Here is a 144,179-nt window from a genome sequence, read left to right on the forward strand (position 1 = left end):
TGACTTATGAGGACATAACCCATATCCCCATTTTTCAAAACACTTTTAAATTACTGTATACAGAATTATTTTATTTTATTTTATTTTATTTTATTTTATTTATTTATTTATTTATTTATTTATTTATTTATTTATTTATTTATTTTTTTTTTTTTATTTTTTTTGAGAAAGTAAAAATTCAAAACGTTTTTGGTGAGGGTTAGGGTTAGGTGTAGGGTTGGTGTAGGGCCATATAATATACAGTTTGTACAGTATAAAAACCATTACGCCTATGGGATGTCCCCACTTTTCACAAAAGAAAAACCAGTGTGTGTGCTTTTCATAAATGGTAGCTTTATTATTTCAGAGAGTGTATGTGGATAAGTGTGTTTGTACTGTTACAGCTGTCACTTAGTTTGATTTTACCTAATGACATTCATGAATTTAATTTTATGTGTAGCCTATCTTAAAATGTTGAAGGGACACTGTACATTTGACAGATTTCATTTTTGACGGGTTTGTATTGAACTTTGTGTTCGTATTTCATTGGATCCTCTGGGAATTTTCTCTTGTTGAGATCAGTCAACTCCGCCTCCTACCTGCCAAGCGCTCACAGTTACTGCTGGTAAGAGCATCGATGCGCCCGGTATTCGCGCTCTTCTGTTGACAGCACGCACTAACTGGCTTTTAAAGTTAGACGTAAGACCAGTAATCTAGTATATTTTACCAATAAAAAGATACACTAACGTTTCACGATTCACGATTCAGTCAAGTGAAATTCTTCAGCATCGTGAACACTAAACGCTCTTGCAGAAACGAGTACGGACAGTTTGAGACTGTGTGGGGAAAAGATGCTAAACATCAAGAAGTTGTGGATATAAACGGACAGAAGAACAGAGCTTATTCCTAATATCCTATGGCTTGAAGGTGAGGTGCATGTTTTAAACAAATGTATTCAGTTGTTTTTCCTCTAAAACAAGCTCTGCTTGAATAAAACGATGAGAGAGATTAATTACCTTTTAAGGCAGGTGCTTGCCATTGCTTCTGTATGTACAAAAATAAGTTAGTACAGCTTAACTTTTGGTTGGAATACATAAAAATGCGTTTTCTGATTACTGCAACTGAAGTAGGCTATAGACTGAGCGAATTCATGTAAAATTTATGGGGGAAACAGCTGTGGTTTCCAGAAATTAAGGTATTATTGTTTGCCATTTGGTGCCTGTATATTTCAAAACCAAATAAGGTCAAAACCATATATAACATATAATGTTCATATTTAAACCTATACGAACTACAAAAATATGTTTGTATTTTAAAATTCACAGAAAGCACAGTAATAACAGCATTAAAATAATGTAATGAAGACCAACTAAACTTCAGAAAATAAAATTTAACTTAAACACCACAATGTGCAATAAAACAAGCATAAATATAAGCATGTAATAAAATATAATCAGAATAATTTTGTGTTCACTATAGATAATAAGATTTCTCCTATTTTGCTGAATGCATTAGAATAAAACATGTATTACCTTTTTGAATATAGTATAGATTTTTATAGTAGCCTAAATTATAAAAATCATTCTTTATACTTCAAAAAAAAAAAAAAAAAAAAAAATCTAAAAAATATTGTATTTTACAGTAAAATTCGATGTCCTTTGATCTAATGTTTCACAAAAAAAAAAAAAATGTTTTATCATGTATTAAGCACATAGTAGGATGATGGAGTTAATGGATGTGTGAGAAGAACAGATTAAACATTGTTCAGTAAACAGAGAGGTAAAGAGCAGTTTATATGAACCCAGACATTATTCCAAGAGCTTTTCCAGAGGGAAAAACACATTCAAGTCTGCTGTATGTTGATTTATTCAATTACATAATCACTTGTTAATTATCTCTATATATAAGCAACTAACACGCAACTGGAGCATAATTATTATTATTATTATTTTTTTTTACATTTTTGGCACTTTACTAGAGCACACGGACAGACAATTGATGTGTCTTGATGTCCTTCTTCTACTAATCTACTAAGTCGCCTCATCTTAGACAGTAGGCAAAGTGAGTCCATTGGCTGCCCAGAAAAATCTGTGCTAAATAATTTACATCCATCCAGTCAGGAGGGATGGTGTTCATGTGTTTATATGTGCTGCTCTGTGTACAGATCATAATAATATTCTAGAACCTGCTGATTTTCTGTAATATTCTTCTTAGCAAGAGTGGAATGTGTGAAACTCACTTGGTTTGACATGATGAAGAAAATATGATGAATGCAATTGTTTGCCTCTGCTACAAAAACTGATCTCTCGATTAGAATAGCCCTTCATTGAAGAATTCAAAGCACGCATAAAGCACATGAGAAATACTGTGCGTTTATGTGGAAAAATGAAAGTAACCGAAAATATCTATGGGAGACTGTCTCCCCTGGGGCTTCCTGCGTGTAGAGGTGTGGCTCTGAGAGCATTTTCTTGACATTTCCATGGAGGAAGAGGCAGACACCACAGACTGCCCTTTCGTTATTTACCAGAGCCTGTCTTAGGGGCTTGTAAAAAAGGGGGTAGTGTTTTACAAAAGCTTTAAACAAGACAATTTTAAACCTTTTAGAACAAGAAACGCAGGTGAACCACATTCATCTGACAATTAGTTATACTGATCAAAAATATTCCTGGCATTGTTGCAAGATTCAGCTAGAATTAAAGACATGGCAACAGATATCAGAGGCTGATGGCCATGTTGTGTATCTCCATGCCAGATGCTGGGCTCTGACAGCAACATTTAGTATTGAGTTTAGTGTACAGACTGAAAATACAACCTTAAAGGCAAGCCAATAAAATCTTTAATTTTATGTTCTTTCTTTGGAAGTAGTAAACTCGGACAGACTATTGTGGAAAAAAAAGGCAGATTTTAACATAGCACATTATGTTCTAAATATATTTGGTAGCAGATGGAATAGACATTAGAAATGCTGAACAGAAGACATCTCAGAAAATTGGTGCCCTGGAAATGCCACTGCTGTGATTTTGGTTATAACTGTACAGTTCACAGTAGGTTGCAAATTAAGGACTAAAATGAACAAGGGTCAAAGTGTAATGCAAGACTATATACCTTTAAACCTCTGATTATGACATCTAACTCATAGGAAACACCATTTTAATAACTAATATTTGAATCAGACAAAATCTTTCACGAAATTTCTAGCTTTGTGTTTACCTTACTATGTGATTTTGTTTAATCAAGAGGACAGGACAGAGACCATGACTAATCTTATGGATCATTACCATGGGCAAACTTAAATAAATTCTGTCTCTAAAATGTGCATGCTTCAGCAAGTGCAGGCCCAGCTGGAGAGTCGATTAGACATTTTACGGCAATGTTAAACTCAAAACTATTATGCACATTTCTAGAAGAAACTTCTCCACAGGTCAGGTCTAGGACAAACAGCTCTCAAGTTAGATCAGAGGAAATGTTGAATTCAAAATAAAGTATGATTATTATTTCAATTAAAATGATAACTGTTAAAAGTATTTAATAGTGTGATATATGTCATTGAAGAAAAATCGAATGTCTTTTACATAAGTGACATTTGACATCAGTGCAGATTTTCAGTGAAGAACTGCTGAATTGTCATGCTGTTAAGGCCGGTTCACACCAAGGAAGATAACGATAAAGATATAGTTCTAAAAATCATTCTCAATATTAAAGAAAAGCAGAGTCCACACCACAGCTATAACAATAAATTGTAACAATATTGTTGGAATCACTTCTAAAACTATTTTGTTCCAGCTGATGAATGATAAAAACATTGACAGCCAGTCTGAATCCATCCTGCTGTCTTGAGCTGGAGAATTTAAAGTGCGCTGAGTATAAACAGACAATATCGTCAGCTGGTGTGGATGCTAATATTGTTATCTTTATAGTTATTGTTCTTGGTGTGAATAGGAATAAGTCATATTGACTACTTTAATTATGATTCAGGTACAGTCACTGTGAGATGAAAAAACAGAAAATAAAAAAACAAGCTTTTACACTGTTTGAAATTTCAATATTTCATTTTTATTTATTTTTCTTTTAGAACATTAAATTTTTTATGGTATGTTAATATGGTACATTTGTATAAAGGCATTTTTAATCAAATTAAAAAATGGCAAATGTCTTGCAGTATTTAACCATGCATTTACTGTATGCACTGGGGCTTTCATATTTCTGACATTGTACATAACAACTGCTATGTTGTATCTCTGAAGAGAGAAACGATTTTCATCACACAACTGTACTTAACTTCTGGTTGAATTTGATTCTGAACTAATTTCATGAGTGTTTCAAGAGATTTAACAAATGTGGAAAATCTAAAGAAAAAAAAAATAATTTCCTTAATTAATCTTTGAGGATTCATATTTAATTGGAATTTTGGGTAACTACTCCTTAATCCTTATTGGGTTAGTTCACACAAAAATGAAAATTGTATCATAATTGATTTACTCTCATGTGATTCCAAACCTGACAAACGGGAATTAATTTCAAACTATTTCGCGGGGAGCAGGGTTTGGATTGGTTTCCACTGGAAGAGCCCATCTGCAGCTGCCTGGATGAATAGTTCTTGCCGGGGTGCCGTCAAGCCCCTCGAGAATGAGCTTCACCCTGAGGTCCATTATGAGATCACCATTACTCCTCTTCATCCGTCATCACAACGCACACCCATGGCCATTGGCTGGAAGTCAAAGGCCACCCATCCCAACCCAAGCATGTAGGATGACTTCAGCGCTCGCTGGACGAGCCTACTCATTAGTTGGACCATCAGCCTCAGCGCTCCACTCTATGTCTGTCCTACAGGTCTTTCTGGCCAAACTTCTCCAGAATATAGATGAGTCTGGACCGGACCCTGCAGCTTTCGAGGATCTAGGCTGCGCGGCCATCCTGACTTTGTGTGCCACGAAGATGACGGCTCAGGCGATCGGCAGATCCATGGCCAGTCTTGTGGTGCTTGAGGGCCACCTATGGTTGTCCCTTATGGAGATCAAGGATGAGGATAAGGACCCCTTCCTCGACTCCCCGGTCTCCCCCTCTGGCCTGTTTGGATCTGCGATGGAAGGTTTCTTTGAGGGCTTCACTCCTGCACCAAAGACAATGTGTGTGTGGTACAAGGCGGCCTGTCACTCGAACCAACCCAAAACAGCATGCATTTCTTTGTTATTTGTTACCTGTCCTTTATTTTGACGGATAATTACTTTAGAAAAATATATTTGTACGCCCATTAGGAAATTGTTTTGTGTTTTATGAATCCTTTCCTTTTTTCTTTTTTTTTTTAAAATGTGAGGCACTGTATAATTTCACTCCCATTATTTAGGCCTAACTAAAACAAGAAAATAATAAATTAAACCTGGCCATGATTTAGCTAAATCATTGAAACTGATTAATAAAACGTCCTCACATATAAACTCATTATAGTTAGCAAAGTGCAATGATAAAAAAAAAAAAAAAACTTCATTAATTTAATAGCTTCAGGGGTTTTAAAGGGAGCTTTCTTTACACGCTTTCATATAATTTGAGTAAAAAAAAATAAAAAATTGCTGGCGAATTTAAATGTAGGGTGCAAGATTTGTGCAGAGCACAAGATGCTGAGTGTGACACAAACTAACATTGTAATATGCTTTGAGTGTTTTTAATATTAATATTAGCATTGTAATATGCTTTAATAATCTAGTGCAGATCTAGATCGTTTATTTTAAGTAAATCAGGATTATTTGAGGAGGCTAAATTGATCAAATGTGATCAACAAAAAAAATGTCAAATTAATTTTCTAACAATTATCAAGGATTTCATACTGTTATATTACAATGTTATTATTGATGTATTTTGTTATTTGATCTCAGTTTACAAAACAACATATAATTCCAGTCTGTTTGCAAAACTGTCCCTTTGCACCACCTGGCAGTAGTTTTGTGAATGTCTTTAACACGCGACTGACTTGCAGTTAACGCCGTGGCCCTGCAGCGGTGGTACACGTGGTGGTAGAAGTCATTTTGATTGTCCACCTATTGTATTGCCTGGATCTTCTCTCCTTGAAGTGCTTCTTTATTCTGGTAGAGTGCCTTTTAGAATGGGCTCAGCTCAACTTGTGTTCGCTACGAGCAGCGCTTGTGCCGGGTAGGTAGAACCAAGGAGAAGGCATGCTATCTCGGAGCAATGTCACCTCAGAGGACGGTTCAGAGACTCTGGGAGATCTTCAGCAAGGCAGAGGTTGACCTCTTTAGCGTCAGGGGATGAAGGTCAATGAACAGTAGCGGCTCGAAGGGAGGATAACCTCCTCGTTCCCACAGGTAAACAGGTGAATCAGGGAACAGTAACACAAGGTTCTGTTGGTGGCTCCACTCTAGAGAAACCAACACTGGTTTGTAGCATTGTCTCGGCTGCTGTCAGCAGCTCCGCGGCCCATGTCCCTGAGATGAGATCTCCTCTCTCAGGCGAACAGAATGATATGGCACCTCCAGCCCAAGCTGTGTGTTCTTCACCTCTGGTCTCTCAATGGGAGCCTACGAACCTCCCAGAGAGCATGCTACATACAATATCTCAGACTAGAGCACCCTCTACAAGGTGGCTTTATGCCCTTAAATGGTCTGTCTTTTCCACCTGGTGTACCGCCCTTGGCACAGACCAAATTTCCTGCAACATATCTCTGATATTGTCCTTCCTGTAAGAGCTGTTGGATAAGGGTCGTTCTCCCTCCATGCACAAGGTCTATGTAACAGACATAACAGCCTCACATGCTCCTATAGCTGGCCAGTCAGTGGGCAGAAACAACCTAGTTGTTAATTTTTTGAGGGTCTAGGAGGCTCAACCTGCCTCGTCCTATCACAGTCCCTACATAGGACCTGCCCTCTGAAGAAACCCTCCCTTCAAACTGCTACAGTCCTTTGACCTTCATCCCCTGACACAAAAAAAATGCTCTGCTTCTGGCTTCTTTAAAGCTTATGGAAGATCTGCAGGTGATCTTGGTGAGCCCCACCTGTCTTGAAATTTGGCCCACCGACTCCAAGGTTGTCCTGAATCCAAGGCATGGTTATGTACCTAAAGAGCTCTCAACAGGTAGTAGCTCTTTCAGCGCTTCCTCCTTCGGAGCAGGACCAAAATCTGAATTTACCTGTCAGGGCAATGATAATATATTGAGCATTCCACCCCATTCAGGCAGTCGGAACAGCTTTTGGTATACTTTGGTGACCGCACTAAAAGTCTCCAGTCAATAAGCAGAGACTTTCAAAATGGATAATCGATGCTATCATGCTAGCATACTTTTCTTTGGGCCAACAATGCCCAATGGGAGTAAGAGCCCACTCAACAAGAGGCATTCCCTTTTCTTGGACTTGGTCTAGTGGTGTTGTCCATTGTAAAAATTTGTGTGGCGGCCGGCTGGGCCTAGCCGTCCACATTTACCAGGTTTTATAATCTGGATATTCCGACTTTACAGGCTCGAGTCCTTTCTGCCTAAACAGTAGGGGTGCTCCGATCAAGATCGGCCGATCGTTAATGCGCATCTCGTCAGTAAAGCCGGTTCTCTAATCAGCGGTTAATTCCATCAGGTGCGTGATTTCACATAGAGCAGCTGTTACTACACAGAGCCGTTGTTAACTGAAAAGATGCACCAAAAAACGCTCAAAATGAAGTGGATTTGCGCATCTACTCTATTAACACCGGCTCTGTGTAGTAACAGCTGCTCTATGTGAATTCATGCACCTGATGGAATTAACCGCTGATTAGAGAACCAGCTTTACTGACGAGATGCGCATAACGATCGGCCGATCGTGATCGGAGCACCCCTACTAAACAGACTTACTCTGGTCGTATGGCAAAATCATTGCTTCAGGCATTTGTGTTCCCTACAAAATACTTGGTTTCTTTGGGCCCCATTTGATACTCAAGGCAAGTTGAAGTATTAATTGTTCCTCTAGCATAGCACAGTGGAATTATACTGGTTCCCTATAGCGTTTTAGCAGACACAGTATGAGTGAAGTATCGAGAGTGAAAGTACTCGTTTACTAACGTAACCTCGGTTTCCTGAGATATTGGAATGAGTACTGCACTGCTGGCCATGTTATTTAGCTGTACAACTCAGCCGTCGCTTCAGTCGAAGTAACATGAGGATATTATGACAAAGTGCCCACTTATATAGCCAGATGGCCCACCCATTCTGGAGGGCTCTGGCAGGCTTTGTCGCCATAGGCTCGGGCAGATGCACTGTCGAGCCATTGGTTAACTTTTTAATTCACTGCACGAACCAATGGCCGTGCTGTTACACTCTGATATTGAAAAGGCTTCACTATTCATAGAAAAGTGAGCTTCCCCACAGAGTCTTTGAAGACGCATTATCCGTTACGTAACCAAGTATGTTTTTAAAAAATAGATCAAGTTGCTTTACCCATGAAAAAAAAACTTAAAACACTGGCCAGGAAGTCATCAGGGGTGTTCAAGCCCCATATTTTCATTCATTTCATGCTGTTTCCCATTCGCTTGTAGCAAGAGAGGTCTTGGTTGACCCTTGAGGCTAGAAGACACCATGCTATATTGGAAACAGTCAGACGCTGCTCAAGACATGGTTGTTTGGATACAGCATGGGTACACAGTTCTAATGAGCTCATCTGAGGCTTGTTATATTGCTTCTCCTCTGCTGCTCTCCAAGAAGCAGACATATCTACAGTTTCCCTAATGGTTGCTTCAGAATGAATGAGTGCTGGTCAGAACTGGAATACTGAAATAATGTAGGTTTGACACACATTGATTTTATCTAACAAATACAGCCTTACTCTTAGTGCATTTATTCAATTCAGATTATGCCTCCTTCATTACATTAAACATTTGATTACTTGAGGGTGGTGCAGACACTGTGACCTTTGGGATAAATTGATTTTTTCATCATGAAATGCCAAGGTAGTAATTGTAGAACGAAGCATAAAAATTAAATCACAAAACCTTGAAAGTTAATTTTCAATTAGGTCTAAATATAATGACTTTTGTTAATTGCTTTTTACAAAAGCTCTTAATATAGTTTTTTTTTGTCACTATAAACTGCAAATGTTTCCATGTGGCTCAACTTATGTATCTTACCCCACTCTACAAACTACATGTACCTTAAAATTACATTATCATGAGAATAATTTAAAGATCTTTTCATGTTAATGTGAAAAATCTAAAAATAGAGTTTTAAATTGATTGTGCCCTGCTAATATAACTGCACAATGACCATTATCATAATATCATGCTTCCAACAGCCAGTTCAATGGAAATACATTTATTTTAACCTCCATGTCTAGTTTGCTGAATTGAATCTGGCAAAACACTATGTTTTCTTGGCTAGTAATCCAGCTATGACATATGGCGAAACAGTGTGGTCAGTGTATTATTTTTTTTTTCTCTTCTTTTTCAGAAGCACTCTGCTACTCATACATAGTATTTATATTGAACTTTTTAAACTAAGAGATGAAGAAAATTCCTTACTGATTTGTACTTTTCAACACTTACAGTGCATGTTTATTTAGCTTCAATTATTTTTTAAGTTAATTGACAACATGAAGTTTAGAAAGTCAGTTGTACCGTTATATAAATGCAGTTTGGTATGTGACTTAGCAGGGTTGTTAACAGAGAGAATAAGTAGAAATTGAAATATTATTTAAAATCACTGAGCCAACCTATATAAATACATTTTTATGAGTAGAACAATTTTTTTATGTGTTAAATCAGGTATAAATAGCTTTAAATGTAACAATGCTACTTTTTTGTGTACTTTTAATAGTGGAGTTTCAAAATATGTGTTTTTTTAAGTAGTATTAAAACCCTTGTATAGGTGTACAGTATCTAAGAATTGATAGTGCCTTACTGATTTTTTTTATTTTTTATTTAAATGCATGTTAATATCATGGCACAATGCTCATTATTATAATCTCATTATTCCAACAGCTTGTTAAATGAAAATTCTATTTAAATTAACCTTCTGTCTGTGTTGAGGTTACTTTGGTGTATCTGGCAAATATCTCAACCATTTCAGAAAACAATTGAAGAGAACTATAGAGTCATTATGTCTCAGCGTGACGTGCAGGGTCAGCAGCATAGGTGACATCTCTTACATCGAATGAAACTGACTGGTGACGGTTAAATGTTAAGAGATTTCCACATTTTCACAAAGGTCATTGTGCTTCGTTGTAGATTGAGGTGCAGCTGCTTGTTCAACATTAACAGTGGAAGATACATTTGGAATATGTCTATGAATTCATCCAGCAGCTTGAATGCAGCCATACCTCTTGCACAGATGCCAATGCTAATGATCTGATGTCAGAGGTGCAGGTGGTTTTTCAAGTTTAATTTCAATATCAATAGGCTGAAAGGAGCCATTTTCAATATCCATTTCTGTTGTAGTGTGTCTCATCATATATTGCTAGAAAGGATGCAATATGTTTTATCGTTTGTGTGTTTGATATACAAAGTGTATCGCTAAATGCAGGAAAACCCATCACTCATGATCTTTCATCAAGGTTTAGCACCTGCAGATTTATCTGCGTATCTTGATTTGAACAGTGAATTTTGCAAAGCCTTGTCATTTTAATTGGAAAGACTGTCAGTCAAGATCCTTAAATATTGAATGGACTGGTAACTCAATACACCATAAGAGATACAGAGGAAAATAGTGCTGTCAATTGTTTTTCAGAAACTCTACACTAATGTCCTATACACAATTTATAAGGATGTTTTTATACTCAAAGATTAAAAAAAAAATTGCTTACTGATTTTGATTTGGTAGTACTTATAGCCCCCATTCATTTCTAGCTCTATAGAAAACTGAAATGTACTGCAGATTGAAGTCATTCTGTTAGGGTGTAAATCGTCTTCTTTTATCCGAAAAACTCAATGTCTAGCAGAATTGCTAAATGCTTGTAATCATTATTGTCCCATTATTCCATTATTATTCTATTATACTAATCTAATTGTCTGCTGTTATAATAACTAGCATGGGCCCGGTTCCCCGATAACGCTCACTCTTAGCGCCCTAAGAAAACCTCGAATTAGTTGGCATCGATTGCTCAGGAATCGATTTTCCACTTCACACGAAGGTGCAATACAGCGTTAAGAAAGACAACACGTTCTATGCAAATGAAACATTCCTCAAATTATTACAGTAACATTTATTTTAACATAGTTTAAGTTATCAGTAGAATTTAGACTATAAATTAAATGATCAAATGGTCAGTAATATGTTCACACGATATGTTGTGGCGGATAGACGGTATCCCATTGTGCCACTTGTGCCGCTTCTTGACATAGGTTTAACGACTTATAAAAAATTATATAATACACTTTTATATTAATAGTAAGGTACTTTACAATCAGAATTTATTGGCAAACAGCTGCAGTTACTTCTGTTTAATGCGGTATTGAATGCAATTGGTTTATGTTTTCAATTAAAAGCAACCTATCTACAATGAACAGAGAGAGAGAGAGTTAGATAAAAAAAAAATATGCTGGGGAAGCAACGTAAAGAAAGGCACCAAGCCTCTCATCAGAGGAACTTGAAGTTTTGCTGGACCTTGCCACCAGGTCAGAGATCACACCCCTATGGTCCACTATAACCTGCACGTTTATGGCTGCGTATCCCTTTCGCGATATGTACGCCTGATCAATCACTGATGGATTGGCGATAATGATGAGTGTGCCATCCACCAGGATGTAATCCCCGGCATGGCGCAGAAGGGCGTGGTGATAGTGTCTTGATTAGGCCGTAGCCCTCTCCCACAACCTCAATGAATCTCTCAGTTGCAAAAAAAATAAATAAAATAAACGTAGTGCTGGGCTTCAGGTCTTAAAGCAAAATTCCACTGCGTTTGCCTGGCAAGCGCAGGTCTGAGGAGGTCCAGCAGCTCCATAATGAGCTGTCTTGGGAGGCTATTTTTTTTATATAGCCACGTCAGGCAAAAGGTCAAAAGGGCTTAAGTTTTGCCGAATTAAAAAATTTACATGGACTAAATGGCTCCACGTCCGGCTCCGTCTTTCATTCAATCCAAGCCATAGTTGGTCGCTTACTGGACACCACCATGCTTACCCATTTATAGATCTTAGCCATTTAGAACCTAATTGTTTGCCAGATTTTAATTATCAAAAGTGATTGCCAATTCGCTTTAATTACATTACGAAAAAGCCTAGGCTAATTACCACCATATTAGTTCTGATACCATATAAAGTCAACTTCATAAATAGGCCTCTATCCATTGCGAACATAATTTATTATGACTCTTAAAATGTCCATAACATTAAATCATTGTTGAGCCACAACTTTGTCAACATACCATAGTTTGACTTGTACTGCGCTGCGCTGATTTCTAAAGACTGCTGTACAGTAGCATTTGGAGCTCAAACAACGCTAAGAGAGAGCTTACAAATGGTCCAGACCAACCTTACGAAAGTGTGACTTACAGAAGATATACTTAGCGTACGAACGTGTCGGGAATCGTGCCACAAGGTTAAGAGAGAGGTTAAGGAATAGGTTAAGAACTACTTAGCGATAAGCACGTTTTGGGGAACTGGGCCATGGTTATTAATTGTAAACCTTACTTATGAGCTTTAAAGTCACAATGAAACAGAAGCAGCAATCTTTTTTTGAGTATTGTGACATATATCTGAGAGTAACAGATTATCAAAAAATAGGAAGAACTGTAGGGTGAGGACTTGGTTCTATACACCACTTGTACCAACTTTAGGCCGATTTTTAACTTAGTAAGTGATCATGGACTTTGCTGTTTTATTACTTTCATTTTTATCTTTTTAATGGGATGTTTACATTATTTAACGATATTTGAAGGCTATATGCTAATTAATATTTTACATTTTAATTATATATATATATATATATATATATATATATATATATATATATATATATATATATATATATATATATATATTTTATATATAATTTTTTAAAAAGCTAAATAAAATACTTTTACAATAGTTCTTATATGGTACCCATATTAGTATCAATAACTGTTGAATTTGATAGGTATTTGGTATTCAGATTTTACAAAACAATAGAGACACATACTTTATTAAAGGGGTCATATGACGTACAGTATTGTTCAAAATAATAGCAGTACAATGTGACTAACCAGAATAATCAAGGTTTTTCGTATATTTTTTTATTGCTTCGTGGCAAACAAGTTACCAGTAGGTTCAGTAGATTCTCAGAAAACAAATGAGACCCAGCATTCATGATATGCACGCTCTTAAGGCTGTGCAATTGGGCAATTAGTTGAATTAGTTGAAAGGGGTGTGTTCAAAAAAATAGCAGTGTGGGATTCAATCACTGAGGTCATCAATTTTGTGAAGAAACAGGTGTGAATCAGGTGGCCCCTATTTAAGGATGAAGCCAACACTTGTTGAACATGCATTTGAAAGCTGAGGAAAATGGGTCGTTCAAGACATTGTTCAGAAGAACAGCGTACTTTGATTAAAAAGTTGATTAGAGAGGGGAAAACCTATAAAGAGGTGCAAAAAATGATAGGCTGTTCAGCTAAAATGATCTCCAATGCTTTAAAATGGAGAGCAAAACCAGAGAGACGTGGAAGAAAACGGAAGACAACCATCAAAATGGATAGAAGAATAACCAGAATGGCAAAGGCTCAGCCAATGATCACCTCCAGGATGATCAAAGACAGTCTGGAGTTACCTGTAAGTACTGTGACAGTTAGAAGACGTCTGTGTGAAGCTAATCTATTTTCAAGAATCCCCGCAAAGTCCCTCTGTTAAAAAAAAGGCATGTGCAGAAGAGGTTACAATTTGCCAAAGAACACATCAACTGGCCTAAAGAGAAATGGAGGAACATTTTGTGGACTGATGAGAGTAAAATTGTTCTTTTTGGGTCCAAGGGCCACAGGCAGTTTGTGAGACGACCCCCAAACTCTGAATTCAAGCCACAGTACACAGTGAAGACAGTGAAGCATGGAGGTGCAAGCATCATGATTTGGGCATGTTTCTCCTACTATGGTGTTGGGCCTATTTATCGCATACCAGGGATCATGGATCAGTTTGCATATGTTAAAATACTTGAAGAGGTCATGTTGCCCTATGCTGAAGAGGACATGCCCTTGAAATGGTTGTTTCAACAAGACAATGACCCAAAACACACTAGTAAACGTGCAAAGTCTTGGTTCCAAACCAACAAAATTAATGTTATGGAGTGGCCAGCCCAATCTCCAGACCTTAATCCAATTGAGAACTTGTGGGGTGATATCAAAAATGCTGTTTCTGAAGCAAAACCAAGAAATGTGAATGAATTGTGGAATGTTGTTAAAGAATCATGGAGTGGAATAACAGCTGAGAGGTGCCACAAGTTGGTTGACTCCATGCCACACAGATGTCAAGCAGTTTTAAAAAACTGTGGTCATACAACTAAATATTAGTTTAGTGATTCACAGGATTGCTAAATCCCAGAAAAAAAAAAAATGTTTGTACAAAATAGTTTTGAGTTTGTACAGTCAAAGGTAGACACTGCTATTTTTTTGAACACACCCCTTTCAACTAATTGCCCAATTGTACAGCCTTAAGAGCGTGCATATCATGAATGCTGGGTCTTGTTTGTTTTCTGACAATCTACTGAACCTACTGGTAACTTGTTTGCCACATAGCAATAAAAAATATACTAAAAACCTTGATTATTCTGGTTAGTCACATTGTACTGCTATTATTTTGAACAATACTGTATCTAAAAAGAACATTATCCCTGCTCGACAAGACAAAAACATTCAAAATAATAAAACCCATTATAAATGAAGATTAAACCATGACAATCAAAACGACAATCAACAACCACTACTCTTAACTTTTAAAAAGAATATCGCTTTGGATTTGATACTTCAGTCTTTGCAACTTTACAGATCTGTTTTGTGCATCAAGAGCTTGATACACTCCAAAGTAGAGGTTGACCGATACAGGTTTTTCACTGTCCGATGCCAATATTTATAAATCAGGGCAGCAGATGGCCGATATATAATGCAGATTTTTTTTTGGCCAATGTGTTTGACCGATTTTCATCTTCCCCCCCCCCTTCATCTCAGAAAAGTGAGTTTTAGCATATTATCATTGCAGGGTACAAGATGGTAATAGTAGTGTTAACCCAATTTGGAGTAATAATACATGACTCAAAACTTAAACACCTTCTCAAAACAGTTTTGAAGCATCCATTGAGTTTCCGTTTATTGACAGACAACAGTGTTTCCCAGAGACTGCAGGTTAATTCAGTGCCAGCAGGAGGCGCTGTTAGAGCTGTTTCCCCAGTAACGGCTGTAATCTGTAATCTTTATCAGGCATTACAGGAAAGACAAAATTAAAATGACATCAAAGATTTTCTGAAGACAGTCGGTTCTTTTTAAAGATACATTCATATGCAAACACCTGCACTTCATTTTAATTTTGAAACGTGAAGCGCTCATTTTATTTAACAAAATAAAATCCTTTTGGAAAATCTATTTGTGGTCTCTGTTTTGATATAGTGACTAGCCGTCACAAATTACTAAATGTATACAATGCTATTAGTCAAATGGCCATAGTGATAACAAAAATAAAAGATGACATTGTGGAGGATATTGTCGGACATACATACACATTTCATGTGGAAAGTAAATGTGCATGTTCTAATCAGCCCAGAAGTTTCGTCTGAATTGAACGTGTTTTTACTTTCACATGAAAATAACTTGTTGCACTTATGTATATGGTAACTTTCCGGCATCAATTCCAGTAGGGTAAGACATCATTTTTTTTGTCATTAGCTGAAGCTGTGTGTGTGTGAACAAGCCTGCAAGCCTGCTGAAAGGTATGAGCTGCTCCGTCTCTCACGCAGCCTCAGAGGGAGTTTCGCAACAATGCTTAGCTGCCCGCAGGTGCGCCTGCCTATAAATCGGCCTAATTTGCAGCACAGTCAACCGGTCAATCAACCGGTCGACCTCTACTTCAAAGAGAAAGGAAAAATTAAAAATTGCATAAATTGACCCCTTTAACATATACTTTGAGACTATGACTAGTGAATCTGGGGTAGACTCACTGCAGATTACTAGATATCACTAATACAGAACCTGACAAACGACAGCCATGCAAACATCACCGCTCAGTCATCAACACGTCGTTGCCATGAATTATTACACAAATGTTCAGTAAATGCAAAAAGAGATATGCCTAGCCTAAATATTGTTTTGACAGTGGCATCATAAAATGCTTGATAAGACTCCATACCATATGAAGGCTACAGTTAGCCTAGCTTAAGTGAACGCTAATGCTAACTAACGTTACCAACCTCCCTGCAAAACGGTTTCAGGTTACGTATGTAACTACAGTTCCCTGAGTAGGGAACGAGACACTGAATCCTCTAGGGGGCCACTTTGGGGAACACCTCGTCGTGACCCGTGTCTGGAGCATACAATGAATAAACACCAATTTGTTGGCCGGCGACAGCCTCCGAAGTCACTACCGGTGCCACTATAAATCAGGACCGGGAGAGCACGTCATTATCTTCTTCGTCTGAAGCTTGCGTCCGAAGCATGGCAGAGAGCTAGAGGACGCAGTGTCTTGTTCCCTACTCAGGGAACTATGGTTACATACGTAACCTGAGACCATTCCTTTTCGAGGGAACTTCGAACTGCGTCCTCTAGGGGGCACTTTGGGGAACAGTATACCCATGTCGCCATGCTGAGGGGAATGCAGGCCAGAATCATGACGAGCACTAAGTACCAACTCTACCATTTCCATGGGAGTTGCCCCTGGGACGTTTAGACGGCTGTCTGTGACAGTACCCCTTACGGCCAAAAAGGCCTAAGCTATATACCCAACTTAATTGTTAGGGCCTCGGCCCAGGGTAGAGCTGAAGGCTTGGAATCAGGAAAGATTCCTTTAAAGGGATACGGCTAAGAACCTAGCATTTGTACCAAGTCTTGCCTGTCACACAGGGGCTACCTTTGATGACTGGGTGAAGGAGGAACTGGAAACAGATGCGAGTTAATAATTTATTAAAGTAAGGCACACAAACAAGAGATCAGTAACAAGGCTGGGAAGACGACAATCCAAGATGGTGGGGAGACGGTGAGTAATCCAGGTGAAGATGGTGAGACGGCAGCAGGAGGGGATGGCACAGGAACTGCGGGGAATAGAGCCGAAGGTAAGTCTGGTGCTGAGTGATAGTGCGGAGACTGGATGAGGTTCCGGGAAAGACATGGACATCCAAACGCATACAACACTGAAGCAAAAAAACAAGGTAGCGACATTAAACAACGAACTCACAAACACAAGACGTGAGAAAAGCCAATATAAAGGGGATGAGTAATGAGTGACAGCTGTTGCTGATGACAATTAACGGAGACACCCACAAACTAATCAGTGCAGACGCGAAACACACAGACTTCACCACAAAGTGCAAACACCCCGACACTACCGCTAGCTTACGCATAAGCTTGCTGAAAGAGCTGTCTCAACAGTTCTCTAGTAGCAACACCCTGTTTAGATAGGTATCCGAGGATACATAGGTTGAGTGGTGCCCAAGATGAACGGGGCTGAGACTACACGTGCACACTTACCATAGCATGTATTTTCAAATACTGTTCTAAGGAGGGGCTCTCGTGGCACTCCGATAGAGCAGCTCATAGATGGAATGTTGCATCTCAAAACAGTATGATTGAGAGTCATCAACTCGATCTATGGAAAAAATACTGGAGCGCTCTGGGGTAAAAACAGAGAACTCCGTCTCATATGAGAGGAGAACTCCGAGCTCAGAGTAGCGCACTCATAGGTGACCCTTTTTTTTGGAAAAAGGGGAGTGCTACTAAATTATCACGAGAATCACCCAAATAGCCCCTCATGTTGAGAGAAGCGATGCTTGAGGTGTATAAACAAATACACACCGGCTGAATGGAGCCCAAGGAACCAAGGTCTAATCATCTCAAGAAAGGGAACAAAGCGGAGCGCGTAACCCTTATCGTACAAGATTTCAGAAAGTTTGCAGAGTCTTGCGTGCAAACTTACCACTTGTGGATTTTTAGAAAGTGCGCAAAGTGTTCACGTACACACTGACCACCATGTGGTTTTGAGAAAGTACACGAAGCTTAGCGTGTGTACTTAAAGAGCCAGTAAGATGAAAATTCTAAGCTTCCTATCACTGTTTATAAGTCCTGTACATTAGGTTTAAATCCATCCAAGGTTAAAAAACATTGTCATTTTGTCAAAATATCATTTTAAAATTACCTCAATTCTCAGAGATCCCCAAATGGTTCGCGCAAAGCTGTTCAAAAGATTCAGTTTCCTTAAACCCCACCTTTCTGTAGCATACTGTGTTCTGAATGGTCAACTAACATAACCAGTTTGGATTGGTTGTTCCGCACACACCTCCACAGTAAACTATGCGTTAGCACCTGTTTGTGGTGAATTATGTCTTATTCCTCTCATCGCGAAGCAAACAGTAAAATAAAAAAACTTGAACAGTCTCGCTGCTTTTTCTTCTGTGTGGGTGTATTCAAGCTGCGTGCTTTAGTTTGAATCTGAATAGCGCGTTCAGCGCGGGGGCTTGGTCACATTGGATATAACAAAGGGAGAGATGAAAAACAGACATCGCGTTGTTTTCATATGGATTACTTTATCACAGAGTATCTGTTGGCAGCACTTGTTTAGTTTTAAAGTAGACATGTCAAGCTATCTATAGATATCTCTCTCATGTCTCTTCATTGAATATTCATGGAGTTACACTTCATTTTAATGACGTGTTTGTACATGACGATCAGCACAAACAAAGGCTGCAGACAGCACACATACTGATAAGACGCTCGGGAGAAAACAGACACATAACTTCATAATCATACTTCACGTTGTGATTCGGAGATGCTCGTTGTTCTAAATAAAGTTGGTAATGAACCATTTTTTATGGCCAAACGCTTTGAAAATCCCGCTGTACTCACCGAGATTAGAAAAGCAGTCATCAGTGAAATGTTGAGAACACAACAAAAGGGATTTGTTGTACTGCTCTGGTATTGTGGTGAAAATGAATTTTAGCCATTGGTTCTTCTGATCTTCATTCTTTGGCAGTGAAAATAAAACAAACGGTCTCCTCGACATGATGCTCTCACACCAAACAGAGCGTCTGTGTGTGGGGGTGGGGCAGGTCAGAGTTCTGTTTCTCCCAACACGGTAGGCGGAGATTATTATGCAAAGTGCTCCTAGTGAAGTACATAGAGATGGGCAAAAGATTTGAAATCTATAACGACTCGTTTCAGCGATTCAGAGTCGACTCCTTACTTTAGAAGCCAATAACTTTATAAATCGTGTACTTTTTGGTTTAATTATTTGCACATTGTTTACACAGATGGACAGCTACATCATACACTGTAATACAGGTAATTTTTGATTTCCCATCTGTGTGGCTCTTTAAAGGTTCCTAAGCATTGCAGAGGTGCTGAATCTCACGGGAGAGGCAAGCTCAATTTTACAATCCTCAGGTGAAGGGAGGATCACCTGAGGCAGCATATACAAGAAGACTTCTGTAACTGCCACCTCCACTTCCCGGTAGATGCGACAGCACCCTTAAGCGGCCAGGAGACCCCACGGGGTGACCTGGCCAGACATCCATGAAATTCCCTGCAGTGCAGTGCCAAGCCTGATGATCAAGTAGGCTCACTCAGAAACCTGTGATCTTAGCCGCCTAATACCGGAACATGAAGCTGGATGGCTGCTGCTGGCGAATGTTTAGTAAACACTGTAACTGAGCACTGCAAAGGAAACTCACAGAGTTTATTAGTAGACACGTAACCACCAGCAATTAAATACACATTAGTATATTCAGAGAGGGTTACATTTACTCACCCACCCTCCTACACCGGAGCCCCGCTCAAGGGGCACCTCCTTTTAGTCTGGACCATCAGTCAGGTTGGTTGCTATGGACATAGAACCATAAAAAAACATTATAGGTCCAGCATAGGAGACTGTTATGCGAGAGGTTTCCACCTAACCTCGATCAGATGGAGAGCTGGTGGTTACAGGGGAATTAGGAAGGGGAGGATAAAAGCAGAAGTTAACACTCTGAAGTTGATTAACGCATATACGCGTTATGAGGCTATTTTCTCCAGACTCCAGAGGGTTAAAAATCCCCAAAGGGAACGAGTAGATACCTCTGTATCACTCCGATTCAGACGAGAACGCTGCCTCATCTAGATCATACCCCTTAGATTCTGCTTACCTCCTCGTGACCCACAATTCCTCTAACACTTTCCCGCAGGTGGGGGAGGAGCACGAGTTGCGACACTAGCCTTCTGTGCCCATCTTTGATCCTCAGATCGAGACAGGCCAGGACCCCTATGTTGTTTGGGCTCAGACCTGGACCTTCGTGGAATGAAGGATCTGAAAGCAGCAAAGCGCCCCTTGTCTCCCTGAACTTCTCAAATCGCCGCCTCAACGGAAATAACGAAAAGTTCAGAAGGCGAAACCTGAGCATCGAGCAGAAAGCATTTTCTTTCCTCCCAATGTCTGTTCATCCACAGATGTCTCTCTGCTGCCACCATGGCCGCCATAGTCCTGCCCATGCTGGAGGCGGCCTGCTTGGTAGCACGGAGAGAGATCCATGGTGCGGCGCAGCTCAGCTACCTGATCATAAAAAGGCCCCAGCCTCTATCCAGGTCTCTTAGCAGATCAGTCTGATATGCTTGAAGCACCAGCATTGTGTAGTAAAACCACAACCTGACCTGCTACCGAGTATGCCTTGCCATTTAAGCGAGATTATTTTTTGCTCAATAACATCCAACAGTTCTACATACGCAGGGCAGGAGAATTGAGAAGGCTCAGCCTCTGCTTCAGCAGAGAGACGAATGAGAGCGGAGCTTTTTCCATTGAAAAAATGATCACAATGCACACAGATTGCCTCCTCAAAGACATCGCGTGCATGCTCTTCACTCAAACAAATGACGCAAAGATCGCGTGTGTCATCGGGTGTCAAATAACGCCGACACGGATGCACACATCGTCTAAACGCTTGCTAGTTGTTCTTTCAGATGCACGCTTCAAACAAAACAGTCATTTGAAGATGAAGAAGATAATGACGTGTTCTCCCGGTGCTGATTTATACTCGCACCAGTAGTGACGTCGGAGGCTGTCGCCGGTCAACAAGTTGATGTTTTTTCATTGTATGCTTCAGACACGGGTCACGATGAGGTGTTCCCCAAAGTGCCCCCTAGAGGACGCAGTTTGAAGTTCCCTCGAAAGGGAACTCACCAAAACTTTGTAGGTCTTGTCCCTCATGCTGGCCCTTACAAAACCCACAGGCTGACCCTCGGCCACGCTACACTCAACTACATGACCCGATCTGAAGTGGGTTTTCACCTCTTTGAACACTTTTGTTTCCCTCCTTGAAAAAAGCCACCATGGCAGTCAAGGAGATCGTGATTGCACTGATAAGTCTACCATGCAAAAACGCAACACAGTTGTTGTTTTTTATTTTTTATTTTTTTTATTAATGATTAATTAATTAATGATTAATGATCTTCGGTCTTCACAGACCTTCACAGGGTTTAACGAGACCAATCAGATGCATCACTGTGGGATTGCATGGCACCAGCTGTTGGCGGGACTGTGATGCTCTATGTCAACACTGATATAACTTAAGGCACAATGAAATATCCAGAGTCAAGGTTAATCTGTTTGGTGACCTTCTATATAAAGATACCTTCTTATTGCGGTAAAAGGTTGTGTGTTGGACAAGGTGACATATATTACAGAGCAATTTTTACTGTTATGGGGTAAATACATAAAATAAATTGCTGCAGATACAAATTGATGCAGTTTATATATAAAATGACAACTAGTAGTGCTGAGGAAACTGAGGAAAACACTTATTGAAATTATTAAGATTATGGGAAGAGTTTTAGTTAAAAACTTTTTATAATAATAGAAAAGGACAGACTAAATACTCAACACAAAGCTATCATATGGATTCAGAAGACCTGGAAATAGTATGAAAGTCAAATGAAAAAGAGCAGCCTGAGGGTGAGTGGATGTTAGTGTGAACTTTCCCCATGTACATATGTTGTTGTTAACCTTTTTTAAGGGCATCCTATACCTGTACTAATGGAGCATAGCACTACCAACTATAAGGCCATGACTTTGACTCCCAGATCACAGAATGAACCTTGAATGCTCTGTAAGTGGCTTAAATGCATCAGAAAATGCTGTCCCCTCCTCTGAGGTTGAATTTGATACTTAAAATTAGATTTTAATCCTGGCAGGGTTTAGGGATAGTGGGCCAGACCTAGATAAAAATGTATTTCTGTTGGTTGATTTAAAAGTAAATAGAAAGTTATTTGGAGACAGGTTTAACCATCATATGATACCCTTACGAAAGGAAAATATATTTACCAATATATTTCTTAAAATATATTGTAATATATTATTTTCCCTTTTTATTTCTAATATTTTATATATTTGAATACATTTAATAATATATTGATGACACATATATTACATTGCAAAATATACAAATGATTGCCGCTTTCAATATATATATTGGAAAAAATAAATATATATAAGAATATATGCCTAATATATTACATGATATTTTCCAATATACTGCAATATATTTTTGTTTCATAAGGGTAACTATAGATATAAATAAAAAAAACAACATTTAAATCACAGCATTATTGGCATTTGAATAAAAAAATACTATATAATAGGTTATTTTGTGAGAGTTTTACTCACCTTTGGGTAAATTGGAGGTTACAGAAAAATAATTATGAAACTATAAGTCAGTGGTGGGAGGTTGGGAAGGTGCATATTACAATTTTCTGTCAAAGTTATGAGTCTCAAGTATCACTTAAAATTAGAGATACTGTGCAAAAATTGCAATCTGAAATGGAAGAAAAAGGAAAAGATGATGATGGATAATGAAGAAGGGATTAGTAAAAGTAATGAATTAAGTAAGAAGTTAGAATTGAAAAATCTTTTACAAGAGCAAGTTAAAAATTATTTAATAAGGTCACTTTTTGTTCTGTTAAAGATATGGATGCTCCCAGTGCCTATTTTTTTTAAACTGAAGAGAAATGTGGTGCAGCATAATCCTATGTTTTATCTAAAATATCCAGATGGGACAATTACGGACAATCCAGATGAAATGAGAAAACTTGCTGTTGGTTTTTATTCTGGTCTTTTTAATGCTGAACAATGTGATGAGGAGAGTGTTGTGGACAACTGCCAAGATCTTCCTAAGTTGCAATCAAAACAGAGAGAAAATCTGCACAGTGACATTACTTTACAAGAGCTCACAGATGCAGTTGAACAACTTTCAGTGAGAAGTTCACCGGGTATTGACGGGATAACTACAGACTTTTATCACCATTTCTGGAAAGTTTTGGGTGAAGATTTTTATGTAACTTTTTTTTTTTTTTTTTATAACAAAAGAGTGTTTTCAAAATGGCTGTCTTCCAAGTATCTGCCGAAGAGCAGTATTGTCATTGTTACCTAAAAAAGGGGATTTAGGATTTTTGAAGAATTGGAGAACTGGAGAACTTTTATGTACATATTATAAAATTCTGGCAAAATGTTTAGCGAATAGGCTGAAAAAAAACTTGTACACAATTATTCATAGTGATCAGACGTAATGTGTACCTGAATGGTCTATTATGGATAATATTTTTCTTTTTTAAGAGATGTTGTTGATCTGAATTTTAAAGAGAATATTAATATGGGGTTTTTGTCTATAGACCAAGAAAAAGCCTTTGATAGGGTCGACCATGGATATCTTTTTAGTGCTTTGAGTTCTTTTGGTTTTGGTGAAAAGTTTATTTCTTGGGTAAAACTGTTATATCGAGATGTGTCTGTTCTACGGAAAGTGGGAGGTGGGTTGAGTGCGTCAGTCCCTGTAAAAAGGGGAATTAGGCAAGGATGTCCACTCTCTGGCCAATTATATAGCATTGCAATCGAACCACTGTTAAGACGAATTAAAAGAGATCTTAAAGGTTTTTTAATACCGAATGATTTTGATTGTAATAAAATTGTATTATCTGCTTATGCAGATGATGTTCCTGTTTTTTATAAATGGACAGGATGATGTCACCAATCTTACAAAGAGTCTAGAGGTAAATGAAAAGGCATCTACTGCAAAAGTTAATTGGAGTAAGTGCGAAGGATATGCAATAGGTCAATGGCTAATTCAAAGGCTTCCAGATTTACCGGGAGGGTTAAAATGGGGGAGGGAAGGTTTTAAAGCTTTGGGTGTTTTTTTAAGTTCTTTAAGTTTCAAGAAATAAATTGGAAGGGAATGCTGGAGAAGGTGGTGGCCCGATTATCTAGGTGGCAATGGCTATTACCACACATGTCTTATAAAGGGAGAGTGTTGGTCATAAATAATTTGGCTGTGTCCACACTATAGCACGAGTTAATGGTGGTTGAACCACCAGAAGAATTGGTGACTTCCATTCAAAAGATTTTAGTGGATTTTTTCTGGGACGGCAAACATTGGAGTCGTGCTGCACAACTCTATTTGGTATTGGTGGTTTGGACCCAGTAAAAATGTTGAAGGGTTTAATTGCAAATAGATTGAAAATTGAATTTTCTTACTATGTTTTGGTGGGAGATTTAATAACTTTCAGAGAAAATTGGTGTGTAAAGGAAATTTTATGTTGTATTTATGAAGAACAGCTTGTTCTTAATTTTTTTTTAAAAGAAACTGTTGTAAGCATGGTTTGGTTTTTACATTTGACTAAAAATGTAGGCAAGATGTCATGAATGAGGATTTATTGTAATAGTAATGATATATTGAAGGAAAATTGTAATCAATAAAGTTGTGTTAAACCTCCCTTCCCTTCGTAGTCAGACTTTCTTGTAGCCTGTTCAGTGAATGGAACAGAAAGTTATTTTTAGGTGTTTCATCATTATTTTTTCATGGATAGATTTTTTTCTTCTTCTTATGACTACTTTAGTTAAAATTTGGATTCATATGAATATAGATCACAGTAATTAGCTTAAGTGGTCCAACAGTGAAATTTCCCACTTTTATGAAATCCTTGTGTCACGTTTAAGGGTGTAAAAAATGGATCATGAATATCAGTGCTTGAGTCTCTGAGGGTTAAGTGGAAATAGATTGATGGAAGATCTGACAACTTAAAAAAAGGCGGGGTTTATAGGAAGTTTGTGTTTTATTGATATTACAATGTTTTAAAGTTAAGCGCCCTCTAGCAGGCATAAAAATGATGGCAGTATCGCATTGCGTCTGTCGTCATGAAATGACGTATAATGTCATTACCAATCAAAGCGCATGTTTATTTAAATGCAATGTGTGGACTTTTTATACCGACAGTATTTCCTACATATTTTACTAGGTGGCTTATTCTTAAATTATGATTTATTGAGCATATACATTTTCATGCACATCCATTCCCTGGGATCGAACCCATGATAGCATGATTGCATATCAAGGTATAACGCAATGGGTCGTATTTCAGGGATTTGGACAAACTACCTATATGAGCGTATTGGTTGGAGGACAGGTTGGATGTGACCCCAGAACACCCACCTCAGAACATGCACACAGAACTTAGAGGATGTGCATTATCATATTTGGATGTAGGATGCCTGCCATGAGGTCTCAGATGGCTCATTTTGGAAACTAACACACAGCAAGACGTGAGCACTCAAATATACTCTGTGCTACTCAATATTATATATCTAGGAATTTTGAAATAATCAGGATACATCAGATAAGGTGAGGACATTGTGTTTAATAACAATATAAATTATATGCAGAGGGATCATATATGACTATAGGAAACCTTTCCAGTAAAGTAATAATTGTGTTTTATTACAAAGTGCTGTCAAATACACCTTCTTAAAATCTGGAGAATGGATCTGTTTTCCGATCCGAGTAGTCAAGTGATATCTATTTTAATGTGTCCTTGTTACACATGATACATGTGTTTACTATATAATAATTTTTGTAATTATAAGCAACTAAACCTAAACCAAAGCCTAAAACTAAACCTATATAAAATACACTGTTAATTATTGTTACTCATTACTTATTTGTGTAATTACACTGTAACAAGGACACATTAAAATAAAGTGTGACCCATATAGACTTTTTAGTTATTATCTATTGGTTTATTTGGGTGATTAACCCTCTGGAGTCTAAGGGTATTTTTGGGTCCTGGAGAAGTTTTGTCATGCCCTGATATTTGTGCTTTTTTCAGTTTCTTATAAATATCTAAATGGGTAAAGTCTAATATCACTGTAATCAGCACAAACTGGGCTATAATAATATGTGAAATGCATGCATGTACATGATTGTATTTTTGAGGAAAAAAATGTTATGCATGGTTAGTAAAAAACTAAAAATGTTAAGTCACTTGAATAAGGCAATAAAACACATACATAAAATTGGTTGTCGGAAAAGTTGAGAACTGGAGCATGTAGCCTAGAATTTTTCTTTCTAAATTATGTGAAAATCATCTTGTTTACTCATTCACAGAAAACAATATATTGATTTAAATTTTCTAAGACACTTTTTGTTGGTAAAAGTCATATGCGAGTAGGCGTCAACTATCATGAATATCATTGTGATTTACACCTGAGAAGACAAAGGCCTGCATAATGAGCTGCATAATGAGCCTCTCATTCAACTGTGCCAGTCTGAGGGAGGACTTACAAGAAAGAATGTGAGAACAAAATAAAAGTATATAATTTTATGTTTGCAGTTTATTAAGAATATATTTAATTATCCCACAACATAATTTAATATCCACTTGGGGGAGCAGTTAAACATTTTATTAGGAACAATCAAAGCTTACTTTCAAACAAATTTTTTGGCATCCTTACTCCAGTCACACAATCCTTCAGAAATCCTTTTAACAATCTTATTTTCTACCAAATAAACCCCATTTATCATCATCATCATCATCATCATCATTATTATTAATGTTGAAAAGAGCTGAGAATATTTTTCAGGTTTTCTTAGGGGGAATAAATCGAAAGAACTGCATTGTTTTTACATTTGTTAGAGTTATCTCTATTTGTCACATTTATATTATTTACAGCAAGCTTTTGAATGGTATAGTATTGTATATTGTTATTGAAACTTCATAATGTTTCACTTGATTATACATTTAGTCAGGAATTATAGTTTGGAAAAAGTATTTGGAAAAAGTCTGACTAGTAAAATGTTTACACGTTATGTGAAAACTAGTACAAATAAATAAAAAGAGACTTACTCATGTTTATGATCTCTGCTGAATAAAGTGCTTCATTCTTTTCAGTCAGCACACAGTTGTCAGTAACAACGTCTATCTAAATTGTGTTTCATAAAAGTATTGTTCAGTAACTATGGTCACAAGTTCTGTTATTACTAACATACTTTAACAATTTGGTGTTTCCTGAAACATTCCAATGTCAACAGGTCCTCCAACCAATATGCCCTAATAAGCTGATTGTCAAAATCCCTGAAATACAACCCATCAAAGTGTATACTACAATTGTGCACCTATTGGCAACAGGATACAGGTCAATGCTTTGTACTTTATTTTCTGCGTCATAATTCATATAGCTTAGATGGTAGAGCATCACATTGTACGACAATATGCAATCATGTGATCATGCGTTCATGGGTTTAAGAATAGTCCTTGGGTGAGTGTGGGTCGTCAATCAGTGAACAGTATCTGAAGGGAAAGTTGAAAGGAGAAATCCTGGAACACAAGCAATGGTCAGAGTGTTAAATCAAAAGTAAACGAGCAAGAATCAAAACACAGGAAGACAGGCAAGGCTAGGCTAATCTATTCTAGGCTAAGAACACTGACAATGGCCAAGTAGCTACACCAGAAGTGCGATACATGCTATGAAATACTTGGCCTTGAGTGGGCAAAAAGACAAAGCTTAAGTAGCCTGAGTTGATTAGCTGCAGCTCTGTGATCAGGTGAGAGTGTGATTAGGGGAGTGGCTGATGGTAAATGTAGTTTGAGGTGATGTGTAACAGTCTGATACTGGGAGAGTTCATCTATAGATCCTTCGACCATGACATGATGAGCTGGAGGTGCATTACTGGGCACCACCACCATCTAAGGAGCTGAAGCAAGCACCGCCGCTTCGAGAGGCTCCTCGGCCTATGCTGCCACCTCCAGAGAAACCGCAGCAGACACCATCACTTCAGGAGATACAGCAGCGTGTGCCAGTACCTTAGGAGGTTCTGTAGTCTCAACCACCACCTTTAAAGGTGCGGTAGGGAACTTTTGTAAATATTTATTAAACCTGTCATTATGTCCTGACAGTAGAATATGAGACAGATAATCTGTGAAAAAAATTAAGCTCCTCTGGCTCCTCCCAGTGGTCCTATTGCCATTTGCAGAAACTCCATCGCTCCCGGTAAAAAATAACCAATCAGAGCTGCGGTCCGTAACTTTGTTTGTGTTCAAAATGTAGAAAAATTTATATAATAAGCGAGTACACCATGAATCCATTTTCCAAACCGTGTTTTTGGCTTGTCCTGAATCACTAGGGTGCACCTATAATAAGTGTTTATATTCGGACTATTTTAGATTGCTTCGGGGATACCGCGGCGGAGTAACCCAGTACCTTTGTGATTCTTCATAGACATAAACAGAGAGAAGTAGTACCGGCTATGATGTTCTTCCGCAAGACGCAAGCAGTTCTGTTTATTAACCGCTAGAGAGTCAAAAGTTACCTACCGCAGCTTTAAAGCTAATCATAGTGGACAACGCCCTATCTTGGGGTTCTAAGATGGTGTATGCAACCAAGACACACCACAAAGCGATTCACATCAAGGGAGGCATTTTAGACATTGGAATCAGTTCGGGAACAGAATAGCCAGAGTGAGTGATTTTGGGGATACCAGCTGCGCTTGCAGACACCAGCGTTGTATCCCTAACACTGGACACCAGACTGGGAAATCAAAGTACTGACCTTGAATACCTGTGTGTGACGGACAGGACGTTATAAGATTCTAGATGTTCAACGGTGACATGGGGTGACTGGATGATCAGCAATGGCATGGGGTGACTCTAGATGATCAGCTGTGACGTGTTGAGACTCTGGACGATCAGTTGAGAAATTAAGAGACTCTGAAAGACTAGCTGTGATGGCTGAGACGTGAAGATGCTCTGGGCGATTGGCTGAGACATGACGAATACACAAGCAGTCTGACAACAGACTGCCTTAGACTAAAGACTGTGCCTCTAGACTTATGCACAGTAGTGTATGTATAAAAGTAAAAAGTATATTTAAATCAGTCTAATTAAAGTATGCGTTCATATGTGTTAAGGGCTCGATAGTCGCTGGAGGAAACAGCTGCGGTGTGATGAGGGAAAACTTTACAGTAAATGAGAAACCGATTGTTCACGCTTGGAGCTTGTCTCTGTATGCTTTTGCAATCGTAAATGGGTTTCCGTATCTCTCTTCCAAAATCTCTCATGCAGCAACATAGGCAGACTCAGTTGAACTGAGAGTGGACACTGCCGCCAACTCGGGGGAACTGGTGGGAATGGTGAGCGGATACCGCCACCTCGGGGGCATCGTGAGTGGACACCACCACCTCGGGGCAACGCGAGAAGACACTGCTGCTTCGGGGGATTTGCGTATGGCGTAATCCTCCATGGTCCGATCTCCCTGGTGGACACCAAGAAACCTCCCTGCTGGACCCATGTTACTGGCTGGATTCTGTCACAGGCCAGCAAAGAATGAACAGGGTCTGGGTCCAAATGCAGGGAAAATACATTTTAATGAAACAAAAGGCCAACACGGCAAAAACAAAACAGGGCAAGGGCAGAAGCAGTAGAAATGCAAGTCATGAGTAACAAGTAACAATTAACATTAATCCAGCCAGACAGAGTGGTTTGAGAGAGGAGAATATATAGTCAAGGGCAATGGGCACCAGGTGTGTGAGTGGGTGAAACAGGTGTGCGGAGTGAAGGTAATGAGTCTGGGAGCAAGGGAGAAACACAGGTGGAGCAACTAAATAATAATGTGGTAACAAGGTGGGCGGGGTCAGAAAAAGACAGGAGACACATGGCACCAAACAAACACAACACTCACAGAAGACAGTAACAGAAAGACAGAAGACTGTAACACTAGTACTGAGCCTTGAGGTACTCAATACAGCACTTGTGATCGATATGATACCTCTTCATTCACTGCTACGAATTGATGGCGGTCATATAAGTATGATTTAAACCATGATAATGCACTTCCATTAACGCCAACAAAGTGTTCAAGTCTATGCAAAAGAATGTTGTGGTCAATTGTGTCAAACGCAGCACTAAGATCCAATATAACTAATAGAGAGATACAACCACGATCAGATGATAAGAGCAGGTCATTTGTAACTCTAATGAGAGCAGTCTCAGTGCTATGATACAGTCTAAATCCTGACTGGAAATCCTCACATATACCATTTTTCTCTAAGAAGGAATATAATTGTGAGGATTACCACCTTTTCTAGTATCTTGGACAGAAAAGGGAGATTCAAGATTGGTCTATAACTAACTAGTTATTTGGGGTCAAGTTATGGGGTTTTTGATGAGAGGCTTAATAACAGCCAGATGAAGGTTTTGGGGACATATCCTAATGACAATGAGGAATTAATAATAGTTAGAATAGGATCTATGACTTCTGGAAGCACCTCTTTTAGGAGCTTAGATGGTATACGGTCTAACATGTTGTTGGTTTAGATGATTTAAAAAGTTTATACAATTCTTCCTCTCCTATAGCAGAGAATGAGTGGAACTGTTCCTCAGGGGATCTATTGTGCACTGTCTGATGCGATACTGTAGCTGACGGCTGAATGGTTACAATTTTATCTCTAATAGTATATATTTTAGAAGTAAAGTAGTTCATAAAGTCATTACTGCTGTGATGTTGGGAAATGTCAACACTTGTCGTTAATTTAGCCACTGTATTGAATAAATACCTGGGGTTATGTTTGTTTTCTTCTAAAAGAGAAGAAAAGTAATTGGATCTAGCAGTTTTTAATGCTTTTCTGTAGGATAGGTTACTTTCCCACCAAGCAATATGAAATACCTCTCGTTTTGTTTTCCTCCAGCTGCGCTCCATTATTCGGGCTTCTCTCTTTAGGGTGTGAATATGCTCATTATACCATGGTGTCATACTGGTTTCCTTAAACTTCCTTAAGCGTAAAGGAGCAACTGTATTTAAAATGCTAGAAAAGAGAGAGTCCATAGTTTCTGTTACATCATCAAGTTGTTCTGAGGTTTTGGATATGCTAAGGAATTTGGATACATCAGGAAGATAACTTAAAAAGCAGTCTTTTGTGGTACAAGTGATGGTTCTACCATACTTGTAACAAAAAGTAGAATTTACAATTTTGGCTATATGAAGTTTGCACAAAACTAAATAATGATCCGAGATATCATCACTTGGCTGTAGCCAGCCAATTAGCCAGCACTTTTAAATTTGCCAAGATGTCATGCGCTCTGGCTCCCGGTAAACATTTGACTATGGTGACTGGTGTCTCTATATTCACGTTCGGTACAATAGAATTGCCAATAACCAGAGCACATTCATCAGGTTTCTCAGTGGGTGCATCATTGAGTGGGGAGAACCTGTCTAATATTTTGATCGGAACAGAAGAGCGGTGTTTTGACCCGCGACTATGCTGCCTCACTGTCACCCTGTTGCCCTGCTGCAGGTGCTCTGTTGCCGGAACCGAACAATGTACAGGAATCCCTGAGCTAGACGCATCCAAAGCCGTATCTAGAGCACTAACATTCTTACTGTCCTCAATTAAAGTTTGGATGCGTGTCTCTAATTCTGAAATCTTCTCTGTCAGCCTAACTATTTCCATGCATTCATCACATGTGAATCCCTCATCTGCGAAAGAGATAGATAAACTGCACATGGGGCAAGAGGTGCAAATAACAATAGCAGGAGAAGCCATTATTCACCGTGCTTGATGAAATATTCTTACCACAGTTGTTTGATGAACTTGTGAAAAACTGAGCTACGATCAGCTGCAGCAAGGCCAGCAGGCCAACAGGAAGCAGAGAAAACACTGTACAACAGCGACACCCGAAGTCAGGGAGGGGTAGAGCAACCTGAAACAGACTGTGTAGAGGGTTGATGTAAGCAAACAAAATAATACAGTATTCCACAAAACATAACAATGTAACATAAAACAGTTATTACAAATAAACACTCAACATACTTGCAACTTTACATCATGCAAATGCTTAATGAATTTTAATGTGTCAGTATTGTGTCAAAGAAACTTCTTTTGATACCATCATGTTGTGTCACTGAATAAAACTGAACCATATGGTAATTAACAGTGTCTAATTAATACAGGGTCCTTTGTTATTATATAAGATGCAGCAAGTGTTTATGCCCAATGTAGACCAAGAGGGCTGGACAAATGGTCGATTTTCACACAAAATTTTTTAAGTTGTGCCATGAGAGAGTGTTACAAAATTTGAAAGGTCCTCCATCAGACATTTCACCCTTTTCCAGATCATAATAGAACTGGCCACAACCGGGCCAAATTTATATTTATAATTTGTATTTTTATTTCCTGTGCCAGCAAATAGAATATCTTGGATGATATGTGGTTTAACTTTGTCAGCTTTGATTACTCTCTATGAAACTTTAGATTGAAGATCGACCCATTGTCTTCTCTTCCGTGTCTGTTGTGAGAGAGTTCAAATCAAAGCAGTTTGTCATATGGGACTGTTTTGGCTGCCTCGGCACAGCTACTAAAGATGCATTCTGCGTTAACTACAGTGATTTCACCTTCCACAACTTCCTCTGAGCTAGCCTTAGCTGTCGATACTTGGAAGGCGCGGGGCTTAACTGTACTGGGAGCTCTGCAACATTGACTCTCTCTCTAAAGTTCATCAATAGCCTTCTGAATCTCTTCAATGAACCATGTGCTCATGGGGTTGTACTTAAACATACTGGAGCGTTCAGGGTTAGCATGTCATAAATTCTTGCTAAACGAATGGAAGCTGTGATTTTTAATCCAACTTTAATTATAATCTTAGCTCTTCCCAGGAGATGACTCAAGAGAGTGTCTGCTTTTTCCACTTCATGGCAGCTGCTTTTCTGCAAGTACAGTTCTATAACATATATCCACTCTTGCACAGTGTACTTGTCACTCTCGTCTCCTATGAAAATGGGTGGTTCATTGATATCTGACCTCACTATGAAATTTAATTTAGAAGAATCAAGTGCGGGCTCTGACTTGGTTAACCCTGGTGTCATTAGCCGCATTTCCACTGTCGGGCCAGTGCGAGCCAGGGCTTAAAGCGGGCCGGGAGGGGCTCATAGCCCCGGGCCAGTAGCACGAGGCCAGAATAGCGCAGGGTTTCCACAGAGGAGCTTGAAGCACTGCTGCACGTCACTAAAACACGCCCTTTACACGCCTCTCAGAACAACGTCATGCAACCTCATTATTTCACCAACAAAGAGAAGTTATCAGAAAACTAAGAAATAAGCCACTGGAACATGCGCGATCACAAAACGAACATGATAAAAGCGGCCGTTTGTTTGCATGCTTTGTTATATATTCAAATTCAAAAGCATCGATGTTTTAACTATAGAATTGATTTATTTTATCAGGACTCAAAATTAATCACACATAAATACACTTATTACTATTTTATTTATTTATTTTTAACGCTTATGAAAATAGCCTGCTTATTCAGTCGAGTCTGTTTCTGTTTATTAGCCACAGTCACATTTAGAATTAATGATAATATCTCTATTTTTTATAAAAACTCCCGAACAAAAAACATTATTAGGCTATATTCTTTTATGATAGGCAACGTGAGAAAAACTCTCGAGACGAGGCTTGTGACAGATAATATAAGTTACTTAATAAATACACGACTGTGATAGAGAATAAGAAGCTGACGTCTGATTTCTCCAAGCAGTCATATTTAACATCTTTACTGTGTAACGTTAATGTTTAGCGTGCATAGTCTTTTACATCGCTTATAAATATTTCTGCCTTGTTTAGTGATTATAATCCACATCGGATCAAGTTATTTCAAACACTTGCTGCTAACTAAGAGTGAGTTTTGAGCTTAACTTATTTTATAAGTCTTTAATGCTGCTGTTAAAGCTGTTATCTTTCTGAAATGATCCGCGCTGACGCTCTCCAGACGCTGAGAAACTCCGCCTTTGTTCATAACCCCTCCTCTAGCCCCAGCTGGCCCGCTTTGGCCCACGGTTTTCGTCGGGCCAAAAAACTTGGCCGTTGGCCCCGAGGAAGCCCCGGCGAGGCACGATCAAGCCCCGGAAGTGACTGTGGAAACGCGACTGGCCCTGGCACGCACTAGCACGCCCGGTCCTAGCTCGATAGTGGAAACACGGCTAATGTGGGTAATGGGCTGGTCACAGTAGCAGCAGACTATGGATTTGCCGATCTAATTACCCAGCTCCCCTATTATTTCTCGTAACTGCTGTGTAGCATTGTTATTACTGTTGGGGCTGACAAAGTAACAGCGGCTTTGGTATGGCTGGTGTACTTTCCCCAACCCCGTACAGAACTCTACCCTCCCAACTAATGGAGTGAATAAATCTGATGTATCTTGATCCCTTTCAGCCATTTTGTATGGTGCCAAATCTTTAATTATGTATAAAACAACTCAAACTAAGATATATGTAAATATATAAACTACACATATGTACAATGTAGATTTATGGGGGAAAATAGTCCAAATATCTGATATGTGCAAATATATGAAATGTGTATGAATGTAAAATGTGTGTCATAGTCTATAGCAGTGGTTCCCAACCTTTTTCAACTTGTGGCCCACACATCCAAACACATAAGTTTGTGCGGCCCACTGCAAAAAAAAAAATTAACTGACCCCGCTATTGTTGGATTAATAACTTAGTACTCAGAAGCTAGATTGTTAACTGTTTTTATTAATGGACTGGCAATGAACAGAAAATAACTCGGGCTGGCACCACTTGGCACAACTGCTGTTGTTCTGTAGCATATGCAGCAAAAATATATAAGATAAATTAAAGCTGCAAGCAGCGATGAACGGGCCCTCGCACCCAGGCTCACCGGCAGCGAGTGGCTTTAGTGAATAGGTGAACGGTGAGAAATATGCGTTTAAACTCATAAATATAAGTGGAATATATCAATGTTTATTCCATATATATGCCAATCTTCCTGTTGCCAGCAGGTGGCGCTATCATTATAATGGAATATTGGCCTTCAGATGTGTTCAGGGCAGGACTTTTATCGAACATGTGAGGTTTGGGGAGGATTGGACATTTTATGCCTGAGTTAAAACAACATCCTATTTCATGGCGAAACAATGAAATTTGTCAGGCCGCCATGGACACGCCCTTTAACGAAACCTCAAGATCTTCGCAATTTAAGATCGCAAAAGGCTTTAGATTACACTGACCAAGTTTGGTGTTGATCTGAATAAATATCTAGGAGGAGTTCGTTAAAGTACAACCCCTGAAAATGGCCAAAACAACACTAATTTTGCAGAGAAAATTCCAAATAACTGACTTCCTGTTGGGATTCGGACTTCGTACCAAGAGGCTTTTTCGTAGATATTGGTGTGTTACATGTGTGTTCCGATTTTTGTACATGTACGTGAAACATAGCTCAAGGCGCACTCCGTTTAAAGTGTATACGCACTCCGTTGAAAGTGTATAGGTGGCGCTATTGAGCCATTTTGCCACACTCAATGGAATATTGGCCTTCAGATCTGTCCAGGCCAGGACCCTTATCACACAAGTGAAGTTTGGGCAAGATCGGACATTTTATGCCTGAATTATAACATCTTTTATTCCCATGGCGAGACATTGAACTTCATCACAGCGCCATGGACACACCTTTTAACAAAAACTCAAGATCTTCACAACTAAACATCACACAGGTCTTTAGATTAGACTGACCACAAAAAAGACATTGATGTCATAAAATTTCTAGGAGTAGTTTGTCGCAGTGTAAAATATGTAACTTCCTGTTGCCAATAGGTGGCGCTATGACTATAACTGAATATTGGCATGTAGATCTGTTCAGGTCAAGAGTCTTATCCAACATGTGAAGTTTGGGGCAGATTGGACATTGTATGTCTGAGTTACAGCAACTTCCTTTTTCATGGCGAAACATCGAAATTTGTCAGGCCGCCATGGACCCGCCCTTTAACGAAACCTCAAGTCCTTCGCAATTTATTATCGCAAAGGGCTTTAGATTACACTGACCAAGTTTGGTGTTGATCTGAATAAATCTCTAGGAGGAGTTCGTTAAAGTACAACCCCTGAAAATGACAATAACAACAGCAATTTTGAAGGGAAAATTCAAAATAACCGACTTCCTGTTGGGATCCGGATTTCGTACCAAGAGACTTTTTTGTAGGTATTGGAGTGTTACATGTGTGTACCAATTTTTGTACATGTACGTGAAACATAGCTCGAGGCGCACTCCGTTGAAAGTGTATAGGTGGCGCTATAGAGCCATTCTGCCACACCCGTTGGAATTTTGGCCTGAAGATCTGTTCAGGCCAGGACTCTTATCACACATGTGAAGTTTGGGGAAGATCGGACATCTTATGCCTGAGTTATAACATCTTTTATTCGCATGGCGAGACATCGAACTTCGTCGCGGCGCCATGAACAAGCCTTTTAACGAAAACTCAAGATCTTCACAACTGAACATCGCACAGGCCTTTAGATTAGACTGACCACAAAAAAGACATTGATGTCATAAAATTTCTAGGAGTAGTTCGTCGCAGCGTAAAATATGTCACTTCCTGTTGCCAATAGGTGGCGCTATGACTATAACTGAATATGGGCATGTCAATCTGTTCAGGTTCGGAGTCTCATCAAACATGTGAAGTTTGGGGCAGATTGGTCATTGTATGTGTGAGTTATAGCAACTTCATTTTTCATGGCGAATCATCGAAATTCGCCAGGCCGCCACGGACACGCCCTTCAACGAAAAGTCAGGATCTTCGCAATTTACCATCGCAAAGGCCTTTAGATTAGGCATACCAAATTTGGTGTTGATTTGAAGAACTCTCTAGGAGGAGTTCGTTAAAATACAACACATGGAAATGACCAAAATTACACAAAATATGCTCATAATATTAAAAATAACCGACTTCCTGTTGGGTTTAGAATTTCGCTCCAAGAGTCTTTTTTGTAGGTATTGATGTGTTACATATGTGTGCCAATTTTCGTGCATGTACGTGAAACATAGCTGGAAGGCTGTTGATTTTCTTGGTATAGGTGGCGCTGTCGAGCCATTTTGCCACACCCTCTTCTGAATCCTATATCAGACGAAAATTTTCACCAGGTTTGACGAGTGTGCAAAGTTTCATGACTTTTTGAGCATGTTAAAGCCCTCAAAAATGCGATTCATTCGGGAGAAGAAGAAGAAGAAGAAGAAGAAGAATAATAATAATAAAAAACAAAGCAGATACAAGAGGGTCCTCGCACCTCGGTGCTCGGGCCCTAATTAGCGGTTTATTCTTACACCAATCAGCAAGCTCGAATAGTGGAAGCATAGTTACAGCTGAATATTTAAACAATTTAATATTTTTATTTATTTAATTATATATATGAAATGATGTTATTATGTTATGACTTAGAGATTTTTGACATATATGAACAATATTATAATTTATTTTAATAGTGTATTGACAATAGTGTATTGACTCAGTGTGGTATGGGAACAGTTCCTGTCAAGACTACAAAGCCCTGCAGAGAGTTCTGTGTTTAGCTGAGTGCATCTCCGGGTCTGCTCTCCCCTCTCTGCAGGACATTTACCTCAAATGCTGCAAGAGCAGAGCTGTTAAAATCATCAAGGACTCATTACACGGGACAGCACCAAGACGTCACAGCACATTGTTTGACCCCCCAGCGATCAGCTGCGGCTGACCAATGGATCTGGGTCACGGCACAAGTCAAATGAAGCAGATGTCAAGCAGTACTCTTGAGACAGAAGCACAACCACACATGGATAGGATGAATGATGGAATTTAATCCCCTTTAAAGCAGAGTAGTATGCTGCAAAATTAGTACAAACACACCCGAAGGCCTACTCTCTCACTCCCATGCTTCCCATCTGCATTTACAGTGAGAATGAGCATGAATACTTAAAGGAGAGTGATATACATTGCACATTTGCATGTAGGTAACAAAATAATATATTATTACACAAAATATAACAATGTAGCATATTAGTTAATACAAATAAACACTCATCATACTTGCAACATTCCATCATGCAAATACTTCATGAAAAGATTAAAATGTGTGTAAATATTGTGTCAGATAAACTTCTTTTGAAACAATAATGCTCTGTCACTGAATAAGACTGCACTATATGGTAATTAACAATGTAAGTTTAACAAATACTACAGCTTAGAGTATTATGAGGCAAAATTAGTACAAACACACCGGTAGGCCTACTCTCTCACTCCTGCATGGAAAAACAGTTGTGGGGATGAAGGGCTAAAACATATCAGGACACTTTCAATGAGAATTCACTAATTACATAGATAGTCGTCATAAAATTCAAAATTCAAGTTTTAACACAATATACAAAGTGAAATTACAAAAGAGAGCAAACAAGACATAAATGAGAGTGTGAGCATCTGCATTCATAGTGAGACTGAGTGTGAATACTTAAAGGAGAAGCGATACCTCTTCCTAAGGTGTGCCACTAATTAAGACCCCACCTAAAACAACTGGTTGGAACTCCCGACTGGAACCATTGAAACTAAACATGAATAGCAATTAGGCATTTAACAATTCACTCAACTCACTATTCGATTCGATTCACGATTTTGATTTCATGATTCGATTCTGGCTTTTATTTTATTTTTTTAAACAAAATGAGATTTAATACGAAAATTGTAAATTAAATGTGTCCTTTTTTAGTGCTTGGACAAAATGCAAAATGCTGCATATTTCTTTGTGAAATGGAAATATTACTATAATAATATACTAATATAGAACCTTGCATAATATTGCTGTTTTGTTGGTTTTGATTGCTTCTAGTGTTATTCGCAATTTGAAAGTCGCTTTGGATAAAAGCATCCGCTAAATTATAAAATTGAAATAGAATGTAAATGTAAATAACAAAAATAAATTGAAATTTAAAAAAAGTCCCAAATCAAATAGATAACACAAATAAAATAAATCTCTTCACATTAACAATATAAGGCTTTGTCTGTGCTTTTTCCATTTAAAATTAGAGGCAACTACTGCATTTTAATCATGATCAAAACAAAGATGCTGCAACATGAGCAGTTTTTAATCTAAATTAAATTTTATAATTTTGAAATTTTAAAGCAAAAACAGAATGGTTTGATTACAGTTTTGTGAAACTATACATAAAAATATCTTATCTGATGTCTAATATAGATTCACTCTCTGCCAGCAGGTGGTGCATTTTCTTGGTTTATTTTGTAAAAAAAAAAAAAAACAGTGCTGAACTAATGAACTTTAATATGCATTATACAAAGGCAAGATGAAAAGAAAAAATACCATCTAAACTTTTTTAAAGACAGTAGACATGCATTCATATAAACTCCTACCCCTAAATGAATCACGATTTGTTAAGCATCTCAACCAATTTGAATTGTCACATATTTGAATCGATTTTCAACTGGGTGGCGGTTAATTGCTACATCCACAATGGCAAGTTTAGATGAAGTTAACACTTTCAAATTATATACATATATCTTTCAACACAAACAATATAAAATAAAATACTATAAAGTAAATGACATGAAATATAAAAGTCACAATCAATATGTCATTTCATGATGACAGATGCAACATGACACTGTCATTATTTTTATGCTGCTAGAGGACTTTGTCGGAGGACAGTCTGTCCAATGTTCCACACGCTTGAGGCATTTGGCCAATCACAACGCACTGGATAGCTGGCCAATCAGAGCACACCTCGCTTTACAGAACGATGAGCTTTGTAAAAATCAACGTGTTTCAGAAAGACATAACAATTTACAGAAACTATAATGTACAGTATGAGGAAAAAAGTAATAAATATATATTTCTTTTTACCTTAAGCCACATAAACACATTTCATTACACCAAATGCACAGAATAATGCTATTTTTAAAAAAATCACATGAATCCTTTAAGGGAACGATAGAGTTTGATGTAAAAAAGAAGGGATCAAAAATAGTTATGCAATCTCAGTCAATGCCATGATTGTTACAGCAACATTTTGGTTGTTAATAATGTACACAAATTACAATTACAATCCTCAGATGCCATGTTTGTTACAGCAGCATTTTGGTTGTTTATAATGTACACGAATTACAATGTGGAGAAATCTGATGACTGAATGAACAACATGTAATTTGGAGTAAACTGTACACCAGTTGCATACTGCATGTTAACATGTTTAAAAAATGAATGGCTTTTTTGTTATTCCGGATAAATTAATAGAAATAATCTGATATTAATTTCAAAGTTAAATAAATTAATAATCAGAATTTATTACTCCACCACCTCCATATTACATCAATAACAACAGTTCTATATTGATGAACCAACAGGGTTAAAAAACACACAGCGGTGTGACCATGCTACTATGGTTTTGGGTTAAAGAGGCTTAAGACCGCACACTCATCCATGATACCTTAACAAAGGCATTGAAATGAAACGTTGGTAAAGAATCAGCATAAAGTGAGTGTGCAGTCTTATGTCTACTTATCCCAAAACCATAATAGAATGGTCACTCCATGTTTTTTATTTATTTTATTTTTTTACCCTGTGGGTTCAATAATATACACTTTGATGTCTTCTGACCGGCACCTTGTATGGTGTGCATATGCATGCTTCTTTTTATATGGTTTTGGGAAACAATCACAGCTAATGTTCTCCAACAATTGCACCCTAGAATGATAAGATTAAATGTAGAATAGTGTTACAAAATATTTTCACATTTTTGTCTTTATTTCCGTTTTCAAATAACTCTGTTTGAGAATTGTTGTTCATGCTTTGGTGGTATGACAAGGGCTTTCAGTGGGTTTTGGACAACCCCTTAATTACCGGTTCACACAAAATGTGCTTTTGTGTTCTACTGCACAGCTTTTTCATTGATTTTCTATGTAAACGTGTGCTAGATTTTGTGCTGCATCTCCCTTTCTTTTATCATCTTGCGCATGAGCGCCATGTGTTTAAGATGGCATGTCAAGAAGACTCTGCCTCCTTTTCTATTCATTTGCACTGCAGTTTTCCATTTGAATAGGCTACTGTTGTAGGCTAATACTTTTTTAAAAACAAAAACATGTTTTGAGTGAACAACCCCTAAAATTATCCCACTATCAACATTATTGATACCTCAAATCATGTAACTTGTTGCGAAGAGGTGTGCTATTACTTTTCTGACTTTACCCAGCCTTACCAAGCCTAGCAACCCACAACATCCTTGCACGTCACCATGACCTAACAAACTGGCATTATTGCAAACAGACCCTGATAGCTTCCCAGCAAATCAACCGGCCTGAATTCAAGGCATGTATTATCAACCAAAAATGCCTGCAGGTCCCCGACCTTCTTGACCAAAGCCAATGCAGTGAGGAACACTGACTTTAGCGAAACAAATTTATGCCCTAGTGATTGCAGATTTCTGAAGGGCTTCTCCTTCAAAGCCATCAGGACCGAGGGGAGATCCTAAGAGGGTACCAGGTGGGGGCACGGAGGATTCAGCCTCCTTGCATCCCTAAGGAACCTGATGATCAAGTCGTGCTTTCCAACAGACTTGCAGCCTACTGCATTGTGATGTCCAATGATAGAGGCAACATACACTTTAAGGGTGGAGGGAGACAGCCTTTGCTCCACCCCTTCTTGCAGAAGAGCATGACGGTAATCAGTCTTCTACAGGGTTTTCCCGCCTGGAAGAAAACCAATTGAGGAACAGTTTCCATTTAAGCTCGTAGGTGTGCCTCAGAAGGCGCTCTAGCTGAAGTGATGGCATTTACTACCACTGAAGGTAGATCACCTCGAACCTCCATGTCCCATTCAGGAACCACATGTGGAGATTCAACAGGTCTGGGTGCGGGTGCCAGAGGGTGCCCCCTCTCTGAGCCAGCTGTTTGCCATCACGTCCATGCAGAGGTTCCTCTCAGACAGGTAGTAGAACAGCTGGCAGTGGGATGCATCCAGAAAGGCAAATAAGTCTGGACCATCTCGGGGTGGAGTCGCCATGCTTGAGGAAAAGCGGGCTGGCATGATAGCTCGTCGGCTGCATGATTGAGCTTGTCTGGGATGTGAACGGTGACCTCAGATACTTCTGACTCCAAAGGCGGAGATGGCGGATGAGTTGCGACATGCGACGGGAGCATGATTGATTTTTGCAATGGTCTCGCTATTGTCTGTCTGGACCAGTATGTGCTTGTCGTGTAGCAGCAATTTGTAGCAGTGCAGAGCAAGCCATACTGTTAGCAACTTAAGGAAATTTATATGCCACTGCAGTCGAGGCCCTGTCCAGCAGGGCCATTAACAATGGCAGCCCAAGCTATGGCAGAGGTATCTGTTGAGAAAGCAATATGCCTGGACAATTGCACTAAGAAACCCTGAAGGTCTGGTGGCAGGATGGAGTGACTGAGAACCAGTGAGTGCCGCACTGCCATGCCCATCTCAGGACTCGGTCAAGGAGCCAATGCTGAAGTGGTCTCATATGATGCAATCTGAGCAGTGTGACAGCGGCAGTCGATGCCATATGCCCCAGGAGCCTCTGAAACCATTTACGTGGAACCACCCTACTTTGCTGAATTGACCCCAGGCAGTTCAGCATCGACTGAGCACGCTCCATTGAGAGGCATGCTGTTAGATTGATTGAGTCCAACTCCATACCGATTAAAAAGATGCTCTGCATGAGGGACAGTTTGCTCTTTTCCCAGTTGACCAGAAACCCCAAATTTTTTCTTTAAAAACCACTGCGAGGTCACAAGAGGGGACTTGCTGAGGGCGCGGCGGTTTGAGCCTCCTTGGGGGGAGGGGGGGCTGTCGCAAGGAGTACAAATTCAGAGAACCAGGTCGGGCCGGGCCAAAAAGGCGCAACCATGAGGACCTGCTCCTTGTCCTCCCTGATCTTGCACAACGTCTGTGCAAGAAGGCTCACTGGGGGAATCGCATACTGGCGCAGGCCCAGCGGCCAGCTGTGTGCCAAGGCATCTGTGCCGAGAGTGCCCTCGGTCAGGGAGTAAAACAACTGGCAGTGGGAATCTTCTGGAGAGGCAAACAGGTCTACCTGAGCGTCTCTGAAGCGTTCCCAAATCAGCTGAATCGACTGGGGGTGGAGTCTCCATTCCCAGGGGCAAGATTGCTGCCATGAGAGCTTGTCGGCTGCACGATTGAGCCTGCCCGGAATGTGAATGGCACGAAGCGACCTCAGATGCTTGTGACTCCACAAGAGGAGATGGTGAGCGCGTTGCGACATGCGGCAGGAGCGTAGACCACCCTGATGTTCGATGTACGCTACGGTTGCAGTGTTGTCCGTACGGACCAGAACGTGCTTGTCCTTCAGCAGGGCCCTGAAGTGGTGCAGAGCAAGCCGTACTGCTAGCAACTCGAGGCAATTGACATGCCACTGACATGTCCAGGAGCCCAATGCAGCATGCCCGTTAAACATGGCATCCCAGCCCATGGCAGAGGCATCTGTTGACACAACAACATGTCTGGACACCGGGTCTAAGGACACGCGGCCTGTAGAAACGAGGGGTTCAACCACGGGGTGAAGTTTCGGCGGCAGGCCGGAGTGATTTCTGTCTTTAGTCTCCTTTTAAACTGGTGAAATTAATGTTCAATCGAATGTAAATCTTGAGATTGATTTGATTGATTTGAGATTGGTCCTTGACTGAACTGGCAGGGTGTTTTGGTTCATTGTCCTGATCCAATATGAAGTGCTTTCTAATGAGTTTGGTGACATTTTCTTGAATATTGGTAGCCACAATGATTTTGTACCCTTCCGAATTCATTCTGATACACCCGTCATACATTAAGTCATGATTAAAATTAAGAGGTCCTGTTCTAGAGACAGCCATCCATGCCATGACATGACATTACCTCCACCAAGCTTTACAGATAAGGTTGTATGCTTAGGATCATTTGCAGTTCTCTTTTTTCTCCACACTTTTGCTTTCCAATTACTTAGATAAAGGTTAATCTTTGTCTCATCTGTCCATCCAAAACTACTGGCTCACATTTGTGGTGCTGATCAGAGGTTTGCATCTTGCTGTGTGGCTTCTGTAATTCTGCATCAAATTATCCTGTGGACTGTAGATTGACAGAGCATCACCCCAGCTTTCTGGAGGTTGTTGGTGATTTTACAGACATGTATTTTAGGGTTAATTTTCACAGCTTTTATGATTTGTCTGTCATCAACTACTGTTTTTTTCTCAGCCAATCAGGTTGTCGTTGGTTGCTGATGGCGCCGGTAGTTTCTAAACTCTCGATTTCACCATGCCCTTTGTTTTTCTTATAGTTCTAGTTCCTGTAACTATCATTTTCCTTTAACTATCATTTTGCATTATTGACACACTGTTTTCCTAATGAATGTTGTTCAGTTGCTCTGACGCAATATATTTTGTTTAAAGCGCTATATAAATAAAGGTGACTTGACTTGACTTTTAATTGACTTCCTCTTTTCTTTTAGCATCCAAATTGCTTGCTTCCTCGTCTTTATCCTGGTTTGTGTATATCATCATCGAATGCAAGACTTAGAATGCAGAAGCAATGGATAAAACTGATAAGACACATTCCCTGCTTTTAATATCTGAAGAATTAATGCAGCAGGTCACAGCTGAACACTTAGAAAGACCTGTGAGGCAACTGTTCTAATACTTATGCTCACATCAGATAGGGAGATGAAACCCTAAAAGTGCTGATCTTCTTAACTGGTAAGACATCTTTGTGTTGAATTACCTAATAATAAAATGTGATGTTCTGTAGTTTTGTCTCATATTCATCTTTCAATCATATTTACAGATTTCTTGACTCCACGGCAAACAGAACAATTTTGTGTTTACTGACTTAGTCAGTACTTAGTTTAAAATGATGACTCTCTTGAGGACTCAGTGCTTTAATCAGACGTTAAATATTGTAAAGCTCAACAGCTTTAGACTTAAAGAGGGCAAATGTTAGAAAACCTGTGTAATAGAGTGGATGAGCGTGAGGAGGTTGGTGACATGCTGGATTAGATAAACTGTCATTCACAAGTCCTAAGCATGATTGAGTATGAACACAGATCAGACTTATTTTCCACACCAAAATGCATGTCTAATTCAGGAGATTCAGGAGGGTGGTGTGTGTTCATTTACACCTTAACCAGCAGCATAGTTTAATACTTTTTATACTCCAATGCATATTTTTCATCATTAGTCTACTTTTTAAATTCAAGAAAGAAAAAGTTAATTAAACATTCATTGACACATTCACAATTTAGTTTGATCCTTTATATAGTGTATGGTTTGGCATACTAATAGTCTGTTACAAGCTTTTCAGAGAAAATATACAGCAATTTGCAAAACAATCCACAGGAAAAAAAAGAAATATATATATATATATATATATATATATATATATACATATATATATATATATATATATATATATATATATATATATATGTATATATATACAGTACAGACCAAAAGTTTGGACACACCTTCTCATTCAAAGAGTTTTCTTTATTTTCATGACTATGAAAATTGTAGAGTCATACTGAAGGCATCAAGGGCTATTTGACCAAGAAGGAAAGTTATGGGGTGCTGCGCCAGATGACCTGGCCTCCACAGTCACCAGACCTGAACCCAATCGAGATGGTTTAGGGGTGAGCTGGACCGCAGACAGAAGGCAAAAGGGCCAACAAGTGCTAAGCATCTCTCGGGGAACTCCTTCAAGACTGTTCGAAGACCATTTCAGGTGACTACCTCTTGAAGCTCATCAAGAGAATGCCAAGAGTGTGCAAAGCAGTAATCAAAGCAAAAGGTGGCTACTTTGAAGAACCTAAAATATGACATATTTTCAGTTGTTTCACACTTTTTTGTTATGTATATAATTCCATATATAATTCCACATGTTTTAATTCATAGTTGTGATGCCTTCAGTGTGAATCTACAATTTTCATAGTGATGAAAATAAAGAAAACTCTTTGAATTAGTAGGTGTGCCCAAACTTTTGGTCTGTACTGTATATATATATATATATATATATATATATATATATATATATTAGGGGTGTAACGATACGCGTATTCGTATTGAACCGTTCGGTACGAGGCTTTCAGTTCGGTACGCGGTACGCATTATGTATACCGAACGGTTCGTTGGACTAATTAATTACATTAAAAAAAAAAGAGAAATATAATGATATGCATTCAACAAGGTAGCCCAATAACCCAAACGACATAACAGGCAATGCCCCTGACACCCCCGAAGGAGAAAAAAACACCAACTTATAGTTATATGTTTATGTTAGGCTACTCAGTCAGGCACTCACTCACTCAGTACGCGCTGAGTGAGCGAGCAGTTCATGCACGGTACGCGATGGCCAATGCGTTTAACAGACCAGAAATAGAAGATCCTCCAATAACCAACAGGTCTGGTGTTTGGGTGCACTTCGGATTCCCTGTAAGCTATAATGGTGATGGCAAGAGAGTGGTGGATAAAAAAACAACGGTATGTCGCATCTGCTACATGACAATAGGGTACACCAGCGGGAATACAAAAAAAAAAAAAAAAAAAAACACCAGCGGGAATACTTGAAACATGTCAACTCATTTACGCCGACATCACCTTATTGTGTCAGTATCTGGTAAAAGACGGAAAAAAAATCCCCGCAGCATTTAGACACCGGTAAACCATTATAGTTTACAGGGAATCCAAAGTGCACCCAAACACCAGACCTGTTGGTTATTGGAGGATTTTCTATTTCTGGTCTGTTAAATGCATTATACATTTTGCAACGAGCCTTCAGCGAGTGCTGAGTGAGCAAGCGCCTTAGGGGCCGTTCACATATCGCGCCTAAAAACGCGTGGAAAACGCTAGGCGCGTCTTTCTCCTCCTTTCCAAATCGCTCGGGCAGAAGCGCTCATGAGGCGTCTGTCTTTGCTAAGCAACAATGACGTGCTCTCTCCATGAGACGCGGAAATTTCAGCAAAGGATAAATGGATTTGCAGCTCTAAAAATCCCTTGCAGTAGGCTAGCTCTGTTACTAAATTTATTTCAAAATTGCAATCCATATACAACTATGATCAGCTGTTCCTTCATCTTGGCTGAGCTTTCAACGTTGTTACGGGAAAGGATGAAGTGAACTAACTGATTGGTTAGTTCTTGTCCCATGACCCGCGGTGCGCTTGCGGCATTCTGAAAAGTTGAGATGTTTTTACATTTTGCTGTATCTAAAACGTACCGAACCGAACCGTGACATCAGTGTATCGTATCGAACCGAACCGTGTACTTTGTGAACCGTTACACCCCTAATATATATATATATATTTTTTTTTTTTTTTTTTTTTTTAAATAAGACAATACTGTAATTTTATATTTCGATTTGAGCAAAGAATTTAGAAACCAACATACCAACATACAAAACAACAATTTATTTAATTCGGTTTCTGACTTTATAAGTACGGAAATGTCAATACCCTTTTGATACTTTTGAACTTACCTAAAGGATTATTAGGAACACCTGTTCAATTTTTCATTAATGCAATTATCTAATCAACTAATCACATGGCAGTTGCTTCAATGCATTTAGGGGTGTGGTTCTGGTCAAGACAATCTCCTGAACTCGAAAATGAATGTCAAAATGGGAAATAAAGGTGATTTAAGCAATTTTGAGTGTTGCATGGTTGTTGATGCCAGACGGGCCTGTCTGAGTATTTCACAATCTGCTCAGTTACTGAGATTTTCAAGCATAACCATTTCTAGGGTTTACAAAGGATGGTGTGAAAAGGGAAAAACATCCAGTATGCGGCAGTCCTGTGGGCGAAAATGCCTAGTTGATGCTAGAGGTTAGAGGAGGATGGGCCAACTGATTCAATCTGATAGAAGAGCAACTTTGACTGAAATAACCACTCATTAAAACCGAGGTATGCAGCAAAGCATTTGTGAAGCCACAACATGCACAACCTTGAGGTGGATGGGCTACAACAGCAGAAGACCCCACCGGGTACCACTCATCTCCACTACAAATAGAAAAAAGAGGCTACAGTTTGCACGAGCTCACCAAAATTGGACAGTTGAAGACTGGAAAAATGTTGCCTTGTCTGATGAGTCTCGATTTCTGTTAAAACATTCAGATGGTAGAGTCAGAATTTGGCGTAAACAGAATGAGAACATGGATCCACCATGCCTTGTTTCTTGCAGGATATCACCGTCACAAAGCTTGAATCATTTCAAATTGGTTTCTTGAACATGACAATGAGTTCACTGTACTAAAATGGCCCCCAGAGTCACCAGATCTCAACCCAATAGAGCATCTTTGGGATGTGGTGGAACAGGAGCTTCGTGCCCTGGATGTGCATCCCACAAATCTCCATCAACTGCAAGATGCTATCCTATCAATATGGGCCAACATTTCTAAAGAATGCTTTCAGCACCTTGTTGAATCAATGCCACGTAGAATTAAGGCAGTTCTGAAGGCGAAAGGGGGTCAAACACAGTATTAGTATGTTGTTCCTAATAATCCTTTAGGTGAGTGTGTAAATATATATATATATATATATTAGGGATATAACAAGATCTTGTGGTGCGAGATCTCGCGAGACCCAATGTGTTAGTCAAATCTCACGAGAACGTGACGATATCCTTTACAGTTTTACAACAGCACATCTTTACTGTGTTACAGACACTTAGATAACAGAAGTACTGATTTAAAAGTTTATAGTTTGGGTATAAAAACGTATTCTCTCTACACTAGTGATCAAACAAAAGTATCTTAACATGTGTATGTACTGTAACGCAATACCCTCGTCCATTAAAAAATTATTTGTCATTGAATCGTTCATTCAAAAGATTCTAATTGAGAAACAGGTCTTTATGAATTCAGACATTGACTCCATTTTTTTTTTTCAAATGAATATATATATATTTTTTAAGTATATATTATTTCATGGAGGAATTGAATTTGAATAAATATTGTATATTTGTATAATATATGATAATTTCCTTAAACTTTAATAGCTTGTATTCTCAGTATCAATGCTATTCCCTGTTGGTTTGAGATATCGATTGTTTTAATAGATCTTGCTGTGTAAATTCCAAATCGATACAAGATAGCTATTATGCCACTATTAAAACAGAAAAAGATCAATCATGTTTCAGAAGCTATACAATGTTCTGGAGCTTAGAGGAGAAATTGGATATTTTTTTAATGTGTGTCTTTCAAATATTGTACATAGCAAATGAAGATGGGTGTTATTGTGTGAGTATCAGGTGAATGCCGTGATTGTGCTTATATAGTTCTTTTACAATGCTCAGTGTCACCCATAGTGTGCAAGAATGTTAATGATTCCCCATTCTCATTAATTTTCTTTTCCTTCGGGTCTCGCCTCTTTTGTAACTGTATCAATTTTAATCTGTCCTCATACAGTCACAAATGACCTTTTACTAAATGACTGTTTAATCCATTAATTCTGTTAAGATTATTACTGTTCCCATTCCACAGTTTAAACAGGGATTGCAGTAGAAAGAAAAAAAAAAAGATGAAAAGCCATAGAGAAATATTTGAGATATTAAAAAGATTTCATTTAAGACACTGTGAGAATAAATGCAAATGAAGACTTTTGTTTCTCATTTTTGTCCTGAGAAATATAATGCCTCTTTTTTTTTCAGGGTTTTTGAAAATATCACAAACTTGAAATGCTATGATGCTATTACGGATACTAATAAAAGTCTGAGATGTGTACATCTTAAACTCAATCCTTTATTAAGTTAAGAAAGGTAACTGCAACTTTAAAAACTCATAATTGTTAGAAATACATTCTAAATTGTGAGATAGAAATGTGCAATTGCTATTTTTGGTTCACTTTATTTTGATTGTCCACATTCTACTAACAGTATAACTTTGCAACTAGATGTCAACCTGCAGTCATTAGAGTATATTTGTGTCTCAAGTCTAATATACATTAGAGTATTTGGTAAGTTTTGGCCTAATGGTTAGAGAGTTGGACTTGCAATATAAAGGTTGCGAGTTCAAGTCTTAAACCAGCAGGGATTGTAGGTGTGGGTGGGAGTGGATGTACAGTGCTCTCTCATACCTCAATACCATGACTGAGGTGCCTTTGATCAAAGCATAAATGGCTGCCCACTGCTCCGTGTGTGTGTACTTTGGATGGGTTAAATGCAGAGCACGAACTCCGAGAATGGGTCACCATACTTGGCTGTATAACACGTATTTGCAAGTATATAGCTTATTCTACTAACCCTAAACCTAACGTAATAGTCTACTCTGAGTTAGTATACATGTAGTAGCAAATTAATGAGCAATAGTTGGCATGTAGTTGCAAAGGTATTTATAGTTAGTAAAATCGACTAATTAGTAGTGGATTATCAAAATAAAGTGTAACCCTATTTATTATGGCAGAAACAAACAAAAAAAAAAGAAAAAAAAAGAATTGCAAGATGCAAACTATTATGAGATGTACTGTAGGTTCAGAATTCTCATGGGGAAAAAGTCAAAATTGTAATATATAAACTCTGTGTTTGGGAAAGCTGTTTGAAAACAATCCGAATTTTCGTTCTATTTGGTGATGAACATGGGCTATAAATTACACACGTCTGCTATGAATGAAACATAACTGAAAACTCTGCTAAGATATGATAGAGCAACATCTGATCAATAACATTTTCTTGTTGGCATATTGCTTGGTTTCATTCCATGTTTGCAGCTTCACTGACAGTGAATTATGTCTCTCAGTTTCAGGCTTCTTTCCTGGCACATGGAATTCCTCACAGAGTATCCCTACAATGACACTTATTATGACAATGGGACCGGGTCCCTCAACAGCACAAGCTGTGAGGCCAAGCATCAGTATAACTACTATGCCCTGCTCCTGACTCTCCTCATCTTTGTCATTGTCTTCGGCAATGTGTTGGTGTGTATGGCAGTCTCTCGAGAGAAAGCGCTGCAGACCACCACTAATTACCTCATTGTCAGCCTGGCGGTGGCAGATCTTCTCGTGGCCACATTAGTTATGCCCTGGGTGGTGTACCTTGAGGTAAGAAACATTAATTGTGTCATATGGAGCCACGTTTCTGTATGTCTAAAAATGACAACCTTTACTTATTTTAAGGATATGAGGCATGATTAAAAAGTGCCTCGCTATTGTTTAAATATATGATATTGAATTAATTTAATTGGAAAACAACACCTTCGGGACATGTCCCAGGGGTTTTTGTAAGCAGGCACCTTACAGCTTTTGGGTTTATAATGCACTCGGCACCACAAAGCTCCTGTGTCGGTTGTGTGATTTCCAACTCCCAGATAGCAAATTGATCTGTCCTTTGTCCTTGAAACATATTGCATCTAAGACCATCATTTGTAGCCTCACAAAGGTTCCATAGGAACTAGAGGACTAACTGAGCTGCAGCAATGCATCTGTAGGGTAATTTCACATTTTCTCCTTTTCCTTGTTCTTAGGTGTTACAATCTGTATAAGACCACAAATAGAACCCGGCAAGTGCTATTTTGGAATTTTGATAAAATATATTTTAACCTTTGACCCAAGCATCACATACAGATAAAATTATTAACTTTAGTATAATTATTATTATTATCATTATTATTAGTAGTAGTAGTAGTAGTAGTACTAGTAGTAGTAGTATTTAAATAAATAAAAAATAAAAGGGTCACACTTCAGTTTAGGGATCAATTTGCACTATTAACTATGGATTTTCCCGTAGCATACTCCTAATTCACAGCTGATTAATAGTATGCTAGTTGTTAAATTTAATTATGGTGTAGGATTAAGGATTAAGGTGCTTTTTAATTACTAATAAACATCCAATATGTATTTCATAATTTTGATGTTTTCATTATTCTTTACTGTGTATGTTGGTGTGTAAATGTTTCATATAGCACTATGTTAAAGTGACCTTGACCTATGTAATATAAATACAAATTCTTATTCTTCTGTTTATTTACTTAATAGGTCTTTATAGCTTCTATAAGATTTTATTTAAATGTTAGTTTTAGTTCATCAGGTTATACTAAGATAGAAATGTTGCCTTTGTACATTTCTGAAACTAAAGATGCATCTCAATAATTTAGAATGTTGTGGAAAAGTTCATTTATTTCAGTAATTCAACTCAAATTGTGAAATTTGTGTATTAAATAAATTCAATGCACACAGACTGAAGTAGTGAAAGTCTTTGGTCCTTTAATTGTGATGATTTTGGCTCACATTTAACAAAAACCCAACAATCTCAACAAATTAGCATATGGTAACATGCCCATCAGCTAATCAACTCAAAACACCTGCAAAGGTTTCCTGAGCCTTCCAAAGGGTCTCTCGCATTCATTGACACCCTTCACAAGGAGGGTAAGCCACAAACATGCATTGCCAAAGAAGCTGGATGTTCACAGAGCGGTGTGTCCAAGCATCTTAACAGACAGTTGAGTGGAAGGAAAAAGTGTGGAAGAAAAAGATGCACAACCAACCAAGAGAACCAAAGCCTTATGAGAATTGTCAAGCAAAATTGATTTAAGAATTTGAGTGAACTTTACGAGGAATGAATTAAGGCTGGGGTCAATGCATACAGACCTGTCAAGGAATTTGGCTACAGTTGTTGTATTCCTCTTGTTAAGCCACTCCTGAACCACAACGTCACAGGTGTCCTGCCGGGGCTAAGGAGAAGAAGAACTGGACTGTTGCCCAGTTGTCCAAAGTCCTCTTTTCAGATGAGAGCAAGTTTTGTACTTCATTTGGAAACCAAGGTCCTAGAGTCTGGAGAAAGAGTGGAGAAGCTCATAGCCCAAGTTGCTTGAAGGCCAGTGTTAAGATTTCACAGTCTATGATGATTTGGTGCGCAATCAATGTCATCTGCTTTTGTTGGTCCATTGTGTTTTTGAAAATCAAAGTCACTGCATCCGTTTTCCAATGAATTTTGGAGCACTTTATGCTTCCTTTTGCTGACCAGCTTTTTGGAGATGCTGATTTCATTTTCCAGCAGGATTTGTCACTTTCCCACACTGCCAAAAGCACCAAAAGTTGGTTAAATGACTGTGGTGTTGGTTTGCTTGACTGGCCAGCAAACTCACCAGACCTGAACCCCATAGAGAATCTATGGGGTATTGTCAAGAGGAAAATGAGAAACAAGAGACCAAAAAATGCAAAAGAGCTGAAGGCCAATATCGAAGAAACCTTGGCTTCCAGACCACCTCAGCAGTGCCACAAACTGATCACATCGATGCCACTCCGATTTGAGGCAGTAATTAAAGTTAAAGGAGCCCCTACCAAGTATTGATTACATGTACATTAAATGAACACACTTTCCATAAGGCCAACAATTCACTACAATTTTTTTTTTTTTTAATTGGTCTTATGAAGTATTTTAATTTTTTGAGATAGTGAATTGGTGGGGATTTGTTAAATGTGAGCCAAAACCATCACAATTAAAAGAACCAAAGACTTCGCTCTACTTCCATCTGTGTGCATTAAATTTATTCAATACATGAGTTTCACAACTTTGAGTTGAATTACTGAAATAAATGAACTTTTCCACATTATAATTTATTGAGATGCACCTGTTGTATTAATATTATAATTTTTTTTTTGTTATTTTATAAAGTATATTTTATTTTGACAAACGCAATTTTATGATTTTAGTTTTAGGTTGGCAGAGACCCGGTGACTCTTGAGGTTTGTAGCTGAAGCCAACTGTTGGATTTATTCAAATTCAACAGGCATTCTCTGTCAAATTGCTCTTCAGTTGCACCATTAACCATATATAATGGTAATAGTGCTGAGAATGTAGTGGAATTTGTGCTTTTGGTAGCACAAATAGATAATTTTAATGCACTCTCTTTGAGTCGACTTAGTATTTTTGAGATGTCAATGAAACAACCAGCAGGCATTCTGCTACACTAAAAAGACAAAAAAAAAAAAACACCTTACAAACTCTCCACAGAAATGTTCATGGAATATCAAACATCAAATATCATCCATATCAAGTTTCAGGGTAACCTCAGATGTGCAAACTCATTGGTAGTGCAGAGATTCATGAAAAGATTCATGAAAAGCCCTATCATGGTTAAATAAAACCATGCTGACATTTTCATTCAATGGTAAATTCATGTACGGCAGGTCATGAGAAAAGGAGAGACCTACTTGGCATCATTGACATGTCTCTAGCCAGTGTTCATCTTACTCCACCTCAGTCTGTGGAACTTGCCTTTGGCTGCAATTCGCAGGGTCAGCTCTGCTGGTCTTTCAAACTCCTTGAAAAAAAAATGTGGCCACCATATTTTTCCCCGTGAATGATTAGACCATAAAGTAGCTCACATCTCATACCAGAAGCATAAATGATCTTCCATTCTTGAACAGAAAACTCTTTTTATATATTTACTTAAAGCTGCAGTAGGTAACTTTTGTAAAAATATATTTTTTACATATTTGTTAAACCTGTCATTATGTCCTGACAGTAGAATATGAGACAGATAATCTGTGAAAAAATCAAGCTCCTCTGGCTCCTCCCAGTGTTCCTATTGCCATTTAGGAACAGAAAATCCATCGCTCCCGGTAAGAAACAACCAATCAGAGCTGCGGTCCGTAACTTTGTTTGTGTTCAAAATGTAGAAAAATGTATATAATACGCGAGTACACCATGAATCCATTTTCCAAACCGTGTTTTTAGCTTGTCCTGAATCACTATGGTGCACCTATAATAAGTGTTTATATTAGGACTATTTTAGATCGCTTTGGGGGTACCGCGGCGGAGTAACCCAGTACCGTTGTGATTCTTCATAGACATAAACAGAGAGAAGTAGTTCCGGCTATGATGTTCTTCGGCAAGACGCAAGCAGTTCTGTTTATTAACCGCTAGAGCTTCAAAAGTTACCTACCGCAGCTTTAAATAAAAAAATATATTTAAATTATAATACACAAAGAGAACTAAAAGGACTGTATAACATTTTGCATGTGTCAACATGTTTATTGTCTTCAGTTGTCTTAAGAGAGCCAATTTAATTATATATATATAATCATTCTATTAATCATTCAGTATCATGGTAAAAGTACCATGGCATTACTATCTGATTTCAGTACAACACTGCCACAAAATGCACAATGTAATGACAGTTTCAGATGATCACAACATAATTGTAAATTATATAGTTTCTAACACATTCAAATATGCAATATTTGTAAGGATACAGGTAGAGATAATTCATTTTAAACAAATTAATCATTCCATCTCCACTCCAATCCACACTCATCCCAGGCCAAAAATGTGGTACAGAAGTGAATCCATTAATTGCTCAAATAAATGAATAAATGAAAAATTACCACAGGATTATACCGAAGTAAAAAATATCTACACAGCAATCACTGTGTGTTTAAAGTACATTTGTATAGTAACATATGAATGATTTTACTTACTTTACGATCCTTACATGATGTACACAGTCATAGAATTTAACGTGACATTTTAATTTTACTGAATGAGAGAGGCCCAATGAAACTAAAAAGTTAGCTTCCTAACTTTTAGCTTTAGTTTAAGTTAACTTAATGTTATATCTTTTTGTCTATTACATATTTTTGCATTCTTAAAAAAAAAAAAAAAGAATAATAATTGGCGGGCCCCCTGTAGTACTACCACGGACCCCCTGTCGAATAGCCTGAATTAGGCCCAGCATACAGTGAATGTGGTTACAGCGGCAGCTACTTTAAGACTTGAAGGTAGACAGATCTTAGATCACTGTAGAGTTTCCTGACAGTGTTGCAGACACTATATTGAGCTGTCGACCGAAATAGATTGTCTGGACATGTAAAGGAAGTGTTGTCTTGTCACCGTTTACCTGTAAATAATGAATAGCTTTATAAAGACATTCTCTCACTGTGATTTCACCATCTAATGATGGAAAGGATTGATAAAGGAAAGGCTGATGAATTATGCCAGCACTGATTTATATAAAAAAAATCAAGTTAATAGGATCTATGTTGAGAAGAACCAAAGACATAGCGATGAGGGAAAGAACATTGAGCGAATTTATGCTGAGTTATGTTGACAGTTACAGTTGACAGGGCATGATTTAGTAGGATTTGAATATAGGCTGATTATATTGCAAAATTTTTTCTAGAGAGTTTTTGAAGGTCTTGAAAAATGAGTTAATATGACAATATAAGAATATTCATTGCCGTGTAAAAAAAATAAAATAATAATAATTAATAATAAAAAATAAATTTAAAGAAATTGTACGATAGGATGTTCTTCCACCCTGGTCTACAAATGTTATTTTGTTAAATATGATCAAATAAATACACATTTCTATAACATTTATAAGGCCATTCATCCATCCATCAATGGCCAATAAAACAAGGCAAGTCAACATGCAAATTTTGCATTGTCTTTTTGTCTTTTTTTTTTAAACAATTAAAATTCCAATTCAACATCCTGTTTACTACCTGAATTTAAAATTAATTCTCAGTTCAGTTTTGCATTTTACACAGATTGAGGTAGTCTGCTGAATTCACCCCAAAGAGCTTTCCATGAGTTAAGATACTCTTTAGATGTATATGCATGTCTCTAAAAGTATAAAAGTTTGCAGACAAAGCGTACATGAGGACTATAATGAAGTCAACTGTCAATTCCAAAGATTCCTTTCATTTTTGCTGTGTGTTGTTGGTGAAAATGACAGGTAGATCAGATATGACAGGCTATAGTGATAAGAGGTGGATAATTATTCTATATGTCTCCTGAGATAAAGAAGAAAGCAGACCGACTCTCATTGTTACTCTGTAGAGTTGCTCTTTCTATTAGCTTTCTATTAGCTCATTCAGTCCTGTTCCCTTGTTACCAGCTACTGCTGGCTAATGTGGTGCCAGATGAGTACTAATAAGTTCTGAGTTGTAAAGGGCATCCAACTCTATTAAGAAAAAAACTTTCTGAGGAGGATAATTATTTAATATAAGAAAAATGAAATTGTTTGAATAACTTACACAATTTGATTTGTATGGCCAGATTTGTTTTATGTGACACGAGGCAGGCTTATGCTACTGTCATATAGAGGTGTGCTTAGCGCAAACTAATGTGGGGTTAGCATGGTTTAAATATTTACACACATTCTAGAGTAACAAAATGTATGGTATTCACTAGTTGCCATGTCAACACTATATAAAGGAAAAACATGAATGAACCATCCACAAATGCGTCTTCAGTGTGGCTCAGCATGCAAAATCCACAAACCAATTTTCATTGGCATTTTCTCTTAAACTCAGAGACGATTGGCCTCCCAAGTGAGACCCCATAATATAAAGTGTTACAGTTTTATATGATACTTCTTTTTCCAGAACCAATTTTGTATTCAGTTTTTATTTTATTCATTTCATTTGCATTCTATTTCTCTACCCCTCATTATTTATTTATTTATCTGCCAGTAAAGTCTTATTGTTGTCCACAGTAAATAACAGAACTTTTCTCAAGAACTCTTTTCAAGTTTGATTATGTGCTTGTGCATGTGTTGCAGGTGGTGGGGGAGTGGCGTTTCAGTAAAATCCATTGTGATGTGTTCGTCACCCTTGACGTCATGATGTGTACAGCCAGCATTCTTAATCTGTGTGCCATTAGTATTGACAGGTAGGTTCTTCTTTCAGTTCATGAAAAGTGTAATGATTCTTTTAAATCGCAAGAATACCATATCTCAATCACATATTTTTGTGAGCATTGGAATGGTGAGATGTTATGCCATATGAAATAGGCATCTTGTTGTTTAGACTACAGTTGTGTTAGTATGAAAAAATTATTTAAACCCAGTTGTCAGCAGTGTTTGGCAGGACACTCTGATTTACTGATTACTGATGGCTCCTTTTAAAAGTAATCACATTACTCTTCTGATTACTTTATTTCAAAAGTATTTAGTAATTAGTTACATTACTAGTTATGTTATTTTTTTTCTCTCCATTAAATTTATGAAATCCCAGCATTCACACTCCCAATAAATGTGTGTTATTAAAGCATCAACATTCACAAAACACTGTTATTTTTAACTAAAAAAGTAAGCGGCTGCCGAGTGCATAATTATAATTAAGTGCATTTTAATGCAGTTGACTGATTTGCTTAATTTTGAAATTAAAATGTTTTCTTCTAATGTATATACATTTAACAACTATCATGCAATATTGTATTTATCTTGTTTATCTTGGGTCACCTAATATGCTGCCACATCGTTGCCTGATTTGGGCCACATATCATTGGATTGATCTGGGCCACACTCCTCCCACCAACAATCAGCCCTCATATTGTTTGGCGTAATCTACGCCGTGCCATCATTGCCACACATGGCCCAGCTCTGGCTGAAAGGGTACATGACATTGCTGACAGGAGGCCATCAGTGCCAGCTTGAGGCCACATTTGGGCCAAGTCTGTCTGCTATGTGGGAGGGAGGTAAAATTGAAAGACAAAGAAAAGGGATCGTTAACTCAAAAATGTTTATACTCAAACTTGTTTCATGGAAAAAACGTTTCATCTATATAAGGAAAGTCAAAAGTTACAAACATTCTTCAAAATATCATCTTTTGTGTTCTGCAGAAGAAAGTAAGGTTTGGAATGTCACGAGGGTGAATAAATGATGACAGAATTTTTATTTTTGGGTGAAGGTGCAGAACACTAAAGAGTTTAACTTCACTAAGGAGTTTTTTAGGGCAAAAAAACAGACGTCTTATTGACTAGCCACATGTAATTCAGTTTAATCAGGTTCTAAATAGCCTTTTACAATTAAAACTGTGCCATTCTCATCCACAGAAAGCAGGTGGTATACTGAATATTAGATAAAAAAAATCTAAATTTTTATTGATTATGGCGGCAAAAGTTCATCAAATGATGTCCATTTGATGGATAAGGACATTATGAATGGGTAATTTGGGGATTCTGAAGAGTCCCAGTAATTATTCCGCTGAAAAGAACAGATAGTTCTGTCATGAATTCAGTCAAACAACGCAGACATCAGAAACAAAATGAAACAACAAAATAAATCAGAAACAAAAAAATCACATTCAGTGCAACCCATGCTTAGTGACATCTCCCAGAATGTAAAAGCTTTTTGTTTGAGTAGGAAGACCACTGAAAGCTTTGGAAATGATAGTGATGATCATGATGAAGTTTAGGTTTATCACAGTTACAAAAGCAAGAGTGTGACCATCATTGTTTACTTCTCTGTTTGTCTGCCTGAATGCAAATCCACCCCAACCCATCCACCCCCTCTTCATCTCCTTCCCTCTGGGCTTCTCATGCAGGTACACGGCTGTTGCTATGCCGATGTTGTACAACACACGCTACAGCTCCAAGAGACGAGTCACGGTAATGATCTCGGTGGTTTGGGTGCTTTCATTCGCTATTTCCTGCCCTTTGTTGTTTGGATTAAATAACACAGGTAAATGTCTGAGTTTTTTCCTTATATTCCTAAAGCAACAGTTTACACAAAAATTTACATTAGGGTATTTACTCACCATCATAGCATTCAGAACAAATATTTTGTTTTTGTTTTGTTTTGTTTTAAATACATATATTTTTAATACATATATTCTTAAAGAATTAACCAAACAGACAAAAACACCACATTGACAAATAACATTTTATGGCATTCATGACATTATCCCTATGAATTTGTCACATGTATTCCACAATAAAACAACAACATAGAGGTTTGCTGAAAATTGAGCTTTGCCATCACAAAAAATAGTATATTAAATTAAATATTTACATAAATGTTATAAAATTAAATATACACGTCATGTCAGTGATGACTGATGAATTGGGATCTCGCCAGAGATACCAACTAAACTATATATAGCAAATCCTCCTGGGCCTTCATCCCTGTCCTCTTGGGATTTGGCATTGGGATTGGGATTTTGGGATTTGGCCCTCTTCGAGCCTTTGCAGTCAGTCGATTTGAAGTTTATTTCAATAAAAACCCTGCTCCTGACTGCATTGGCCTTGATCAAGAGGGTGGGGAACCTGCAGGCAATTTCGGTCAATTAATCTTGCCTTCAGTTTGGACTAGATTCCAGTGCAACACTGAGACCCCGGCCCGGCTATGTCCCTAAGGTTCCTACCACTCCCTTCAGGGACCAGGTGGAAAACCTTCAAGTGCTGCCCCTGGAGGAGACAGACCCAGCCATAGCTTTGCACTGTCCTGTACACACACTGCGGCAGTATGTGGATAAAGCTCAGAGCTTTAGGACCTCAAAACAGCTCTTTGTCTTTTACGGAGGATAGCAGAAGGGGAAGGCTGTCTTCAAGGAGAGGATGGCCCACCGGATAGTGGATGCCATCACTTTGGCCTACAAAGCACAAGGTGTGCCCTGCCTGCTCAGGTTGCATGCTCACTCGTGGGTTGTGGTGCCTCGTTGGCAGACATTTGTAGAGCTGTGGCCTGGGCAACTCCTAACACATTCACTAGGTTCTATAGCCGGTGTGACGAACCAGTTTCCTCCTGTGTTGTCACCTCAAATGGGTAGTGGCGAGATGCCTTGTTCAGAGGCACATCCTGATTTTGCCAAGTCCGATGTGTTCCTAGGTTAACATATTTTGTTGACCCTGGAACAACATTTTACTCCAAAAATATATTCTTAACCATATCCCTACACATAAACCTAACCTTAACCATGAGTAATCTGTAAAATCAGAGGAAATGATAGATGAATGACACTGATGTACAAGCACCAAACACTGATTTTAAGCATAAACTTCACATAATCTATAAACTGGTTCTTCAAATCTGATTGGTTAATCACAATGTTGTTCCAGGGTCAACAACGATGTTGTCCCAGGAACATGTCTCACTTGGTAAAATCAGGTTAGGCTTGTTCAGAGAGGTTCAGAAACTGATTTTACCAAGTGAGACATATTCATGGGCCAACATCTTTGTTGTCCCTGGAACAACATTGTGATTAACCAATCAGATTTGAAGAACCAGATTATAGATTTTGTGAAGTTTACACTTAAAATCTCTGTTTGGTGCTTGTACATCAAGTGTCATTCATCTATCATTTCCTCTGATTTTAGGGATTACTCATGGTTAGGGTTAGGTTTAGGTGTAGGGATATGTTCAAGAATATATTTTTGGAGTAAAATGTTGTTCCAGGGTCAACAAAATATGTTGACCTAGGAACACATCTAACTCAGCAAAATCAGGACGTGCGCCTTGGACTCCTAGTTCTCCATAGAGCCCCCTGGCTGTCGAGTCCTCCAGCACTCTGGTGGCTATGCGTGGTGGAAGCATCCAGCACCAGGCCTTTCAGCCAGTGAATTCCTGAAATCTGGTGTAACCCTGATGTTCCCTGAAGGAGGAAATGGAGACATCATGTCTCTTCACCACAGTTGCTGTACCACCGCTGAGCTGCCGGGTCACCGTCTCAGCTCCTCAGCGAGAGCATGAATGAATGCAGTGCACCTACTGCCTCTTATCCTCACGCTGTGATCAACGGCAGCTGGATGCAGTAATCACATGCCAATGTTCTAGGGCTGTAGCTATCGAATATTTTAGTAATCGAGTATTCTACCAAAAAAATTAAATCGATTAATCGAGTAATTGGATAAAATGTGTTTTTGCTTAATTAAAGTGCAATATTAATTATACAAGAGAAAATAAGACTCCTGGGTCTCTTAAAATGAACAACTAAGTTTCCTTTTTTTTTTTTTAATAAAAAAATATATATTTTTTTAAATGCATAGAATCCAATGCATTCATCAAAAACTAATATTTAATTATTACCCATTGTTTCTCTGTGTGTACTTGTACTGTGAACAATGACAATAAAGTTGACAGATGAATTAAGTGCATTTAAGTGCCATTCAGTTGAGGTTTTAAATAAAGCATTTTCTGAGATGCACATTAAACATAAAACATTAACTTAATTTATCTTTTAATTATAGAAAATTTTTGGTAAACAAAGTGGATTTACTATTAAAAATATATATATATTTTTTCATTTTTTAGTAGTAGGCTATGCACATTCTGCTGAATAATAGTCTTTAACCGGACTTTTATGGGTTTGACGGGTTTACGTACCTTTACAGTTCTTTGTTTGTGATGTGACACTTGTTTTACTCAAATCAAAAGTGCACAGTAGGCTATGCACATTCTGCTGAATAATAGTCTTTAACCGGACTTTTATGGGTTTGACGGGTTTACGTACCTTTACAGTTCTTTGTATGTGATGTGACGCTTGTTTTACTCAAATCAAACGGTCAAATGCTCATTAAATGACTGTCAGAGCAGTTCTGGAGATGTTGTTCATGTGTTCAGGTCCTTATTTAGTGAGACAGCAGATGCTGAAATCCCCGGAGCATCACTCGCACGTCAGTGTGTTTAATGAATGAAAACACGCTTATGCTCCATTCATTAACAGAAACATGCAGAAAATGCAGGATTCATATTTAAATAGACTGTTCCGGCTTAATATTTACAGATATTAGTCCATATCCATAGGGCCCTAGTTGTGGTATGCCAGCTCTATCTTGCAATGCACGTTCTCTTTATGTTTTCCCGCGCCCTCAAATCAAAACACAGCTGACTCCTTGCAGTATGTGATTTCGGACCCAGCACTTGTGTCTCCTTCTGCTTTGTGGTTGATGTAAACGCGTAAAAAAAATCATTGCGAAAGAACCTTAAGTGAGATTTAAAATAAATTAAAAGAGGCGCCTCGATGATTTTTTGTAATCGATTTACTCGAGTTACTCGAGGAATCGTCTCAGCCCTACAATGTTCATTTGCTCTGGCGAGATCCCAATTCGTCGGTCATCACCAACGTGACATCTCTGTTCCCGCCTCCAGGGAACAAGAGTTACATATGTAACCTAGATGATAAAATAGACAACAATGGCTATTTTATTGTTAGCATCATTTAAAATAATTTGATGGCCCAAAGTAGTTGAACACGATGCAATACAATTCCAACAACAAGCAAATTGTCCATCCACACCAGATGCTATATGGCTATGGGACACAACAAAGTCAATAAAAAATCACTGCCAATCAGAAAAATGCATGGGTGGCCTCTTTCTGCAAGTGGACAAGAACATAATTGAATTCATAAATATTAAACCATTTAAATACGATTAACCCTTATGTGGTCTTCAGGGTCTTTTTGACCTGCAAAATGACATTTGCCAAAATTGAAAGAGTGTTCTCTTTGTCCAAAGTGCATGACACTTTGTACAGTGGTCTTTGTACAGTTTCTAGATCTACAACAACAACAAAAAATAATAATAATAATAATAATAACAAATAATAATAATCTGGAATTAGGTTTTTATGTTAGTGTGAAAAAAAGAACATTCATTCAAATAATTTTTATTGTTATAATTGTGATTTCAGAATATGTAGATATGAATCCAACTGAAAAAAATAAATTATTATATATTTTAGTTAGTCAAATAGCAAATAGTAGGGGTGTAATGATTCACTAGTTTTCTCGATTCATAGATTACATGATTTTTGAATCATGAATCACCAATCTCGGAACAGTAATCGACTTAAAACGCTAAGAATCAAATGAATCATGATTTCTATAGCGATTCAGTGCTTTCAAAATATATGCACATTAAGTTACTACATGCACAAATTAATGGAGACCTAAAATAACCACAGTATTTGCAATGCCCTTGAAATAAGCATGAGGTTTATCTGATAATCAGATGCATGAAAGTAGCGTTTGTTGCTTTAGCAAACAGACATCTGGTGCATTTTCTCTGAGAATCAACATTCGCTGAAGGAGAGGAAAAGTTGAATCGCTATAGCAATTTATTTAGTGAAAATGAGATAAAGAAGTTTTCACACTGAAAGTAAAGTGATCTCGCTCTCGTAGACGTGCCAGGCTGTATCGGCAGCTAAACTGAATGAAAGCAGAATGAACTGATGAAACGTTAAGGAAAAAAAAACAACAACACAATAAATAAATATAATTTATGAATGATGCAGTGCTAATTGACATCATTTATTACAGAACAGAAAGTATAAAGTATATTTACTACCTTATTCTGTCCACTTATTCTGTGTAATGTGCCCCCTGACTAAGCATTTAAAGAATTTAGGGGAAGCATTTAAATAATCCTGTGAATGCATTTAAAGAATGCAGAATCGTATAGAATTTTATTGTGAATCGAATCAAATTGAATCATTATAAATGTACAAAAATCGTTCTTGAATCGATTCGAAAACATATGAATCGTGAATCAAATTGCTGCCTACCCAAAGATTCACAGATATATCATAAATATATCATATCATAAAAATATAATAAATCCTCCAAATATTTTACAAATGTGGAGTAAAAACATTAATAAACAGTTAATTTTGTTTGTTTTTAATAATTATTTTGTCACTAAATTACATTTTGTTGCCTAGGGTCTCTAGAGACCCCAAAGACCATAAGTGTACACCCCAAACGAAGACTGTTAAAATACGAAGGGTTAAAATACATACTGAGTTACTGATATAATCTTTGTCATGAAATACACTTGTTGGTTCATACTGAGTTCACTGTTCTAACAAAAAACATTGGTAAAATATACATATATTTGTGAGGTCTTAGGGCTTTCCAACGATATATAGTTTGTCAAGATTAGATTAGATTTGATTGTAATATAGTGAAGTAAACATAGGCGTCCCATATTCAGGACGGGTTGACAGTTAAGGGGTTAAGTTTTGAGTTTACTCAGCATTTTCCAGTATGCTTCTAATCTAATTATAATCTAGAGCTAATTTGCAATTGTAAAGGGAAATTTGCCATACAGGCATTTGCCAGTGTGTCAGGAAACGTATTAGTTTTACACCCATAATTAGTTGTGTAACCATATTTTACTCTCTCTCTCTCTCTCTCTCTTAGCTACACGGGATGATACCATGTGTGAAATTGCCAACCCCGCTTTTGTTGTCTACTCCTCCATCATGTCATTCTACGTGCCCTTCATCATCACCCTTCTTGTGTACGTGCAGATCTATGTGGTTCTTCGTAAGCGTCGAAAACGGGTCAACACTAAACGGAGCTGCCAGAAGACAGACGCTGATGCTAAGCCCCCTCTCAAGGTGATATACACCATGTGAGACAGTAGCCTCAGGGAAAATACCCAGCATTCCCCACTGGACAAGACATGGTGTCAGTGTTGTTTTACAAAACAAGTTGCCCTTTTTCTATAAAATATGGGAAGCAGCTTTCAGTGTTAATTATAGAATTTGTGGGACCCGGACCTGCAGGACACCACCTTAAATATAGTGACCCCAAAATCACCCCTGGAATCAGTATTATGTTACAGTGTTGTTAGATTCATTTAATGCTTGTATGTGGCTACTGGTAGAAAATTATGGTGGTTTTATCTTTAAATAGTCTAATTCCAGCATATCCACTGTATATTTGGTATGTGGTTACGGGGGTAATTCCTTAGCCTTTGTTGAATATGCATTACCCACTGGATAATGTGAAAGTAAAGCCGTTAAAGCAAAAGAAGCCATTGCCATTTTTTTTTCAGAGCTGCAAGGTTTTTTAAACATAATTCCCTGTGCAATGTATGTGTTAGAAAAGATTGTGAATGCGATATATACCCTTTATTCATATTCTATTTTCATCGTAATACAGAAGAGCTACAAATTATTATTATTTTTTTTTTTTACATTTGTGCCCGTTCATCATCTCGATTTCTTGCAACGGCTGTTATTAATGTCCAATCTGGATCAGTGGGTTCAGCTGTCTAGTTTTAAAAGGTCCCAAGGACTTTTTGTGGTACTTACAAATTACTGAAGCAAATTCTTTCTCATTCAGCTTTTAGTACGAGAGAGGCTTTTTGTGTTCAGTGGATTTATTTACATTGTGTTTCATCAAGTGGCAACAAATATACCTATGCATGATTTTCAAGGCTCCATGCTATCATTGGAATTTAATGTGGACCACATGCTGAATCAAATTCTTATTACTTTTGCCACAGGAAAAGTGCACACATCCTGAAGATGTGAAACTGTGCACAGTTATCATTAAGACCAATGGAGGTTTACCTGCCAAAAACAAGAAAGCAGTAAGTGCAATTCACTTATAAAACAATTCATGAATGTTATGTAAAATATAATTTTATTCTGTAGATTCAGTATATGTATGCAGCTGCCTCTACATTTACACTATTACATCCAATATAGCTCTTCGCTTTTTGCCACATTATTGGGAGAGAAGTGCAGTCATAAAACTAAATCTGTCCAGAAAAAGGAGTTGGTCGTTTGGAAGACTACATACCAAATAAGGTTTTGTTTATGAATTCAGTTTACATAAAAAAAATAAAAAAAATGTATGCCTGCTTAATATACAAAGGCAAGTAAATAATCAACCCAGGATCATGAAATATACATGCCTATGACGAGTTTTTTGCAAAAATTATATTTAAGTTGCTTCTGTAAATTATACCAGGTGAAATACTGAGCAAGCTTACTATGACAGAAAGGCCGTTAAATTATGTTTTTATAACAAAGTTTGTGAGGAGCACGTTAAGATAATTAACCCGGCCAATTCATCATCAGCAATTACACCATCTATCCTATCAGCTTGAGAGAGAACTGGCCCAAGCCATCTTACTTTCATTCTCTCTACATTATTTTAGCATTTGGTTTTCTCCTTTTGCCATTTTTATCACAGACCTAATTTTTCATGACCAATAATGAGACCTATAGACGGTTTCAACAACAACAACATAAACAAACGTTACTGCGCATGCCCGCTTTTTGGACCTAACTTAAGTTCCGGTAAACTTTGAAATAGAATCAATAACAACAGCCAAGTCCCTCTAGAGTAGATGTTTTTTGATAACAAACAAAATATGTTTTCTGTGCGTTTGTAGAAGGCACTGCAGCCACACCGATATACACAACACAGACCGGAAGTTAACTTAGGTCCAGGCGCGTGCGCCCGATGAAACCGTCTATACTGGGGATTTTTCCGGATCCTCCTCCACAATTTGCAGGCCCCAGGATCACTCCTTCCCCACCAGATACCACCGCTGAGCACCAGTTTTCATCACGGCTGCCGCTCTGCTTGACCATCCACTCACTCTCCACAATGCAGAGGCTTAACCTCACCTCCACCGGCAAGACTTCCAACTTCCCCAGCATCCTCATATTGTTTGGCCGTGTCAACAATTCCTCTGATCGGAAAGCAGACAGTATTTAAAGGAAAAACGTCACCGTTTTGCCTTGTTCCACTATGTTCTTCCCTCAACTTAGACGAGTTGATACATACCTCTCCCATCTCAGTGTGTGCACTCAATTGCTGTAGCGTGCGGCGCCACTATGCTAGTGTTTATATTATGCTGGATACACACCAAAAGATAATCCGGCTGATTTTGGGGCCCAATTATCTTCATGGTTCTACAGATTATTTTATCAGATTTTCCTTGGTGTGAGGTGTGTTAAGAGTGTTCGAACCTGATCGGAAGATCGTCGGAGCCGCCCCCATCGTGAATCGTAATTCAACATGTTTAATATTTACGATCAGAAATCCTGATGTGTGGGGGGAACCCCGAGGAGATTACCCTGTGAAACGAAACAATATCCAATCAGAAACCGGACAGCAGAGATGGAGGATCAGCTTGTTGATTTGTGGCAACAGCACAAATGTTTATATAACGTGTCATGTATAAAATCATTCCAAATAATATAATTGCACTTTCTTCCTGCATATCATCTGCCATGCTTATTCTGAAGTCTCGCGAGATTTTACAAGATTTCCTGTGTTCACAGTCAAGACTCTGGTTGAAAATCTGTTTGTGTGTGGTGTGCTGTCTGTGTCACATGGCACAAAGGTTAAATCTAGGATTTTTTATCCTCATGTTAGTGGTCTATCACATTTTGAAAATCTTATAAGATGTAAAAAATACTTTGGTGTGTACCCAGCATTAGTACCATTCATTCCTTAGGATCCAAACAGGGATGAATTTAGAAGCTACCAAACACTTCCATGTTTTACGTATTTAAAGAGGGTTACATGAGTGGTTACACGAGTAATTATGGTGACATAAAATAATACGTGGCAATTTTCTAAGCTAATAAAAAATTATAACTATAATGTATGGCGGAAGAGCACATTGCATCACTCCTGAAACTCCTCTCATTGATCGATGGAAGTTAGAGGGAGAGGGAGAGGGACAGGGAGAGGGGGAGTTTTCAGAAGACTGGCTCCAAAACTTGCCCATTAACTAACAGTACTGAGATTACAGAAAAATATTTAACATCAAATTAACTTAAACAGTAATATAATTTACAAAATCCATCAAGCAAAGTAACTGCTGCTAACACAGCTGACTGACATTTCGTCCTTATGTTGAGCTGCTCATGTTAATGACAAAGTGTCCTCCTACAACTAATGATAATTATATCTTCAACAGCAATTAATAAAGGAAGTCCTGCACCAGGGTGCTGATGTGAGGGTGGACGTTACGCCAGGCACAAGCTCTCCAGAGAAAAATAAATTGGAATCCACTCTGGTCGTCGATCTGCTGGCCAACCCAAGCCCCATCCATGGCCCGCTTTCCCACATTGAATGTCAGTCAAATGGAGATGATAAAAATGGGCATGCCAAGGAGGTTCAGACCCCTAAAGAAGCCAAACTTGTTGAAACACAGGCACTGCACAATGGCAAAACCCAAACTACATTGACCAAAACCATGAGCAAGAGAAAGATGTACCAGCATAAAGAAAAGAAGGCTACACAAATGCTGGCTATTGTTCTAGGTGAGGTCAAGATACTGTCACTTGACAGAAGTATTACTCAGCCATAAACCCAAGCACAGGTTACATAAAAGTCCTAGATTGAGTTTTTGTCCTCAGAATACCTCTGCTTTATTTTCTCTGTTGCAGGTGTTTTCATTATTTGCTGGCTGCCCTTTTTTATTACTCACATTTTGAAAACTCACTGCACAAGCTGCGTGGTGCCACTGGAAATGTACAATGCCTTCACTTGGCTGGGATATGTGAACAGTGCCGTCAACCCCATCATATATACCACTTTCAATGTGGAGTTCAGAAAGGCTTTCATAAAGATATTGCACTGCTGAGGACATTATTCACTGCATGCATATAGGAGGAAAGATGGAGGATTTCACAAGAGGTTAGTGCCATCTTTCACCGCTATGGGAAATGAGGGATTTACAAAGCCATGCTTTTAGGGCAGAACGGATGAATTCATTTGAGAAAATGGAAGTTCAAATTAATGTAAAATACAGTTTTTTTTGTGTGTGTCTCCATGATTTCTGGCAGTGGAGTGCATGTGCGAACGGGTGTTTATTCTCTTTGGAACTATAGTGTGAATGTAATTAATTGTAGAATTGAAGCAAATTTGAGATGGTGAGTAATTGGATCTCACCACAGAGACTTTATGCAACCAGGGACCTGAATGTCATAATTACATCATTATGTTAAGTTAGTGAGGAGCATCTGGTAACAATCTATTTATTTGTTTGAGAATCTGTTAATAAAGAGATATCAACTTTAAAGACAAATAAATAAGGTGAACATGCCATTTACGGTTTTATAAAGCCATACTAAAGGTGCACTCAGTAATGTTTTGTTTATGTTGCACTTTTAAACATATATTGACAACCAGGAACTGGATCGCAGAATAATAAAAATTTAAAAGAACAGTTAATCCAAAAGAAAACATTCACTGAAAATGATTTCACCCTCAGGCTATCGGAGATGTATTTGAATTTGTTCCTATATTGGAACAGACTTGGAGAAGTTTATTAGCATTACATCACTAGCTCATCAATGGATCCTTTGCAGTGAATGGGTGCCATCGGTATGAGAGTATAAACAGCTTACAAAAACTTTATGATAATCCAAAGCAGGACTCCAGTCCATCAATTAATGTCTTGTTCAATTCAAGTTTATTTGTATAGAGCTTTTTCGAAACAAATCGTTGTAAAGCAACTTTACAGAAAACTATTTTTACAATATTTAGTAGCTTTGTAGTAATTTCTACAAATGGCAGAAAGGTATGGAAAAAAATCAATTAAAGACATTATCAAACAGACAATGAATTCTATTAACAGCAATTATTATATCAAGTAATCAAACTTATAGCAAAAAATCTTGTGAGGTGTAAAGTTATTTTAAATTTAAACTGCCGCTTCTGGCCAAAATACAATAATCTATAATAATGCTTTGTTCAGTTAAAAAGTCTATCCCCTGTTGTCCTCACACATCAAAATTTTACTGTTCTTCCTTCATGTTTAAACTTTCTGAAGTTTGACAGCAAGTTTAACTCTATCCATTATAAAGCTGAGAAGTGCAAGTTTCAGGTTCAACATTTATTCCAGCTTGGATGAAATCTACCAAGGACCAAAGTGAAACTAAAGGAAAAATAACTATCTCCAATTAGTCTCATAACCAAAATATTTCAAACAACATAAATTACAAGACACGTGTTGCAAGAATGCTGTCAATTCTACACACATTTGCATATCAAACTAGATTTCTATACATATCCAAGAACATTTAAGATCTACACCGAAAAAGCTCCAGACAACATGGCATGTATAGGAATGACAACATCTTTTCTATTTTACACATTGATAGATATAGATATATAGAGAGAGAGAGCCCAAAACAAATAAAAGAAACATACAGCTATTACTCTTCACAAACTGTTCAAAGTGAGGATTAAAAGAAGATTACTTAAAAAAATCACCCCATCTAATATACATCAGCCATGCCCGCAGCTGCTTACTTCCTGATTTATACAGCATCTGCAGTTTCTTAAAGAATCCATTAGATGAAAGTTCAACAACAAAATGAACTACAGTACTATTAAATGGGAACAGAACACTCCCTACCTTATGTCATTAGACATCACTGTAAATATTTACATTTATTCCTAATGACCTGTGAGATTGGTATGTACAACCTTTTGGTTGTACCTTAAGAGGTTGTCAGGGCTCATATGATGTCGTAAAAAAAAAAAAAAAAAAAAAAAAAAAAAAAAACATTATTTTGTGTATTTGGTGTGATGCAATTTGTTTATGCGGTAAAAAAAAAAAATTGTACATTTTTGTTTCTCCTCTATGACCCACCTATCTGAAACATGTCGATTTTTACAAAGCTCATCGTTCTGAAAAGCGAGGTGTATGCTGATTGGCCAGCAATCCAGTGCATTGTGATTGGCTGAATACCTTGAAGCATTTGACAGAAATGTTATGCTCCTTACCATATTGTGATGCCGTGTCCCGGCGTGATGAGACAAACAATAAGACCCATTATAAACAAGGCATTTGTTGCATCCAGTGGGGACATGATTACTGATTATAATGACTTATAATGTCTTCTATTGGTGATCATGGCCATAGGCCAATCATTGCAAAAAAAAAAAAGTATACTGTCTTTCAAGAGAACTATACCTCCAGCCTGAAGATTAGTGCATAATTCAGTCCATGTTCACCTTTTTGTCAAGACGAGAAGGTATTCTTATTTCCAGTGGGCCAAAAACTGATTTTCAAGGGCCTGAACACTCTAAAAAACGCTGGGTTGTTTTTTCAACCCAACTGCTGGGTTGAGGCCGTTGGATAGGACTTTGGGATGTTTTAACCCAAGTTTGGGTTGAAAATAAGGTTTTAAAAAAAATTTTTTAACCCAGCGGGTCTGGGTTGAGGACGCGGACGTGAAGGAGAGCACGCACGTCACGTCAAGATCGTACGTCTCCAGTGCGAGCAGCCGCCATTTTCTCAGCGTGATAGAAGCGAGAAGCGAGTGAAAGACTATGGTAAGTATGGTAAATGTAAAGTTATCTTTTATTGTTTACCCGGTTGTATGAAAGGCAGAAGGTTTTATGAAAGGCGGAAACAAAGGAGCTTAACGTTATATATATATATATATATTTAAAAAAACGGACGCGGTTTTCGCCTCAGACACGGAGGTCTTAATTGCCTCATGTAACGGTACTGAACGGAGGATGTACTTTTAATATAACGTCTGTTAATGTATTTTGTCATATTTACATAAGATTTTACATTATCTGTACTTTTTGAGGCGTTAACAGACGGTTATGGTCACGGTTACGCTCATGTGAATTTGTCTTTTTTTTCGCGGTTAAAATGAATGTATGTTTGTCTCCTAAAGGTAACGGCATTGTGTAGTAAAGACTAGCATAATTATTTTGAGGCTGTTGAAGTGGTAACTGTTAAAAGTATGTTTTACATGTAATATTTCAGACTATATATATATATATATATATATATATATATATATATATATGTCTGTATGTGTGTATATATATGTATGTATATGTTAATATTTTATTGAAACCATTGATGTCCCTCTTTGCAGAACTCAAACTAACTGGAGTTAAGGACACACAAGTCTGCTTGTGTGAGGAGGTGGTTTTCTCAGCTTCTTCTGCAGAGAGGGAAAGATCGTTTAAGGCAAGTAAACTTCATAATTTCATGTTATCAGTTGTTGTTGTGTTTTACTAAGAGTAAAATAATGTTTGTTTTTTGTTTTTGTAGATGTTAAAAGCAAGAGACATGGGAGAGCATCATTCTTTTGAGATTTTATGTAAGTTATTTTTAGAAAATAAATTTTTCTGTTGTCTCCTGCCGGTTTACTTCACATTTTGATGCAACAACAGCATGATTACGTGCTCATTTCATTAAGACCATTGATGTCTGTGTTTTTTATTGCAGGAATCAAACCAAGTTTGGAGTTGTCTTGTCTGATTTGGAGAGTCATTATTCTTGGTCTTTGCTCTTAGAGGTAAAGTTCACACAAAAAATAATTTACTTGTTCTCAAGTCTTTCCAAACCTATAAGACTTTTGTCTGTCTTTACAACATAAATTAATATATTTTTAGTTTTCTCATAATATTTGTTAATCCATTTATAGTTTAGATAATCAGTATTTTCAAGCTTCATAAATATAGAGTTATTGTAGAAGTAAATTCTGATATTTATATATGAATACATCTTAAATTATATGATAGCAAACATGTATGTTCAAAATAAAATACTGGTCTCCCAGACCAGCAATGGAGGACACAAAAAGAGAATATTAAATATATTCATATGTTTTCCAAATAATGAGCAGAGTTTGTATGAGTCTGGAAAAACATGGGGAGAGTAAATTATGGACATTTTAATTATTTGTTGAACTAACAGTTTGAAGAGCAGCCCTCCATGTACATGAATATTGTGAGGTATGTGAATGTCATGTCTGTTTTAATGTTTCAGTAAAGAAGCTTTCTGAAAGCGATATTTATTCAAACAATATCACCTGCCCTCACACTAGTGCTGCCATTATAGACTTCATGAGAGCTGTGATAGACAGACATTAAACAACCACACAAAGTGTTGAAACTTTAAAACCTATTATCCGATTATTTACCTATCCTTACGGATGTGAATACACCTCTACCTGAAAATCGATAGTTTAATTAAATGTATAATTTTTTCAAATGTGTTTCTCTTAGGCCACTGATGAAGAACAGGCGGTGACTGGGATGAATCCTGGTCAGAGAGGAGAATCTTCTTTCCCCTAAACTGATGCAGCGGTGGTTTTAAAGGAGTACGCTGCCCTTGATGATGTAGAAGATGTCACATGCTGTGCTGATGGGGTTTTTAATGCTGTGAAATTTTGAAATGCTGTGTTTTGTTCACTTGCTCGCTGACTGTGCAGATGTGCATAGGAGTGTAAGATATTAATTTCACATTGTAAACAGCTTCAGTGATTTAAATGGGAGTTTTTGAGAGTGCTTGAACTGAACTGAAAATGTTCTTTGATAATGTAAATGTTCTTTGCTCCCTGTAAAATGAAAATGTCAGGCCTATAATATAGTAACTAGGGCTGTGTGATTAATCAAAATTGAATCGAAATCGTGATTAGAGACGTTGCAATTTGCTAATCGCAAAAGCCTGCATGTGGATGCGATATTACTCTGGTGCAGAGCATATGCATGCTTGTCAGTCTTGAGTCATAGTCTTACTTACCAATAAAGTGAGGGCACCTCCATTCTCACCAATGAGCTCTGCTCTAGCCAGGGCTGGACTGGTAATCTGGCACACTGGGCAAATACCCGGTGGGCCAACGGTGGGCAAAAAAAAATTTTTTATTGGCCAACGACCGGCCCATAAAGCAGGGATAGCGGCCCATTTGTTCATTTTTCATACTGACACTGGGCTGGCCCAGACATCTCTTTTAACAGGCTCCAACCCTCCCCCTCTTGTGTCAGATGCAGTCAGTGGCTCACAGCCAGAAAACAAAAGCACAAGGTGGATGCAGAGAAGTTGTGGGCCAAAAAATAAATAAATCATAACTATTCTAATATTAACCCTTTAAAACCCATAACGGCTGTTCGGTCCTTCTCTAGAAAAAACTTAAATGATGCCATTTGATTAATTTAATTATTACTCCAAATGTTTATGTAATGGCGCCCACGACGAGTCACACGTTGGAAAAGAGGTAATGCATAATATTTTGCATTTTGAAAGCAGTATATTTTTGTTTAGCTGTATATTCAATGAAGAAGATATTTTCTCATGTTTATAATTATTTTCCAATAAAATTAATATGCAATATTAATGTTCAGTCAATAATATGAATATCATATATATTATTAGGATGTTTTGTGTGAATAATTTGGTAGTATAATTTGTTTTCTTTTTTTATGGGAAGTATCTCAACAATGAGAGGTAAATGTTGTTTGGTGTCATATTAAAGAGGGTTTTGTGCTCTTTAAAACAAAGTAAGCCTAAACTTGCCATTGTAAACTAGTTTTTTCTGCTGTCTGGTTCATTGACAAAGAAAAAACATTTATTTTTAAAATTAGCAGTATTCTACATCCACATTCTATTGTGTTCTAAATGATTAACTAGCCTATTTAACATGGGGCACATTGTCCATCTAGAAATCCTGCTCTTCAAGAATACAGGACTATATAAACAAAATGGATCCTTACTAAGTGTACTTTTAATAACTCTTCCAAATGATTGTAATCATCTCTCTCTTTGTCCTTATGTATAGTCAAGCCAGGTTGAGTTAGCAATGGAGGAGAGCACCTTTGATCACCAGGGAGTCAGTCAAGAGAGAGTGAGTACACTGGTCCACTTGCACAGGTACACTGGTCCATTGCACTTAGTTCTCAGCTTTGTAGGGGTTTTTGGGAATGGAATGGTAGATATGCATATCTTCAGGGACCGCAAGGATGGTGTACTGGTTGGTTGTGTCCGACCGATTGTTGTGGGCCGGTCCAAGCAAAAGTGCCAGGGCCCTTTTCTTGTCCCAGTCCAGCCCTGGCTTTAGCCAACTGTGTAAACGCCCACCATTAAAAGAAAAAGTGATGGGAAGTTTGATTCTTTTCCGCGAACCGGTTCTTTCGGACAGTTCGATACAACAAACCGGATGAAAAAAATAACGGTTCACCGGTTCTTTTACACTCGATGTAATGATGTCATTGCCGATGACGTCTATCAAACATTCAAATATATAAAGTCAGTAATCATAACTTTAGTCAGTTAAAAACTTCATAATCATGAAAAGTTCACTATTAAGTTTTGCAACAATGCACCCAAATACAGTAAAAGCAATAATGTGCATACGAGGATTTAGCTCTTGAAGATATAAAGTAAATAATTTAGGTGTCATCAGCACAGAAACCATGATCCACTTACTATACACTACCCATTGCGATGTATTTGTTATTAAATGAACGTATGTTTCGCCAGATTGCCCTTCATTCAAGCCTTCGGTTTACCCGCGCTCATAACATTAGCTCAGAATCAGTTCAGAATCAATCACCAAAAGAATCAGTTCGGTTCAGACGCACTGTGAGTCAGTCGGCTTCATGCTGAATCACGCATGCACAGTATCATCAGCTCCTCGGTTATTGAATTGGACGTGTCCGAAAGAAACAGTTTCCGGATCAGTGTACTGATGATCCGAAAACTGATGCAACCTGTTTTTGACTCAAGAACGAGAATCGCTCTTACCGGCACGTGCTAGAGTTCAGTATCATCAACTGCTCTACTCGTGTTAATGTTCCATTTACTACAAACTCAATTTATGAATGTGTCATCATTAACTATAAATACAGTAATTTCATAAATCATCCCTTATTCCTATTAAACATAGAGTCTTTAGAGTCTTAATTATTGTCCAACTCCCCTGAAAACCCCTTTGGCCTATACATAAACTACAATATACAGATTAGAAACATTCATCTTAAAAAAAGTTAAAAAGAAAAAGAAAATATAGTTATTTTATCACACTTTCCGATGTTTAACAAAATACTTGAAAAATTACACGCATGGGCAGTATCATTAGTTCCCTATCTGTCGGTCACTACGAGTTATGTTGACCGACAAATGGGGTCTCACTTGGGAGGCCAATCATCTCTGATTTTAAGAGAAAACGGCAATGAAATTGGCAAGTGGATTAACACACCTGAGCCACTCCCCGTGCCAGCGGGTATAAATAGGGCGACAGGTGCATCCACTCATTAGATTTTTGCTTCGGAGCCGAGTAGTGGATGAAGAAACCTCTACAAAGCCATCATCTTTGTTTTGTTCTAACTGTTCCTGGTCGGTGTGACGGCGCATTACAGCGGTGTCCCTGCGAGTCGGCGATTCCCCTGGGCGCTTCGGCTAAAAGAGACAGTTCTAAAAGAGCAAATCACGGACGATTCGCGTCTTTTTCAAGATGCCGTTTCGTCCGTGTCCTTCTGGATGCGGTTGTTTCCTGTCTTCGGTTGACGGTCACAAGCGTTGTCTGCAGTGTCTGGGCGTCCAACACGCTGAGGCTGCGCTCGTGGATGATTCATGCGTCTACTGTGGGCGTATGAACATGGCAGCGCTGCGATCGCGTCTCTCACTCCTCAAGGGGAGTGCAGCAGACCCCTCTGTCGCCACCCGTCCCGGTCTCTCTGGCTCGAGCAGAGGGCCGCCGGCTGGCGCTCTGGGAGATCTGAGGATCACAGTGAGAGCTTCTCCGCCGGGCCACGCCCCACGGACCTCTCACTCCTCACGCAGCGACTGTCCCGTGCAGCTGCCGATTGATTCTGCTGGGCCGTCTCACAGCGGTCCCAGCGTGTCTTTCGGTGCGCCGCCCGAGGACCAGATGTCGATTGCTGCATCGGGGGATGGGTTATCGACCTCTGAGGATGAAGGTTCGGCGGGGCTGCCCCCCTCGGGGTGCATGAAGAGGTGACGAAGTCGTGGACGGCCCCTTTCACGGCCAGAAGCCGCTCTTCTCCCTCTTCCATCCTCACCACCCTCGATGGCGGGGCAGGCAGGGGGTACGTAGAGGTTCCTGCAGGTACACCAAGCCAAGGCACTCAAAACCATGCACGAGGGTGGTACCGACCCGGGGTTGATGCAGGAGCTGCGCACGGCGACCGACTTCGCCTTACGGGCAACGAAGGTCACGGCGCGGTCCCTCGGGAAGGCGATGTCCACGCTGGTGGTCCAGGAGCGGCATCTCTGGCTGAACCTGGCTGAGATGAGGGACATGGACAAAGCGCGCTTTCTCGACGCCCCCATCTCCCAGGCAGGCCTGTTCGGCGACACTGTCGAGGACTTTGCCCAGCAGTTCTCGGCGGTACAGAAGCAGACTGAGGCCATCCAGCACATCCTGCCCCGACGTGTCTCTCCGGCTGCCACCGTTCCGTCGCGGGTAGCGCCTCAGCCTGCTCGTCGCCGTGGGCGCCCCCCTGCGTCCTCTACGCCAGCTCCGCCCCGTGCTGAGAGTTCTTCGAGGCCGGCGCGTCGAGCCCCGCGCAGGAGAGCGGCGCCCCCCGTGTCACTCCCGGCTGCGAAGTCCTCCAAGAAGTCGACCAAGCGGCCCTGACACGGGCAACTCGGAGATGCGGAGAACTGCTCTTCAGGAGATGGCGAAGACAGCGCCACTCCTTCCCCCGGAGGAGGGCCGGGCGGAGAATCTTCAGTTTCTGTTTTGTTTTGCCAGTGGTACCCACATTTTCAATAAAAGAGCAAATTCTCCTTCCTCCGAGTTGCAAGGCTCGTGGCTTGACAATGAGCGACGCACAGCTTCCTCACTCTCACCCACGACGCCCCCTTTCGCCAGCGGCCAAGAGGTCGCGGTTCGGAGACGCAACACCTCTCCACGCGTCTCTGGCCAGTTCCTCCGGGAACACGAGGAGTGTGGTTGCGATGACCCAGGACGCAGTGCCTTCTGGGCCTTCCGGCACGACTCCCCATCGCTGCACCACTGCGGGTATGTCGACTGTCCCTTTGGTGCCACTTGTACGGTATCTGGGAGCGTGGCTTGCGCTGCCCAACCCGTCACGCTGGCTCATCCGGACGGTTCGACTCGGCTATGCGATTCAATTCGCCCGGCGACCCCCCAAGTTCAATGGCGTACTCGAGACTTTGGTGGCAGTCAAGGACGCCCCTGTCTTGCGCGAGGAGATTGCTGTCTTCCTGGCGAAGGATGCAATCGAGCCGGTCCCTCCAGCCGAGATGAGGACGGGGTTTTACAGCCCTTACTTCATCGTGCCCAAGAAGAGCGGTGGCCTTCGACCTATCCTGGATCTGCGAGTCTTGAATCGGGCCCTACACAAGCTCCCGTTCAGGATGTTGACGCAGAAACGCATTATCAAATGCGTCCAGCCCCAGGACTGGTTTGCAGCGATCGACCTGAAAGACGCGTACTTTCATGTCTCTATCCTCCCTCGTCACAGACCGTTCCTGCGCTTTGCTTTCGAGGGTCAGGCATGGCAGTACAAGGTCCTCCCCTTCGGGCTCTCCCTGTCCCCCCGTGTCTTCACGAAGGTCGCGGAGGGCGCCCTTGCCCCACTTTGGGAAGTGGGCATCAGGATCCTCAACTATCTCGACGACTGGCTCATTATGGCCCGGTCCCGAGAAGAGTTGTGCGATCTCAGGGACTTCGTGCTTCGGCACCTCAGTCGGTTGGGGCTTCAGGTCAACCGAGAGAAGAGCAAGCTCTCCCCTGTGCAGAGAATCTCTTATCTCGGTATGGAGTTAGACTCGGTGAGTATGACGGCACGCCTCACCAGCGAGCGTGCCCACTCAGTGCTGAACTGCCTGAGTTCCTTCAGAGGCAGGACAGTGGTACCGCTGAAACACTTTCAGAGGCTCCTGGGGCATATGGCAACCCGCAGCCGCAGTCACGCCGCTCGGGTTGCTTCATATGAGACCACTTCAGCACTGGTTACACTCCCGAGTCCCGAGATGGGCATGGCGCCGCGGTACATATCGTGTCACCATCACACTGATGTGTCGCCGCCTATTCAGTCCTTGGTCGGACCTTGCCTTTCTACGGGCCGGCGTGCCCTTAGAACAAGTGTCCCGGCACGTTGTTGTCACAACAGATGCCTCCAACTCGGGCTGGGGCGCGACATGCAACGGGCAGGCAGCCTCAGGGTCCTGGACAGGACCTCGACTGCTTTGGCACATCAACTGCCTGGAGTTGCTGGCAGTGCATCTAGCTTTGCGACGGTTTCGTCCGCTAGTGCTGGACAAGCACGTGTTGGTCCGCACGGACAACACTGCGGCTGTTTCGTACATCAACCGACAAGGCGGGTTACGATCACGTCGCATGTCTCAACTCGCCCGTCATCTCCTCCTCTGGAGTCAGACGTGGCTCAAGTCGCTGCGCGCTGTCCACATCCCGGGGGAGCTCAATCGTGCAGCCGACGCGCTCTCACGACAGCTCACTTTCCCCGGGGAATGGCGACTCCATCCCCAGACGGTCCAGCTAATCTGGAGTCGATTCGGGGAAGCCCAGGTAGACCTGTTTGCTTCCCACGAGTCCTCCCACTGCCAGCTGTACTATTCCCTGTCCCAGGCCCCCCTGGGCACAGATGCACTGGCACACAGCTGGCCTCGGGCTTTACGCAAGTATGCGTTTCCCCCAGTGAGCCTGCTCGCACAGACACTGTGCAAGGTCAGGGAGGACGAGGAACAGGTCCTGTTGGTTGCGCCTTACTGGCCCACCCGGACCTGGTTTTCGGAACTCATGCTCCTCGTGACAGCCCCTCCCTGGCGCATCCCCCTGAGGAGAGACCTTCTCTCTCAGGGGCTTGGCACCATTTGGCACCCGCGTCCAGATCTCTGGAACCTCCACGTGTGGCTTCTAGACGGGACGCGGCAGACCTAAGTGATCTGCCCCCAGCGGTGGTAGACACTATCACTCAGGCTAGAGCCCCTTCTACGAGGCAGGCCTATGCTCTGAAGTGGAGTCTGTTCACGAATTGGTGTTCTTCTCACCGAGAAGACCCCCGGAGATGCCCGGTCAGAGTCGTGCTTTCTTTCCTGCAAGGTAGGCTGGAGCGTGGGCTGTCACCCTCCACCCTGAAGGTGTATGTGGCTGCCATTGCAGCACATCACGATGCAGTGGACGGCCGGTCCCTGGGGAGGCATGACCTGATCGTTAGGTTCCTGAGGGGTGCCAGAAGGTTACATCCTCCTAGGACACCCCTGATTCCCTCCTGGGACCTCTCTATTGTCCTGGCGGGACTTCAGAGGGGTCCCTTTGAGCCGCTGGATTCGGTTGAGCTGAAGTTCCTGTCTCTCAAGACAGCGCTCCTGATCGCGCTCACTTCCATCAAGAGGGTCGGGGACCTCCAAGCATTTTCGGTAAGTGAAGAGTGCCTTGTGTTCGGGCCGGCCTACTCTCACGTTGTCCTGAGACCCCGGCCTGGATACGTGCCCAAGGTTCCCACCACTCCCTTCCGAGACCAGGTGGTGAACCTGCAAGCGCTGCCCCTGGAGGAGGCAGATCCAGCCTTGTCGTTGCTGTGTCCCGTAAGAGCGCTTCGCATATACGTGGACCGCACCCAGAGCTTCAGAAGCTCTGAGCAGCTCCTGGTCTGCTTTGGAGGTCAGCAGAAGGGGAAGGCTGTCTCTAAGCAGAGGTTGGCCCACTGGATAGTGGACGCCATCGCCTTGGCTTACCATTCCCAAGGCGAGCCGTGCTCCCTGGGGGTGAGGGCCCACTCCACACGGAGTGTGGCCTCCTCCTATGCATTGGCGCACGGCGCCTCTCTGGCAGACGTTTGTCGAGCTGCGGGCTGGGCGACACCTAACACCTTTGCGAGGTTTTACAACCTCCGTGTAGAGCCAGTTTCCTCCCGTGTGTTGGGTAACAGGTAATTGGCGGGAAGGGCTGGCTGGGTGTCTCGCTTGCTGCGCCATTCCCCCTAACACGGGGATGTGAGCGCCTTCTTCTCCCAGTAGAGTTCCCCGGTTGGCGTACCCTGGTCGAGCATCCTCCAGCACCCTCGGCGTCAGACTTGGCGGAGCAGTCTGTCGCCAGGCCCAGTACTGGCGTTAGCATGCCCGGAGCCGGTCAGCCCCTGTACTGGGCTAGGTGTCCATATGGCTGGGTTCCCTACGGGTAATCCCATATGTGTTTTCTTCCACGGTAAGGTTTCCCTCTTGGCAAACCCGTGTCTTCCCTTGACAGATCGCTCTGTCAGTCTCTTCTGGCAGCCGTTCCATCCCTGCTCCAAGGTAGGACCTGCCTCAGAGACCCTTTCCATATGTAGTACTGTCCCCTGGGTCAGTCCATATCGGTATATCCACATGTCACCTCCCTACGGGTAGGATGTGGTCTCCGTAGCGGCCTTTCCTAAAGGCTCGCTTCCCCATTGTCTTGCCAGCTGAAAGAACAAATAGGGAAGATTTGAAGCTATCTTTCACTGAAGGTTGAAATCCCTTCCATTTACTTTATGTGGGCGGAACAGCAGCATGGCCTTCTCCAGCAGCGATGTACTCACCCTTTGGCCCCTTCGGTACCAAGGTCAGTGAATTTGCGCTGGGGCTTTGGGAAGGTTACGACCTTAAGCGTAGCTTTTGTGGCACGCCAAGGCTTGTCAACAATTGCAGCGCCTCAGGGTTGTGACGAGGTTCAGGTTATGGCGTTTTCCATAGGACCCCATTTGTCGGTCGACATAACTCGTAGTGACCGACAGATAGGGAACGTCTCGGTTACGTACGTAACCCTCGTTCCCTGATGGAGGGAACGGAGACGTTATGTCCCCATGCCACAACCTTGAACCATTCGCTGTTGCCGGGACACGTTCTCCGCTCCTCAGCGTAAAACCTAATGAGTGGATGCACCTGTCGCCCTATTTATACCCGCTGGCACGGGGAGTGGCTCAGGTGTGTTAATCCACTTGCCAATTTCATTGGCGTTTTCTCTTAAAATCAGAGATGATTGGCCTCCCAAGTGAGACCCCATTTGTCGGTCGACATAACGTCTCCATTCCCTCCATCAGGGAACGATGGTTACGTACGTAACCGAGACGTTCATCTGTTCTCAAATCGGACGTGTCCGAAAGAAACGGTTTTTGGTTCAGTGTACTGGTGATCCGAAAACCAATGAAACCGGTTCGTGACTCGAGAACGAGAATCAGCTCATCGGTTCTCAAATTGGACTCGTCTGACAGAAATGATTCTCGGTTCAGTGTACTGGTGAATGGAAAACCGATGCAACTGGCTCTGCTCGGTGTTCATCTTCAGTTCGGTCTTCACAGCAGTTCAGTCAGTGTACTGTTTGAGTAAATGAATTACTCCGGGATATTGGTTTATTTGACTAATTGACTAATTTGTGGATTAATGCTTAGTGTAGACGTGAACCGTTTCAAACGATTCAGTTCGATTTGGTGAACTGGTTCAACCGGTTCACTAAGAAGAACCGGTTAAATTGAACGATTCACACTTGCCGTTCACACTTGCCGCACTCACACAGCCTGTTTCGTAACGCTCGGTTATATTCACGCGCTGCCCTGCACCTCTCCACGAGTGCATCTGGCAGTATGGATGAGACTTGATGCACGTGCGCAACCTGCGACGACTTGCGCCTGGCTCCACGTTTAAAACAAATGTATATTCAGTCTAACTGCTAGCTAATTTCACTTGAATGAAATGAAACATTCAACACATTTTCCACTTTTTCTTAAAATCCCAAATACAGTGTAAAATGTAATACTTTATTAATTGACTAAACAAATGCAGTTCATTTATATAAAAAAAATAATATTTCCAGTGAAATTCAGTAACTAAGTTAATTCATTAGGTAATTTATTAGGTTTAGGTTGTTAGGTAACTACGTTATTTTTTCATTAACGGGGTAATCTAATTAATTACTTTTCCCGTCGTTACAATGCCGTTAACGTTTCTGAACATTAAATGCGGTGCGTTACTATGCATTGATTTAATAAACTATGCAATCCGAACGCACCCCTGGCTCACACAGCAAGTGAGGAGATGGGTTAATAACGAGATAAGCGATTATGATTGGCTAAGGCAGAGTCATGTGTTTCATGGTAGCCAATCAGAGCCAGTGTTTTTACACACATGCCGGCACACACGCCAGCAGTGCCAAACGTACACAAACACACACGCAACAGCTACACAAAAATTCGCTGCAGCAACAGAAATAGTGAATCAGGAGCAATCCGATGAAAAGTTGGCATTTTCAAGGTGGAGATATAAGCACTACTTCAAATTCATTGTGGTCAAAGGCAAGAACGTGCATGTAATGTGTGACACACGCATCCAAAGCTAGTGTCCAAAAACACTTTTCTTACAAAGATAATACTTTTGTACAGGATAAAACTCTTGCTGTCTGTTGACATGCAATAAATATCGAAAGATATGTACGAACACCTGTCTGTTCTACGCATTTCAACTGACCAGTGAAAACTAGAAAAAATATATATATACAAATTCTCTGACATATAGCAATTTTTTTTTATTACAGTAACGCAAATAGTTACTTTCCCTGGTAACGAGTTACTTTTATTATAGATACTTTACTTTTTGGAACAAGTAGTGAGTAACTATAACTAATTACTTTTTTAAAGTAACGTTCCCAACAGTGGTTATACCATTATTATCTTGCCTGCTGGAGAGAAAAATATTCAGGGTTATAATATTATGATATAAGATATTGTTGTATTGGGATAGTGGTATTGGATAGAACAACAGTAATTCCTATTGCAATAATGCCAAAACAAAAAGGAATTTTGTAATGGTTTCATGAATTTCCATATTTTTTTTTTATATTTTTTTTTCAGCAAGGTAATGATACTCATACTGTGCCGCACATTATTGACAATATTGAGATGAATCTTGACTTTGCAAATGTAAAATCGCAAATCAAATCACAATATATGTCAAAAAAAAATTCCAATTAGATATTTTTCCCATATCCATATCCCCCCATATAACAATCAGGTGCATTTAATTACTCGAGTTTGAGAATCAAGATATTTCCTGATATAGTTAACACGGTTGGAATTTTTTGGAATAAAAATTCATGTGTCACATGATAAGCATGAATAATCCCCCACTCGTGCCCCCTAAAAAATCATGAGCACATGATGCCCCTGCATTCGAGAATATACATAAATCTGTGTATTTTGAACTGTTAAGGTAGAATGGGACATAAGTATGGAATTTTTCCATACATACCATTCCTTTCCTTGGCTTCAGAGAGTGGTATGTCCCAGTCGCTTATGTCATGAGATATTTCTTCCAGTAAAGCTCTTCCTCTTATGGTCACTATTGTTACTAAACCAAGTGGGTCATAAAGGCTGTTGACGACAGACAACACTCCATGATGAGTGAGAAGTTTCTCAGAGTTTGTGACTTTGGGAAGGTTTCTTTGGTTAGATCTAGGTCTTTTATGCTTTTGATTAGATCCTCTAATGGAAGTGTGACAACACTCCAAGGAGAGAATTGTTCGTGTCAGGTCCTGGGAGAAGGATGCTGTTCAAAGAGATACCAGGATACTGTGCACTGGAATCGAAGACTACTCTTATTTGGTCTGGTTTTTGTGGATTCCTTATCTTTTTTAAAGTCCTTCTCCATGCAGGAGGCTTGGTCTTCAAAGGAGAGAGCAGACTTGTGTCTTTCGAACACTGTGAGACCAATGTCATTAGATGACTTACTGACCTTTGTGGCTGTATTTGGTCGAAAATGTCGGCTGGTGCTTTGCCTTTTCTCTCAAAGAAATGTGACTTGCACAAGGAGTAAGGAAGGAGGGTCTACCATTTTCTAGCACATTTGTCCTAAAGCTGTTAATATTCGGCTTATGTGCTTTACCGAGGCAGACGTTGCTGATCAGGACTCAGCCTGTCTTTGGGCGAATGAGGAATTGTGAGAACCACTGATTTCCAGCCTTACCTTGTGCACTCTGATGAGATCTCTTCCCAAGAGAAGCAGGATTTGCGCATTTAAATCAAATTTTGGAATAAATCTTGCAATAGGTTTTAAACGGGTATGACAAAGTGCTAGCTCTGGAGTTGGTATTTCTGAATTGTTGTTGAGGATTTCATTGCATTCAATTAGTGGAGGAAGATCAATGCTCACGCCTCAGCTAGATGCTTTTATCTGGAATCATTGCACTTTCCTCCCTATCATCTCCATGTCGACTGCACAGGTTCTGATTGGGTAAGGACGTGGGCTTCTTTGAATGCATTGCTCAATGGTTATCACTCTGAATCCTCTGCACTTGGGAAGGGGGTGGGGTTTGTTATGGATAAGAGAGATTTTGGTTAGATCATCTCTTTTCTCTTTATTATATCAGTTTGAGATTCCAGTGAAGTGGTTATGTCTGTCTTGTGTGCAGATATGAAAACTTTAGACATTTTGTTTTTAAGTGAGGGCTTCTCATACCTGGGAATTTGGGATTCAGATGGTTTTGTTACCTCACCCATCTTTGCCTGTTCATCGTTTAGAACATAGGCAGTGGTGTCATTGTTGCGGGAATAATTCACCTGAGTGACACAGTGTTGCTGACAGATTTGTGTTGATTTGTGATGGACTTCTATGGATTCTGTCTATGGTAATCCATTTGCTTTGATCCAAACATACTCATTTGTTAACTCATAGAAAGTTAGAGGTGTGTGACAGAACTGCTTTTGGACTCACTGTGATATTCAGCCACCTCTGCTGCAGCCTCTAGAATTTTAGCCACAGCCTGGGCAGCTGCCACCTCCATTTCTGCTTGTAATTCTTCCAATGTAGCCTCCAATGTGGTTTTCCCTGCTTCCTTGCTTTTCCTTTTTTATTCATTGCCAGCTCTCTCGCTGCAAATGATGCACATGTTCGTGCCACTTTAGCCACAGCTATTGCCCTACCTTCTGCATTCCTGGTTGGAGATCTTGAAGAGGTGCTCCTAGAACTAACTGACGAAGCTTTCCTAGATTTGTTGGGTTTATCCTCCATAACTTATATTGAAGCTTGCTTTTCAATAGCTTCCCAATAGCTTTTCCCTGTACTGTCCTCCGTTCCTTTCTGAAGTTTGACTGCAAGTTAAACTCCATCCATTATAAAGCTTTAACTCTACAATGAACCAGAGTGAAAAAAATAAACAATATTAAACACTTAAAGCATAGTACAATGTAAAAATTAAAGATTTTACCTACATAAAAGTGCGCTGTTAAGCAAATGTCCAAGCGTTTGTGTGGTGAATGGAAGCTGAAGCATGCTTAATGCATGAGGGGCCGGCACGATCACTTCAGTGGAAACAAGTAGACTACCCTATAATTTCTCATACAGATAAGATAAATACTTTATTCAGAATTGTGTGTGTGTGCACTCACAGTATCAACAAAACGTGCTTTTGTGAAATAGAGAAAACAAACAAGATGCACTTGCCATCTCCTCTGCATGAACAGGGAAACATTGAGCTCAGGCTAAAATGCAAAGCTCTAAAATCAGGTGCAGTTTAGCTTCACTGTGTCCAAAACTGATGGTTAACATTCACAATAAGCTACAGAATACAGGGCTAACAGTGACCGTAAGATGTTAATAATGTATAATCACGCTTTGGTTCATATTTAAAGACTTTTAAAAGTTGTATATTATTACAGCAAAATTTGTTTTTGTTCAATTCAAATTTTTTATGTGAGGTTGAAAAATAAACGGTGCTATTATCATCGGTATTATATGTTTTGCTGTGTGTAGTTAACTTCATCGTGAGGGGTTGACATAAAGGTTGAAAAATCTTGCTCTTTCATAATTTTTGCAATGGCATAAAGAGTATTACATACAATATAATATGGTTTTGTTTTTTTCTCAGGAGAGGCACCTCTGAGAGGGAGACAAAGAAACTGGCCAGAAGAGACTTGCGTCTGCCAGAGAATCAAAAAAACATTTGTTCTTAATTTATATGCTGCTTTGTACTATTTTAAATTTTGATCTGTTTTAATTGTACAGGGCAACGCTGCAATCGTTTTGAGAAAACAAACATAAAAAATATAGTGCTGTAATAAGAAACTGTCCTGAGACTTTATGTAGGCCTAATCATTCTTAGTTTCATTATTGAGTGTTAAGGATGTGACATTCACAGTCAAAACCTGAAATATAAATTCTCACAGAATTTATTAATTACCAATATACTGAACCATCTCTTTGTTTTTCCAAATCGGACAAAAAGTCCTGTGTTTTGGGAGACAATATATTTTGTAGACTTTGTGTGATTTACAATGGTCAAGCCAAAAGCAACGATACCTGCAGAATGGAGAAGGGTTGACCATTCAAAAACAATAAAATATCAATTTTATTTCAATTTTTATTTTTGTGTTTCAGAGGAAAAAGCAAGGTTAAGGATGTGACATCTTTTCGTTAGAGACCGTTCTGAAAGCATAATGTATGCAAACCCGTATAAATGCTTTAAAAACTTTAGCAGAGTAGCCTATTCAAGTCAAGTCAAGTCTGCTTTACTGTCAATTCTTCCACATATATAGTACATACATACAGAGAACTGAAATTGCATTACTCTCAGACCCCCAGTGCATACAAATAACATTAACAGTAGAGGGGAGGGGGAAAGTTTGGGAGGGTGTTCAGCTTCCTGACAGCCTGATGGATGAAGATGGAGACGGGTGGGTGGGATCACCTGCAATGCAGAGGGCTTTGCGAGTGAGACGGGTTCCGTAAATGTGCTGGAGGGAGGGGAGAGAGACCCCAATGATCTTTTCAACTGTTCTCACTATGCATTGCAGAGTCTTTCGGCAGGATGCGTTGTAGGCGCCATACCACACATTGATGCAGCTCATCAGGATGCTCTCGATGGTGCCTCTGTAGAAGGTGTACATGATAGGAGGTGGGGCTCTGGCTCTCCTCAGTTTGCGGAGGAAGTAGAGACGCTGTTGTGATTTCTTGGCCTGTGCTGCAGTGTTTTCAGCCCAGGAGAGGTCCTCTGTGATGTGCACACCCAGGAACTTGGTGCTGCTCACTCTCTCCACAGTCACATCGTTGATGATCAGAGAAACGTGCAGAGTGTGGGCTCTCCTGAAGTCAACGACAATCTCCTTCGTCTTCTCCATGTTCAGAGAGAGATTGTTGTCACTGCACCACTCGGCCAGATGGCTCACCTCACTCCTGTTGTTTGTCTCATCTTTGTTGCTAATGAGACCCACCACAGTCGTGTCATCCGCAAACTTAATGAAGAGGTTGGAGTTGTGTGACAGTGTGCAGTCATGAGTCAGCAGAGTGAAGAGGAGGGGGCTCAGCACACATCCTTGGGGGGCCCCAGTGTTCAGTGTGTCGGTGCTGGATGTGTTGCTGGCGACCCATACTGCCTGAGGTCTACCAGTTAGAAAGTCCAACAGCCAGTTGCACAGTGAAGTGTTGGGGGGGAGGGCAGACTTGTGGTGCATGACTAGCCGTTCAAAGCACTAAATGAGGATGGGAGTTAGTGCAACAGGACGGTAGTCATTGAAGCAGGATGGAGATGGCTTCTTCGGAACTGGAATGATGGTGGTAGATTTGAAACATGTGGGAACAACAGCCTGACTCAGTGAGATGTTGAAAACGTCTGTGAAGACATCAGTGAGTTCTGCTGCACAGTCTCTCAGAACACGCCCAGGGATGTTGTAAGGACCCGGAGCTTTGCATGCATTGATCCTGCTGAAGGATCTCCTATTGGATGCGCCTTTAAAGAGAAAAGCAACCTTCATTCAAATTATATAATCAGGGAGTATTTGCTTTCATTTTCAATTGGTCCCTTTAAAAGTACAAAATGTTCTCATGTAGGCTATGTGAGGTACCCTAGTTTTTCATTATTTTCGTTATTAAATTCAAGTGATCACGTGGGCGCTTCCCTGTCATGCATGCACATGAATACTTTTCCGCACAAACACTTAAATATGAATAGTAATAGAGCACATTTATTTTAGGTTAACGCTACAGTATGGCATCCGCTTTGAAATAAAGCTTTACAAGTCTACATCTGAGACAGGTTCAGTTATAACCTGTAAACTGAAGGCTATTAGACATAAAATGATCTGCCGCACCTATTCGTTGATCATTAGTGTTCTTGTCGTAAACATGTTTTAATCACTCTCTTTTTTTTCTTTTTTTTTATAAATCACTTATGCATTAAATAATAAAGATACAAAGCAAGTTTAGTTAAATTGTACAAATAATTATAAAATGCTATAGACTGTGAAGATTGCAGTTTCACATTTTGCATATGCATAAGAAAAAAAACAGTATTTGTAATGAAGAAAAAAGAAAAATAAGAAGTAATTATGTAACCCCTCAGCACATCTCTTAAAGGGATAGTTCACCCAAAAATATAAATTATGTCATTAATAACTTACCCGTTATGTGAACGAGTCAGTCTTTTGTTCGTTATCTGGCTCGGCTCTGTGTTCATCTTCAGTTCTCTCTTCACAGCAGTTCAGTCAGTGTACTGTTTGAGTAAATGAATAACTCCGGGATATTGGTTTGTTTGAACTCAGAGGGAGTGTCAGCCACATTAAAAAAGTTAACAGCTTATGTAATTTGTGGATTAATGCGTATTGGAGATGCGAACCGTTTAAAACGATTCAATCTATTTGGTGAACTGGTTCAAAAAGATCCAGTTACATCGAATGATTCGTCTGCGAACCGGATATCACAAACTAATTTGTTTGGAACTCTCTCACAACATACACGGAAGAGAAGACAATGCTGAATAAAGTTGTAGTTTTTGCTATTTTTGGACCAAAATGTATTTTCAATGCTTAAAAAAATTCTAACTGACCCTCTGATGTCACATGGACTACTTTGATGATGTTTTTCTTACCTTTCTGGACATGGACAGTATACTGTGCACATAGTTTCAATGAAGAGACTGAGAGCTCCCGGACTAAATCTAAAATGTCTTAAACTGTGTTCTGAAGATAAACGGAGGTCTCACGGGCTTGGAACAACACGAGGGTAAGTTATTAATGACATAATTTTGAACTATACCTTTAAGCATTGCACTCAGCAGCATACATGCTGAACAACCAAATCTTGCACTCTCTGAGTAGATAGCAACACAGGTTATGTGAAACACATCTAAAATATGGTATAATACTTAGCTTAAACGTAAATATAAGCACAGGCTCATAGACTAGATATTTGCTTCAATTTGTTCTAAATGAGAAATGCACATAATTTCTCAAGTACTAAATGTGCATCTGTGAAAATTTAATCTAGGTCTACATGGTTTTTCTTCCATTTTCCGCTAACTGGAGCCATCAAATGTAAAACCGCCAAGGCAAAGCTGACAACTATTAGTGAAAATGCACTTTAAAGTTCTTGCTTGATAACTTGTGGTTAAAGTGCAATTTTGCGGTCAAAATGTGCAAATGTATTTTGCAGATACGACAGCGGTCGCAGTGGTAAACCTACTGTACATCATTTATCAATTATCACTTTATTTATAAAGAAATATAAAAATAAATAAATAAATGTATTAAAAAATATATAACTGAGTGCACCTTTAATAGAATTTAATAGAATTTAGTGCCTTTGACTTACTGACTATGAAGGACAATGTAAATACGATTTAAATAATAACTTTTATTGAAGCCCATGACAAAAATTATGCATGTTACATTGGTACTTCAAATAACATTGCAGCCAATGTATGTATATATTTTTTGTGTACATGACCTGTACACAAACTTATCTGAGCTATGAAGTTTTGTCTATGTTTTTTTGTCTAGTATGTTCACTGACGTAGGGGTTTCATTTTAAATGTAACAGTTCATTTTTGGGGTAGGAAAAATTCCCATTAATAAAAGCAATGTTACATTTTAAACTTGGCCATAAATATCCACTTTTTCTCAGTGATCACTTGAGAAGCAGTCAGCAAAAAGAAAACTATATTGTTAAAAAAATAGCCATGGACGTAAATAATTTTAATGCTGAAGTGTGTATTTTTCCAGTTTTAAAATACTTTATCTTATCACAGCTTATGCAAACTATAAGTAAATTATATTTTTAAAAAAAGAAAAAACAATTATGCCAGGCACACAGCATTTCCAACACAAGAATCGAGTATGTTGTTTTACAACTTTTTTTTAAGAATGGCCAGTTTCTGAGCAGAAATTAATACTTTTATAATTTACTCATGCAAATATAATGGAATGTAAATGCTGTACAGTTATCACAATAACTCCTGCTATGTGTGTTTTTCAACATGGTCCAGTCCTTGTTCATCAAGTCCTAGCAACTTCGACTTTGAAAGAAAAAGAAAAGAAAAAAGAAAAACATGCAGTGGGCACCTTTTACATAAGTAAAAGTTTATGATATGCCAGATATTTTGTAATAACTATGTAAATATTGAATGAATAAAAATACATGTCATGCATTGTGAACTGTGATATTTTTCCACTGCATTGATAAGTCAAAGGAAATGAGTGTTATGAGTGGTATTAATAGGCTTCTAATAATGTTTGAAGGGGCAATCTGTCTTACATTTATCATATGCTAGCTCTTAAATAGTGTGACATTACTTTAGAATAAGGCTAATGCAAGAAAAGGTCAATGTGTGACAGATAGTGGGGATTAAATGCAACTGGCATTCTGGGTAATCTGCAAACATAGTGGCAGAAAGGTTTTTATTAGCCCAGTGAATTCAGGACATCTTTGGGAAATGCACATTGGATCGTGTAAGCTGCTTCAAGGTTTTTTTATTTTTTATTTATTTATTTATTTTTTACCACCATAATTACAATCAGAACCTTATTGATTTAAAAAAAAAAAAAAAGAGATCTGCCGTGATATGCGAAAAGTCACAGAGACAGCTTTTAATTACGGCCCACTATCCATGATGGATTTAAGCTTATTACAGTGGAGGCCTTGAAACTAAAAACAGTCACTGATTATTCTCACTGATTATTGACAACTTTGGGACAGTGGGATCAACAATGTGTATTTGCAGATCTTTAATAAAATTAATTGTTGAATCAAAAGAGTAAAAAATAAGACAGAAGGGTTTAATTAGCATATAAAGCAGGCACAGTGTCAAGGGGGGACTTAGCTGCAGCACCCCCTGTTTTTCCGTTAGAAATATAAACAGAAACAAAGAAAGATTATCTAGTTTCAGTTTTCAGATTTTAGTGGTGTAGGTGATAAAGAGTTCATCATGCTTATCATCATGACGCAATCGACCTGGGTTCAAATCTGCTCTTTGGTAAACTTTTTTCTCCCTTTTCATCACGACCACACACCATTGGCTAAACGTCTGGGGTCTCATTTATAAAACGCTCCGTAGATTTCATCCTATGAGATGGGGACTGTCTATAATGCCATTTGTCGTATACACATTCATTTTTATTGCTAAAAATTATCCAGTATCCTTGTTATGTTTTGTAATAAATATATGAAAATATCCATAAAAACAAAATGGTTTAAAGTTGTTTTCAGATAGAGTTGATCTCATTCTTTTAGACTGGCCTGATAGTATTTCAGTTGTTTTAAACAATACAAATAAAATTAAATGTATGCAGTTTTGCTGATGAACTTTGTTTAGCTATTTTTAGTGGGAAAAGATAAAAGGCCCATATTTATTACAGTTTAAATACATTTGTCTGGTTCGGCAAGTCACAGACAAAGTATTCTAAAAAGGAAACATGCAAATATTACAATTTAATCCTAGTTTATCTTCTAGTTATATCCATAGAGTAGTATTCTTTATAATGTTGTGGAGATGCCTTTACACAACATCAACAGCTCCGTGCAGCTGCTGTTGTAAAGTAAGCTATTATTATTGGTCCTATACCGGAAAATGGACTGTTCAACCTATAAATCCAACCTAAGTCCGCATCACTGATCATTGTTCTAGCTTAAATATTTATCATAACATGTGATCTGTAGTATTAAAGACGAATTATTGTGCACTTATTGCACTATTTCGCTGTCATTAAAACATAGCATGCCACAGGAAAATTAAGTAGCCTTTTGTTAATAAAATTATGTAATTATGTTTTTTGTAAAATTATGTAATTTCAGTGTTTATCTCCATTAATGTGAGTTGTGTATTTAATGTAAATGTGTATATCAACATGAAAACAGAGTTTAAAATCATTGTTCATTAATTTTCTCACACCAGGAAAAAGAGTTTGTACGCATGGTCTAGAATGTCTGTACAGTTCGTACAGATTTATGGCAAGTTCATTTTTTATAAATCACGATATGTGCATGGAAAAATGCCTATGCAACGTTCAGGGCCATAGCTGGGGTTTGCGGGGCCCCGATACCAGTGGGCCCTGTTTGAAATTGTTTAATTTGTATATGTTCATTCATTTTTATTTATTTATTTATTTTATATAAGTTTTTTATATAAGTTTTTTTTTCAAGTTTGGTCAAGTAGGTGTCAAGGTACAGAAACCGAATAATTAAATGTAAAATAGCACTGGATAGTCTTAAGTGTAAAATGAAATATACAATCAAACCATATATAAACAGTGGCTTAAAACTATTCAGTTTTGTTGAACATTTACCATTCCTGGCCTACAGTGCACATCATTGCTTCATATTGTGCAGTTGTGACTTTAAAAGATGTTGTGATCTATAATTTGCAAGTTGACACAATACTGTTTTCAACATGCATTTTGGCTGTTCTCTTACGTTTTGGAGGCCTGAAAACAAATTTTTGAAAAGTTTTTGCTGATTATACTTTTATGATTGCCATGTAAACTCTGAAAACATGAATTCATGAAAATGTTGACAGTGCTAGCTATTTGACGGGCTTGCAAAATACAAAATACATTAGTTGTTTTCGCAGATCTGAACAGAGATTGTTTTAGCAACACTGTTGTCTGTATGCAAAAATTTGCAAAGGAGTGCAAAGGAGAAACTTTTCCATTTCTAGTAAATTGTTGTTGTATACACATACCCTAAACTCACAACTGTGCCTTTTTTCTGATAATTACATTACCTCTCACAATAATATTCTTATTTTTTTACAATCGCAGTTTATTTTCAAAATTTTTAACTTCAAATCTCACCATGTGTTTTTATTTCTTATTTTATTTGATTTCACAATGATGTCTTTTATTTTTCACTCTGAAACGGTGGAAAGGGAACAAAACTTCTGATGCCGAAATGGGAAATACAGAAACATGCTAAATTAACTGACAACCCTAGTCTTTTTCCTGTTGTCTTCATGGTGCATGGCATTTTGTAGAAGGCACAGCTACCCTTCTCAGCATACATTTATACATCAGCGGGATCTTGTTTTTTCCCTACATTGTGGAGATGCCAAGATGCTAAGTATAACAAAGCATCCTTACAGCTATTTCTTCAGAAATAATTAAACACTGCTCTCCTGGCTAAAAATACCAATGTGCATTATCCTGCTTGGCTGAGAAGCCATTCTTTCAGTCCTGTTATAATTATCGGCCTTCAAGTAATGTGGAGCATATTGTGCTTGTTACAGAGAGACTACCAAGACATGTCATGCACTGTTTTATGAGGAACATTAATCATTTATTACTTGTGCTAAATCATTTACAGATCACTATCACCTATTATTCGAATTATCCTTTGTTTGCTTTCTTTTATTATTAAGTATTCATTGGCCATGACATAAAGGGGTTTCACTGTGGATATACTGTAATCCCACTGGAGCATATTAACATCAACAACATATTAAAGGGCAATGTTACTTGCTAAAATATATGTATATTATTTTTAATCCTTTAGAAAAGGACTTCCCTGTTACCTGTTAAAAAAGCAGAAATAATTAGTGCAAACTGAGTGAAATGTTTACATTTATATTCAAATGAAATGTAATGTTTATGTTTCTGTAAAAAGTAAATCTAAAGTTTAATGTCATTACTACAAAAATTTGTGTCAAAAATATTTATAAGAATACAATTGTAACGATGAAGCTACAGTACATTTTAGTACATTTAAAATATAGTAACTTTAAATGTAATATTAAATAAATAAACAATAAAGTTAAAATTATAATCAAGTAATCTACATAAGCTTTAGAATTGTAACTTACAGCATCATAATGCTTCATCAGACACTGTGTCTATGGCCCCAAATACTGTACCACCCTTTCAGACTATTCACAGTATTGACAGTAGTGCACTGTATAGATGCAGGCCCTTGTAATTGCTTGTCCAATTCTGCCAACTCGTTACTGATGACTGAGTGCACATTGTGGAATGAATATATAGTGAAGAGTTGATTGGGATCCAATTGCAAGAGCATAATGATATGTAACATGGAGCCAGCAGGTGATCCAAGTCACAATAGAGGTCAAGCAGTGGTGGGAGGAAGACGAGGAAGATGTGTTGGTCAAAGGAATGGCAGGGGACAGGCCCCCCTTCTGAGAGGTGGTCGTGGGCCTCGTTTGAGAGGTGTGGGGGAACGTGGTAGAGGACAAGGCCACGGACCAAAACAGCAGCAGCAACAGCCTGCAATGACATCACAGCAGACCAGTGTCAGGCCTGGATTCGCCATGCTCAAAGGTTTTTTCCGAGATGTTTGACTAATGAAAATATCCATTGTGATGTAGATGAGAACCTGTGGCCAAATCCACAACACAGAGTTGATGACAATGTAGTATAGTATAGTAAGTATAGTAATCACTCCTGTTTTGTTTCTTACAATACAAGCAAGCAAGTTGAAGAACACTGCATTTGATGTTTTACAGTACTGTCTTTTCTCTTCTATTTCATAGCTAATTATTTTTGTTTTGATTCAAATAAACCTATGGTGTGATTGTACTGTAGTGTTTTGCATCAATATATTACAAACTTTGTTCAATGATTCCACCATGTCTGTAGTATTCTCTGCAGTACTTTTACAGAGATGTATTTACTGTACATGTAGTACCATAATGAAACCTGTATCACCTATTTTGTTCTACAATATTTAATGATTGTACGAACAATGACTCTTTGAAACTATCGGTTGCTTGTGTGATCTATAGTTATGTTTCAATGGTATTTCACAGTAAATTTGTGTTTTGAACCGATGATTGTGCAAGTGCAAGATTTCTTTAAAGATGTGAAGGCAATGTTTTGAACATTAGACAGCCTCTGTTACAAGTGATAACCATTTTGAGTTTTGTGTCTAGAGTTTTGAAAAATGACATCAAGTTTCTGAATATAGTAGCAAAGTGATTGTAAAAAACTGTGTTCAACACATAATAATAATGGTAAATGCATACAAAAACACAAAAGATTATTGAAACAATTAAAATGTATTTATAGTAAAAACTTTATGTTTGATATTATTGCAAAGTGTATTTTGTTAATGTACTCAAACATGTATGAAAGTGTATAATATTCTAATGTTAATTTATATTCTATAAATCTGTGTGTGTGTGTGTGTGTGTTTGTGTGTGTGTGTGTGTGTGTGTGTGTGTGTACGTGTGTATGTTTGCTAAAAGCTAAAGCATTAAACTTTTCTTATAACCTTTACCAATTGTTTAAATATGACAATGTAGTTCATAGCTGAACATTTAGAGCACATTAATGTCAAGTGGTATCATGTAATAAGGGCAATGCTGTTTGACAAAACCCATGTCGTCACTTCAGTTTCTATTACCATAGTATAAAATGTTTGATCAAATTAGGTTGTTAATCATGTCATTTCTTCCTCTGTGCTGTCCAGTGGAGTGGCCAACAAAATAACAGTTAAATATCATGCATGCACAAGTCTGATTGCTTTGGCCAGCGTACATCCTGTTTGAAATGTCAGCCCCAACTTTCACTAAACTCTAATCAGGGCTTTAGACGAACACAAATGCAATAAAGCTACAACATTTAGCTTCAATTAACATCCATGGTCTTTGAAAATGGCGATAGAAAATGGCATTTAAATTGGATAATGAATGATTAAAGCATATCGCCATGCAAGTGGTTATTTGTGATACTCAAAAGTTGATATAAACATTAGCTTTGTTTGAAAGCTATTAATGCAACTGAGGGAAGCACAACAGTCAGATTAAGAGAGTGATGACATTTAAAACCCACAATGCAATTTGCTACATTTCTTTTTTTTATTTTTTATTTTTTATTTTTTTACCAAAGGTTCTATGATGGAACAAAACTGGACATTCACATTTGGCAGCTGGTTACAGAATAGAGAAGTCTTGCTGTGCAATAATTCTGATATATGTTTGTCTGTTTGTGGTTTGAGGACCAATTGAAGTCCAATGTCTGTCTGGTATATATTTTTATGCATGAACACCAGTTCTGTTATGAAAATCTAGATGGCACACTCTGATAGATCCTTAAAACAATCGCTAGTAATCAAACTGTTCTTTGCATATGCCATTAAATCCATTTATCCAAAACTAAAATTTACATGTGATATGCTTGATTTGTTCATGTGGGTAAATAACTTTTCCAAAAACTAAGTAAAAAAAAAAAAAAAAAAAAAAAACTGTAGGTGCACAGTGTCATGCATACAAAGAAACACATTCCAAAATGTTACTGAAAAAGTACATGAAATGTTCCTTTAGACTTATCACTGTTTTTCACCATATGACAACTGATTGACAGGTGTTTACTATGTATTATTTTTGAAATTTTTACATGTTAATTGTAAGATAAAATAAAATGGTAAAGTAATTAATTTGTATTCAATTAAATTTCTGCAGGTTGCTGTATTGGTCAAAGTGGGCATTACTATGGTTTCCATAGTTTTAATGGTGTACTAAATTTTTTTATACTTGAAAATATGATCACAAATGTACTTCTGGAGAAGGATTCAGTATAAATTAATTAATTGATTAATTAATAAAAAAAAAAAAAAATCACACATCTGTCATTGAACATGAATGGTGGCTTTGTTGTTGCAAATCATTGAGCGAAAGTCCCTTGAGGCCACTGTTGGTAATGCAGCAAATGTTGAGCGTTGAAAGTTATATGCAAATGGTGTTTCCTTTCTGACATCCATACATGCAGCACAGAGGCCATGTTATGTGCTGATTCCTATGAACAAAAATAAATTAAAATGCTGAGTGTCATGACAACAGCAGAGTTAGATAAGAAATAGCAAGTGTAATAATAAATCAAAAATTATCTACAGCTATATCATTTAATGTGTATTATGTGCACACCTTTTATGGGTACTTATTTATTACATTGCAGAGTAACTTGCAATACAGAACCGGAGAACTGTTCTTTTATGTACTTGTATATGACTGGAATTAAATGACTGGAATACATTTAATTTGCCATGGCTTGAAAATATAATTTCTATCTTATTCTGTTGCCTGAAGCACTGGTATTTAATTCTAAAAATGTAAACTGACTTTTTACCACTATAAGCATCATCATAAGCAGTATACTTCTCTCTTCTAAATGATTATTTTTGCCACAACTTGAGCTAATATACACTTAAGTGTGTGATTTTCATATGAGTGCGGGCTGTAACCCATCAAAATAAACACAGAGATTAAAAAGTTATTTTTAAATCTGGAAGCGAAGCACAAATATCCACAAACATGCTTGGCAGGATGTCACAGAAGGTTGTCATTAAAATTTCAACATCCTGGGAATTTCAAATGCAGAAACTCTATGTCCTATAATTCCCCCCAGCAGAAAGATACCTGTCACTTAAATACCATACTCAGGGTTAATTGTACCTCATGGCCAACACTTCTATTGATTTCACATCACTCCTCTTCAATAAATCCCCTCATTCAAAAACTCACTCAGAGCAACTGAATAGAAATCTTGGATGCTGTCCTGAGGAGAGGTAGTTGTGGACGGCTTGACTGAAATTTTCTTCCTCACCAGCCCGCAACCTAGTTTGATTTATTACCCCTGGTCTCCCTTCCTCTTTTTCACCCACCTCCCCCATGCAATCTTATCTCAGCGGCTTAACCGTATTTGTTTGGAGCCCATCTGAACAGCCGCTCAATGCACTCCTTCTGCCTCTAGTCCATATAAATCTAGTGAGCTGACAGCGTTCTTGCAGGCGAGGTATCAAGGACACCATAGTTAGGTACTCTCTATTGTTTTCCTCACCTGCTCTTAGCTGACAGAACCATGCAAAAGGGTGTTTGGGCTGTGGACAATGCATTAAACAGTATTCGCATTTGTGTAATCACTTTTCCTGGTAACGCAGTAAAGTAATGAGTCACATTTTACATTTATGTTATTTGATTACAGTTCCCTTTCAGTCGGTCACTCTCAACGTCATGTTGGAGACCATCAAAATTGGGATATCGCTTCGATAGACCAATCTTCTTCGAGTGTAAACTAAACAAGCCAATGTACATTGGCATGCAACTATTGCATCCAGCTCCCGCTGATCACAGCATGAGTATAATAAGGCAGCAGGTGCAATGCACAACAGCTTTTTCGCTTCGGAGCCGAGCATTAGTATCATTCTGCTCAACTGTGTCTGCTGTGAATTATGGGTTCAGCACGCTCTCAGAAGCTTTGTGTGTTGGCGAGACAGTGGTCGTTCCCGAGTCGAGTGGGTTGCATACTTCAGGCTGCACTACCCCCTGTCGTGTTGCAAGTGGTCAATTCCCCTGTCCTGTTCCGGGGCTCGTTCTGGCGGCCGGCAGTAGCAAAGGTGGTTTGAGGATTACAGTGGTGGCAAACCGCACAGGGAACCAACCCTCTGGGGACCATCACTCCTCTTGCACCTCCGATCCAGTGGGGCTACCCACAGAATGTGTAGGGCCCTCTTCAAATAGCGTACCAGGGGTATCCAAATGTCAATCTCAGCATCGGAGGGACAGCTGTCTGATGAAGATTTGGCCGAATCGGATCCGGTGATGACCGTTATGATTTCCTGGGCCGCAAAGAAGGTAGGGCTCAAGTGGAAATCTCCACCGGAGTTTGGAAAGGCCCGCAGCTGCATTGGCACATCAATTGCCTAGAGTTGTTAGCAGTACGCGTTGCTTTTTGCCTTACTAGGCAAGCACGTGCTGGTACCGAACGGACAACACAGCGACCATTGCATATATCAACTGACATGGTGGTCTGCGCTCCCGTCGCATGTCACAATTCGCCTGGCTCTTCCTTTGGAGTCGGAAGGTTCTGAGGTCACACCGTGCTGTTCACATTTCGGGCCTGCTCAACTGTACAGCCGACAAGCTGTCTCTAGCAATGTTCCCGGGAGAATGGTGAATCCATACTCTGACAGTCCAGCTGATTTGGAGATGGTCTGGAGCTTCTCAGGTAGACCTGTTTGCTTCTACAGACACCTCTCACTTCCAGTTGTTCTCTGCACAGATGCACTGGCACACAGCTGGCTGCAGTACGCAAATATGCATTTCCACCAGTGAGCCTTCTCGCACAGATACTGTGCAAAGTCCAGGAGGACGAGGAGCAAGTCTTGCTAGTGGCGCCGTATTGGCCCACTCGGACCTGGCTCCCCAAACTAGTTGTCCTCACGACAGCCCCTCCTTGCTCCTCCTCACCGAGAAGACCCCCGAAGATGCCCGATTGAGGTCGTGCTTTCCTTTCTGCAGCAAGGGCTGGAGCAAAGGCTGTCTCCCTCCACCCTCAAAGTCCAAGTTGTCACTATTACTGCGTACCATGACCCCATGAATGGGAAGTCTCTAGGTAAGCATGACCTCGTCATCAGGTTCCTTAGAGGAACTAGGAGGTTAAATCCTTCTCGACCCCTTTTAATACCCTCTTGGGACCTGACTCTAGTGATAAAATCACAGCAGGGCCCATTCAAGCCTTTGCCTTCAGTTGAGCTAAAGTTACTTTCATTGAAAACTAGGTCAGGCCAGGTCACCGGCTTGGCTCCTCAGCAAAAATCTGGTATGCATTGCACCTGCTGCCTTATTATAGTCATGCCGTGATGCATTAATTTCATGCCAATGTGCATTGGCTCGTTTAGTTTACACTTTAAGTAGATTGGTCTATCGAAGCAATATCCCAATTTCGTCAGTCAAAGACGTGACGTCTCCGTTCCCTCCCTGCTGAAATTTAATTATGGTGGCACTTAGAAAGCCAAATATATTCTGAAGTGGTACTTGGTATAAAAAGTTTGAGAACCACTGGTTTAAAGAAATGGTATAAAATTAAATCCTGCTTTTTAAGAACTTTTCAGTAAACCGTTTATTCTTTCCCTTTGTCGAGTCATCAAGGATCCAGCTTATTATGGGCAAATTGGTAAGAAATTGTTCATCTGCTACGGTCACTTCTGGTATAGATTCATTGACCTTTTGTGACAGGTTGTGATTTTACTTAGTTTAATAAATATGTACTTAATTTGATTTTACTTGTTTTACTAAATACACTGTATAACTAGGGTTTCACTAGTTCACGCTTACATATAATTAGCTGAAGTATGGTATGCGTATTTGGCGTGCTGTCCGGGGAAGGGCCCCGAGCTCGAGAATTGCCCGAACCTAGAGCACCCCCCCCCCTTCCCCGTATATTATAAAGTGAACTTGAAGTGAGGAGATGGGGTGGAGGAGGGATGCTGATAAACCGTCAATGGATAGAGGTAAGTCAGCAAAATTTATACTATGGGATTGATTACTTGATTGTGGTCCACCTGTGTTGATTAGGCTAAGTATCTGACGCGCTTCTCCCGAATCTTATTGATAATTACATTCTGATTAAAACAGTGTAACTGGGGGCTCTGAAAACACTGCTTGTGAATAATTTGTTACTATTGTAAACTTTCATATGAATACATTAAGTGTTTAATGAATAGTGTTGTGAACTTTGTTTCCAACCCCACTTGTTATTGAACTGTAAAGTGAAAATATTGTGTGATTTGATTTGCATTTAGTTTTAATTTAAAAATATTTCACAATACAACTCTCTACGGACACCTTGGCAATTGAATCGCCATTGGCTAGTAAATTATTTAGTTTACTTGCCAAACTGATATAAAATTATATATACACATACACAAACTGTATATTTTTTAAATAGCACAGCTTTTTAAATACCTGAAAGTACACTCTTAACATCAGTCAGTCAAGCATTATAATATGATATCTGGATAATCAAGTACCGTTTAATGATAGAACTTTAGTAACTATAATTAACTTGGTAACCATGTATAAACGCTTTTCAACTTTTTAACTGAATTTCGGACTGGTGGTGCTTTGTCATTCAGTGTTTCTATAAAAAAATAAAAAAGGGAGGGGGGGCAAACAATAATACTGATAAAATGAGAATAATGAGAATCTGAATTCTACGAATAAGAACAGTAATGAATGCACTAAAGATGAACGAGCGGCTGGATTCAAAAATATTAATCAGGTTGTGGCCATTCGTGGGAACTGATTTGCTGAAATCAAAACAAAGACGATAATAAGTGAGCACCAGCCAATGAGATTGCCATTAGCGCATTAATTCCTTCAACTTTAGCATGTGAGTGAAAGTGACACGAGTTGTGCGCCTTCACACTAGAGTTTAAGGTATGCCAAATACACAAACACAGGTGTGCTACGCGTCCATAGAGATGAAAAATATGAACTGAGAAATATCACAGATCGCTTAACAGAGAGTCAACCTCTGAAGCACTCAAGCAGAATGTTCGGTGAGTAAAAATAAATCTTTGCTAAACTTAGCCTCCAACTCCCATACTGGCGAGTAAAATCTGAGAATTTATTAGCCAATAATGGCTAATATTTAGATCTCATTTAGTCATAGAGTGAAGAATTAGTTGCATATGTGAGTAGTTTAATAGCAATGTAGAGGGTTGCAATATCAAAGTTGATATTTTATGAGGATTTATTTTTGGTGTTTTTGTTTATACAGGACAGTACATAAATCACACAAGTGGGAGAGAGTAGGGGGACATCATCAGAAAGGACCTAGAGCTGGGACACTTTCAAGGATCACCCCAAGCACAGCCACACTATATGCACAAAGCTGTTGGTTCTAATATTTTATGGTCCACCTCGGTAGAAATCACATTGTGCATTCCCGTGTAAAAAAAAAAAAAAAAAAAACGCAGTCCGGTGGGGTTCCTCTTGTTAGAAATCGCTTCCCCCCATGGGGGGCCTCCTCTAACGCTGGGCCCTTGGAATCATCTTAACCTTCCGTCCCCTTACAGCACCCCGGTTGCAGGTTCCATTCTCGAACTGTTCAACACATTTTTATTGCTCAAATGTACAAATCTCTTGTAATGAAACAGTTTTTTTTACAGAAACTATAGTTCCCTTTCAAGGGAACTTCGAACTGCACCCTCTAGGAGTGCTATGGGGAACTGACTGTTCTGTTTGAAGCGTGCATCTGAAAGAACCGGAAAGAGCGGTCTTTCTCTGTCTATCATGGCGACTACAAGAGAGCGTTTAGACAGTGTGTGCATCCGTGTAGTTAGTGAAAATCCATGGTTCTCGGTACTAATTTCCGCATGTTGCAGTTCAGTATCATCAGCTGCTCTACTCGTGTTCATGTTCTTTTTACTACAAACTCAATTTGTGAATGTGTCATCGTTAACTATAAATACAGTACAGATATTTCATAAATCATCCCTAATTCCTATTAAACATAGAGTCTTAATTATTGTCCAACTTCCCTGAAAACCCCTTTGGCCTATATAATCTAACATAATCTACAATTTAACAAAATATACAGATTAGATTCATTCATCTTAAAAAAAATGGATTATTTTATCACACTTTCTGATGTTTAACAAAATACTTGAAAAATTACACGCATGCGCAGTATCATCAGTTCATCAGTTCTCAAATCGGACGCATTAAAAAAGTTAACAGCTTAAGTCATTTGTGGATTAATGGTTATTGGAGATGTGAATAGTTTCAAACGATTCAGTTCGATTTCGTGAACTGGTTCAATAATCAATAAATCGTACGATTCATTCAGAATCGGACATCAGTAAATGAAACGGTAAAATGCTTGTGAAGTGACTCAGGACAGTTCTGGTGATTTAGTTTATGTATTTATGTCCTCATTGAGACGGCAGATGCAGATGCTGGGTTGACTGGGTACTCTATACCACCATTACTTAAAGAAACCTGGTACCGTCACATTAAATGTTTTTTAGTACCGACTTGGTACCGAAGTACCAGATCTTTTGACAACACTAGGTGGATCTGTCTGAATGTTTAGAGAGGGACGTTCCCTTTCATGCTCGTAATGGCGGTGGACGAGAGCGAACAACGGGAGGATGATGTATTATTTAAACACTTTCTTATAACTTTCTGGTTAGTGCTCTGCTGGTTTTTTACCCAGCAAAAGCAGGAGATATTTGAGGATGGTGAAGAAGCTGAGGCTGAGCCTTTTCAATTCTCCTGCCCTGCGTATTTTGAGCTGTTGGAGGTTATGGATCGTGCAGCGGCAAAGTTGGACTTGCCATGAAAGTGCGCTAACAAGGTGACGCCATGAGGCCGCCTCGATAAGCATTATTTTTCTGACAATAGCCCACCAGCTCAGGTGAGCCTTCCATTTCTGCATGATCTCCATACAGAGATCGAAAAGAAATGAAAGAGGCCGTTTTCTTCTCGCATCTCTCTCCATGCTACCAAGCAGGCCACCTCCGCCATGGGTATGACTATGGCAGCCATGGTGGTAGCAGAGAAACATCTGTGGATGAACCTGGCAGATATTGGGAAGAAAGAAAAGGGTTTCTTCTAGATGCTCAGGTTTCGCCTTCTGAACTTTTTGGTATTTCCAAGATGGTGAGATGGTGATCGGGAAGTTCAGGGAGATGAAGGCGCGCTCTGCTGCTTTCAGATCCTTCGTTCCACGAAGGTCCAGGTCTGAGCCTGAACAACATAGGGGTCCTGGCCTGTCTCGATCTGATGATCAAAGACGGGCACAGAAGGCTAGTGTCGCAACTCACGCTCCTCCCCCACCTGAGGACAGGGGTAAGAGGAATTGTGGGTCACAAGGAGGTAAGCAGAACCTAAGGGATGAGACAGCATTCTCGTCTGAATCAGAGTGATACCAGGGTATTTACTCATTCCCTTTGGGGATTTTTAAATTTCTGCTTTTATCCTCCTATTCCTAATTCCCCTGTAACCACCAGCTCTCCATCTGATCAAGGTTAGGTGGAAACCTCTCGCATAACAGTCTCCTATGCTGGACCTATAATGTTTTTGGCTGGTTCTATGTTCATAGCAACCACCTTACTGATGGAGCCCCCTTGAATGGGGCTCCAGCGCAGGAGGGTGGGTGAGTATGTAACCCTTTCTATATATACTTATACTTCTATATATACTATATATATACTTATATACTATATATATTAAATTGCTGATGGTTATGTGTATACTAATAAACTCTGTGAGTTTCCTTTGCAGTGCTCAGTTACAGTGTTTACTAAACACTGGTGAGCACCAGCCTCCGGCTTCATGTCAGGTTTCTGCGGGAGTCTCCTTGATCATCAGGCCTGGCACAGCACTGCAGGGAATTCCATGAATGTCCAGCCAGGTCACCCTGAGGGGTCTCCTGGCTGCTAAGCTGTGCTGTCGCATCCTGGAAGTGGAGGTGGTAGTTACAGAACTCTCCTCGGGTGATGCTACCCTCGCCAGAGGTTTGTAAAAGTTGAGCTTGCCTCTCCCATGCGGTTCTGCGCCTCTGCGATGCTTAGGAACCTTTAGGTACACACACTAAGCTCTGTATACTTTCTGAAAACCAAATGGTGGTTAGTGTGCATGTGAACACTTTGCGCACTTTCTAAAATCCACGTAAGTGGTAAGTGTGCAGGCAAGGCTCTGCACACTTTCTGAAATCCTGTACGGTAAGGGTTAGGTGCTCCGCCTCATTCCCTTTTTTGAGATGATTAGACCTTGGTTCCTTGGGCTCCATTCAGCCAGTGTATATTTGTTTATAATTTCACTTCAAGCTTCGCTTCCCTCAAAATGAGGTCTATTTGGGCGATTCTCGTGGTAGTTTATCAGCGCTCCCCTTTTCTGATGATGTTTCACCTATGAGTGTGCTACTCTGAATTCGGAGTTCTCCTCTCATATGAAACTAAGTTCTCTGTTTTTCCCCAGAGCGCTCCAGCATTTTATCCACAGATTGAGTTGATGACTCTCAAGCATACTGTTTTGAGATGCACCATTTCATCAATGAGCTGCTCTATAAGAGTGCTACGAGAGACCCTCCTTAGAACAGCATTGAAAATCCATGCTATGGTAAGTGTGCACGTAAAGTCTTTGCGCACTTTCTGAAATCCACACTGTGGTAAGTTTGCACGCTTGTATTCTACGTTCTTTCAAAAAACCTATATGGTGAGGGCTTTGCATGGTTGCTTTATGCCCTTTCTTGAGTTGGTAAAAGCCCTGTTCATCTTGGGCACCACTCCACCTATGTATCCTCCGATAACTATCTAAACAGGGTGTTTTTACTAGGGATTTGTTGAGACAGCTCCTTCAGCAAGCTTATGCAAAAGCAAGAGGTAGTCCCTTTGTGACAGGCAAGACTTGGTATAAAATGCTAGGCTCTTAGCCTTATCACTTTAAAGGAATCTTTCCTGATTCCAAGCCTTCAGCTCCGGGCTGAGGCCCTAATGATTAAGTTGGGTATATAGCTTAGGCCTTTGTCCGTAAGGGGTACTGTCAGAGACAGCCGTCTAAATGTCCCAGGGGCAACTCCCATGGAAATGCTATAGTTGGTATTTAGTGCTTGCCATGATCCTGGCCTGCACTCCCCTCAGCATTGGTATACTGTTCCCCATAGCACCTCCTAGAGGACGCAGTTTGAAGTTCCTTTGAAAGGGAACGTCTCAGGTTACGAATGTAACCATGGTTACCTGAGTAGGGAACGAGACACCTCTAGCTCCCTGCCATGCTTCGGACGCAAGCTTCAGACGAAGAAGTAAATGATGTGTTCTCCCGGTGCCTGTTTATTGCCACGCCGGTAGTGAAGTCAGAGGCTGTCGCTGGCCAACTTGTTGGTGTTTTTTCAATGTATGCTTCAGACACGGATCACGACAAGGTGTTCCCCATAGCACCCCCTAGAGGATCCAGTGTCTTGTTCCCTACTCAGGGAGACATTTTCCACCACAATAAAAGATCAACTGGTTTCAGTCATAAAAGTTCAAGGGTTTCTCTTGCAAGGGCAGTACAAAATCTGCATATTATTTTACAAAAACCTTTAAATATTTTTGTATTTGGATTGTTCTTCTACAAGTTTTTAACAATACATCCATGGACAAACACTACAAGCTAAATGTAATTATTTTCATCTGTTTTATTCAGTATGTTTCCAAAATAAAACTGCTGTTTTAAAATTTTGAGCATGTGATACTTTATTGAATTTGATTGTAAAGCCCTTTCTGCCAGTCATAACTTGAAAAGTAAACTTGAGAGTAACTTTAAAAAGTAAAGTAATTATTAAACTGATTACTTTTTAAATGTAGTAATTAGCAATGTCTTACAAATAACAATTTTAAAGAAGTAATTAGTCATTTTTAGCAGATAACTTTTTTTAGTAACTTACCCAACACTGGTTGTTACTATGTATGCAATGCTGAGTGGTTGCTAGGAGGTAGTTCAAGTTAAAGAAGTTATATGATGTGATTTAAATTTTTCTTTGCTCTTTGGACTCTTTGTTACAAGCTAGTGGTGCATAAAGAAGATCTGTAAAGTTGCAAAAGACTAAAGTCTCAAATCCATAAGGGTAATAAGATATATAATAGTAATAATAATTTTCTTTATAAAAGTTAAGACTTGCCCACACCCTTTTAAAATGCCTTGTTTAAATACGACCTCACATGTCTACTCACACCACCTAAATGTTCATGCATGTTGCCGCCACCATGTTGTGTAGATGCTGTGTGTTTCATTGTGAAAGTGAAACTCCTTTGTCTGGCCTTCCAAAAGAGGATGATATCCATTTATTCATGCCTAGCACTGATCCGTGCTGGTCGTTGAGGAAATATATCAACCTCGCACCATGGATTGCCAGATCAACTTTCACCATGAATGAGGCAGAGTGTAACCCAGGGTCATCATATGTAGTTTCATTTACATATTTAGCAGACACTTTTATCCAAAGCAATTTAAAATGCATTCAAGCTATACATTTTTTTATCATTTTGTGTGTTTCCTGGGAATCGATCCCACAACCTTTGCGCTGCTAACATAATGCTCTACAACTGAGCCACAGGAACATACAGCTTTACCCTTGAGCCACTCCATTGTCGAATCTGCCTGCAACACCATTCTCAAGCCCACTGGCCATTCCTCACTCAAGCCCGCTGTGTGTTTCATTGTAAAAGCAAAACTACTTTGTTTTGCCTTCCAAAAGAGGACACAACTAGAAACCAGTGGTTAAGTTGTATTTACAACACTGTACCAGATCAGTTAAACCCAAATATTCAGATGTGTGATGCACATTTTATGGCGGACTGTTTCCTGAACCTGCAGAGTAGCCTACAATTCATCTGTTCTCAAAGAATATTTCTATAAAGTGGGGCAGTTCCAACTTTGCAAGGACAGTCTGGTGCTTCTGACTCACTATTATGTAAGTTTTTTTTATATTTAAAGAATTTGCCACTGATGATTCAAAGCTAGTTTTAAGCAGTGTAGAGTAGTGCTTGTTTTTTGTTGTTTCTCTGATCATAATTGCAGACATGGTTTATGTTTATGCTGCACGATATGCATTGCAATGCATAAAAACACAGTATATGTCATAATCATCAGTAATAGGGTTGTAACAGTTCGGTACGTACCTTGGTTTTAAAGTCACAGTTCAGTTCGTTTTCGGTACAGTAAGGGAAAAAAATGAAAACATTAAACTGAAGGTTGTTCATTATTTATAAACTTTGTCACAAACCAATATCATATAATAAAATATAATGAAAAATATAAATAAATAACTATGATTACAATGCAGCATTACCAATCCCAGCTTGTAGGTCTGCTCATATTTAAAAAATATATATAACTTTTCCAAAGTGTAAAGTTGCAGCATCAACTGTTTCAGATTTTAGACCTGCTCAGATTTCGTTATTGCATTGGAACGATCGGAATTAAGACCAAAGGTCTGTTTAAATGCAGACGGGAGCTGTGTTTGAATTACAATAATTTTTTTCCTAGTTGTTGTGATGTTCACTCTCACGTGATGCCTTTTGAAAACCTTAGGCCATTGACACACTGGCATATTGCACCTGTCAAACATCCTTAAACAGTAGGCTTTCTATGTATGCTCAACATGAAGTATAGATATTGTTGTCGTGAAGACCAGATCCCGGTCTGTCGGCGGTCTCCCTCTATGTTACCTACAGTATCAGCAGCACGCCAGCAGCGCGCCAGGAACGATTCTGGTGTGTATAGACACAGAAAATGCGAGGCAGCCGTCACGCAACTGACACGCAGCAGAAACGCCACGCTCACGCAGAGACGCAGAGACTTCCGGCACTTAATATGTTCGTTTGGAAACACGAAAATGTACGTATGTTCCGCGCACAAAATATTGCATTCGTTCATTCGGTACACACGTTCACCATATTGAAAGCCCTGTACCGAAACGGTCCGGTACGAATACACGTACCGTTACACGCCTAATCTGTAATTATGTCACCACTGGATGCAACAAATGCCTCATTTGTAATGAGTTTTATTGTTTTTGTCTTGCTGCACCGGGACACAGCGTCACAATATTGTAAGGGGCTTAACATTTCTGTCACACACACTTCAGAACGATGAACTTTGTAAAAATCGATGCGTTTCAGAAAGATGAGGTATAGAGGAGCAACAAAAATGTACATTATGTGGAAAATAATGTGTTTTTTAACCTTAAACCACATAAACACATTGCATTACACCAAATATAATGTTATTTTTAGCAATGTCATATGTCCCCTTTTATTAGCATATATGGATTGGTCGGCAACTCTGTTTTGCATGGATTGTATTGAAAAGAGCTTAGGCTCATGTCACCAGAAGTTTTAAGGTATATGTATGCTTTTAAGTTTTTCTTGTCTCATGCATTTACATTATCTTAACAAGCAAAGCAATTCAGAATTAATGAGATTTGTGAGATGGTGAGATGGTTCCAGCAGCTCTATCAATTGGATGTCATCAAAAAGGCAGAAGGACCTACTCCATGGGTATCACCTCTTGTGGTAGTGAATAAGAAAGGTGGAGACATCAGGATTTGTGTGGATATCCGTAGAGTCAGTGAAGCTGTTGTGCTTAAGCAACACCCCATCCCCACCACTGATAAAATTTTTGAGGACATGACAGGTGCCTAGTGGCTAAGTTGGACTTGAAATGGGGATATCACCAAATTGAGTTGGAACCTAAATCACGAGTATTGATTACATTTGTCACACACACTGGCCTATGGAGATAAAGAAGACTCACATTCAGAATCACCTCTGCTCCTGAAATGTACCAACACGTAATTTGGCAAGTTTTGTTGGACATTGGCTACGTTTACATGCACAATTTTTGGTTCAATTGCACTGAATTCATTCCAATTGATGAATCTGATTGTAGTGTTTATAAGAACACTAAATAAATTGATCGGGTTGATATGCAAGTTTATATGTCCTTTTTAAGTCGGTATTGATTTTATTGGACTTAATTTTTGGATAAGTTATTTAAAGGACAATTTAAGATGGAGGAAAAATAAGAGGAAAATAAAAATAAAAGGTAAACTGAGTTTCAATTGTTTTAAAGAGTTGGTTATGTTTTTATTTTAGGTTTTTGATTTTTGGTGTTATAAGTCTAATGTCTGTTTGGCAAAATGTTTATTAAGAGATGTTCACATTGTCAAAATAATAATTGAAATGACAGTATGCTGTATTGGAAAGTATGCATACTTATATATTCCTCTGTTTATGATGAGAGATTCATTTTGGTGAATAAACATATATTTCTAAGAAAAGGGGGGGTGTAGGGGTAGTGACCAGTAGGGGGAACTAGAGAAAAGGGAGAGTAAATAAAAGAAATATGTTCATAGTTCACACAGTGTGCATCTGCAGATGTTTATATCTGATAAGTAAACATTACACACATGGAGGAATTTATTCAGCAAATGCATTTCCATCTCCCATTGTTCCCATTAAACCTTTTTTCCAAGTCAAGTCAAAAACAACCTCAAGCTAGTGTAAAAATGTTTTTGCTAATTAAAGGATTTTAATTTTGAAATTTGATGTGTCCATCACTTATTTCTGAAGCAATATTTTTTTAAATGCTCATAAAAGAGGGTGATGTAAACTTAGCCAGTGAAAGGCTTATATGGGGATTTGAAACAAAGTCCAAAATAAGAGGCAAGTCCCAGTTTGATGCCTGAAATATGTAGCATGGACATACTCGCTTTATACACCGACACAATAAGTGATGTGAACCCTGCATGTTAAATCAACATCAAACAACAACATAAATATTTCAGGCATGGTCCTCTCTTGACCTTCACTGTCATCACTCCTACTTTTATTCTTCCAGAGTTCTTCCATGTGACTCGAGATTGATGCTTGGCAGAGATTTATATTATTATTATTATTTTTTCCACCAGCCTTGCTCAGTTCCTACAACTCTCAGGCCCATCCTACTCGTCACACCTGTTCAGGTCTGGAAAAGTCTCAGTTACGTATGGTAACTAAGACGCTAGGGGGGCAATACAATCACGTTGTGCTATCAAGAAGGATGACCGTGTATTTGCCCAGAGCACTGAGAAGGGCTTGTAACAAATACGTAAAGTATCCCAGACCAAACGGGGATGTAGTTACAGTACATCAGTCATCTTTTTGCCCTTCTTCAGCTCAGGCACCAAGGGTCCTTATTTTTAGACTGGTACATTTACTTGTCCTTAATTGTGATGGTACTTTTACTTCAGTAGAATATTTTCGTACTCTTTCCTCATTTGCTTTTTGCACATTTGGCTAACGTGACTGCACCTTTAAATAGCACTATCAAAACACCAAAGAGGGAATATCTTTTGGAATAATGTAGTTGCGTAGCTCAATTTGAGTTCAATAGACTTGTAGTGTCAATACCAAGGCTTACTGAAGCTATGTTGCACATGTTTGCCCAGTGTTATGAATAATAAAACGTTTTGCTTACAGATTATGTTGTTATGGCATCTATCATCAGGGGCTACTGGGGCCATTTTAACTAGCCCAAACTTGATTCCACTAGTTTATCCATGCATGGACACATGCATAGCATTTTATATATTTTTACTGAAATGAAATAATACAGCATTTATTCAAATGTAGTAGATAAAACTGCTTTGAAAAAATAGCTCTATCACGTAATTGTGCTCCTGAAATACATTTTGTTGTAATATTTTTTTTAACAACTCATAATCAAGAACAATGATGTGATATAAATAAAAATAATAATGCTTATGAGAAATCATTAACCATATTCACTGAGCCAGGAATTGTGAAAAAAGCCACAGTGCGTATGATAAGTGTAAATGAAAAATTAGAAAATCGGAGTAGATGCAGAGTGCTGTTGCCTAAAGCTTGAAGGTGGTAAAAAGAAAAAAATGCAAATAGGTATTCCTTGGATATATCAAACCAATAGCTCTCCAGACTATTTCATCCCTTCAGGTAGCTCTCACTCACAGTAAGGTTTATAAATCTCACTCCTGCCGAGTGTTTAGGTATTCGTCTGGAGAAATATACTATCTTTTATGGCTGCCGCATGCTGAACAGTTAGTTACACGCCAGACAAAAATACAAAATCCCCCCTTTGCATCCCTTTGAGTCATATATAAATATGATAGAATTTGTATCCACACAATCAGAGCGGTATTTGTTTCCAAAAGATTCTGCACAGTACATTTTTCCCTTTTGGAAGTTATTGTGTGAGACGGCAAAAAAAATAATGCCACATCACATAGAATCTTGCTCTCAGTATATACAAAACACCATGAAAACCACCATAAGGACAACAATAACACATTTCCTATCCACTTCAGCAGCAAGGTACAATACAGTTTGGAACACGGCACCTCCATGAGAGGAATTCTAATTCTGTGCTGCCTCAGGTATTAGGCCTGTCCTGTCTAATTGCAGCGGAAACAGCAGAGTAAAAGCACTCGTTCATCATCGGCCTGTGACGAATGGAGGAACCAGCTTTGTCTGACAGCCAGTGGAGAAGTGGTCAGGCACTTCCTCTATCCTCAGGTTATCCACAAGCGCCACAAGCATTAAAGATGACTGCAGTGGAAAAGTAATGGCCTACTCTATTGGAAAGCCATTGCAGGCTGCTCTGAACTAAATACTGTGAGTTGCCCTGAAGGACATTTCTCTGTCTGTAAAATTTTATGTAAATGGAAGAGACAGAGAAACGTGCCTTAAAACCAAGGTTGTTATGCTGAATTAAGAGTAGTGTGGCGAGTGGGGCGGGGCCGAGAGGCGTAGGAACTAGGAGTGAGGCCAGGTGTATTGATTGAAGATGAGCTACACCTGCGCCCCACCACCGGTATCGAGTCACACGTAGGAGATGGAAGGATATAAAACTGGAGCGACTATTGTGAAGGACGACAGAGGACCAGGCCTGGGCTGTATTTATGGTTTGGTTTTTATTTTGTGCGCACCAGTCGTCCGTGAGGGGCTGGTGCGCTGTTTTGTGTTTATTTTTGAATTATTAAAGTTTCATTGATTGTGCGCCGGTTCCCGCCTCCTTCTTCCCGATGATTACAAAGGTTATATCGTTACAGTGGTGCCAAAGCCCGGGAGAAGGAGGGACGCGCTGCTGAAGATCCCTCGCCGATGTGGTGGGAGCTGGCGAGGTATGTGCCGCCATGGACACTCGAGGCGGTGGGCTGGAGTGAGTTGCCGGGGAAGGGCGAGCTCGCTCACGGGGACCTGCGGGAACCTGGGGGTAGGACAGTCGAGGCGAGTACCCCCCAGCCTGCGAGGGGCGATGGGGGTATGTGGCGAGTGGGGCGGGGCCGAGAAACGTGGGAACGAGGAGTGAGGCCAGGTGTAGTGATTGGAGATGAGCTACACCTGTGCCCCACCGCCAGTATCGAGTCCCACGTAGGAGGTGGAAGGATATAAAACTGGAGCGACTATAGTGAAAGACGTGAGAGGACCAGGCCTGGGCCATTATGTTATGTTTTACTTTTTATTTATGCGCACCAGTCGTCCGTGAAGGGCTGGTGAGCTGTTTTGTGTTTATTTTGAATATTAAAGTGATTTTTGATTGACCGCCGGTTCCCGCCTCCTTCTTCCCGATGATTACAAAGGTTATATCGTTACAAGTAGCATTATGAATTTGTGTGTGTGTGTCTACTTAATTATAATTAGGAATAGAATCATTTTTAAAATATAAAAGATACAGATGATTTTGTTCATCAGAAAAGATTTAGAGAAATGTATCCTTTGCAGTGAATGGGTGCTGTCAAAAAGAGAGTCCAAACAGCTGATAAAAATATTACAATAATGCACTTTATTTCCTTTAGACATTCTGTTGACTATAAGTATTTTATAATGAAAACTTCATTGTGACGAGTGGGGCGGGGCCGAGAGCCTTGCGAATGATTCGAGGCTGGTTGAGTAATTGGAAATGAGCAACACCTGCACGGTTTTGAGTCCCACAGAGGAGCTCCGGAAGGATACAAAAGAGGAGCTATGACAGTGAAGGACGAGAGAGGACCAGGCCTGGATTTTATGTTGTGTTTGGTTTTTGTTTGTGAGAGGCAGTTGTCCGTGAGGGCCTGTCACAATGTTTGGTGTTTATTTGGTTGTTAAAGTTTGATTTAAATGTCCACTGGTTCCCGCCTCCTTCTTCCCGTGACTTTGAAGGTTTTCAATGCATTCAATTGTAGTATTAATAGACCATCTGCTTAATATCTGCTAACACTATTGTGATCATCAATTAACATAAAGCAGTGTTTGTAATAAACAACTAAGCCCTATATCCATAAGAATGCTTTCTCTAGTGAAAAAGTCATATGAATCAAAAGAGATATACACACAGATCAAGCACTGTTTACAAGTAAAAACAGTTTAAAACAGTTCTAAACAATTATTTTGGTGGATTTCCTGGAAGATGCACTACTACTCGTGGTCTAATGGTTAGAGAGTCAGACTCCCAATCGAAGGGTTGTGAGTTCAAGTCTCGGGCCGGCAGGAATTGTAGGTGGGGGGAGTGCATGTACAGTTCTCTCTCCACCTTCAATACCACGACTTAGGTGCCCTTGAGCAAGGCATCGAACTCCCAACTGCTCCCCGGGCGCCGCAGCATAAATGGCTGTCCACTGCTCTGGGTGTGTGTTCACAGTGTGTGTGTGTGTTCACTGCTCTGTGTGTGTGCACTTCGGATGGGTTAAATGCAGAGCACAAATTCTGAGTATGGGTCACCATACTTGGCTGAATGTCACTTCACTTTCACTTTAAAACATAACTTATGGATTGGAGTTGTGTGGGTTACTTGTGTATTATTGTAATGTTTTTATCAGTTGTTTGGACTCTCATTCTGATGGCACCCATTCACTGCAGAGGATCCACTGGTGATCAAGCGATGTACTGTAATGCTAAATTTTTCCAAATCTGTTTCAATAAAGAAACTAATTTATCTACATCTTGGTCAGAGAATAGGTACATTTACAGAGGAGAGAACTGTGTCTTAAATCACCATGAAATTAAATAGAAACTCTTATTATTGTTATGGAATATTGTGGCGTTTATTATAAATAGTTATTATCCATGAGTATCACTTTCTTCTTTTCTTCTTGGACTGTCCAGCGAGAATGGAACAATTACTTCCAGGCTGTCCCTCACATGGGATCACAGCAATGGCAGAACAACAATACAATGATCCAATGAATTTCCGATTGACAAAATCCTAGACTTTTTTTACTCACTTGAGAAGCCATGTAACTTGTATAAACTTCACAATATGGAAGGAAACGTGACTTTGACTTCCATTTCATGTTAACATTAAAAGGTTAGATCCAGGGATTTGCACAGGCATTTCGAGGGCATGCACAAGTGGGGAAAAAAAAGAAACTTCTCTTGATTATTTAAAAAATAAAAACATCCCAGGCTACGTATGTAATCATTTTTCCCCAAAGGGAATGAGACGCTGCATCCGAAAATGCTATGGGAACACCCTTCAACGTGACCAGCCCTGAATAATATGTGAAATCAGTCTAATGAATGGGCGCGACATCATAGGTGGGTGACATAGTGAACAGGAAGCTATAAAAGCACATGAGGTGGAATGAGTGTCAGCTTCTATGAATTAAGCGAACTCTGGCAGGGATGCTGAAAGTATGGCCTTGAGACGCAGCATCTCGTTCCCTTCGAGATGGTTACATAAGTAACCTTGGACGTTCCCCTTCAGGAACTCAAGCTGCATCTGAAAATGCTATGGGAACGAGAACGCCCACGCTGCCAGACTTGCAAGTCCCTGCCTGGTGTGTATACAAGGAGCACAGCTAAGGCAAGAGAAAGAAGAGCCGTGAGTGGCTCGCAGATCTAAAGCATAAAATCTGATGAATTTGAAGGGCGTGGACCGTCCAGCTGCGTTACTGATGGTTTGAGTGGGACTTGACTCCCAATGGTGAGGGGAGATCAGAGGACTCAAGGCTTTAGGATAGCATCCTGATCAACCACTCAGCAAAAGCTTCCTTCTGACCGGAGGCCTCATCATCAGTTCACTGCAGAGGAAACATGTAACCAGAGGGTGTCTGCCCACTGAATGGCCACCAAGAGGGGTGAGGTAGGCTGTAATGGCCGCCACATAGACCCTCAGGGTGAAGTGGGTCAACCCTGCAGAGAGAAGAGCCTGCAGGAGCACCAGAACTGTCCCAACTGGGCAAATAACTGGGCAGTCTTCGCACCAGGAGGTGAAAGGTTTCCACCTCAAGGCATACAGTTTTGGATTTGTTCTGGATTGGAGGATGATCTCAGCAACCTTGTTTGAGAGACCAGAAGCTACCAGATGTGCCCCTCAGGGGCCACTCCCCTAACTTCCATAGCTCTGGGCAGGGATGGAATATCGTGTCCTCCGCCTGTGAGAGGAGAAACCTCCTGATGGTAATCTCCCATGGATCACCGTCAACGTGAGAAATCAGATCCGAGAAACATACTCGGGCCGCCCAGAAAGGGGCTACTAATAGAAGACGGAGCCCATCCTGGTATCCTCTTAGCAGAACTCCTGGAAGCAGAGCGATCGGGGGAAAAGTGTACAGATGAAGCCTCGGTCAAGTCTGCACCATGGCATCCAGACCCAGTGGATGAGTCAGAGAAAACCAAAGGGGACAGTGCGATGTCATCTGATGTCATTGCAGATCTACCTGAATAAATATTTTCCATATCTGCTTCACCACCTCGGGGTGAAGCTTCCATTCCCCGGGCCTTAGCAGGATGTCTGCTCCCATATTCAGATGCCCTGGAATATGATGCCTCAGCAAGAGGAGTTTTCCCTGGGACTACACAAAGATCTGATACGCTAGTTTGTACAAACTACATGAGCACAGACCCCTTGGTGGTTGTCGGTGCGCACCAACAAATTGTGACCTCTTAGGTCTGGGAGAAAGTAACGTAGTGCTCGAAGCATGGCTAGCATCTTCAGATAGTTGATATGCTATGTCAGATGGCGGCCACTCCACAGACCATGGGCAGGGTGGCTACTCATGACCGCACTCCAGCCGGTGAGGAACACATCCATCGCTAGCATTATGCAGCGGCAAGGAGCTCCAAGTACCGGGCCCTGAGACCAAAATAACCAAAATCTCCTCCCCATGTCTAAGACACACAGGACCTCCACGTGACCTTGAGCATGCGAAGCGGGTTCCCCTCAGGGAGAACCCCTTGGTCTTGAGCCACCACTGTAGGGGTCTCATGTACAGCAGGCCAAGAGGTATCACATTGGACGTAGCTGCCATCAGACACAGCAGTTTAGAACTGTTTGACAGTGACTGACTGGCCTTCTCTTACTCTCGTGGATGCGGTGAGGATTGACTCGATCTGAACAGGAGGCATCTGTGCCTGCACCATGGTCGAATCCCACACCATGCCCAGATAAGTGGTTCTCTGTATAGGAGAAAGCACACCTTTCTTGGCATTAAGTCTTAACCCCAGGTCTTTCATGTGAGCAAGAACGACATCTAGATGCCGAGCCGCCATCCAGTCTGATTGAGCTAATATTAACCAATTATCGCACCATGTGCTTAAATCGTTAAAGTGTGGGGTCAGAATGCAAGGCCAAAGGAAGAACCAGTATTAGTAGGCTTTTGCCCCCAAAAGCCAACTTCACAAACTTCCTATGATGGGGAAGGATGGAGTATGCATCTTTCTAGATCGATTATGACACCAGTCCACAGACTTGAATGTCTGCTTATAGCACGAGCATGCTGAACTTTAGTCCCCTTACTGAGCGGATCAAAAGATGCAGATCTAATATAGGACACAACCCTTTATCCTTTCTTAGAATGGAAAAGTACTGGCTGTATGACCCAGACACTGCTACGTGAGGAGGGACCACCTCTATGCCCTCCGTCCTCAGAGGGTGGAAGAGGAGAATCGAACTGGATTCTGTGGCCTCTCACTAAAGTGTGCAGAACCCATTGAGACATGTTTGGCAGTAGTTGTCACGCTGCTAAATAGTTTACTAAGGAAATCAGTTCCTCGAGACTGACCTCTGGTGTAATCAGAGCTGCTGGCTCGGTGCCCTGAAGTGGCAAACCAGCAGGGGAGAGCTGAACTAGCTGCTAAAGTGACCTCCATGGAGGTCACGAGCCTCTAAGCACCACTATGTTTCCAGGCAGTTACTGAGAGAAGCGCTCCCCAGAGACCGCTGCACCCTGAAACATGGGCAGGGTTAGCAGATCGATCTCCTGAGGGCACTGAGAAGAGACGGGCACCTTTAAATGTGGTATACACCGCTCTTGCCCAGAGGGCCTGCCCTCAAGGTCCTGAGCCACAGCATCAGGACTTTCAAAGATGAAGTCTCCTAATAAAAATTACGGCCCTCAGACCCACGTCGTCTGCTAGGAAGACTCGATTGACCAGAGCCTTCTCAGGGCAGGACCCAATGTACAGTAGCACACTTGGCAGGATACAGGTTCAGAACCGCTCAAAGCCTTCAGCCTGGAAGCGCAACTCTGCCTCTAGACTCGCAGAGTACAAGAAGTCACACCCCCAGAATGAGGAGCTGGAACACGATAGGTTGGGACTGCTCCATCCAGCAGCCCCTGCTGACCGCCTCAACCTCCTCAGAGGAAGAGAGGTAAACATGTTCTCTTACTTAAATCAATCACTGCATTGCTGATTGTGGTTTCGAGTATCAATACATCTGCTCTTTGAGGGAAACACAAGAACGTGTAGATATCTTAGACAACTTAATCCAGACATTTTAAATCTGCAAATTTTTTTAAATAACCAGATTAGCTAGAGATTGGTTATCACGATTAGAAGATTAGGCAATTTTCAAATCATCTCAGATCTATTAAACGAGGTATGAAGAATGGACCCCAGAGTTGTTCTGAGAATGTGATTTGAGGCATGTATTATTCCTATGAATGAATTAGGCTACTATTATTGCTACTATTCTCATCTTGTGCCCTGCAAGAATTGTTTACTCAAACTCGCTTTTATGAGATAAAGGGAAGAAAAAAAATAAAAATGGCCAAAAAATCTGCCTAAAATATCAGCATCATATATCGGCCATTGGCTGTCCTGATTTCTAAATATCGGCATCAGCCAGAGAAAAAAACCTTATAGGTGGTCTTCTATTGCTGACAATTAAATTAATTGTTTTGCCACTTTTGCACTTGTTATTTATGTATTGTGAATGCAAAGGGCACTTTATTATTATTATCATTATTTTTAAAGTAATGTCTATTTGTTATGCATGTTAAATATTTTTTTAAAAACATGTCTTGTAATAACCACTTGTTCCGGTCTGGATCTTTGACATTGATGAAAATTCAAATATGGACCTTTGAATAAAGACTTGACAGACTTAACTGATCTAGACAATAGTGAATACCTGTTACAAGGTCTATTTCTGACCTTTCTGCTAATAATAATAATAATAACATAGTGGTCTTGTAAAGAGATGGATATTGATGTGACATTCAGCCAAGTATGGTGACCCATACTCAGTATTTGTGCTCTGCATTTAACCCATCCGAAGTGCACACACACTGTGAACACACACCCAGAGCAGTGGGCAGCCATTTATGCTGTGGCGTTTGGGAGCAGTTGGGGGTTTGGTGCCTTGCTCAAAGGCACCTAAGTCGTGGTATTGAAGGTGGAGAGAGAACTGTACATGCACTCCCCCTACAATTCCTAAAATTCCTAATTTAATAATTTTTTTCTTATGTTTCTAATGAAAAGTATATTATTTCAAACATAAATTGCTAAGCATGCTTTTAAATATTGTGAAGGCCGCAGCCATGGCCTCACAACCAGTTTAAGAGCGGTAACCTCATGTACTTAGGGAAGTCGTGGCTTAATGGTTAGAAAGTCGGACTCCCAATCAAAAGGCTGTGAGTTCGAGTCCCGGGCCGGCAGGAATTGTGGGTGGGGAGAGTGCATGTACAGTTCTCTCTCCACCTTCAATATCACGACTTAGGTGCCCTTGAGCAAGGCATCGGCTCCCTGGGTGCCGCAGCATAAATGGCTGCACACTGCTCCGGGTGTGTGTTCACAGTGTGTGTGTTCACTGCTCTGTGTGTGTGCACTTCGGATGGGTTAAATGCAGAGCACAAATTCTGAGTATGGGTCACCATACTTGGCTGAATGTCATGTCACATTTTTTTTTCACTTTTACTTAATTTATGCTGTTTTTCTTTAGGATTAGTTTGTATACATTTTTCATTCACATTTGTTGCAAACATTTGTGAGACGGATGAGTTCTAGGATACCAGATCACCTCCTGGTGTCCCTGAAGAAGGAAGTTGACCTCATGCTATTTCTTGGGATAATTCAGCGATCTAAGAGTGAATGGTGCAATCCTGTGGTGTGGGCTTCCGAAGAAGGATGGGACAATAAGGTTTTGTATTGACTTCAGGTATCTAAACTCCATTTCAAATGATGATCTCATTGACCGCCTGGGAAAAGCAAAGTATCTAACGATCATTGACCTCTGTAAGGGTTACTGGCAAGTGCCCCTAACTAAGCAGTCTCGGGAACTGACAGCCTTCCGAACTCCCTGGGGGCTTTTTCAGTTTACGGTGTTACCATTTGGCCTACATGGGGCTCCAGCAATGTTTCAAAGACTAATGGAACAGGTTCTCTATGGATTGTCTGAGTTTTCTTGCGCATACCTTGATGAAGAAGGAAACTGAGGATCTGGGTTTTGCCATTGGAGGTGGGTTAATTAAACCTCAGGTCCGAAAGATCCATGCAATTGAGTCATGTCCTCTCCCACAGACCAGGAAGCAGCTAAGATTTTTCCTGGGGATGGCTGGCTTCTACAATTGGTTCATCCCCAACTTCTCAGCAAGGGCTGCTCTACTAACTGATAAGATGGGCTCAATATGTCCCAATCAAGTCAAGTGGACAGGGGAGGCAGTGTCAGCTTTTAAGGACATTCAAAAATCTCTGAGTAAAAGCCCTGTTTTACATAGTCCAAACTTTGAGGAACTGTTTATATTACAGACTGATGCCTCTGAGAGGGGTGTGGGGGTGGTGCTTCTACAGGGACCTAAGGAGGAACGACATCCTGTGACATATATCAGTCAGAAACTTCTACCCAGAGAGGTCCGCTATTCAATAGTGGAAAAGGAGGCCTTGGCAGTCAAATGGGCCCTGGACTCTTTCAAGTATTACCTAATGGGGAGAGAGTTTACCTTAGAGTCTGACCACCGGGCATTGCAGTGGCTGGAGAGGATGAAATATACCAATGGGCAGATTACCAGGTGGTATCTGGCCATGCAGCCATTCCGGTTTACAGTCAAGCACATCCCTGGCAAATTCAACACCACTGCAGATTACCTCTCTCGCTGGCCTAGCAGCAGCTTTGAAGCGGGGGATATGTGAAGGCCACAGCCATGGCCTCACAACCAGTTTAAGAGCGGTAACTTCATGTACTTAGTTTATGCTGTTTTTCTTTAGGATTAGTTTGTATACATTTTTCATTCACATTTGTTGCAAACATTTATTTAGTTACAAATAACTCACAGGACACAAAGGTCATTTCACATACATTGTATTTTATTTAGTTGACCATACAGAAGTATAGTTTTGGGAGCGCTCACCATTAGTTACTTTTGTCATTTTGTTTGTGTAATTATTTGTTTCTGAGCTTACCAGTGTTGGATTCCACACCTGGGAGAAATCCAGGAAGTTGGCTGGCTTAAAGGGGTGGCGTTTGGAGCAGGAGCAGTTTTAAAGGGGAGGTGGCCTAATTGGACACTACCATTCTTTATGTCCTGGGGGGATAGCTCATTCTCTACTTAGATATTCTGGGGTTTGGATTTATGTTATATATAGTACTTTTGTTGAATTAAGATTAATTAAATGTTTATTCCTTTTGGAATACATTTTATGTACTTTGCTGTTATTTGTAGCTTGTGTAGTAATGTTGTTGTTAGTCTTCCCCTGTGTGTTAAAATTGGTCTGATCAGCCAATATATAAGTCCCCGTTGTTTCTTTGTAAGAGTCAGTTGTATTTTTTGATTAGAGCTTTAGTTACTTTAGTTTGTTTATTTGACTTTTGTTTTTGGGCCCAAACCTTTATTTTCATTTGGTTGTCATGATTTTTGGGAAATAAAAATCCTTATTTTTGATTTTCCCTTTTGACTCCTCTTGCTTAACTGCTTGGTCCCTGACAAATATATAGATTTTCAACAGGATTTACTTCAGATTTGACAAACAATGTTCCTGCACTGTGTATTCCCTAGCCGAAAACATCTCCTCTTCAGATGCTTCAGATTATATTTTACACACAGCTTAAGATATCGTGACACAAAAGCACTGCAGTAAACAAGATTTCCAAACAAAGAGAGGCCTCAGATCACAGACCACCAACAGTTCAACAGTTTTTAGTTTTTATTATTATTATTATTTATTTTTTTCTTCCTCTGTAATTACAGAAGTATTTTTTTCATGCTGGTCAAAATAGCATCAAAAAACAAACCATATTGTGGTTGGTTGCTTTTCTTCCTAAGTAGGTGATTCTTGTCAGAACAAGCTGCAGTATAAACAACACTTTTTGCAAGTCGAATATTGGCAACATAAGGCCGGGCATACACTTCTTTCTGTGCAATATACTTGCGATTTCATCAAGGTACTAACTCGCACTGTATGAGCAGATCACATGCGATGTAAAGTCAAAGCTTACAATTTACGTGCTCACACTGTATATTGTCAGATTGTTGAGCACAATTTATGTGTGCACACTATACGCATGAAATCCTCGAGTTACGTGGACAATGACGCTGTGTGTATGGACAATAGCCAGAGATATCAACAAAAAAAACATCATGTAATATTGAGAGCATTTGTCATTTCCAATTAATGTATTCAATTATTATTATTATTATTATTATTATTGTAGCATACTTTTATTATTACATTATAGGTCTACTACAATTAATTTGCCCCGCAATAATTTCATAGCTCACTACTGCACAACTGACGCACAGATAATAAATGAATAAATTAGCTTACTCCTAACTGAAAATTATTTAAATCGTTTAGATATATTACACAATGAATAGGCCTAAAATTTAAATTCTGTCTAAAGTAGCCTTTGTCCAAACACTGTAATAATCAGTCATCAATGAAAATTTCAAACTTGTTTAAGTCAATATACTTAGATTCTATTGTTGATGTTGTTGTTTTTTTTTTTCACTGTTTCCAAAAAAAAAAAAAAACAGTAAACTTTCTAATCTGAAAGGAAGATCTGGGACAAAGATAATTTGCTCATCTGTCCCTTCACCCATCCTTGGGCTCCTGGGCATGACATGTCCATAGAAGTTTACAGACTTATAAACTGCATTTATTTTATCTTAAGAATTCATGATCTTAACCATTTCATGCTTGTTCTAAAGGTCTCTGTACGATTGGTAAAATGGTCACAATTTCACAGTAATCACTTATCACTTATAGAAATACTGAAAACTTAAGTGAATTCTATACTTCCGCTATGGGTGGTCTCCTTTCAAAATCTGATATACATTGCTCTACACCAGATTTGAACATTTGGGCGTGAGAACAGCTTCTACAGAGGCTTCTTATCCCACATACACACATGTAATCTGTTTGGGGCTGAGAAAAAAAAAAATGTTAATGGCTCTTTTGTTCTTGTAGTATTTAAGGGAAAAGTTTCAAATCAGTCATTGGGGTTCTGTAGTAAGAAAACCCCAGACTGCACATGTGAGACTCTTTGCACTAGAACTCACATACTGCAGTGTGTCTCTCTGCTGTCAGGTATGAATTTTGTGTCATTTTGTTTAATTGTGTTAATTGTGCCCATAGAGCGCACTGTATAATATATGTATTGTTTGTGCTACTACATGTGTACATAGTTACGTTTATTCTCTAAAACACATAATTGCTTTGTTGTAAGTGTTCTTTGAAATAAACAAAAAGTGAAAGGTTATAGATGCTATGCATTTTAAACAGTGTGTATTGTGTTAATTAGGATAACTGTTAGTGAAAGTGAAAGTCGTGACATTTCCCAAGTATGGTAACCCATACTCGGAATTGGTGCTCTGCATTTAACCCATCCAAGTGCACACACACACAGCAGTGAGAAGTGAACACACTGTGAACACACACCCGGAGCAGTGGGCAGCTATATATCCAGCTTTATCCCTTGCTCAAGGGCATTTCAGCCATGGGTATTGAGGGTGGAAGAGAGCACTGTTCATTCCCTCCCCTCCACCTACAACTCCTGCCAGCACCGAGACTACATATGGCCTCCTGTGAGCAGGGTTGACACGCAGTTACAATGTGATTCACAGATGCACTGTACTTTCTAAATTGGCTTCTAATTGTTTCATTGTGTAATTGGCATGATACAATTTTACTTGACTAACAATGAAATGGTATGTTTGATTGATTCTGAACTCTCTTGAAATCATTATGTCTAGTAAACCGTGAGGAGGATTTTGTTACCTCAAATCTGTGGCCAGGATAGATCAAACTAAAGGCTATGAACGATAGGAGCAGTAGACACATCATCAGAGACCTTCTGACTTTTGTCTATCACTGATGCTAGCAAGTTGTACAGGAAAAGACTAAGTGAACTACACTTTTTGTCATAAGCAAGCAGTAGGCGGCAGGCAAAACAGGTATTAGTCTACCTACACCCTCTGACTAACATCAGACTGGTGAGTTTATGAGTGTGAGACCGGCGCCTTCAGCCAACGCTAGGTTCAAATGAGACATAAGGTTCCCAGTGAACGGATAATTGAAAGTATAGTGATCACTTTAAATTGAAGTCATGGAGCTAGACTAAATCAAATCAAATTAAACTAAACCCTGATCAATTCAGAAGCACAAGTAAAAGACATGGAATACACATTAAACCTTTAGCCAGACCACTGGACTAACAAGGCGAGGACTTTACAGGTCAGCGAGTGGCTCAGCCTGCCAAATTTAATTGGCGATTTGTCAGAGATGATTGGGGCTCCCAAGTAAACCCCTAATGTTGTCAGAACATAACTCATATTGACCAACAGATAGGGGATTATATCAGGACATGAACAACTTAATGCATTAACCCAGTATTCACCTTATTAAAAATTGGCTTCATATTCATCAATTGTTATTATAGCTCTAACATGTACCTCTTGTAATAACAAAAGCCTGCTCAGTTTTTCCAGTTAAAAAAAAAAAAACCTTCTGAACATACAGTATTGTTCAAAATAATAGCAGTACAATGTGACTAACCAGAATAATCAAGGTTTTTCGTATATTTTTTTATTGCTACGTGGCAAACAAGTTACCAGTAGTTTCAGTAGATTCTCAGAAAACAAATGAGACCCAGCATTCATGATATGCACGCTCTTAAGGCTGTGCAATTGGGCAATTAGTTGAATTAGTTGAAAGGGGTGTGTTCAAAAAAATAGCAGTGTGGCATTCAATCACTGAGGTCATCAATTTTGTGAAGAAACAGTTGTGAATCAGGTGGCCCCTATTTAAGGATGAAGCCAACACTTGTTGAACATGCATTTGAAAGCTGAGGAAAATGGGTCGTTCAAGACATTGTTCAGAAGAACAGCGTACTTTGATTAAAAAGTTGATTAGAGAGGGGAAAACCTATAAAGAGGTGCAAAAAATGATAGGCTGTTCAGCTAAAATGATCTCCAATGCCTTAAAATGGAGAGCAAAACCAGAGAGACGTGGAAGAAAACGGAAGACAACCATCAAAATGGATAGAAGAATAACCAGAATGGCAAAGGCTCAGCCAATGATCACCTCCAGGATGATCAAAGACAGTCTGGAGTTACCTGTAAGTACTGTGACAGTTAGAAGACGTCTGTGTGAAGCTAATCTATTTTCAAGAATCCCCCGCAAAGTCCCTCTGTTAAAAAAAAGGCATGTGCAGAAGAGGTTACAATTTGCCAAAGAACACATCAACTGGCCTAAAGAGAAATGGAGGAACATTTTGTGGACTGATGAGAGTAAAATTGTTCTTTTTGGGTCCAAGGGCCACAGGCAGTTTGTGAGACGACCCCCAAACTCTGAATTCAAGCCACAGTACACAGTGAAGACAGTGAAGCATGGAGGTGCAAGCATCATGATATGGGCATGTTTCTCCTACTATGGTGTTGGGCCTATTTATCGCATACCAGGGATCATGGATCAGTTTGCATATGTTAAAATACTTGAAGAGGTCATGTTGCCCTATGCTGAAGAGGACATGCCCTTGAAATGGTTGTTTCAACAAGACAATGACCCAAAACACACTAGTAAACGGGCAAAGTCTTGGTTCCAAACAAACAAAATTAATGTTATGGAGTGGCCAGCCCAATCTCCAGACCTTAATCCAATTGAGAACTTGTGGGGTGATATCAAAAATGCTGTTTCTGAAGCAAAACCAAGAAATGTGAATGAATTGTGGAATGTTGTTAAAGAATCATGGAGTGGAATAACAGCTGAGAGGTGCCACAAGTTGGTTGACTCCATGCCACACAGATGTCAAGCAGTTTTAAAAAACTGTGGTCATACAACTAAATATTAGTTTAGTGATTCACAGGATTGCTAAATCCCAGAAAAAAAAAATGTTTGTACAAAATAGTTTTGAGTTTGTACAGTCAAAGGTAGACACTGCTATTTTTTTGAACACACCCCTTTCAACTAATTGCCCAATTGCACAGCCTTAAGAGCGTGCATATCATGAATGCTGGGTCTTGTTTGTTTTCTGACAATCTACTGAACCTACTGGTAACTTGTTTGCCACGTAGCAATAAAAAATATACTAAAAACCTTGATTATTCTGGTTAGTCACATTGTACTGCTATTATTTTGAACAATACTGTATTACAATTTATTATTACTATTATTTAAAAAAGTGTTTTGGAGTCCAACTATCAATTTTACTATTTTAATTTGGGTAATTTTTATTTGCAATATTTTTTTTTGCATGTTGTTGGACCTGTTTATAGTAATATAGTACATTTGTTATTATTTTTTATTTCTAATTAATAAATAAATAAATGTTATTTACAACATGATACATGACTTTTGTTTGTTTGTTTATTTGTTTTTATTTATCTATTAGTTAAATTTTGTAGTTAAACCATTCATCCGACAGCTCTCCCTCCAATGCTGAGATCGACATCCAGTTGGGGGAAAGCCCACTGGATACCGCTGGTATGCTCCTTGAAGAGGTCCCAGCGTGTTCCGTGGGTTGCTCCACTGGATCAGATGTGCAAGAGGAGTGGTGGTCCCCAGAGGGTTGGTTAAACCATTAAATGATTGAAATCTAAAATGGCAGGTTTGACATTTTGATTACTTTTAAGCTCTGGACATATCTCCTTCCACCCTCAAAGTCCAGGTTGCCACTATTGCTGTGTAGCATGACCCCGTGAATGGGAAGTCTTTAGGTAAGCATGACCTCATCATCAGGTTTCTTAGTGGGGCCAGGAGGTTAAATCCTTCTTGGCCCCCTTCTATACCCTCTTGGGGCCTGACTCTACTGCTTAAATCACTACAGCAGGGCCCATTTGGGCCATTGCATTCAGTTGAGCTAATGTTTCTTTCATTGAAAACTCTGCTCCTGCTTGCACTGGCCTCCATCAAGGTCAAAGTCAAAAGGTCCCACTACACCCTTCAAAGACCAAGGGGTGGACCTGCAAGCGCTGCCCCTGGAGGAGGCAGACCCAGCTCTGGCTTTGCTCTGTCCCATCCGAGCATTGAGATGATACGTAGACTGGACACCAGGGCCGTGCAGAGACCTTTGGAGGGGCAGGTGCTCAAAGTATAAAAGGGGCACATGGAACAAGGCTTTAAATAGCGCGGTTCAAAATATCAATACAGCAATATATTGTGATGCATTCCTTGTCGATTCACGTGTCGATATGGATGATTATGTATTGATACGGCAGCAAATGCTGTGATGCACTTTTGAAAAAGAAACAAATTAGAAGAGACAATTTTAAGTTTAAAAGTAAAAAAAAAATAATAATAATTCTTTCCACCTAATAATAGCTCTGGGATTAGAAACTGAAATGTCTTAAATTGTCCCAACCTGATGCATTTTTCTTCTCTGTTCCACAGAATAATTAAGAACAGCTGTTATAGTAAAAACTATAGAAAACACTTGTGCCTCTACATTTTCCTCTTTCTCACCAGCCTCTGTCTTCTGGCTTGCTGTTCCCTGCTCTCTTTCTGTCACTTACATTTTCCTCTTTTCTTCCTCTATCTCCATCTCCACATCTGATCTATTACTATCCACTCTCAGTCCACCTAGGAACAAGGCTCAGTTTACTATTTCAGCATTAATCTATTATTTTAACCATCACTACTACTCTTGCACCTAATCAATAAGTCCACCTTAAATGTTGATACAAAACATTAAACAACTGATACACTGGAATATAGTGATTAATATAATTATTACTGTAGTAGCTCTTGTTGTCTAAAATTGAACACCTATGCAATGTTAACAAATGACAGGCTACATGTGTTATTCATCTCCTTCACACTGCACTTTGATGGCAGGTCAGGTATATTATTCATTTTATATTGACATTGATATTTGTAAATTTATTTCCAGAGAGATATTATTGAGTTTACAGGGTAAAGTGGTCTTGCTGTCGTAAACACTGTTGCTATTGTAAAAAAATATATATATTTGTGTCACATTTAAAATATAATTATATTTTAATTCCTTTCTGAATTGTTTTTATTTTCATAATGATAATTCAGAGAATGAGAAAATCTGAATAAGCCTTACCAGTGTTATGATAATTATTTTTAAGGCACTCTGCGTGTTAAAAAATAAATAAGTACTGTAATATAATAAAAGTTTAGTCAAATAACATAAAAAGACCATACCCCTCGATCAGGGGCATCATGCATTCATGATTTTTGTGGGGGCACATTGGGGGGTATAAGTCATGCTACGAAAGCACTGTATAACTGATATAGCATTATGTTTTATTTATTTTTCCTTTAATTCAAAACATTTCTAAACATGCTTAATATATCAGGAAATATCTCGATTCTCAAACGTGAAAGTAAACGTGTTTTGCACCTTTATAGATTGTTATTTGATCAATAAATGAAAAAGTAGTGTAAACTATTAACTACACATAAAACCCCGACTTTTTACTTAAGTGCCATATAATATTTTCAATACGACTGAATTTTCATTTAATGTAAATTTTAATAATAATATTGTAAGTTACTTATTTTAACACTTTCATTTTACAGAGAGTAAAGAAAATGTACATTACCAAAGAACATTTTCATTCATTTCATTTCACAATTATATTCCTTCTTAGAGAATAATGGTATATGTGAGAATTTTCCAGTCAGGATTTAGACCGTATCATAGTACTGAGACTGCTCTCCTTAGAGTTACAAATGATCTGCTCTTATCATCTGATCGTGGGTGTATCTCTCTATTAGTTTTATTGGATCTTAGTGCTGCGTTTGACACAATTGACCACAACATTCTTTTGCATAGACTTGATCACTTTGTTGGCATCAGTGGAAGTGCATTAGCATGGTTTAAATCATACTTATATGACCGCCATCAGTTCGTAGCAGTGAATGAAGATGTATCATATCGATCACAAGTGCAGTATGGAGTACCTCAAGGCTCAGTACTAGGGCCGCTACTCTTCACGCTTTATATGTTACCCTTGGGAGATATCATCAGGAAACATGGTGTTAGTTTTCACTGTTATGCTGATGATACGCAGCTCTATATTTCCTCGCAGCCTGGTGAAACACACCAATTTGAAAAAATTAATGGAATGCATAGTCGATATAAAAAATTGGATGACGAGTAATTTCTTACTGCTAAATTCAGAAAAAACAGAGGTGTTAATCATAGGGCCTAAAAACTCTGCTTATAATAAACTAGAACACTGTCTAAGACTTGATGGTTGCTCTGTCAATTCTTCGTCATCAGTTAGGAACCTAGGTGTGCTACTTGATCGCAATCTTTCCTTAGAAAGCCACGTTTCTAGCATTTGTAAAACTGCATTTTTCCATCTCAGAAATATATCTAATTTACGGCCTATGCTCTCAATGTCAAATGCAGAAATGTTAATCCATGCATTTATGACTTCAAGGTTAGACTATTGTAATGCTTTATTGGGTGGTTGTTCTGCACGCTTGGTAAACAAACTACAGCTAGTCCAAAATGCAGCAGCAAGAGTTCTTACTAGAACCAGGAAGTATGACCATATTAGCCCGGTCCTGTCCACACTGCACTGGCTCCCTATCAAACATCGTATAGATTTTAAAATATTGCTTATTACTTATAAAGCCCTGAATGGTTTAGCACCTCAGTATTTGAATGAGCTCCTTTTACATTATACTCCTCTACGTCCGCTACATTCTCAAAACTCAGGCAATTTGATAATACCTAGAATATCAAAATCAACTGCGGGCGGCAGATCCTTTTCCAAATGAATGTTGTTCAGTGCTTTGACGCAATGTATTTTGTTTAAAGCACTATATAAATAAAGGTGATTGATTGATTGATTGATTCAGTCTAGCCAGAGTTCAGGCACTCTCAAAAACTCCCATTAAAATCACTGAAGCACTTTACATTACATTATGTACATCTGCACTTTTGTTGTTTCTGATGAGAGAATTCGCTAAATAATTCAGTCAGCGAGCAAGTGAACAAAACACCGCGTTTCAGTGAAGACTCTTCTGCACGTCTCTGATTGGCCATTGCATTTATAAGCGCAACAGAATGGTTTCTGATTGGTTATCATGAAACGTTATACGAACGCGTCTGTCTCTGGCTCAGCGCCAGCCAGCGAACACAGATTTTAATTTAGCATTGAATTTGGAAGCTGCATTTAAAATCCACTTTGCCCAGAACTCTTTGAATGGGCATAACGCCTCTGCCCTCGATGCCTGTGAAACGATTCTCCCTCAAACAGCACGCTAACGTTACTTCTACACTACAGGCTACACACCGCAATATAAACAACATGTCTGCATGTTCTCACATCACGCCGTTCTTGTAAAATAATAATAAGTAAATAAATATCAAAATCACTTCGCTGAGAATGAAACACCACTTACCAGCTTCTGCGGTGTTTAAAATATCCTCTAGCAATTAAAAGATGCGCGTGCAGCGTGACGAATCTTCCCAGTCGTCGTCAGGTGAAAGGTCATCATGTGGGTCATCTTATTGACAGCTAAATTATTATTCAGAAATTTTACTAAAATTTAGACTGGGCATGGGCAGGCATTCACATAAAGGTACGTTATGACAAAAAAAAAAAATTTGAGAAAATTTTGCTTTGACAAAAGGTCACTTTGGGCACCAAGGGGCAAAGGGGCAGGTGCTTAAGCACCCAACGCCCCCACCCCCCCACCCCCACCCCCTCTGCACGTGCCTGCTGGACACAAAGATTCAGGACCTCAGACCAGCTCTCTGTCTGTTACGGAGGCTTGCAGAAGGGGAATGCTGTCTCTAAGCAGAGGATGGCCCACTGGATTGTGGATGCCATATCCCTGAATTATCAGTTACAGGGTGTGCCCTGCCCATTCAGGTTGCAAGCTCACTCAGCTAGAAGTGTTGCATCCTCCTGTCCGCTGGCTCGTGGTACCTAGCTGACAGATATTTGTAGAGCTGTGGGCTGGGCGACCCCTAACACGTTCACTGTCAGTTAGTGTCGGCTTGCTTAAACTGCTCCAGGGTGTCCGTACTGTAGACCCTGTTGAGATCCTCCATCACCCTAGGCAGCTGGACATGGCGGAATGTCCAGCGCCAGGTCTTCATGATGAATCCGTGAGAACCATGGAAGGCTGGGCTCCATATTGAGACCTAAGCGGAACTCGTATGCGTATAGTCCACGGTATAGCCTTAGAGCCCACGTTTCCCCAACAGACTTCTGCCTTCCCAAGAGGGTTTTAATGACCTCAAGTTTCTCCATATACACCTAAACCGATGCTATATGTGTATTTGCTTTCGAAAACTCATTTGGAAAGGATGGGGCTTCCACAGCATCACTGTTCCAACTGGAACGGGTACGTTTTCCCAGTGTTATCCAGTCTCTCCCAGTGAGGTAGTGCTTTGACAATGGTGAGTGGAACTACTTGTTCCGAGCCCCAGCCTACACCTAATAGGGCTGCAGGTGGCTCGCACAGGGCACTGGAAGGGGCAGCACCCATGGTGCTTTGGTAGGGATACCAATTTGTCGGTCATCGATGTGACATCAAGAGTGACCGACTGAAAGGGAACGCCTCGGTTAAGTATGGTAACCTTCCTTCCCTGAACGTCACATCCCATCACCATGGTTGCTGTACCACCACTGAGCAGCCGAGTCTCCAGCTCGGCTCCTCATCGAAAACCTGGTGTGCATTGCACCTGCTGCCTTCTCATACTCAAGCAGTGATCAGCAGCAGCTGGATGCAATAATTGCATGCCAATGTGCATTGGCTCGTTTAGTTTACACTCAAAGTAGATTGGTCTATCGAAGCAATATCCCACATAGTCGGTCATCAATGTGACATGTTCATTCCCTCCTTCAGGAAATGGAGGTTACCATACAGAGATGTTATGTATATTTATCCATAAATTGATAAATATTAATTCTTCTGTTAAAATCAAGTAAAGAAACCATGTAGGAGAGTGGTTATGTGCAAACTGTGAAAATCTTTATATTTGTTGACAGTGTGCATGTCAAAAAAGCCGGTGAATCACATTTTCTGGTAGAATGGCACTGGTGACTTTTATGACTGATGTCAGTTTAGAGACCTGGAGAATTTCTTGTCACCACTTCCCGAGGTGACTTTTCTAGCTTTCAGAGCTCATCCATACAAATCAAAGTGCTGAGGGAAGAAAATATGCTCAAATTAGAGCTCAATAGAGGCATGACAGTGAAAATGACAGATTCACACATCAAGTAAATCTGGCATGTCTCTGGTGCCTGGATTTGTGTGCTCAGCATTTTGATTTAAGTGTTATTTACACCAAGTGTGAAACAAATATGTGAAATTAATTGCAAAAAAGGGTATGTGGACACGAAGACTAAAACTGATTACAACAGATGAGAAATTTACAGTACTTTTTTCCTTAAAGCTTTACAATGTGAAATTAAGTAAATATGTTTAAAGGGGGGGTGAAATGCTCGTTTTCACTCAATATCCTGTTAATCTTGAGTACCTATTGAGTAGTACTGCATCCTTCATAACTCCAAAAAGTCTTTAGTTTTATTATATTTATAAGAGAAAGATAGTCTGTACCGTTTTTTCCCGGAAAAACACGAGCGCCTGGAGGTGTGACGTGTGGGCGGAGCTAAAGAATCACGAGCACGAGTAGGCTTTTGCGTTGAGAGTGTTTGGAAGCTGTGACATTACCGTGAGGAAAAAAACATCATCCAAAACAAACCATGGCTAACAGTCAGATTCACCCGTATATTTATGAACCAGAATCAGATCCAGAGGCTGAAATGTAAGTGATCAGTCAGTTATAAGTGATCAGTTTTTAAGAGAAGGACTACGTGAGAACCACTATGGATGATAAGATTTTAATTTAGCATTGAATTTGGAAGCTGCATTTAAAATCCACTTTGCCCAGAACTCTTTGAATGGGCATAACGCCTCTGCCCTCGATGCCTGTGAAACGATTCTCCCTCAAACAGCACGCTAACGTTACTTCTACACTACAGGCTACACACCGCAATATAAACAACATGTCTGCATGTTCTCACATCACGCCGTTCTTGTAAAATAATAATAAGTAAATAAATATCAAAATCACTTCGCTGAGAATGAAACACCACTTACCAGCTTCTGCGGTGTTTAAAATATCCTCTAGCAATTAAAAGATGCGCGTGCAGCGTGACGAATCTTCCCAGTCGTCGTCAGGTGAAAGGTCATCATGTGGGTCATCTTATTGACAGCTAAATTATTATTCAGAAATTTTACTAAAATTTAGACTGGGCATGGGCAGGCATTCACATAAAGGTACGTTATGACAAAAAAAAAAATTTGAGAAAATTTTGCTTTGACAAAAGGTCACTTTGGGCACCAAGGGGCAAAGGGGCAGGTGCTTAAGCACCCAACGCCCCCACCCCCCCACCCCCACCCCCTCTGCACGTGCCTGCTGGACACAAAGATTCAGGACCTCAGACCAGCTCTCTGTCTGTTACGGAGGCTTGCAGAAGGGGAATGCTGTCTCTAAGCAGAGGATGGCCCACTGGATTGTGGATGCCATATCCCTGAATTATCAGTTACAGGGTGTGCCCTGCCCATTCAGGTTGCAAGCTCACTCAGCTAGAAGTGTTGCATCCTCCTGTCCGCTGGCTCGTGGTACCTAGCTGACAGATATTTGTAGAGCTGTGGGCTGGGCGACCCCTAACACGTTCACTGTCAGTTAGTGTCGGCTTGCTTAAACTGCTCCAGGGTGTCCGTACTGTAGACCCTGTTGAGATCCTCCATCACCCTAGGCAGCTGGACATGGCGGAATGTCCAGCGCCAGGTCTTCATGATGAATCCGTGAGAACCATGGAAGGCTGGGCTCCATATTGAGACCTAAGCGGAACTCGTATGCGTATAGTCCACGGTATAGCCTTAGAGCCCACGTTTCCCCAACAGACTTCTGCCTTCCCAAGAGGGTTTTAATGACCTCAAGTTTCTCCATATACACCTAAACCGATGCTATATGTGTATTTGCTTTCGAAAACTCATTTGGAAAGGATGGGGCTTCCACAGCATCACTGTTCCAACTGGAACGGGTACGTTTTCCCAGTGTTATCCAGTCTCTCCCAGTGAGGTAGTGCTTTGACAATGGTGAGTGGAACTACTTGTTCCGAGCCCCAGCCTACACCTAATAGGGCTGCAGGTGGCTCGCACAGGGCACTGGAAGGGGCAGCACCCATGGTGCTTTGGTAGGGATACCAATTTGTCGGTCATCGATGTGACATCAAGAGTGACCGACTGAAAGGGAACGCCTCGGTTAAGTATGGTAACCTTCCTTCCCTGAACGTCACATCCCATCACCATGGTTGCTGTACCACCACTGAGCAGCCGAGTCTCCAGCTCGGCTCCTCATTGAAAACCTGGAGTGCATTGCACCTGCTGCCTTCTCATACTCAAGCAGTGATCAGCAGCAGCTGGATGCAATAATTGCATGCCAATGTGCATTGGCTCGTTTAGTTTACACTCAAAGTAGATTGGTCTATCGAAGCAATATCCCACATAGTCGGTCATCAATGTGACATGTTCATTCCCTCCTTCAGGAAATGGAGGTTACCATACAGAGATGTTATGTATATTTATCCATAAATTGATAAATATTAATTCTTCTGTTAAAATCAAGTAAAGAAACCATGTAGGAGAGTGGTTATGTGCAAACTGTGAAAATCTTTATATTTGTTGACAGTGTGCATGTCAAAAAAGCCGGTGAATCACATTTTCTGGTAGAATGGCACTGGTGACTTTTATGACTGATGTCAGTTTAGAGACCTGGAGAATTTCTTGTCACCACTTCCCGAGGTGACTTTTCTAGCTTTCAGAGCTCATCCATACAAATCAAAGTGCTGAGGGAAGAAAATATGCTCAAATTAGAGCTCAATAGAGGCATGACAGTGAAAATGACAGATTCACACATCAAGTAAATCTGGCATGTCTCTGGTGCCTGGATTTGTGTGCTCAGCATTTTGATTTAAGTGTTATTTACACCAAGTGTGAAACAAATATGTGAAATTAATTGCAAAAAAAGGGTATGTGGACACGAAGACTAAAACTGATTACAACAGATGAGAAATTTACAGTACTTTTTTCCTTAAAGCTTTACAATGTGAAATTAAGTAAATATGTTTAAAGGGGGGGTGAAATGCTCGTTTTCACTCAATATCCTGTTAATCTTGAGTACCTATTGAGTAGTACTGCATCCTTCATAACTCCAAAAAGTCTTTAGTTTTATTATATTTATAAGAGAAAGATAGTCTGTACCGTTTTTTCCCGGAAAAACACGAGCGCCTGGAGGTGTGACGTGTGGGCGGAGCTAAAGAATCACGAGCACGAGTAGGCTTTTGCGTTGAGAGTGTTTGGAAGCTGTGACATTACCGTGAGGAAAAAAACATCATCCAAAACAAACCATGGCTAACAGTCAGATTCACCCGTATATTTATGAACCAGAATCAGATCCAGAGGCTGAAATGTAAGTGATCAGTCAGTTATAAGTGATCAGTTTTTAAGAGAAGGACTACGTGAGAACCACTATGGATGATAAGTTCGCTCTGCCGCCTTGTTATTATTTTCTCTTTAATTAATTTGTAACGCCAAGAAAGAGTTAATCTCTCATGTTTGAGAAGAGCGCGACGCCATGTAGCAGCCATTAAATGTGTGGGACACCAACTCCATTTCTCTTTCATTTCATGGATTTAATGAGTTATCCGAGTCAAAGCGGACCACTTCAACGACTACAGGCTCTAATCCTCCTGCGCTCGCGCGTGCAGTTTGATGACAACATTGCATGTTGTTTACTTGATGTGCTTACGCGCCGATAGCTAAGTTAACAATATTTGAAACAGTTTTACTCACCGCCTGCCGTTCCAACACACGATCGTGACCCTTTTTCGTTGGGACTGCATTATCCTTAAGAAATAAACGATATGCAAATCCGTCGTCAAACTGGGCCTTGTTTGTAAAACAAGCATCTTCGAAATGCAGGGAACAAACAAAAACTGTAAAAATAAACTCCATCCACTGGTCCCTTAATGCTGTTTTTTTTTTTTCGTTATCTGTGCAGGGTTGTCTTGCCCTGGCAACCAAAAACACACTTCTTTTTTGACATTCCGCTCTCTCGCTCTGATCAGTGAATGTCTCTGCTCTACTCTACGGGAGCGCGCGCTCTTCCGGGAGAAGTGGCCTTAGGACCCATATAAGGAAATTCCGCTCCATCTAACGTCACTTAGAGAATAATGGTATATGTGAGGATTTCCAGTCAGGATTTAGACCGTATCATAGTACTGAGACTGCTCTCCTTAGAGTTACAAATGATCTGCTCTTATCATCTGATCGTGGGTGTATCTCTCTATTAGTTTTATTGGATCTTAGTGCTGCGTTTGACACAATTGACCACAACATTCTTTTGCATAGACTTGAACACTTTGTTGGCATCAGTGGAAGTGCATTAGCATGGTTTAAATCGTACTTATATGACCGCCATCAGTTCGTAGCAGTGAATGAAGATGTATCATATCGATCACAAGTGCAGTATGGAGTACCTCAAGACTCAGTACTCCATGCATTTATGACTTCAAGGTTAGACTATTGTAATGCTTTATTGGGTGGTTGTTCTGCACGCTTGGTAAACAAACTACAGCTAGTCCAAAATGCAGCAGCAAGAGTTCTTACTAGAACCAGGAAGTATGACCATATTAGCCCGGTCCTGTCCACACTGCACTGGCTCCCTATCAAACATCGTATAGATTTTAAAATATTGCTTATTACTTATAAAGCCCTGAATGGTTTAGCACCTCAGTATTTGAATGAGCTCCTTTTACATTATACTCCTCTACGTCCGCTACGTTCTCAAAACTCAGGCAATTTGATAATACCTAGAATATCAAAATCAAGATCCTTTTCCTATTTGGCGCTTAAACTCTGGAATAACCTACCTAACATTGTTCGAGAGGCAGACCCACTCTTGCAGTTTAAATCTAGATTAAAGACCCATCTCTTTAACCTGGCATACACATAACATACTAATATGCTTTTAATATCCAAATCCGTTAAAGGATTTTTAGGCTGCATTAATTAGGTAAACCGGAACCGGAAACACTTCACATAACACCGTACTTTCTACATCATTAGAAGAATGGCATCTACGCTAATATTTGTCTGTTTTCTCTCTTGTTCCGAGGTCACCGTGGCCACAAGATCCAGTCTGTGTCCAGATCAGAGGGTCACTGCAGTCACCCGGATCCAGTACGTATCCAGACCAGATGGTGGATCAGCACCTAGAAAGGACCTCTACTGCCCTGAAAGACAGCGGAGACCAGGACAACTAGAGCCCCAGATACAGATCCCCTGTAAAGACCTTGTCTCAGAGGAGCACCAGGACAAGACCACAGGAAACAGATGATTCTTCTGCACAATCTGACTTTGCTGCAGCCTGGAATTTAACTACTGGTTTTCGTCTGGTCAGAGGAGAACTGACCCCCCAACTGAGCCTGGTTTCTCCCAAGGTTTTCTTCTCCATTCTGTCACCGATGGAGTTTCGGTTCCTTGCCGCTGTCGCCTCTGGCTTGCTTAGTTGGGGTCACTTCATCTACAGCGATATCATTGACTTGATTGCAAATAAAAACAGACACTATTTCAACTGAACAGAGATGACATAACTGAATTCAATGATGAACTGCCTTTAACTATCATTTTGCATTATTGAGACACTGTTTTCCAAATGAATGTTGTTCAGTGCTTTGACGCAATGTATTTTCTTTAAAGCACTATATAAATAAAGGTGATTGATTGATTGGTCACACAGACCCATACTCGAAAAAAAACTTTCCGAAACTTGTGACAAACCGGAAGGAGTATTTTTGGAACAAAAATATTCCTTCAAACGTACAACTTAATTTTTGAAACTTTGTCCATGTTTAGCATGGGAATCCAACTCTTTAACAGTGTAAAAAACTCAGTATGCATGAAATTGCATTTCACCCCCCCCCCCCCCCCCCCCCTTTAACACATTTAACTAATTTAACATTGAATTATTCCATTCTATTGTGATTTCTAAAAAGTGGTCAGAAATATCCAGAGTCATAAAAAAAGTTGTATGTCTATTATGATAAAGTGTCTGCTAAATGCATAAATGTATTATGCTCCTATCAATACCTTCTTAGCATAATTTATGAAATGGGATTTGTTTTTCTGGAATCAGTAATATAAAACAAATAGCAACTGTGCAAATTTAGAACCCACCCAACCCTGGTATCGCCATCTATGTGCACGAGATGGCAGAGGGATCAAAGATAATCTGCACAAATATCCATCATGATCTGATAGGGATACGGAACAGATATTGGCATCAATGAACAGCTAAAGATAAAGATGTACAAATTAAAATATGGTCAATTCGTGAATAGGATTTATGAGTAGCAGAAAAGAAAAGACTCCACTATTGTTTTTATAAAGTATGTGTTATTCTACCGTCTGTATCACAACCTTTAACTAAAATAGTAATATTTAAAGTCCTCGGCACCAATATTAAGACACCCTTGGTTTTAGTATCCCAAGATGGGTGCAATACCACTTCATAAAACTTATTATTACACCTGTGTACATAATCCTCATTCAAATGGGATTCTTGAACTAACACTATATCAATCTTAATAAGACAAAATATCTGAAAATAAAACCAGTTGAGTCTACCATTAAACCACCCGCCACCCTTCCCGATATTGAGTAAAGCTCTGATTTCTGAGAGATGCACGGAGAGGCAACAGCAATGCATTGTTTGATTTGCTCTCTGTTTATTCATAAAGTTTACATTCACTCACTTCACACTCGTTAATTTAGAGGTCTTTGTATAATTTTGCGCTGATGCCCTGGCTCAACTGTTATTTAGCAAACACTGGACTGTGCCAGCCTCAGCCGAATATTCAGGCAGAATTATTACTTGTCAGTTATTCATTTTTGAATATCTGTGACATTCCAAATAAGGTATTCAGCTTCAGACACACCCTTAATTATTACATTGCATATTTTAATTTTATATGCAAGTTCAGTCTGCAGTTCTGTTAGATTCTGAGAAGATGATTATGTGAGCTAGAATGCTTCTGCAACCCTTAACTCGTGCCAGGCCTCGGCCTTGACTTTCCATTCACCAAAGATCATAAGATCTCAGCTGATGTCTCTCTTCTTTGATAGGAGCTGCACTTGCATGCCTGAGAGGCGTTTTAAAGATGGCTGCCTTGTGATATATATCACAGTATATAAGAATATAACTCACACATCATTCTGTTTGCAGATACTACTGCTAAGTTTCCCTCCAACCTCCCCACCACCAACTGGCTGGCCCCGTCCATGTGGGGGTATACTACGTCTGATTTCAGCTATGGACGGGGCCTACACCAAAATAATTCTGTTCTTTGTATTGCTTTTGTGAATAAATATTTTTGAGTTCCCTTTCGATACTTCACTCATACTGTGTATGGGGAAAAGCTCCTTTTTTCCTCAATACTGAAGACTTTTTTCAATAATGCAGTGCAACTGCACTACCATTGGTTTAATCTGTAAACTTTTTTAAACCAATGACAGCGCTGTGTAGCTGCGCGAGCCTGTGGCGATGCAGCGAGCCAAAGCCTGCCAAAATGAGTGGGGCGAATGGCTATATAAGCAGGTAAATCGTCCAGAGGAAATCAGATCTCACTCCTTCAGCGATGACTTTACTTCACTGGATCCGACTGAACACCTTCACAGGAACGAGCTCTCACTGTCGAAGAGGCACCACAGCGGATCAGCTGAGACCGGCGAACGCCTGCAGGGCCGGCGCTCTCAAAGACAGCCGCTCTTCAGCGCTGATCTCGGCCAACCACTTCTCGCTTCCACCCGCTTCTCAACAATTTCCGATCACAAAAGAGCATTTTCCTGCTCTAAAAGAACAAGTTTTAACAATGGCGGCCATGCCACGCCACATCGGTGGCACATGCTGTGCCCCTCTGCATGATGAGAGCATGAGTCTCGCCTCACTGCACTCGTGGATCACTTTCTTTAATGAAAGCAGATTTCCCCCGAGGACTAGTTCTTCTTGCTGGAGTAGAGAGACGCTTAATTTCACATCCAGGTAGCCCCCCATCACAGACGATTCTTGAGATTCATGTTTGAGGGTGTGGCTTACCAATATACAGTCCTTCCCTTCGGGCTGTCTATAGCTCCCGGCACTTTCACGAAGTGCATGAATGAGGCACTTTCCCCTCAGAGACAGGCTCATTTCCCTGCTTTCCCCATCTCAATGACTGCCTCATTCTAGCACAGTCGCGAACCGAGCTAGATCACCACAGATCTGTGCTCCTGAGCCACTTAGAGTGCCTAGGACTCAGGGTCAATTTTGCCAAGAGCTCATTGCTCCCCAACCAACGTATTACATTCTGGGACTCAGTCCATATGAGGGTGGTCAAAAAAAGCATACACTGGTACTTCAGCAGCTCTCGGCCTCCATCGGGAACAAAGCCTGTTTCCCTCTGAAGTTCTTTCAAAGGATGCTAGGGCTGATGGCTTCCTCTCCCCAGTTTTACAGCTCGGCATCCTATGAATGCGGCCCCTGCAATACTTGCTGAAACTCCTGGTCCCACCTCATACTTGGCAGCATGCCGCTTTTGCATTAGGGTCAATCAGACTTGTCTAGCAGCCCTGGAGCCTTGGATGAACCCTGTTTGGTTCAGTCATGGAGTACCCCTTCAGGCGGTTTCCAGAAGGAAGATGCTCTCAACAGATGCGTCCAACCTGGGTTGGGACACTTTGTGCGAGGGCAGACCAGTCTTCGGCTCGTGGTTGCACGAGAAGAGCCATCTCCATATCAACTGCTTTGAGATGCTGGCAGTAGAGCGAGCCCTTCAATCCTTTCAGGCGATCCTGAAGGGGTGCCACATCCCAGTCCATTCGGACAGCATGACAGTGGTGTCCTACATAAATTACCAATGCAGCCTTTCGTCCAACCACCTCTGCGCACTGGCAAAGCACCTCTTGGAATGGGCATTACCCAGGCTGTGATCGCTCAAGGCAACGCATATACCTGGCAAGATGAATCTGGGAGCAGACATGCTTTTGCGGAGCAATGTCCCCTGCGATGAGTGGATGCTGAATGTGGAGAATTTAGGGAAGGCAGAGGTCGACCTCTTCACCTCAGAAAGCAACTCTCATTGCCCAACCTATTTTTTGAAGGACACAGCTGGCCACAAGTGGCCTACCCTATGCTTTTTCCCCGACCGCTCTGATCCCTCAGGTCATCAGATGAGTCAGGGAAGACAGGCACAGAGTCCTCCTGGTGGCCCCACTCTGGAGGAGCCAAGTTTGGTCCTCTCAGCTATTCAGGCTTTCCATGATAGCCCCATGGCCGATGCCCCTGAGGCGGGACCTCCTCTCTCAGGCGAATGGGACAATCTGGAAACCTCAGCCAGAACTCTGGGCTCTGCATGTATGGTCCCTCGATGGGAGCCTCTAAGCCTCCCCGGGGATGTGCTACACACCATTGCTCAGACGAGAGCCCCGTCTACAAGACGCCTCTACGGCCAGAAATGTTCAGTCTTCGTTGAGTGGTGCTCAGCACAAAACAAAGACCCTGTTGAGTGTGAATTATCTCCGATAATGTCATTTCTCCAAGATCGTCTAGAGAAGGGTCTCATCCCTTCCACGCTCAAGGTGTACGTAGCATCCATCGCAGAATTTCATGCTCCTATCGCTGGGCAATCATTGGGTCGAAACATCCTCATTGTGTGTTTCCTGAGAGGTTCTAGGCGGTTGAAGCCCCCGCATCCTCTCAGCGTTCCCACTTGGTACCTTCACACGGTCCTTGGAGCACTCAAAGCACCGCCCTTTGAGCCGCTGCGGTCAGCTGACCTTCGGCCTCTAACACTTAAAACCGCTCTTCTACTTGCTCTAGCATTGGTCAAGCTTGTTGGGGACCTGCAGTCCCTCTCGGTCAGCCATGCATACCTTGAGTTTGGGCCCAATGACTCTAAGGTCATTTTAAAACTCAGGCATGGCTACGTCTCTAAAATGCTCTCGATGCCGTTCAGAGCACAAGTAATTTCCCTCTCGGCTCTGCCTCCTTTGTCAGGTGAGCGAGAGCTGGATTTACTCTGCCCAGTGAGGGCTTTGAGGATATAAATTGAGCAGTCACAGCCATTCAGGCAATCTGACCAGCTTTTTGTCTCCTTTGGTGGCCGCACCAAGGGGTCTTCGGTCTCAAAGCAACGTCTCTCGTATTGATTAGTCAACACTATCGGTCTATGTTACTCCTCTAATGGCCTTGAGTGCCCCATAGGAGTAAGAGCCCAATCCACTAGAGCAGTGGTTCCCAAACTTTTTTTCCTGCGCACCCCCTTCTATGTCTCAACTGGGTTGGTGCACCCCCAATCCCCACTTAAAAAAGTGTCTTTTATCACCATATAAAGAGTCATGAACAAAGAACATCAACAAAGTTTCAATATAATGCAACAAAGCTACGCACAAGCTTCAACTTTTAAGAGGACGAGTGACAGACACAGGCTCAGTAACAGAAAGCACGGTTATTTTCAGTCGCGTAAAAGAAACAATAGGCTAGGCCTATTAAATGACCATAGAGCT

At 39.8% G+C, this 144,179-nt stretch overlaps 1 protein-coding gene across 2 annotated transcripts; it reads left to right on the forward strand.

The window, feature by feature from the left end:
• Positions 1-333: 333 nt before the first annotated feature.
• drd2b (dopamine receptor D2b) lies at positions 334-87,949 on the forward strand. 2 transcript variants are annotated; one of them, XR_003276646.1, is made up of 10 exons: positions 334-906; positions 50,914-51,214; positions 57,682-57,791; positions 59,447-59,583; positions 65,042-65,241; positions 66,135-66,221; positions 68,574-68,919; positions 69,046-69,295; positions 87,244-87,577; positions 87,659-87,949. XR_003276646.1 is itself a non-coding variant. In XM_026212422.1 (8 exons), the coding sequence occupies exons 2-8, from the start codon at positions 50,936-50,938 to the stop codon at positions 69,240-69,242; spliced, it is 1,356 nt and encodes a 451-aa protein (XP_026068207.1). In that variant the 5' UTR covers positions 334-906; positions 50,914-50,935; the 3' UTR covers positions 69,243-70,171. The 2 variants fall into 2 exon arrangements, 1 of the variants encoding a protein (XP_026068207.1); XM_026212422.1 differs by lacking the exons at positions 87,244-87,577; positions 87,659-87,949 and having other exon boundaries at positions 69,046-70,171.
• Positions 87,950-144,179: the final 56,230 nt, after the last annotated feature.

This window comes from Carassius auratus, chromosome 30 (genome assembly GCF_003368295.1).
Source record: "Carassius auratus strain Wakin chromosome 30, ASM336829v1, whole genome shotgun sequence".
NCBI classification, from domain to species: domain Eukaryota; kingdom Metazoa; phylum Chordata; class Actinopteri; order Cypriniformes; family Cyprinidae; genus Carassius; species Carassius auratus.

Coding starts and splice junctions, on each gene's coding strand:
- drd2b (XM_026212422.1), top strand. CDS start 50,936: ATGGAATTCCTCACAGAGTATCCCTACAATGACACTTATTATGACAAT. Junction 59,584..65,041: donor GTTTGGATTAAATAACACAG/GTAAATGTCTGA, acceptor TCTCTCTCTTAG/CTACACGGGATGATACCATG. Junction 68,920..69,045: donor AATGCTGGCTATTGTTCTAG/GTGAGGTCAAGA, acceptor TCTCTGTTGCAG/GTGTTTTCATTATTTGCTGG.